Source organism: Pipra filicauda, unplaced genomic scaffold (genome assembly GCF_003945595.2).
Source record: "Pipra filicauda isolate LSUMZ 115617 unplaced genomic scaffold, ASM394559v2 scaffold148_size1903560_pilon, whole genome shotgun sequence".
Classification (NCBI taxonomy): Eukaryota; Metazoa; Chordata; class Aves; order Passeriformes; family Pipridae; genus Pipra; species Pipra filicauda.
Window position 1 is genome coordinate 1502564 of NW_024103973.1, and position 143567 is coordinate 1646130.

The 143567-nt window shown below is 44.4% G+C and overlaps 2 protein-coding genes and 1 long non-coding RNA gene across 4 annotated transcripts; all 3 read left to right on the forward strand.

The window, feature by feature from the left end:
• Positions 1-3232: 3232 nt before the first annotated feature.
• On the forward strand, positions 3233-107011 carry SYNPR (synaptoporin). Of its 2 annotated transcripts, XM_027723032.2 has the most exons (6): positions 3233-3336; positions 3439-3504; positions 77924-78048; positions 94774-94972; positions 104000-104191; positions 105223-107011. In XM_027723032.2, exons 1-6 carry the CDS (start codon positions 3319-3321, stop codon positions 105487-105489), a joined length of 867 nt encoding a protein of 288 aa, XP_027578833.1. In that variant the 5' UTR covers positions 3233-3318; the 3' UTR covers positions 105490-107011. The 2 variants fall into 2 exon arrangements, with proteins under 2 accessions (XP_027578833.1, XP_027578832.1); XM_027723031.2 differs by lacking the exons at positions 3233-3336; positions 3439-3504 and adding an exon at positions 63348-63474.
• On the forward strand, positions 19183-20883 carry LOC120322734. Its single transcript, XR_005562608.1, has 3 exons — positions 19183-19233; positions 19489-19561; positions 20687-20883. It is a non-coding gene; the product is annotated as an uncharacterized LOC120322734 (long non-coding RNA).
• Positions 107012-113641: 6630 nt separating the features above from the next.
• SNTN (sentan, cilia apical structure protein) lies at positions 113642-117042 on the forward strand. The gene is made up of 4 exons (XM_027723040.1): positions 113642-113766; positions 114369-114403; positions 115154-115293; positions 116793-117042. Exons 1-4 carry the CDS (start codon positions 113657-113659, stop codon positions 116949-116951), a joined length of 444 nt encoding a protein of 147 aa, XP_027578841.1. The 5' UTR covers positions 113642-113656; the 3' UTR covers positions 116952-117042.
• The last annotated feature ends 26525 nt before the right edge of the window (positions 117043-143567 follow it).

Sequence of the window (143567 nt, forward strand, 5' to 3'; positions counted from 1 at the left end):
GCACATATTGAGGCTTTTTCTGCTGATGCACAACATCTAACAGATGCAGCTCTTACACTTGCCATTAACCAGGGAAACTTCCCTCCCTCTACCCAAGTGAAAAATCAGGGCATGTGCTTCCTAGAAACAGGAAAGAAATAACTGCATGTAGTTGGACAAAATGCTAATCCTGAAATTAGGACTTCCACTAAAGCTGCACTAGTGTCCTGTGGGGGGACTTTGGCCCCCAGCAGTGATGCAGGACTGGCATTGCTGTTTCCTCTACAGCACTACTGGACCCTTTCCAAGGAAAGGAAAGAGTGGATGGCTCCTGCCTTTAGGAAGTACACTCATTGTGAGGTTCTGTCCCTATGAAATACTTTGGGTCTCTCTAGGCTATTTTTCATTTATCACAGATACTTGCAACTGCACCTCTATGGCTTTTTGTGACTTACGTGTATCAAGCCCAGTCATCCAGGTGTGAGAAGAGTGAATATAATGTAGTATTCCTGGGGTACAGCTTCTTGCTGTATTGCCAGTAATTGCAAATGTATCATCTCTGCTAATCTGAACATACATTTCAGAGTGTGTTTTATAACGTAGGATCAAAAATGTGTGGAGTTTTAACATCATTTTCAGAGCAAGGTTTGTACTAAGAGGCTCAAGAACTGGGAGGGAGATGCTCTTACTTCTGAGCTGTCTACAGAGAGCAGCTGGGAAAGCCAGAGACACACTGCCATATCAAAGAACAAATGCTAATAGCCATCTGGAATAGTTAATAATGGTGAGAAGAGACACTGAACACTGACTATAAACTCAGGTTGCTGCCATGGTTCTGCAAGGATTTCCAGCCACAGGAGGAGCTGAGCCCTCCACAGGAGGGATGGCCGAGCACTTAAGAGCACCAAAGTGAAATACAGTGGGATGGTGGAAAGGGAATGGAAAAAACCCAGCACCTATATCTGCTGAAACCACAAGTGTGCTGAGCTAGAGAACAATGGGGAAACCATCCCAGTTTGCAAGAAGGCCTGACCTGGCAGTGGTGAAGGTTTTAGCAATATTTGCTTTTGTTTTTCTGTCTTTGACAATTTTTGAAAACTGAAGTTTAAGTGCTACTAATATCTCAGGCTTATAATTGGAGGTAATTAATAAAGGGTTAGTGAATTAGACTTCCAGTTCTCCATGGCAGTCAATGGAGATGGGGCATATGTCTTTTTTCAGAATACACTACTAATAAAATTAAGGAAAAAAAGATTCTCCACATCTTCCCTAGTCTACTGCTCAGTTATGCCTTTACTAAATGTTTCAGCATTTTTTTGAATCTCTCAGGAGGTTTTTGAACTGCTTCAATACATCCACAGCTGTAAGTCTCTCCATGAAAGAAGCCTATTAAAGGAAACAGCACATGAGAGTCACAGTAAACAGCAAGTGATGAAACTTCCCACAGCCGAGGGTTTTGTTGGTGGGAATACCAGATACCAGAGCTGGAAATCTCTGCAGGAATGAGCATGGTTACCCTGCTGCTCTTGGGGACTGGACTAATTTGGAGGCAATGATACTTGTGGGTCCCTTCCAGCTCAGGATATTGCACGATAATTTCTTCTTCAGGCATGAGAGCTGAAGGCAGGTGGCTTGCTGTGTGGCATCTCTGCACCAGTGAGAGAAGTCCTGGATGAACGTCAGAGGGATGACTGTGTGTCCCTGCCTGCTTGTGACTCTTGGAGGCTTAGGGGTGCTCTGCCCTCATGCTTCTGTGAGGGGACTGCCTCCCACGGCACTGAGCCACCAGCAGGCAGTTACTGGAATTGCTGAGAAGTGTTTTGTATTTCCTAGAGGTTGTTATTTAAATAAATAAATAAAAGCACACTTGGTAACGTTTTGTAAGGAAAAATTATCCATTTTTTCTTTCCTACTTTCTTCTCCTAGGGCAGAAAGAAAGCAGGGCATTAAAAACAACAGTTCTAAATCGAAAAAAATTAAATGTAATGGTAATTCTGGCCTCAAAGATAGGTTTGATATGGTAAAAGAAATTATTTAAGCTAAAGAAAAATCTGAACCCAGTGCCACCACTATCACAGACTTCAAGTGGGTTTGTTTCAGATATATGACTTTGACACAAAATTGTTTGCCTCAAATTCCAGTGAAAACTTCACAAATTTATCTTCACCCTGATGCATCTTGTTTACTCCAAGAATACATTTATCTTGTTGTTTTGTTTTGGTTTGTTTATTTGTTTGGGTTTTTTTAGATAGCGATTCAGTTTCAGCAAAACTAATTGACTTATTAAACTTTTGCAGATGGCTGATTCCTTACAAGGGCATAAAAGCTTCAGGTATTTTTTAGGCAGATCTCTGACCTACTTACAGCCCAAATCCTATTTGAGCACCGGTGTCCTTCTGGTGGCACAACTGGTTATCAGGGTGGCAGTTAAGTTGAATATGCAAATGTTTGCAGAGTCGGGGCCTAAATCTATTTGGTGTTTTACTGTTAAATGGGGTGATGGATTTGTACCCTGAGCCTTTGCTGAGGTAGGAACTTATTCCATCACAAAATCCTCACTGTAGTGTTTTAATGTCACAAGGACCTGGAAACGCTGTCAGTGAGTGTGGATGTACACAGGGAACCTCTGCTCCTGCCAGGCTGTGCCACCCAGGATGTACTAGAATTATTAAGGCTCTGCTGGGAAACGAGGCCAGGACAACAGCAAGAGAGAAAACGCTGTTCTGCTGTCAAGGAAATGCTCGAAAAGCAGGAGGGAGCGAGGGCTGGGAGCACAGAGCTGCAGCCCTGTGGCCGCGGGGGCGGCGGGCGAGTTCGTCCCGGGAGGGCGAGAGGGGACGGAAGGACAGGGGGCGGTGGGTGCCATCCCTTAAAATATGAATAGTTTCTGTGCGGGTGGTGAGGAGGCAGTTTGTTTTCTTCTTTCTTTTTTTTTTTTAATTTATTTATTTATTATTCTCCCCGACGTCTTCCTTCTCCTTCCCGCCCCGAAATAATAATTCTAAAAAATATATATATTTAAAAATAATATTAATTAAAAAGCAATACTAAATTAAAAAATAATACTGATTTTAAAAAATGATAATAATTAAAAGGAAAAAAAAAATTAACGCCGATCCAAAAAGTGCCGGAGCGGCTGCCGGGGGCCGGGGCGGCTCCGCGGGGGCAGCGGGCGGGGGCCGGGGCGGCTCCGCGGGGCGGTGCGGGGGGCGCGGGCCCCGCCCGGCTGCTCCGCCCGGCCTGCGCGGGGGCAGCGCCGCGCATCCCGGCTGGCGGGCGGGAGGCTCCGCTCCGCTCGGCTCCGCGCCGCTCGGCTCCGCTCCGCGGGGCTGCGGCGCCATGGAGGCGGTGGACCAGGTACGCGGAGCCCCGCGGGCGGTGCGGGGTGTGGGAGCGCGGAGCGGGCGCGGTGCTGACCCTTCTCTCTCTCTCTCTCTGTCTCTCTCTCTCTGCCCGCAGCTCGCCTCCGCGGGCACTTTCCGCGTGGTGAAGGAGCCGCTGGCCTTCCTCCGGGTGCTCGAGTGGGTGAGTCCGAGGCGTGGGGGGTGTCGGGGGGGCTGTCCCCAAAGTGCGCGCCCCGCGGAACAGGTGGGAGCTGGGCCGGGCTGGCGACAGGGACGCGGGGGCTGGGAACAGGGACACGGGGCTGGAGACTCGCGTCCTACAGCGCTTGTGGCCGGCGGGGCGGGCTGGGGGCTGGGTTTGTGGGTGCGCCCCCCCCATCCTTGTGCTGGCTGTAAACGAATTAAAAAAAAAAAAAGAAAAGCGAGGAAAATAAAATCCTCATTATGCATTTAGCAAACTTGTCTCTGGGCCGAGCGGGGAAGGAGGCAGATAATTGGTGTGCGGAGCAATGTCACTGTGTGTTGCTCTGATGCTCATTCGTAGTGAAGTCTGCAGGTCAAATGACATCCATCGCCAGTAGGTCTGCGGGAGCAGAGAGCCTCTCTGAACGGAAAGTTCAGAACATGTCATGGAGGATTAATCACATTCCCCTAACGCCGACTGGCTGGGGAATTATGTAAGCCGCGTATTTTGGGGGGCGCGTCCCCGTGCGGGTGCGTTTATCCACATGTTCGCACCCGCCGCGCGCAGCCTGGCCGCGGGGTGCCTGCCAGGGGGTGTTTTGGCGTGCTGGGGGCAGCTGCTCGCCCCGGACCCTGTGTCTGCTCACCAGCAGCAGCTTCTCTTCCCCTCTGGGCTCCTCGAAGCACCGGGTCCCATGGAGCTGGGTGATGGGGATGTGGTGGAGCCATGGGCCTGGGATGAGGGGGCCCCACAATGGGGTCACCTGGATGTGGTGCTGGATGGATGGACGAGGTCCCTTTCATTCCTAGCCCAGAGCTCCACAAACCCACATGGTGCTGCTGCTCCTGCTTCGAGGAGAAGTCAGGACATCCGGGGGCTGAGCCCCAGCCACTGATCTGAGGGTGCTTCAGCCACTCTGCAGCGCTCGCCGTGGGGCAGAAGAATGGGGAGCAAAGCTATTCCTATGGCAAATAGTCACTGGGAGTATGGTCTTTTGGCTGTCTGCCTGAAGAGGCAATGTCTGGTGGAAATTGGGAAGCAAGCTCTTCCGGGAAGGGCTCTGTACTGGTGGGCATGGGCTGTGCCCTCAAGGAAGCTGTTGGCCCCGGTCGGTGCATTGACATCCTCGGGACAGTGAGTGGGAACTCTTCTCCTGGCAGTTTCCTGGGTCTGTAACTTCTTCCAACAGCCAAATACAAAAGCTGCCTTTGTCATGGTTGGAAGCCACGTGTAGAACTCTTCTGGCTGGTTTAAGTGCGCATGGCTTGTCTGTGTACGTGTACATGCACACACGGTATGTAAAGAGAGCTCTTCTGACACGGCCAAGGTGTGCCTGTCCTTGGCAATATGGGAATGTGGGACAAGGGTGCAGAGTGAGTTAACATTTGAGATGATCTGGGAAATTACTTTTTCTCCTTTTGACATGTATGTGTACGTAGAATTAAGCATATTTTAGTGTATGATGTTTCAGATTTATTTTTTTTAATATACTGGAAAGGCTTTTTGGATTACGCAAATTCCATCTCTGTTCAATTAATCTTGTTGCTCCCATCTTCTTTCTCTTCTTACCATGCTTCCCAACTGCTATTCCACCTCTCCCTACCATCTCTGGTCTTGACTAACTGTCCATCTCTCCCTCAAACTCTTTTATCAGCCTAATCATAATTTTAAACTTTAAAAGAAGACCAAATGCTCCAGCCAATTCTGTGTCCACTTCCATGTCCCCCGGCAGCCTTGCAGACCTCGTTGCACTTGGTCAGAACAGTCAAATTACACCCTTTAACACCTCCCACTTGAGTCCTAGATTGCATCTGCAGAGAAATAAAGTTCATAGCCCAGCTGGTGACGCAGCAGTTCTGGGTGTTGGGTGGCTCTCGTGCCTGGGGGGAGGCTCTGTGGTGTTGCAGCACAGATGGCAGAGCTGTGGGGGCTCCTCAGAAAGGCTGGTAGGGCGGAGGTGGTGCAGGCTGAAAATGTCTTCAGCTGGTCCAGGCAGTCCAGCCTTGAATTTATGCTGTCGTTTGGGTTGGCTCACAGTGGTTCTGGGGTGAGCATGTCTTTATTCATGAACCTCTTGTACAGTGATGCTGTTGAAACTTGTGTGTTTGTGAGTGCAAACATTTGCAGGTCTGGAGGCAACTGAGGTGGCTGTAGGTTTCTCAGGTGTGAAACTGTAACTGTTGAAGAATTAATCTGTGTGTGGATGCCAGTTTGCCTGAAGTCTGGCTCAGGCATCATGGACCTCTATCTTGAGCAGCAGGGACCTTATCTGACCTTCTTCAATCTCCTGCTTTGACTGTCACCCAACACCCAGAGAGAAGCTGCTGAGATAAGAATGATTCTTGAATATTCACAGCACTGTAATATGTTTTCATTTGCATTTCCCATGTACTCTGTAATCTTATTTTCAGCCAAGAAATTGCATTTAGAAGCCATTAAGAGGCAACATTGGCTCAAGCCCAGGAAAGGTTAAGAGAAAGAAATAAGTCCAAGGAGTGACTTGCAGCAAGTAAGCAGAAGTTGCATTTTTTGAACTCTACCTTGGCAATAAAGTTTGTGGATCACAAATCTGAGCTTGGAAAACTACACACAGCTGTACTGGGTGAGCCCTGGGTGTTTCCAGCTTTGAGTCAACTCTGGCTTCATGGCATGTGCTGGGGGCAGGGAAGAGCTGTTTAAAAGCTGTATTTGTTCTTGCTTCTTTTTATTCCCTTGGCTATTACTCCACAGATCTTTGCATGAGCAGAGTGTTCTTCTGAAGCTTATTTCTCATGATAATCTACTGTGGCACTACAACTAGTAGCAATGTCACAAACACTCTTACAACTTCACTTGAGAAATGATTCTCTTATCCATGCACCTGACAATAATGAATAAGGAAGGATGAAAGAGAAGAAATATGTTCATTTGTCTCCCTGGATTAATTTCAGTCCTGCAACTCTCTGGATGTGTTTAGACTGTTTTTACTGGGGTCCACAAAAAGTGAGCAAGACAAAGCAAGTTTGTCACTTTTGGTCTGTTTGTTTTGCAGTTGTTGCCTCTCTGGAGCCCTAGAAAAGGAAATTAGGTGAAAAGCAGGGCTCTGCCCTTGCAGTGTGGTGGGTATAGGAACTACCTCGTGTAATCAGGTTGTTACCGGCAAATATATTTTTGTAAAAATGGAAACTTTGTATCCCTGGGCTGCGGTTTTTAATTACCTCTGTGAATTGCCACAAACAACTTTCTTCCTGCAAACCCAAAGCAACCTGATATTTGTCCTATTTCCGTGTGAAGTAACAGGAGCTGCAGCGCTGTCCTTAATGCCTTTCCCTGTATTCCGTCATAAATAGCAAGGATATGGAAACTCCACCATTGTGCCAGTCAGGAGGTGCTGTGATTGCCTTGATGATTATCTACAGGTTGGTGTTTTAAAATACCTTGCAATGAGCTCCCTGCTCCACCAGCTTGCAGCCCTGTCTGGTCTGGTCTGGCAGAACAGAGGGATGTTTTTGGCACAAAGGCCATACAGTAACTCTGTCTTAGCCAGTGCTGTTTTTATTTGGGCACATGTGAATCATTTATGTTGCAAGACAGATCTCATGGACACTGGGTTTTCTTGATAGGACAACTTGGAAGTGGACTTTAGGGTGATCGGTGAACCCAAATGTGTCTGAGGAATTGTTTTAATTCTTGTGCAGAAAAAAATACATTCCAGACATTGCATGAGTGGAGTTCATCACTGCTCATGAGTATCTTCATGGGATGTACCACAGAGTTCCAAAGCATTGCAGGGCCTTTGGACAGCAAATCTCTGGTGGAAATGGCACAAAGGTGGTTTGAAAAATCTGTGTGTAGTGTACATGGACTGAGCTAACCTTGCTTTGCTTCGTTGCCTTCACACTGTGATCATTTGACTGGTGAGACAGGAAAAAGGCCAGGCTGCTGCCTGCCTGGCAAGAGTCAAGCTTGCTTTGATTGTATAGATTCTGAAAGGGTTAGCACCCCTTGCCTTGCAAACAGATGCGTATTTGGGAGGCAAAGGGAATCTGAATCTTGAAAGACTGATGATAAGTCTTGTCTTTTGTCGTAGTGCTGATTGCTCATCTGGCCATGGTGTGCTTTTGTTGGATTATATTTGCATGCATATGAATGGACATAAGTAGCTGCATGTTTTCAAGTGTGCCCTAGAAAAGCCTAAATATCTTGAGATGTTGAAAATAAATGGAAAAGAAATAAGAAGGTAATGCTTGTGTGAAAGCATGTGTGATTAGTAGTTTGCTCTGTATAGTTTATTATGGGCCTGAAATATTTTATAGTTGCTTGATAGTCTTCATCACATTTGCTTATGTTTGTTTTTTTGTTTAACCAGAAGGCTGCTGTCTACTCTGGCATGGGCAGAGACTTTAGGTGATGGAGCAGGGTAACCTTGCTGAAGCTTAATGCTCCATGGATGCAGGGTGGAAGAGTTGAGTGTTTGATCTTCTCTACCCTCATATTGAAAGAAAAACCTTCAAAAAAGTAATATTTCTTACTGCCTGCTGATGTTGCTTATACAGTGCCAGGATCAGTTGCTGCATTTGGTGTTCGGACCATCCATCTTGATGTGTAAGATACACAAACATGTTAAAAATGTATTGTCAGTTCTTTGATGCCTGCCTTGGGATACTTAGCTGTTCTTGAAACCTGGTCCCAGTTGCTACCTCAAAAGTCTTGTATATGTAGTGTCAGGTCAATAAAACATGTACCACTTAATCAAAAAATGTAAATCCATTTCTATGGTATTTTAATATTAGAAAGATAATTACCATGTAACTAACCATTCTCTGTAAGCTGTCATTAATTGGATGATTTCTTATAGGCAGCTTAGCATAATGCATGCAAAATACACTGCAGCTCTGTACAGGCAAAAATTGCCACGGTGAACCAACGGGATGTGAGTGTCCAAGAGACCTGAGCCAACAGGCTTCACCAGTCCTTGGCTTTGCACCTGCAACTTCTGAGCACACACCAGGGCATCGGTAATCTGCAGGCAGGGAACTCTGCTGGACAAGTTATTTTTATTAGGAAGAACTGGGAGGTGGATTTTGCCATTAGACATCAGGATCTGTCATGTGTGATAGGAAGGAACTGAAAAGTTTTTGTAGTCTCACTGAAGGCAGATGTGAAAGCCATATGTAACTTTGCCAGTGGGACTGGGGTAAAGGCAGCAGAAGCACTAACAGTGCCTACATGGTGTTATACCTTGTGGTCTGAAAGTTGCAACTTCTGGGAATCTTGTGATTCTGAAACCTCTGCTTTTGATAAACCATATGGTTTTAGATCAAGGTAGTGGAAGAAGGATGCGAGCTCTAAAGACTGAAAAGCCAGAACACAAGTGAAAGAGCAGGAAATCTGTCTTGTGATCCCATGGATTTACACAGTCTGCAGAGAGCCGGCTGCTTTGCTGTTCACATGCATATCTGCATGCATATCTTTTTGGAAACTGAGAACTGTGTTCATCAAAGTTGCTGTTAAAATAGTACAAATTCTGGTACAGGGAAAGATAAAAGGTCAGCAGGGCCTGGCCACATTGCAAATGAATGACATCTTTCATCTGGAAAGTGCCTACCATTTTCCACTTAGGCTTGTGTTTTGGTCATGGAAGAGCTTATTTTAAAAGGTTGCCTAACAATTAATTTGAATCCTGATGATTCTCAAGCAGCCCAGAGTGTGACCTGGTATAAAATAGTTATGTAGAATTAGCACATATGGTTGAGAGACAGGGCTCCAGGAGGAAGGACTTTTTGGAGTTATCTGCTGCTGCTGTGGAAATACCTGAGTGAAACTGGTAAAGTCTCATGGTAAACCATTTTGATGGCTGCCATTATCCAAGTGTGGCTGTTTGAAGCATTAGGAATAGAAGATGAGGAAAGAGACTCATTAATGCTAAATTTGATTATATATGCAAACCAGGTTTCTATGACAAGAGGAACAAAAATGATCTGACTTTCAAACTAGCAAGAAGATGTGTGGAGGTAGAGGGTTCTGCCATTAGACAAACACAGTTAAAGTCTCCTTGACAATTTTTATGAGGGCAATGTTTCAGTCATCACTCCTGTAAATCAACATCTGCATAATTGGAGCCCCGGGTAAAAGCCCTGCATGTTGACATCTCTGGATTCAGATGTTGCAGTCGGGGGAGGACAGGCTTGGAGGTGCTTCTGATAAAACCCTTCCATCATTTGGATGCTCTGGTCTCTGGCTTAACCAGGATTCATGGCAGTCTGTGTGATCCCAAGGGGCAGGAGTCCTCCTGGTCGCTTGGTGAAGTTCTCCACTCTGCTCCAGGGGAGAGAACCTTCTCCTGACACAGGGGAAGGGGAGAGGCAGAAAGCAGGTAATGCTGGGCTCTGCACAGGGCTGGTGGTGGCACCTCTGCAAGCTCAGCTTTCCCCTTGGGCACCAAATAAAAGTGGTTCTGTCTTAGTATGGTCCTGGGGTGCAGTGTGGAAAACAGCACTTAGCTGTCTGTCTGTCTGTCCAGCCCAGCAACTGCCAGAGGGGTCTTCATGGATTTGACTCTCGGGGGGGATCTACAGAGTGCTGTTAAGAACATTATAGAAAGGAACATACAGTGTGGAGGTGCTGCATTTAAGGTGTTTGTTCAAAGTGGCATATGTGCTGCAAAGTGTGACATAGTTGCTAAGGTGACAGCTTGCTTGCTTTTTGGCAAAAGCAAAAGAATACTGAATATAGGCAAACTGTAAGGTTTTGCTTTAATTTGAGCAGTTTTATCTTCTGGCCATGGTAGAGACTTCTCAGGTTTTTCTTTGGAAGCAGTGTTTTCCCATTCAGAAGACTTCACTTGGTTAGAAAAGCTAAGAGTGTTTCCCATTCTTAAGGAAAAGCTTAAATCTCATAAAATGGTGGGGATTCCAATTATTATAACTGTAGTATTTATGGCATTGAAAGGCTTTGGTGTACAACGTTCATTTAAGTAAGGAAGTATTCTCTAAGGACATTTTGTATAAACAAAAAATATTAGGTGTTCCCTCATTGGCAGCCTGTGCACATCCATGAGCACATGCACCAGAAGATTTTTGCATATAGTGTTTGCTTGCATTTGCAAAGTGCTCAAACCTAAGCTGGAATAGACAGTGAGGTGAGAACTCTTGTGGGTCAGGCTCTGAGGTTGGTTGTGATGAGATGGAACAGGGAGTCTTGTGTCGGACAGCTCGGGAACCACCACGGTGGAATATTTTCATAATGCTGCTAGGGGAGAAGGATCAGCAGAGGATTAGACTGATGTGGCCCCTCAGGAGAGGGGGTTTTCCAGATGAGCAGCCATCTGCGGCATGAAGCAAATGTTATGGACCTCAGTGTGGAGAGCAAAGCAGAAAGGTCTCACAAGACTAATGCCAAATTTGGTCCTTAAAGCAATGGGGTAAATGCAAGATCCAGGAAAATGGGTCAGAAAAGGCTGAAGTAATATGCTCATTGCCCTTTACTGTTTTACCTATCCTTTGTTTGTGATGTTCTGGTGGGTAGATAAATGTGTTTCCTGAGCAAGCTGTTCTGTCTGTGCGTTTTCCAAAATGCCTTAGCATCTGGGAGAAGACTGTGTTGGAGGCAGAGCCTGTGGGAGCTACTGAGCTAATACTGTGGGGAGCAGAAAGTGCTGCTTGCTGGGGGGAGCTCTGTGGGCTCCTGTTCCTGGATAAGTCCTGGTGCAGATATCCCAGCCCCCGTTTGTCAGGGACAGCACAAGGCAGAAGTTAGTGAGGATGTCTTCAGAGTGATCAGAAACCATAACACTCTACACAGAGAGCTTTTGCTGGGGGATTGGAAATACCTCTGATAAGAAGAGCCCAGTAAGCATCCTGGTCACTAAGATGTACATTGGGAACGTAGTCTCCTGTTTCAATGAAGTGTTATATATTTTGAGATGAGAGGTGTACAGTCCCAGACCCGCTGTCAGAAATAAATCTGATTTGGCTCTCTTGCAAAAGTCCCGACCTGTCAACTTGATCTTCATTCTGTGAGAAATACCAGAGCTTGCTGCAAACAGCCTGTACTGAATATTCACTAGAAGTACTCAAAAACCTAAAGTATTGAGGGTGAAAGTCTGCCCAGAAGATTTCAAAAAGAATTGCTGCCCAACATGGGCAAGATCATTGATACATCAGGAAGTAATTTATATTAACACCTCTTCAGTAACCTTTTGAATTTCAAAGAGAAGTTTATTGTGTCAGTCCTTAGTCTTCCCTTTTCCTGATGTTAATGCTCTGCCCACATGTGGAATTTCTCAGGTGATGCAAATCCAAAGTATCTTTGGCTTGAAGTGATAAGCCTCAGTTCAAATCCTTTGTCACATGCATGTTGGGTGTTTGTATTGGAACCCCATGTTTGACACTGCATTTGATGATCTTCATAATATTAGGTGAAAAGCCTCTGTGATGTCCCAAATAATACCATAGAAGTAGCAAAATCTTCCTTGCTAGGTTCCCAAAAACCAAGGAGACAACTGGCTTCTTGGTTCAGCCTCCCTGAAGTGGGCCCTATTAGGGCCTATGGCTGCCTCAAGCATTCAGATCAAAATACCAGGAAATATCTTACATTTATTTAACAAGCAAACTTGAGCCTTGCTTGAACTGTTTTCAGAAAATCTTCTCCCTGGCTGTGTGCTGGAGGTATGCTTGAAGCAAAATCAAACAAGTCCTCCATCTGTGTGTGTCTCAAACCACATCTTTGCTTACCCCTGCTCCTCCCATGCAGAGGCCGTGTTGCATACAAAAACTTATTGCTCTGTATCAGTTTTGTACCCCATTTAAAACAACCTTTGTATGGAGAGAGGGGTGGCTTGAAGCAGTTGACTATGGCAAGGTCACACCCCTGTGGGTATCATTCCCCATTACAGTCCCAACAGGGGGGTATCTCATGCACAGCCCAGTGGGCTTAGGTTTGATACTGAAAATTGGCTTATTACTGCAGAGTATGTATATTGCAATAATTATCCTTTGAAGTTGAGCCGTTTCTCCAAGTGCTTTTTTAGGGACTGTGCCTGAAAGCCAAAGCAAGCGTGGGATTCCCCCACCACCGAATCCAGCAGCCGATAAATCCGGCAGAGCTCTCCTGATTGCCATCTCCAAGGGCAGTCAGCATGCTGGAATGGAATTAGGTCCCGGTTTGAAAGAGCACGCCTGCCAAAAAATTAAACAATGGATGCCTTCCTGTTTAATTTTAACATTTTAATTAAATTCTTTGCTGCTGTGTGCCTTTGATCTCGGCGAGCTGATATACGTGGTGTGTGCTGTTGTGTCGTAGCAGCGTTTTGTTCTAATCTTGCACGCAGACACAAGGATGCATTTGAGGACGGATAAAAGTGCAAAAGCTGCACACTGCCAAGTACTGAGCGCATTGCAAGCTGCCTTTTCCAACTGGTGACCACAGGCATGTGGACAGTGAGATTACTCACGAGTATGGCTCAGCAGAGCTTCTCTCTGAACATTTTGTCTCCCTCTTTTTAATCTACTTCTGTGAACGGTGCTGCGAGAAGAGTTTCCTTGATGGATTTACTCATTGAGAGGGTTGAGGCCAAGAGTGGAGATTTTATTGCAAAACAGATTTAATTTCAAGTGGAATAATTAATAAACTTTGATTCTTCAGTCAGAGAGCAGAAGCAACGCTGTATGATGTTGACTGGGCACATCCATCGATTGGTCCCGGCCAAGTGCCTGGTTTGGGAGTGTTTGGCAGCAGCTGCCTTTCTGTGCAGCCAAGCAGCCCCAACACAGCCCATTTCTAAGTGTGTGGAAAAGTCTTCAAATAAGACATGGTTACACGTTGTTTCCCCTGTGGTGTTTGTGGCTGGGCTTCTGTGTTGGCAGGAGGAGAGAAGTGGACTGGAAGCACGCAGTGTGTTCATGTCAAGGAATGGTTTTAGAGAGAGTTTCCTCATGGATTATAGGCTGGGGCAGATGATTGAGGATCATGTGGAATATTTATTCTTGGCGATTTGGGCTGTACCTAAGATGTCAGAGAAGAATCTGTCATTGCTACATCAAAAAGAGTCATTGGTAGAGCTGATTTGGGAAAAGAAATTTCATTTCCTTGGGGGAAAAATAAATTTTAATGTAAATTTTCTTGGAAATCTGGCATCGTGGTGAGATCATGACTGAAGAAATATTTGTGCCAGAAACTACAACATTTCAGCAGCAAATATTTCTGTAAAGAAATATTCAGTACAAAAATGGTGGTCAGGTCATATTCTCCTTCTCCTCTGCACAGCCTGCTGTGATGGCCCAGGCTAACTCTTTCTGGAGGAATTGATGATGGCGGCCTTGCTGCCCACTGGAATGGCGTAGTCTGGCTGTGGCACCTGATTTCCAGAGCAGGGGCAGTATGAGGGGCCAACCCAAACACCTTGATGGCACAGCAGTGGTGCTTCCAGGGTAGATGCTGCAAGCCCTTAGCAATGGGATTTGCGAAGAAGAGTCAACATTTTTTGAGATATGACAACTTTTTTTGAACGAGACAGTGCGTCTAAAATTTAGAAAATTGTTTTGGTGGACAATTGTCATCTGACTTCTATGTCAATGTGCGCAAGCTGGTGTTGTAATCTATGTGTATACTGTGTGCCTTGCCCTTTTTTTGGCACCAAAGGTGGAGTGTTCCAGGGCTGCACTGAGGCAGCACAGTCCACTTAGCAGAGAATCAGCATTCCTAAGCTTCCCTGTTTTGCTGCGTTGGCTCCGTGGGCTGCGCGCGGTCCCGCTGCTGCCGTGGCAGCCTGTCACTCGTGGCAGGCAGCTCTGCAGAGAGGGCACCTGTTCCAGCACAAAATCTGTGCCTGTCCAGATTGCGAGGCCCTGGCAGGCAGCAGGAGCTGGCTTCATGGCGGGCCGACATATGCAGGGGACACTGGCTGTGCCACGGGGCAGAAAGCCTCCTGCCGCCGCCGCGCGCATTACGGCGCTTCCCAGGGAGGGGTGATGCCATGAAAATGAGATCCTTGCCTGCGGTCCTCTTCAGCCAAGTGGTGGTCCCCACTGTGGGAACCAAGTGCTGTCACCAAGTGCTGTCACTGCTATTTCCCCCCCCCCTTTTTTTTCCATCCTCTTCATCCTGGTTTTCACAGCAGAACATCAGCAACAGTAGAATGAGGCAGGGTTTGGATCTCATGGCAGAACTGATCCAGCACAGGCTGTGTTGCTGATGAATGAAACAGAAAAGCTCTTTCTGCCATAGCTCATCATGGCATAGGTCACTCATTTCTAAAAAAAGTTTTCCATCTCTTTGTTTATGTGCTCATTAGTTCTGGCCACCCGTAGGTGCAGCAGTGTTGGTTGTTCATGCAGCTGGAGAGGCTCTGACAGAGCTCATAAATGTTTATTACGCAGTTTAGTCCCCCAAAAGTAGTGACTCAGCAATGATCAGACATCTCTCACGGGACAAACAGTTCCCAGCTATTCACAACTTGCTTTAAAAACCTGCATGTCACTGGGCTGCCAGGAGGCAGGACTTGAGTACCTCACATCTGTATTGCTTCTGCACAGAGAGATTGCTAAGCATGTCCTGGGTGTTAGGACAAGAGTACTCTTGCTTTATTTAAAAGAGTTTTTGTTGTTTTTTTTTTTTTCTGGGGATTTTTAAACTCCACCCCGTGATGCGCTTTGGGATGCATTCAGCTTTCTCTTCTGAATAGGGCTCCAGATGATGGAAATAAATTATCATAAATTAGAATAGATTGCACTCTTCAGCATCTCTACATCTGTCATTATGTTTCTTTAACAGTTCAGTTTAACATTTATACACACTCTGACAGCAGCTACTGGTGTGTATGCTATAAATATTGGCTTGCAGAAGACATTAATGGAGTTTAGGTAAACGTTTGATGCCGCTGAGATTCTGTTCCATATGGTGGTATGCAGTGAAATCAGATTCAACGTGCCACGTATAGTGCACACGTATTCCCTATAGACTGGCCCCCTGCAATTGCATCAGCTCACTACCCTACCAAGAAAGCACAGGTGCCTTCAAAGAGGAAAGTGAGGTTCTTGCAGCCTATTCTGGTTTTTACCACCTATATTGTCTGTGATGTTTGAAGCCAATGTGTAGCATGTAAAGATAGAAAGGGCTCATGGAAAAGAGGCATCTCGCAGAAGCAGCAGTCAGGAATTAGGCAACAAGCTGTGGGAACATTATGCTTTGAATGTGTCTAAAGATTTTCTGGACCAGATGCCGTTTTGTTAGGCAGAAACTGAGTAACGGGGTAAAAGCTTTGTGCATTGCTTGGTCACGATTGCTAAACCTGAAATTTATGACTCAACCTCTGGTGCAACTGTCACCAAAACTACATGAGGGAGCATGGTGTCAAGGTTTGAGGAGTCTGGCCTGCATCCCTCTGACTCACAGGAGGACAAATAGCTGAGGCCATCTTGGCAAGAGGCAGGAAGGAATATATTCTGGTTCTTCTAGTGTTCCTTTCATAGTTCAACAGAATTTGGATGTCTCCCACAGGTTTGGGGTTTTTTGTTTTGTTGATTTCTTTCGTTGGTTGGTTTGTTTTCTGTTTGTTTTTTTTTAATTTTGCTAATTGCAACACCTTGATTAGTGTAACCTGATGATGTGGCTGCCTCCTTTGCAGTATATCTCCAATTTACCCCATTTTCAAGCTAGCAGGAGGGTAAGAGGTGGGTTATCTGGCTCAGCACTGCAGAGGGGCAGTTGGGGTAAAGCAACCCAGTCTCTGCTCCTGATGTGGGGCCCTGGGAATTTATTATTTATCTGGCTCGTGCCGGCCCCGGGGCACATCTGCTGCAAGAGATGTGCAGGCTGCTTCGTCTGCCCCTGTGTAATGCAATGTAAGTAATGAAGTAACCGTAATGTACAAACTGACTCAAAGCAGGGCAATCTGAAGAGAAAGTGCTCTTCACACTGTAAATTGCTAAAGGTCTTTATGTTGCCAGTGAATTAAAAATCTTGAGAAGAAAAAACCCTCCAGTGCTGTAAGTTCAAGATGCATCTTTTAAAAGCTGCTGGTGGGGAGGGGAAGAGATAACTTATCTGAATGGAAATGTATTTAAACTCTGTATCTTCTACAGTTCCGGGCTACTGCAAAGAAAACAGCGTATTCCCTGTTGCTTGGCGAGCTGGAGACATTTTTGTGTAGACTGAATGGGTTTCTTTGTTGATGTTACCCCTTTTGATCTTAATCATTAGCCAGGTTTTCAGTGCTTTGCAGGTTATTCTTTTAAAAGAAGAAGTTGCTTCAGATGTTTTGGTGATTCACTCCTGTTTATTCAAACTGGCAGTACAGAGGAGCCTGGTGTGCTTGTGTGTCCCATGAGCAACACTGTCTGCAGCCCTCTTCCCCCTGGCTGGGCAGAAGCCCCTCTCTTATCATTTCTCAAGTTTCCAGGTTTTATTGTTGTTCTGACTGATTGTGTGGTTCTTCTGCCTCAACCTTCCTCTTCTTTCTTGTTCCTGCATAAAAAAATGTTTCTCAAAACCATTATCAAACTCCTTCTGCCCAGAGCAAAATCTTGCCCATGATTTTCAATTGAACAGTTAGTTGTGTCTAGGCTCGAGGCTGGCATTTAGGTCTCTCGAATGATGCTTTAAAGAAACTAAACTGTATTTAAAGAAAGGCAGCTTTTACATTGGCCTGATGTTAAAGACATTTTAGCCCAGCCAACAAGATTTCATGGTGAGCCTTGCTTCAGCAAGGAGCCCTTCAGCCTTCTCCAAGCTGAAAGAGAAGATGGACTCTGGGGAGCAGTTTCAAAGCATTGAAACTCTTTTATCATTATTGTGATTTTTTTCTGCATCTTTTGACTCTTTGAGGCCTGGACAATTCAGACCTGCACAGTCTGTGTGCAGCTACCACAGGCAGGGGTTTCTCCATGATGCCCTCATATAAGTCTCTGAATTAGGGAAGGAATGTGCAGCGAGAGGAAATTCATGTAAACGATATGCATTGGATCACTTGTCATGAGAATATCTCCTTGAATTGTGTACTTGATTAATTACTGTTTTTTTAAATTTAGCTCTCATCTACGCTGTAAAGATATTTTTGGCTGGAGGGAAGAGAAAGGGGCCCTTATTGTGGGTGGGTTTATCTGCTTGTTTTCAAATATACATGACGTTCTCATAGGAAACGGGTCTATGTACTTCTTCATCATTAAACCTTTTAGCTTTCACATATGGCTGACATTCCTAAATTCCAAAGTATTTCTTTTAGGCTTTCTGTGCACATCGTAAACCTAGACATGACCCATTCCTAGTTCCTACTGTCACCTGTCCCTGGCTGAAAGGCCCTTCAGGGTAGGACAGGAGAAAAGTCATACTTTTTGCACTTCAATCAGTGCTGGATCTCAGCTTAAAAATATCGCAAGTGAAAAACATGGATATGAGTCATACAGAAAACACCCTTCATTTCTCAGGGAGTAAAAATATCAGAAAAACACATTCTTCAGATGTTTCCTCCTGTTGAGAGGTAGCCACATCTAAGAATTCCGTTTGAAGTGTTCAATCATAAACGTTGGTTTCCTGCTGTCAGGGTGACCACTGGATACAGGAGACGCCTATTAAATGTTAACAGCTAGTACTCTGCCAGAGCTACATCAGTCCTCAGGTTCTGGCTGAGTTTTACATGAAGAGAAGATGGAGAATGCCGTGACTTCACTTCTTGGGTCAGGATACTCCAGTGATAACAGTCTGCAGTAAATGCCTCACTTCTGGAAAGTTCAGTGCTCACTTTGGACCTAAATGCTCATCCACATCTAACACATCTGGTGTCATATTCCAGGACAGCATATCTTCATGCTTTTGGGGGAGTGATCTCTTTCTTATCCGTCATTGGCTTTGCCCCTCAGGGGCTGGGAGACCATGATTTTGTATCATTTGGCTTAGTGGTATATTTGAAGTAAGCATGTTTTAAAATGCGTATGCATTTCCCTGTGTTATTACAAGATTAATATTTGAAAGGCTATTTAATACAAAAACGCTGAAAATTATTTAAATCTGAGATATGCTGGAGAGATCAGAGAACTCTTATCAACTGTTGAATTAGTAATGTTGAATTAGACATGAGAAAATCCTTTTCAGTTTAAGTGGCTTTTCTCATAACTTTTTACATGTTTAATGTCTTCATTCATCCTTCTAATAGTTGTTCCAGTTTCTGCTCTCCTTGAGTATCCATGCAGATGTGCACAATGCACAGAGTTCAGACCCTGATCCATTTAGCCTAGCTGTACATCTCTGAGAACCATCAGGGACACCTCAAACCACTTATCTCAGGGGGTCATTTTCCCCTTGTGGATGCAAAGATTGAGCCCTTCATGAATAATTTCATACTTGTATTTGAAAAACCTGGTCCTTCTGCTGTCTGAGAGAGTGGAGATCATACGTACTCTTCAGTTTAGACAGTTCAGCATTATCTTCCAAGAATATTAAACCTAAAAATTTGAACTGGAAATAACATTTGCATAGTATTTTGTAAGGATGCTACCACGAGACTCTACAAGGGGAATTACAAACATTGCCTCTGTTTTCTTCATAACTCTTGGAGTGGGTCAGCCTCTCTCCAGTCTCCCTTGATAATGAGCTGCTGTGAGAGCTTAGCAGAGCAATGTGTGTCCTGGTCGCACCAGATGGATCTCGTTTGTGTTGCTGTTCATGGCCATGATAGGCAGCAAATGGAGTGGAGCCTGAGGCAGCACTTTGCTGCCTGAAGTTGATGCCTGATGAATAACAGAGATAAATAAGGTGAGAGCCTGCCTTTGCTTTTCCCTTTGAGCGTGCACGTAAGTTAGGTGGCCCATGTTTGAAGAGACAATGTGAAATGAGCTTTCAAATATTTCCTTGAACTTGTCTTAATTATTTCATTATAATGGTAAGGAACAAAGCAGAAGAATCAATATGCCTAATTATTACATCTAAATGCAAGAGAAATTAGTCAGTGAACTTTCCCTTCTCTGGGGAGGATTAATCTTCCTATGCTCTATTTCAAATGTCTTGCAGAAAAATGAAAGGCTTATCACCTAGGAAACACGCGGTCCTAATCGCCCAGGTCTGGCTCTTGGATTTACTGACGGTGAGGGGACTTTTGGTTGATCTTCTGAAGCACAAAATTAGATTGTTTTGCTTGTGTTTAACCGTTGTAGTTGAGTTTTGTAGTTGGGCGATTTGAATGACAAACACAACTGGGGCATGAGCCTTGTCTCATCCCCAATGCCACCCAGTTGGCTGGTGCTGGATGAGAGGTGGGGACCTTCTAAACACCAGGCAGTGCCATGTGGAGGGGATGGGTTGGATCCTAATGCAGTGCTGTCAGTGGAGCGGTGCTAATTAGCTCAGGTTCTCAGCAATTAAGTGCTGTATTGATGAGTATAATGCTTACAGAGCTGTCTTGTTGCCTTTTTGATAGTTATGTGAGACTCCAAGAAGATGACATTTTGTGTGGCCTGGTGGCACGCAGCCACAAGATGATTACAGGTGATCCCGGTGGGACTTGATTCTTCACCCTTGAATTAGTCACTGAATTGAAATGTAAATATTTCCTGCACACAAGGTTTTGTATGGCAATAAATTCTGGTTCTAGCTCCTTGCTGTTGTTTTACACCAGGCCAATAATATCTCATGATACTTTCTACTATACAATTTCAAGTTGTGGCACAGATTTAAGATGATTTCAGATGAAGTGTTATATGAATAAATTCATCTTTACGTAAAACGTGTTTAACCCCCACCCGCCGTAAGTCTGACTTTCTGTAGATGTTGTCATTTGTTGTCATGTGTCATCTTGGTGGAAATCCAAGTCTGGAAGCACTAAGATGTGCTTCCCTAGAATAATTCCACATTTTTACACAGTCAGATCATGCGTAGCAATAGAAGGGTTAAGTTTATTCCTCGCCTGCAAACCCAACTTAGTGTAAAGAAGACTGAGAAGCTAAAATACGAAGTCTAAATAAAAGAAAAAAGGGCTGTTTCTTTGCATGGCACTGGAGAAATCAGCCTTACAGTTCACAAACTGAGATGACAGCTTGCTGTAGGGAAAACTTCAGTCCATCATTATTTTGCATTTTTGGGTTGCTTTACTCGTGGCGGTTTATTAATTAGTTTCTGTTTTGCACTCTTTCTTAAAAGACAAAGATTCCAACTCATTATGTATCACCCTTGTACCTTTCTTCCTTCCCAAATTACTTTGCATCATGGTCAGTTCCCATCTTCCCTGGCTGTCGAGTTGATTAACTGGGTGATGCTGACTGGAGGGCATGGGACGGGCCACTGATGCACCACCTGATTATGTGGTCATGGAAACCCCTGGAGGTAAGACCTCTGTTATCAAAATAAATTGGGATTTTCTGCCAACTAATGGTTGGCGAAGCTTGCACTAATGCTAGATTCTGCTGGATGATGCACTATGGAAGCCAATTAGCCTTTGCTGATAAGCTAGGCTTTGATTAAGCTCTTTTAGGCTTTCTCATCGCAAGAAACATGTACTACTCATTGAACATGCAAATGTATTTGCAGTGTGTAATTACAAAATTTTCTAAAGGAGCGACCTATTTTAAACAGGGCTTTTGTTTCACTCTTATTCCTTCATTGCACTTACCAACTCAGTCACACAGTCTAATTCAGCAAACATAATTGACTGGTTTTAGGAGTTAAAATATCCTGTTGTTGAATGTTTTATGCTTCAAATACCGATTATAATGAAGACCGCTGCGGTGGGTACGTAGGCTCTCTGCAGCCACTCTGAGAGCTTGCCCTTTGCAGTGAGCCTTTGGGACACAAAGGGCTGGCAGTGCTGGGATCTGCAGCTCCAGCCAATTTAAAAGTGATCTTGTCCTAATAATGCTGAGAACAAACTCTCTTTCAGTAACCATAGGAAGGTATAACTTACCCTGCTGAGCGTGCAGCTCATTGCACTTGATGGGAATTCACTTATTGATCCAATTAGCTCCTGATCCATTTGCAAGGTGATTGTTTATAATTAAAATTTATTATGGATGCGTATCGTGTCTTTTATCTTTGATGCTGATGATTTGGATATTATGGCCTGCCTTCTGTAGCTGATAATGGATTGTGAAGAGCATCAAGGAGTTAACTTATGTTCACACTCCTCAGGGATACATTTTCTGTGTTACATTCTCATTTGTGGTGTTGTTAACTGAGTGACAGTATCACGTTGCTTACCCGGTCATACATGTTTTGATAGCTTTAGTCACTTTGTCTAAGAGATTGCCTGAGCTCGTGTATCTGCCTCTATCCATAGCATGGTGCTTTAGAAAAAAGCCTAGGATATGGATATTTTGTTTCCAGGTCTAATTCATAGTTACAGTCCTGGAGTGTAACAAAGGCATTCCTATGGCTAGATGCATATGCTTCCCAGTTGTGGTGCCTTTAGTGTATTGCATGCCTAAGAACATGGAAATCAGTTATATTCTGTGTTTATACTGATAGGATCAAAGTTTGGCATAGTTAGCATTTTCCGGTTGAAAACCCTGGAAAAATTCTAAGATCAGAGCAGTAGAAAGAGACACAGAGAAATGGGCGGTGTAATGCCCCATCTACACTTTCCCTGTTGTACATCTCATCTCCTGTGGTGTGGCTGCAGACTCAGAGGGGAGGAAGGGCAGGAACAGAGCTAGTTCCAGATTCACCGTCTCCTGCACTTTTTCTCCCCCAGTCTCCCAGTGCTGCACTGACACCTGGGGTAGGGATCTGTCCCTGCTGTCACAGACCCTCTGAGATGCTCTCCAGGCTTGGGTTTTTTTGTGTCTGTTTGGGGTTTTCTTTAGGCTGGAGGAAACCAAGGGTTTGTTCCTTGCAGAAACCTGTGGTTGAGAGTCCTGCAGGAATAATGCTGTGATACAGGTTTTGCCCCCTTTGTAGGCTATGATTGATGATTTCAGCTCCCCATACCTTAGCTAGTGGGTTCAAGAAATACTTGAGATGAAGAGTGTGGTCATCCTTCACTTGTGAGGTGTTGCTTCCCCGGTCTCTGCCCTCTTGCTAAGCCAATTCTCTCTGCTCCTCACACATATACTCCCAGGGTTTCAGCTAACGACCACAGAGCACACTTCTCTTCTCTCTCTGAAGTCACATGTCTATCTTCTTCCAAATTAGCAGTTTTCACGTGTCCCACTGGACATTTGGCCTAAAATAGCCTGAACACTTCCATTGTTTTATGGTCATCACCAGCTTTCATGCCTGTGTGCAGGCTCTGGTGAGGCCACAGCCGGAACACACGCACCACTGCAGCCTTTATTTAAATTAAATTCCATCTATGTTGCATCGAAAGGTTCCAGGACTGATGTTTGAGTGCAAATATCTGAATTATAAATTAAATTCTACAGCATTTAGGCTTAAGAAGAATTTTTATAAAATCTTAAGAATTGTAATTCTTTCCCATTCTATCAATAGTAACTGCTAACTTGAGCATATGATGCAAAAGGCACTGAGGCAAAGCATTCACTTAGAGAGAACACAAGTGCCTTTTTCATCTGAGGCAAATTAGCAAAAAAGGGAGACAACTTCCAGCAAACTGTGGCTTCCGATCCACAAGCTGATAAAATCTGCATATTAGTCACAAGTTATTTTTCCAGATTTCTAGTTCATTCTGTTTTCTTACTTGAAGATGCTGGAATTCATTTTCAGGCCTTTCAGTCTCTGTTTCATAACTAGTATACTTAGTGGGGAGGGGAAGAAACAAACTCAAAATCATCACCACCACTGTTACTCTAGTTCACATCTGGCAGGTTTGATTTGGTTTTGTCTCAACCAGCAAAGATTCCAAGTTGGTTTTTACTCAGGAGTAAATCTAAGGAAGAATGCATTCTTTATTGTGAACATGTTCTGTAAAAATGGGATTTTTTCCAAAGAAAAGATGTTATTTTATGACAAAACCCCCCCATGTGATTGAATTATTAAATCCAAACCCTTCCAATTTTTAAGTCCAAGCCCTTCATTGCATGGATTTTGTGCTCAGCATCCCAACATGTCTCCTGTTTGCACACTGGACTTTTTAAAATCTGAGATAGATTTGCACATTTTATGCCTGTGTGGAAGCGTGAAGCCATTCTGAGTGTTTTCAGTAGTGGATGTGTGTCTGTCCAGGGCTTGCCCCATACTGAATTAATTGCTGTGAGGATTAATGGTACTTCACTGGTTTCACTTGCCTATCGAGGGGTTTAAGAGCCATGAGCTTTTCCCAAATATAGGAGACATCCCTGGCTTGGGGAAGGGGTAAAGTTGCCTCATTTTGTAACAGTGAAATCAAAGGCTCGGGGGAAGTGGTTTCTCATCAGAAAAGATGGTCACTTTGTAGCAGCAATGTCATCAGAGAATCAGCTTTTCTGCCAGAAATAGCAAGCACTGGCTACAGCATGGGCATTGCTGCTTAGGATAATTTGTAAGAGTATTTGGTTGCAAAGCTGGGCTTTTTACAACTTTGTAGCATTATAGTGACTGAGGACATCTTTTGACCTTCTCTTCAGTCACAGGAGGTGTTTTCTGCACTTTTTTGGCATGTGGTAGTTTGTGTAAGAGATGCTGAGCCTGAGTTTCTGTGCATCATCACTTCTGGAAAAGCATTGTTGTTCTCAGTGTTGTCCGTAGAGCAACTGGCACAATCAGAGCAAGTACCATAAAATAGGTTGGCTCTCATGGTTTCTAATGCTCCTCTAGTTTGCTGGTGCCTGTTGTCAGTGTATGCAAATTTGTGATTGGGTTTTACTGTGTTTTCTATCCTAAATTTAAATTTTATTCGCTTCTATGAAGGGATGCACAAGTGGGGGGAGCGCATCAGAGGTTATCAGAGAACATACACAGAATTTGTGGACTGGGAATACTGACCTACAAGCAGAAGGCAGCAAGGGCCAGTTTAATATGTACAGCACATGTTTCCAGTTTAGTTTGGTTGTTTTGGCAGAATACTGTTCTGCTGTATTATGCATTATTATTCCAGTCAAGGAATCATCCATACTCGTGCTTTTCACTGGCTGATTATCTTCTTTGCACACCTCTCTTGCCCCATTTTCCCTGCTCTCAGCCTGATCATTGCCTAGAGATGTACATACGTTGGTCCATCACTCATGAGGAGGATATTTTTGGTTGAGTCTTCTCAAAAGGACTAACATAGTGTTCATGTTTTATTCTTCCAATCTAGTCTGATTGATGTAAGAATTGAAGTGAATCTGCACATTTAGATACAGCAAAGACTGTTTTTATCCCCGATGAAATACTAAAATGCCATTAAAGCAGAATGTTTGCAGTAATTTTCTGTGTATGAATGCATAAAGGCCATAAAGAGAAGTGAACCTTATCGATTTGATGGCACTTATTATCCTAGAGCTATTTTTTCATAGGGTCCTTCTACCACAGTTCTGGACTTTTTTTATTTTCTCTTAAAATTTGCCCTGACATGTTTATGTTTTGGAGGAATTTTCCCTCTGCAGGATGAAACACCATCCTGTCATCTAACTTATTTCTCTATTTTTTTACTTGTGGCAAACTCTTGGAAGTTAAATGCTGAATTCATGGTGGGCTCGAAGGGATGCATGATTGCATTAACTATTATGCACTGTTCAGTACTGAAAATGTCTTCTGTTTATCTTCTGTTAAGGCAAACTAATTGATTAACCCATGTAAGAGTTTTACCTCTCAAGTGACACGTCGTTAATAAAGACAGTGTTTTCTAACGGATATAGCATTTTGTCTATTATTAGAATTGTTATTATTATTTTCAGTATGACCATGTTGGTTTTGCCTGTTGGTAGGCTGAGCAAGTAACAATGTTCTGCAGTGTTACAACACTATCTCTAATGCTCTGGGAGTATAAACTGTGACTGTTGTTGTTGCATGGTGTATGGGTGATTTCCATTCCCCAAGATTCCGCTCTCCTTAAAAGGCCAATATAGGTAACACATCTTGTGGTTGAAGGAGGATTTCAGGAAAAACAAATGCAAAGACATGTTTTAGAGAAGCACCTATGCTGGAGGAGTTGGCCTAAACAAGTAGGCTCAACTAACACCTAAGTGTCTGCACCTGAAAAATCCATATGTGGAAATCCTGCTGGGCTGGGTTCTGATTCTCTCTGAGTCATTCCTACTAGGTGGCATCACCACAGATTGCCATGACCATCTCCCTGACTTTGCAGCAAATCTGTCACTGGCAATGGATAAAAGTTGATCTTTTTTTCACATTATTGTGGTAAGATCTTTGCAGCCATGGCTCTGGATGCATCCAAGGGAGAGAAGGAGGGACTGTGTGTGTGTGCCCAGCGTGCAGCTGGGCTGGTACCCATCACCTGGGCAGGATCCGTGCTGCTTTCTGGAGCAGTTGCAGCTGGGATACTGTCGTGTTGATGCTACACTATTTAGATCTCTGGAAAAGATTTGGTTGCCATAACAGTTGGATTTCCTACAAAAATAAACCTGAAGGGTTTTGGATGATGGGAGAAGCTTAAGATGTGGTTCACAGAGGAGCGTCTCCTCTGAGTCTGAGCAAAGGAGGTGAGACAGCCTGATTGGGTGGTGATTTTGGATAACAAGCTTTTGGCATGTGCCCTTTTCCTTCATCTCCAGGAGGCAGGGAGGCTTCTGCTTGGGTGCTGGGATACAGGGAAACCAACAGGAAACCTTTCCTGTAAGATAGGGAATTACTGCACCCATTTTAAAGATTAATCCTTATATTCTTAATTTAAATTTATCTTACCTGTCACATGCTTGAAACTTCTTTACCTGAAATGTGCAATGGAGTTTGAACAGAACCTTTCTGCAGTGCTCTGTAGGTAAAAAAAACCCCAAAACAGTGTATTTCCATGGACATGCTGATTTTTACTTTCTAAAATCAGAGACTGTGATTGCACTCTGTGTCCCCCAGGACCTTGTTTAGAGCAGATACACCCTCTAAAGATTTAATGATCAGAAGCGTTTTCCTCTTGTTTCACTATTACTTTTTTTCTTTTAAATGAATGCTCGTAAAACATGGGCAAAATGTAAAGCTGAAAGGAAGAGAAGCCAGGAATACTAAAGAGAGAGAGAGAGCTTGCTTGAAAGTGTTGGCCAAGCAGCTGTTCATGCCTCCTATTTAGCATGAATGGAAGACATAGCCCTGATTAAAAATGGTAGGTAGCAGCTGCACAGCCTGGGCTAAGGATTACCAGATGGTTAACTGTGATTGACTTGTCTCCATGGAGCTCAGTGGGGAGGGAGGAATGGAATATCTGAAATGTGATGAACATGCTAGGTACACAATTTTTTTTATAAGGAATGTGCCAGATTTGTTTACATGCTTCTTGAATAAAATATGGCTGCTAGTTTGACTTAAGACAGACATCTTTAGTACATGCTATGTTGCAAAACCTTGCTCTTTTGATTGTAGGTGTGATGATTCCCCCTCATCTCTCCCCCCTACCCCGGTGCTGTGATACAGCATAAAATAATTGGTTGACAGAATGTTGATTCTGCAGCGCGGGGAGGATTTGCACAGATGGGAGTCAAAATATGTCTCCTTGCCTTATGCTAATGCCACCACAAAGGTTAGGGAGAAGTTCAGAACTGAATGTGGAGTCCTTGTGCTGCTTTAGCTGTTGCAAAGTGTTTGAAGTCGGTACCTGAAGGAAGAAGATCTGGATCCAAATGTTCTGTGTGTCTGCTCCCTCTGTTTTGCAGCAAAAGTAAGCCAGCACTTGCTACATATTCATAATACAATGGTGCCTACATGGCTGCTTTTCCTTGACATGTGCCCATCATGGCCAAAGTGGGATTTTTTTCTACCCTGGAAAGGGCTAGAAATCACATATCTCTAAAAATACCATGGCAAGGGGATGACGCATCAACATGATTCCAAACAGCATCTTCTAACAGGGCTTGGCCAAATTTCTTGCAAGTGCCAAATGATTGTCACTTGTTTAAGCAATATGTTCTGCAGAGGCCTTAGCCATGTGCAAGGTGGTGAATTCCTTATACAACCTGCTTGTTGGGGTGGTGAGAGAGTGTGGGCATTGGTCAGTCAATGTCCAGAACCCCTCACTCACCTCTTCTCCTGGCCAATCCCTGAGAAGTGGCAGCCCCATGACTTGGCTTTCCTTCCCCTCTCTCTGGTATCAACTCCTTTCATATGGGCAGCAGCTCTCATGGTGTGTTCTTGGAGGATTCCTGGAGCCATGGCACCCTCAAGGCCATGGGGTTCATGAGCAACCAGTCCCTCACGCTTCAGCCTTTAGTTCCACATGACTGCCCTGACTTGCATGGGTGATGGAAATTACAGGTAACTAAGAATAGAGGCCAGTAATTTGGATAGTAATACCTTGGCATGTCTTTAGGAAAAAAATAGTAATAACACTGAATAATTTAGAAGTGCCAAGATAAATACCGTGTTTGAGGGAATGTGTCACCTCCAGCTGCGGGGAGTGGGAGACATTGACCGTGTGTTTCTTTATCCTCTATGTTGAACATTTTTACTTCGTGTTTGCATTACTTTTTTAAAGCAAATTACAAATATGTCAAAAAGATGGAGTTGACAATTGTGCCAACTCATTTCCTCACATTTGAGCATGAATGAAATTGTGATGCCGATTTCTCTTTGTAAATGCTTTTTACCTAAAAAACATTAGTTTTGGGCCTGTGACACTTAGTACTTTATTATTATTCTCACCTGAATGTTGTCACTATATACAAATAAAATAAAATGCTGGATCAAGCTACTGATATTGATATGCAATTTTTTTTTTAATTTGTTGGACTTTTTTTAATTTTTTTTTTTTTATTTTGGCAATATCAGAGCCTTCCTCCTTCTCCTTCCCAGAATATAAAACCAAAAATAAGATCCCATCTTATTTTTTGAAAGCTGCAGACTCTTGAAAGCAATGATTTAAAGGCTCATTATCCTCAAGCAATACACATAAGTGCCGAAGAGGGGAGGTTGGACTGGGAATGGTGGCCACAGCCTCTACCTCTTTGTGGGATACAATGATCCTGGCTGTGGGTTTCACGATTCTGGTGTAAGGAGCATCCTGGTTGCAGAGGCACTGCAGCATTTCCTGCATGTTTCAAGTGCAGGAGGAAAAGCTCATGAGGAAAACAAACCCATGTTTACCAGGCTGAGCATGAAGACCAAATGAGGTTTGTGGTGCCTTTGTAAGGGCTTTTGGTCTCCCCTTGGGCATTGAGCCATATGGATGCTGGAATGTGGTGGATGCCCGTGCCTGGCTCTCTGGAGCAGATAGCAGGGTCCTTATCAGGTGTACTTGTACCTTTCTTTCTTTTGCATGCTACTGGAAGTTTAATTTCTGGGAAAAACTCAGCCTCAACATGGTCTTCTTCTCAACGTATGACAAATTGGATTAATCTTAAGTGTAATAGTAAGTGTAAGACTGAGTAATAGATGGAGGTGGTAAATCTGTTAGCAGTCACACTGAAAAGGCTGTGAAATATTCTGCATTTGTGGAGGTTAGGCATTATTTGTGAAATTACACATTTATGGTTGGGCCACACATTGAAAAAAGAGGAAAAGAGGTGGCCAGTGAGAGCTGTCTTGCCTGGTGCTTGATTTAAATTTTTTTTCTGATAGCAGGGAAAGGTGCGGAAAAACACTTGTGTGATGAGAAACTGCTGTACAAGAAAGAGACAAAAGAGGGCTTACTTTTTTTGGGTGTAATGGGCACACTTAAAAATAACCTTGCTCTTTAAACACGTGAATAGAACAGCTCTTTGAGCTAATGAACCAAGTTGGTGTGGCTGTAGGCACCATGTAGGTTAGAGAACTGCCTTTGGGGGGACGAGGCTCCTCTGCCAATGTGGTGGGAAGAAAAGAAACAAAAGTAGTTTTGTGAGAAAACTAAGGAATTAATGAGAGTGATGACGCTGTGCTTCCTCAGCAGCACGAGGCTTTGTGACCCTCATAGTTGCTTCCAGCCCTGCGAGAGCCAGGAGAACACAGTGATTGCGATTTCCCTTGGGATGCCCTGCTCACCACAGCTGGGCATTTCCTTCTGTGGCCACCACTGTGCTCTCAAGAGGCTGTTGCAGAGTGCAGGGCATGGGAGGAGAAAAATCTGCCCTCTCTCTACACATGAGGGTAATTTTTTCCTCAGTGACGCTTGGCAAAGTCATGTGTGAAACAGCCTTCATGTCTCACTGAAAAAAGGCAAGACTGCCAAAATTTTGTCTGTTTTGAGTCAGGAAGAAATGTTGAAATCTTGAAAGTCTGTTTGCCTTGAAAAAGATACCAACACCCCAAAACTCAGATCTGGTCAACTGAAGTATTTTGATTTTGATGCGTTATACTGTCTTTTTTTATGTGTGTATAAATTTTGTAACACAGTATTTTTCAACCAAAACTGTTCATTTTGAAAACTTCAGAGCAAGGATTTTGACAATGTAATAAATTTCTGTACAGAACATGTCATCCTTCCTGTCTACAATTATGTGTGACAAATCAAAGCTTTAAGGGAAAAACACACATGCGCAGTAATAGTTCTTTGGGAAATTCCTTTCCAGCTGCATCATTTACTATATTGTTTCAATTTTAATAGAAAAGAGAAGGACTGGTATAGACCTGTAGCATATTTTGGGAATCAATGGCAATTCCTCTTGAGGCTCAGTCATCTGATCTCTTACTGATAGGAGGGGAAGATGGATCTTCTGCTGTCCCAACAGCGTTTGGGGGCACTCTCGGGAATATCTCTCACCACTACCCCTTTTAGCAGAAGCCAGGAGCCTTCAGAATGACGTGTCTGATGGCACCACTGTCACAGTCCCAGTGGGACATGTGGCTTTGTCTTCTGAAGACAGAAGAAATGTTGAGGCCTTTGGAAGGCAAAGCCAAAACTGAGGAGCCAACAGCTCTGCAGCCTTGGCTCTGTGCAGGTGCCTGATTGCAAATGGAAAGGTGAGGAGGGGCACAGGTCAGGCTGGCAGCTTTTGGGAAGAAATATGATTCACCGAGTGGTCTTGGGAGAGATGCCAGATTTTGGAGAGTATGGGTTCACACAGTGCAACCTCTTGGGTCCTGTGTCCCTCCAAAAGGAAGAGGGACCTCTGTATCAGCTATAGGGAAGAGATGAGTGAGTGCACCCTACTAAAGGTTCATTCCCAAATGGAGAGGAACATGTCCCTCAGGGGTAACTGTTGCAGTACTAGTGTTGTAGCTACTAGTAATGAGAAAACATGCCTGGCCATCAGAAGGTGGTGGGTAGAGCTTCACATGTTTCTGAAGCTGCCCTTGAAGGTAAGTGTCTGTGGCCATAGTTTTATGTGTCATTTACTACTGCATGTTGTAAATATCAATAAATGTGAAGTGTTGCACCCTATTGCTCCAAGAAAGTGTTGTGTTCTGGTGGTGCAAGGATGCTTGGCAATGTCTTTGCCATAAAACATTTTCATCTTATTGAGCTACACATCAACAACTGCTTGATAGCAAAGAAAAATATCTGACTGCTGCTTATGATGCCATGGTAAACAGAACAGATGCGAGTGGTTTCTCTTCTCAGTGTTGTGTGCTGATCTTCAGACTTCAGGAGGAACAGTGCCATCCAAACCTATTTACATTCTGTTTTTTACCATTTTACTCTCAGCACAAACCCCATCGTCTCCATGTCAGTCCATCACAGATAACTCATTGCTTGACATTTTTCCAGCAATATTTCTAAGCAAACATTTTGTCCCCAGTAGCATAAACACTGTGTACTAGGATTTATGCTTTGTAACTCGGGGCTGGTACTCTGTACTGAGGATAACATCTTGCCATGAATGAAAGCTCAGGGTCCACATGTCAGGTGACTGCAGCATCCTGTCCTCAGCACCACAGGATTTGTCTTGGAATGAGTATGATGAATTAATACTTCGGCACTCAGCTTCTACACATGTAGTCTGTTTTGTGGGTGCTTGGGTGACTCACTAGTACTCATGCAATGTAAATCAAATCTCTCTCTTTCTGGCTGAGTGCTGCCTTGATTGTAGACAGTAACAGGAATTGTCTTCTTAGAAATTGCCTTGTTTATCAGCATAAATTGACCGTTAAAATGAATTGTTTGCAGGGATGCAGAAAAATGTGACAATTGATCAGCTTAAGACAAGTATACATTGATTTTATCTAAATTTGCTCCATGTTTTGTGAGTATAAAGCAGTATACAATTGACTTAAAAGAAATTGCATCTATAACGTGTGATTTTGACTTAGCCAGATTAAGTTAAGAAGTAAAATCTTGACATTGCCTTGCTACAATATAGAATACATCTGTGTATACATCCAGTGGGTGACATCCCTGCCCATGGAAGGGGGGTTGGAACTAGAAGATCTTTAAGGTCCCTTCCAACCCAAGCCATTCTGTGATAGATTAAATATTAAAAAATGTATATGTAGGGATGAAATGTATATATTTACTCATACACATGCATACACACATGCAGAAATTAAGTATAGAGCGTGTGGGGGGGGCTGTAGGAATCTGACTTTGAAGTGTCACCTCTGAGTTTGAAATGTGAACCAAACCTTAATGTGGCAAGGTGTCACTCTCCTGCAGTTTGTGTTTGGATGTGCCCAGAGTGGGCTGTGTTAAACAAGGCTGGATTAAATCTCATCAGTGTTGTACAGGTCATTAGCAGTATGGATTGGCCCTTGGCTGCCCTCCATGCCCCACAGTTCATGCTCTTTTTCAGTTGGATGCTTCCATGTAGTCATCCTTAAGAGCAACCTATGGGTGGGAAATAAAGACCCTTGCTGGCACTCAAAGGCTGCTGTAGTGTGAGCTCTGCATTTAGGATCATCCCTGATGGACATGTGCAGACACTGCAGCATTGCTCTCATGACGTGTGTGATCCCTAAAGCCCCGTATTTAAAGCTTGGACAGCACGGGGAAGCCGGGCAGCAGGTTCTACAGGCATCTGTGCCTTGTATCCCTGCATTGTTTACAGAAGCAGCATTCTCTCTGTGGACTGTGTCTGCAACATGAGGTGGTTCTGGGCTCTAATACTGGTCCTGAGGGGGTGTGAAGCCACACAGGACTCAGTGCCATTTGCACACGTGGAGAGATGCCTCAGCACTTCTCTGCACAGATACATCATCTCTTCTTCTGGTACAAAAATCTCATCACGAGGGATTAGAGTGTTTAGTTCTGCATTGTGCAGTTGAACCAGTTAAGCTGCACTTGGTTTATCCACGTGCTCAGATATCTTGATGAATTCATCCTGCCCTACAGCATGTGCACGTTCTGCTGAGAATTAGATTTATGTTTTTAAATTTCTGAAAAAAAATAAATCTAAGTAAACAGAGTTGAGCAATTGATCTGGATTAATGGGGACCAACTCTATTAGCCTAATACAACACTAATCTGATTCCAAACTGTTAACATATTAAAGCTGCTTAATTATATGTTTGTTTGACACAATGTGGTAATCCTGTATGATTTAGGGTATATTGTCACAGCTCTTGACTTGCAGTGCCTCACCATTGATAAAAAGACAATTAAACCCCTTCAGTATGGGTTAGGCATTCACTTCACCCTTTGCTGTATTGAAATGTGGCTTGTTGTAACTGCTGCCAAACATCCTCCCTGCTTTTATAGAAACAGTCACCACCTCTGTTTCATGCATGAAAGCAAGGGGCAGGAAAAGCTGGAGTTTGCTTATGCAGGGAATGGGTGTCTGAGCTGGGAATTTAATCCAGGGTTCCCAAGTTCCCATCATTGATTTAACAGTGGAACGACCTTCTGCCCCTACTGATGCTGTGAACATTAGCTACATTTCATCATACAGCAAGAAAAACAACAATTCAATAGAGGAGGAGCTCTGGGATTACCTTTAGATTACCAGTTGGTTAAGGGATAAGAGGATATAGCACTTTGATGTACTTGGGCAGTTGTTTGGTGTCGAGCAGTGTTTTCTACCCAGTCTGGATACAGCAATGCTCCAAAAAGTGAAAAGCTTCCTCACATCTGCTCACTGTGAAGAGTGGGATAACAAGATGCAAAATCAAAGCAGAGCACAAGCCCTCTCTGCCTATTTGAGCCAGGCCCTGTCAGAGGAGGAGATACCTTCCCTGAGAAAATGGCTCAGCTGTTTCTGAGGGCTCTTCATGCAAAGGGCCTTATCCTGGACTTGTGGGGAAGCTTATGCCCTGATCCACTTGTGGGAGCAGGACCAAACCTGGGATGTTTCTGCCTCACTCACTGTGCATTTCCATGGTGTTTTGCATTTTTCACAGCAGGATCCTTGTGCAGAATACAGCATCTGTGTGGCTCTGCAGAGAACCAGAGAGAGGGTGAAGACTTGTGACTCCTGGTGATAAATGAACTGAACTCACCAAGGTCACTCACTATCCAAGATCTCACCAGAACAATTCAGCTAATACGCCTGTCCTAAAACCGCAGTTATCACCTCTGCTCTTCAGACTGTGAAAATCTCCACTGTCTCAGATTACAAGTTTTTTTTGACACCTTATACAATACCCTTGAGATTTTTCATTGCTATTAGGGAAATTTGGGCTGCAAATTCTACGTAGCATCATTGAAATCAATACAGATCGGAGGGATTTTTACTTACAGCCTTTGAATTGAAAATTTCCTGGTTTTTAAATACAATTGAAAAACTTGAAGGATTTCTTGAAGCCTTGGTATGAATATCTTAGCTTAAGCTTGATGTAGACGACACGGGGCTTTGGTGGCTATCCAAAGTGAAAATATTCCTGGAATGGGTGCCATATAAAGTGATGCCTTGAAAACAAAGTAAAACATTTCTGGTCTTGTGTCTGTCTCTCAGGTTTAGTATTTGCATGACCTAATCTACAAAAAAAAAAAAAAAAAAAAAGATTCCAGTGACTGTCTTATATGAAGATGTTGAACCTGTTGTGTAGTGTCTGCAGTGATGGCCTTCAGTGGACATTATACTGACAATCTGAAAGAATATGATGACATGAGGACCTGCCAGATGGATGCTTTGAGTTCTGAGGTGTTTGACAAGGCTCTGAAATTGGAGTGGATAATCAGAGGGAGAGAGAAGAGGAACAGAAAGTCCTGATTTTTATATGACTGAAGATTTCAGGCTGCTGTTAAATTTTTTCACCCAGTATGGGTTTGCTTCAACCAAAGGACCTGGGGCTTATCGACCAGTAAGGAAGGTCTGTTCCCAGTTAAAGGCATTTGTATCCATGGCAGCTCAAATCAGAATAAACAGAGAGTTTTGAGTCCCTCCGGGAGTGTCTTTCACATGCTGAGGCAGTGTCCAGATGCTGCAAGAATATTTCTTCATTGATCATCTTCAAAGTGTGGCAATCTCTGTAGGCACTGAATATGGTGGCAGCATTACCAGAGCTAGTGCTGGGTGCTGCTTGTGTATATTCCTGCTCTACATATGGCATTGCACTGGGAGCCTGGGGTAGATCATCTCCTGCAATAACTTTTTTTTCCGATATTTTTGTAACTCGTGTTTTCTCTCTAGTTCTTACATTGTGCTGATTGTGAAATGCCGTGCATGTACATGAAGATATGAGACTGAAAAGATGATTTTCCCCATCTGAGATAGTTTTCTTTCAACATGTTGCTCCCACCTTTGGGTTGACATAGGAAACCTCTATTTCAGCACCATTTGCTGAGACCCCAGGATAGGTAACTATGCTCTTTACAGTTATCACTTACCTTTTTCCAAGGTAGTCTTTAACTTTCATGTCTTATACCTTGTTTTATGCATCTAGGGGGTAACTGCCCTTGAGCTGGGGTCGTGGGATTTACCCAAACCATTTCCCTTCTGGAAATCTAGACCATAACTGCACAGTGGGTTGTTTTTTGATAGTAAAGCAAAGGTTGGAATACTCAGTTTCCCCGGAGGCTGTGGCAGGCTTGGGTCTGCTTTTTTCAGAGATAGCACATGGCACCCTCAAACCCTCCATCCTTCATCGTAATGGGAGTTAAACCTCACAGTCAGGTTGGATTATTTTTCTGTAAGGTGGCAGGCTGTTGAAATGACTGGAAACACAAGGGAGTTACCCACAGGCACCTACACAGGAACGGAGACAAACAGCACACGGTTTTGGAGGGGAAAGTGCCCATCTTTTCTGCTTATATTGGTGGTACTTGTGAAAACCGTCCCCTTGAGTAATAAATAAAACTGATAAAGGCGCACTTTGAGATCAGATCTGCATTGATCAAGAAGTTGGTGACACCTGGTGGCGGGCGCCGGCCAAACCCGTGGCTCTGCCGCCTGACCCAGATTCAACCACTGCCCTTTAAATGGGCTGCTGCAGAAATACTGCTGTTTTCTGACAAGGGCAAAATGCTCCTCATCAGAGTCATTGTTTTCCAAGGTTTTTCTGGGATAAAACTCGGTCGAGGTAATTGTGTGCAGTGTTGTGAGCATCCCAGCTCTGCTGTGGCTCCTGGCTGCACAGGCAGGATGATGCTCCCTGAGACCATCCATTCCTTTTCCTTGCTGCTTAAATTTAGCTGATCTCCTCCTCTCACATCACTTGGAGTGTGTTATCTATAAAGGATGAGAAATTTCAGGAAGAATAGACTGTAACGGAGGTTAAGTACAACTGACTTCTTATCTAGTATACTTTGGAGAAACTAAATGCCATTTCTGCGTATCTGGATGCTTAAGATTTGTATCATTTGCGAATATCTGCCTTATCTTACAGAGCCACAGGGAATCAGTTAAAAAGAAGATAATAGCATGCTTGCATTTATCTGTCGCTGCTATACTTGCCAATGTCTAACTTTGAAGAATTTTTGCCCAGTTAGGGGTCCAAACCTGACCCTTTTTGGTGTGAGGATCCTTCTGGTGCCCAGATGGAACCTGCCAGGATGATGCCTGTATGAAGCAGCGATTTAGGATGAGCAACAGCCTCTGTTCAGGGTCGTGTTCACCCCTGCAGAGCCAAAGGGTGACTCAGCCAGGCTGCTGTCAGGATCCTTGTGCATCTCAAAGAATGAAATGGTTCCAGTCTCAAAACTCTGTAAAATGAAAACCAGTTAAAATATTCTTGAAGATGTCTTTAAAGTGACTTTTCATCCTTTACAGTCACATGTACTGGTCAATAGAAGTGTAGCATCATTATATCAGAGGAATGACATAAAAGGATTATTCAGAAGGTATTGTTGCTGCTCTCCTCCAGTGGATGTGATGGCTTTATTGCAAGAGATTAACTATAAAACATATTTCTTGGACAGCCTAAGACCACAATGTTTTAAAATCAGAGAAATAGAGACTTTTCCAAAATCCTGTCAGTTCAGTTGTACTTAGGTGTCTTTTCAGACATTATTTAATGCTTTGGAATACTTTTATGCTCAGTTTAATTAGTTTCCTCCAGTTGAATTAGGATTTTGCTTGTTGACTAAGTCATTCTCCTCCAAACTGCCCGAGGCATCAAGTTGATCTCGACAGAAATGCTGAAGTAAACATTATTATTTGGTAACTGCAACCGTTCAGAGCCGCATCACTGGTGCCAAACTGTTACTCACTGTGACAGCTCATTATTTCTCTGCTTTCCCAGGCATGGTAATATCAAAATCACTCTGTCTATCTTCTTCATATATCTTTTTGTTTATTCTGGTGGGCTGAAAATAGATTTGTGTCCATTTTTGCATGTGTTGCTGTTTTCCGTGCAGTAGTGTAACCACGTTTATTAAGTGTACAACATCTTACTTGTGCAGTTTTATTGGTGCAGAGGCCAGTGGGGAGGCATGTACTGGTGTAAGCTTGTTCTGGGAAGTTCAGGGTGTTATTTATATATATATGTGTGTGTTTAAAAAACCATAATATGTATACTTTTTTTGACATATTTACTGTATACACATTTATAATAGTGTGTGAGCAGCTCAGCCTGTGCATGGATGAAAACGACAACATCTAGTCAAGGTCAAGTCTATACATACCTCCCAGAAAGAGTCAATAAAGAGCATTCCTGGTCTAAACACTTAGAGATGGGCAATGGGCAAAGTGAGTAAAATTGTCTACTCTATGTGACTTTTTTAATAACATGCTTGCCAAGTGTATCTGTTGAGATCCATCAGGTCTTTGTTGCAATCACTGTAAACTTTTGGACCTGTTCTGAATCTGGTTTAGATATTTGTTTTTAATGCTTCATACCAATAAAGGTAAAATTGTAAGCGTTGAATCTCATTTCTATACTGCATTATTCAGATGGAATATGAAGATCTAAAAGCCCATGTTTAATTGGCAGTTTGTCCTGGTTTTAGCTTGGAAGGTGGCCTTTCAGGCACACATGTCAGGAAAATGGAGTAGAGGCAAAACTGTTATTTCCTTCTCTGGGTTTGTGTTTCACTGTGCTTTGTTGCAGCTGGGTCACCTTGGCAATCAAGCTTATTTTGAATGGGAGTTTCCCGGATGTATTTTTGATAACACATCTCTCAGCTTGAACAGCTCTTGCAGCATCACCAGGTTGATGAAAGGCACTACTTCAATTACTTTTAAAATATTTTTTTAAGGAAAGATGTTGCCTTTTTGTACGTGACCTGGGGCAACCTTGTGGTTCTGATTTTTTGACCAAGCAAGGAGCTGTTTTTACATGTGCTCAGAGTCTGTAATCTGCATTACACAGATCAGTAGCTCACGGCATAGTTGGAGGAAAAAAAAAAACAATCAAGGAAACCAAAACCCAGATATCTGGCCTTATCTATGCAACAAACTGCTTTGCACTCTCATGAGAACTAGGGACAGAGCCCTGGAAGGCTGCAAGTCTCCCTGCAGCTGCAGTTTAGAAACCACTTCAGAAAGCCACCGGTTGTGGCTGGTGCTGGGAAATGCCACTGCAGGGGAAAGATGTCCTGCTCTCGAGCCATCCACAGACATCCCTGCACTGATCAGATCCCAGATGCAACAGGTTGCACTTTGCAGGCAGTTTGGTCTTTTGAGGCTTGGCCAAAGGGATTGAGCTCTTGCAAGGCGCTGGTTTGAGGAGCCACTAACATGGTGTGCCTGGGTGTTGAGCCCTTATGGGGAGGACTTCTGAAGCAGTAATGTGATTTTATTTAGTCAGATAGGAAACATTATTCTCCAAGCTCCAAGATAACAAATGCACAGCTTAATGTGCTACAGATGTGTGTGTGATGGTGAATCAGGGCCTTGGAAAGCTTCCAAAGAGCTTCACTGCTGACGATCACAACGAGCTTTTGCCTGAAACCAACCCTGTTGTCCCTGCCTACTTTGGTGTAGTGGGAATGGATGGCAAGAAGGCTTTGAGGGGATGTCTGCAGGGGGTGGTCGTTAAGAAACTTATCTGCTTCTACTTAATCATGTTTTCTTTTCCTTCCTTTGCAATATATTTCACCAGTGAAGGAACTGATGAATAATTTTATGAAGATACTGACAGTTATTCCAGATCAGAATATTTTTTCCCTAAATCTTTCTAATTTTCTCAGAAATGCTGGCTTTTTGACTTCAGTGGGCTGGAGTCATTGCATTCTCTATGCATCTGTTGTCATAAAAATGCTGACAAAAGAATTTGCCGAAATAGCATTTGTTTGCATAAATTTAGCATATAAGAACCTACTTGTAATGAAGTTGAATACAGGGAAAAGCTATTTGGTATGAGGAGCAGCGGTCCCCATTTGCTGTGCCATCAGTTATAGCTATATCAGAGAGAGTCAAAGGTGTTCCTATGCTTAGATTAGTGCATATTTATGTGTACTGTAAGGTAAGAATGGCATTTTAACAGTATTTTAAATTGTGTGGAAGGAGCCTGTGTTGCAGCAGTGAGACAGTGCGATGCTGAGGGTGCAGGTTTGCTTGCCACCCACCTCTGCTCTGGGGTGAGCTGTTGCCCCTGCTGGGATCAAGCGCCTGTGCTTGGCAGCAGCTGTGAGGTTGTAAAGATTTGAGAAACTCACAATTTTGCATGGTTTTTTTCCTGTAATATCTGAAATGTGGTAAATGCCTCAGTCCCCATTCCCTTGCCTGTTCACCTACTGCCACAGTTTATGTCCCCATCCCCAATGCACATGCTGTCTGTGGTATAAGAATATGAAAGAGAAAAAAACCCCCAAACCCACAAAAACCCTACAAAACAGACAAACAATAAACAAACCGAACAAACAAACCAAAACCAGGAAAGGAATATGGAATAGTTTAAATGCTCAGCCTTATATTGAATGTGCGCAGCTCTCAGACTCATTTCAGTCCTCTTGTTCCTGTCACAACCAAAGGTAAGCTGTGGACGATAATTCCACATGAGCAGAATCTGCGTTTATCTGGGGAACGTCAACCACCTTGATAATTAAAGGCAGGTACCAGGGTACTCTTTGCATAGGGCTTAATGCAGAAGCTCAGGGGTGAGACAGGAGGAAGCCTGACCTTCTCTAGCAGCGAGGATTGATGGCAAATGACCGACGGTGGGTAAAAGCAGGACTGTGTCCAGCCATTCCTCCCCACATGTGTATATTTGGAGTGATCACACTGGAAGCCTGGCCCAGAGGGGACTGTCTTCCTCCTGGATGGAGAGTACAAAAAGAACAAATGTGTCTTTCCCTGATGCAGCCCAGATCCAATGCTGTTTTCTCAGAAAAATGCTGTGATAGCCTGAGCTCAGCTGCTGGAATCGGCTGCTGCTGCTTGTGAGGCAGGTTAGAGAAAATCAAATGCTTCTAAATTAGCTCTGCCCCAGCCAGGTTCACATCCTTGAGGGTGCTGATGTCCCGGGCAGAGCAGGCAGGCAGTGCCTTGTCCCAAGAGCTGCTTGTTTCTGAAACATCTGAGAGGAACCAGGTGTACAGCCAGCATAGATGGAGGCTGGAGGATAACTCCAGAGTGGGATTGACACAAGGAATGTTTGCTGAGAGCTCTTTAATGAACTTCACTGTCTGTCCTTCATGGGCTCTGCGGTGATTGCAGCTTTGTAACTCGCTTAGGAGTCTTCCCTTGCTTTTAATAGACTTTCTTTCAGTGCTTCTTGGTGTTTTGAGCTATTATATTACCCACTGTCTGCAGTGCCAGGGAACGGTGTGAAATCAGCACCATCAAGAGGTAAACACTGACATTTCCGGGTGTAGCAAATTATCCCATGCCAAACTCTCTGCATGTGCCAAAAGCACCTCACTCTGTGCACATTGTGAGAGTTAGAAAAGGTAGAAGTGAGTTTAAGCAACTACTTAAGAAGCCCTGTCTGGAGTCCCTCACAAGAAAGACATCATTCTCCAGATGTTCCTCACTCACTGCTGCTCATCCCAACAGGTAAAAGAGGGATGCAGGCAGGGATGGTGCAGGATGCCCGTGGTCTGGCAGGTGGCACAATACTGTCTGCATCCCACCTGCCACAGGTTTGCTCTGCAAAACTCTGCCATCGTTTCCTCATCTGCATGGGCTTTTCATGGTAAGTGCCTCTCTGCATTGCCAACTTTTCATGGCTCAGCTGTCAAAGCAGTACCTGGGGAGATGCTCCCTGAAGTAAGATTGGCACTGCAGAAGTCCTGTGTGTAATCTCATGGTCACAACTTGGGAACCTTGGCCCTAGATTTTATGTATCAATTCAGGTTAAGGGAATGATAATTGAAAATATTTTTTCCTTGTTACCTGTTCTGACATCATACTGCACAGTTTAATTTCAGTAGTCTCCATAATTATTAAGTGTTTTAGTGTGTTTTTTCAGTGAGTGCACAAATGGTGCTCCCTTACAGTAGAATTTAAAGCAAATCATCTGTTTTCTGTTCTGTGTTTGTTTAAGCAACTGTGACAAACTCCCTGGCTTTACAGGTGCACTCCCTGCTTTCCTGTAGTACATCAAATGAGTTTCCTTCTCGCTGCTGATCAACAGAAAACTCCTATTCTTCTCCCAAGTGCTACACTCTTTACCTTGCCTGTGAATCTTGCAGGGAGACTCATGCTGTTGCTGTCTGGCACCTCTGGGGTGATGTGGGCTGGGGAGGTGTTAAGCTGAGCAGCCACCCTGCAGGTGAGGTATGACTGTGTGACACACTTCAGTCTTCAGGTTCATGTGTCGCCCACATAGATACATAAAATAATGTTTGATAGCAAATTCTGATTCATGAAAGTAGAACAAAACTGCAAACTGATAAATGGGCAAAGCAGTACAGTGATTGTAAAAGATTTTTTTGATCAGCATCGCAAGTAACCTTCTGTTCTTCCCTTTTAAGTCAAGCTGGAACCTCCCTCCCTTAGTTTAGGGTGAAGTTTCTTGCTTATATTTTCTAGTGGTTACACCTCCTTCTTCCATATAGAGAAGGGAATGACCTGGGCAGGAAGCAAAAGCTGAGTCCTGTGCCATCCTAGGCAAGAACACAGCACTTGTACCTGTTTCAGATTTGGATATTGAACAGTCCCAGCACATGGGAGGAGTGGTTTTCTTCCATTCCTCCTAAGGGTTTGGAGGGTTTTTTCTTAATTATCATGTTGCTTCAAACTTAATAACTGGCTCAGTTCCAGTTTCTGTCTGGTGTATTCTTCCACGGCCTTCTGAGGACACTGTAGATTGTATCATGATAGATACTAAGTGAATAATTTTCCTAAAAGGTTTGTAACTACCAATGTGTGACACAGACTGAGAACTGGAGAAAAGGATGTTTGAAGTGAAGAGTTTCTGAGCTGTGCAGTGTGAAAAGAGGACACTGAGGTGGACCTGTGGGCAAACCCTGTTTGCCCTATGGAGGATGTCCTGGAGTCACTGCTTGGTGCTGTGCCATGATTGCCATATTTCTCTCCACGTTCCAACACACTGCTGAGGTAGCACAGAGCAGTGTGAGGCATGTGTGACATTTATGAGATAAGACAAATTCCTTTTGACCTGTAGTAATATATTTCACAGACGTGGGAATATTTTCATAATTAGGTAGATTTAATTTTCCTGTATTGATTTGCACTGCCAGGGCATTTATTCCAGCCTTCCTTTGATAGGAAGGATATGTTCATGATGCTGGACTGCCACTGAGAAATCTGGGCTCAGTTCTTGGCTGGGTCACAGACTTTGTGAGATGCTGGCAAGCAGTTCCTTCTTGTGCCTTGGCTGTGAATGAGGGGATCTTCTGTTCCTCTATCAGGAGCTCAAGGTTTTTCCTTTTAATAATGCACCAGCCTCAATGCTATGATATAAATAAGGACCATGTGATTCTTTTGTATATTTCTGTGCAATAGTTTGATTCATCACTCCAGGTTATCTCCAGATTTTTTATTCTTTATTTATTGAGCAGCATTATCCTGTCTCACATTTTCATTTGCCTTTGCCTAACACTGATGAAGAAGAGATACATGGTGATAAAGTACTTGCAGGGCAAGCTGGGGTGAAGAGCTTATCTATTGCAAGTCTCCTCTCTTGTAATCCTGGCAGGTTGGTTGGAACACAGAAAGGGCTCTTTCTGAATGATGTTGGAGGCAGCATTCAGCTCATAAATATGTGTTTCATCACCATATCAATGAAAATCTGGAAGGCTGTTATACCCTGTTGGTTCTGTCCTCACTGACAGTAAAATTTTAATTGGTTTTACTTCTGGTGCTTGTTAACCCAAATGTAATGTCTGATTTCATGTTGAGTTCCGGGGGAAATGAAACCCCTTCCAGAATTTTGGAAAGAATTGTTTAAATAGAGGCATGTTTTTGTGATTAATTTTTTCAAGACAAATTGTTTTCTGCTCTTTGCAGAGGAAAAGACTCCCACTGCCTTTATCCATATCCTTAGTTCAGCCAACCTGTTTACAAGGATTGAGCTTTAAAATCAAAGCACCGTCAGGACTCAGCTGTGACTTTGCCTGCAATGACAAGATTACTAAATAACTGTGTTGTGTTATTACTTGCTGTAAGCTCTGTGGAAGAGGCAACCTTTGCTCTTTGTTTATTCATACCACCTCCTCCACACCCTGTGCCCCATGTGGCACATCCATCCTGACCTTCCCAGAGGAAGCTCAGGTCCAACAGCAGCTCTGTAAGCCCCAGATGGGGACCAGAGTTGATGGAGCAGCATTTTACCCTAATGGCAACAGGAACTGCCAACCTGCTTGAGATGAAACCTGGGGAGAAGGAGACGGATCTACAGAAGAGACGACTGATGAGCAAACCGGGCTCTGGAGGAGACCATCGCTCACCACTGGGTCAGTGACATCTAATTTTGCAGTGCTGGGGTTATTTCAGAGGGCTGAAATCTTGTGCCTTATGAGTAATGGCCCATTTATCCCATCACCTTCCAGCACTTAATGAATGTAAAAGTGAGCGCAGAGTCTGACTTGTGTTTGATTTCCACGCTACTGATTTTAGTCACAGTGCCAATTCCCCAAACACTATCATGTTGACACTCCTTATTACCACTGTCTACAAAGTCTCATTTAAGCCTGTGTATATTTGAAATCATATACTGCAGAATATGACTGAATTTTATCACTGACAACCCTTACACTGAGGACCCAGCAAACTCTAATAAGAAACAGTTAAAAGAAAATTTAAGAAAATAATATAATGCTATGTGACTGGCTGAAATAAACGTAGGACTGGAGATTTTTCTTTATTCCCCACTCTTTCTTTCTTGAGGTGAAGTATTTGCAGAATGTGAGGTCTGGTGTCACCCACTGGAAGTGACCTGTCTCATAGAAACATTTCTAACCCTGCCCCAAATTTCCCAGTATGAACAATAAGATGTGGCCTCCAAACTGGGTTTTAAAATCATAGTTCAGGTAAGAACCAGCGGGCCATTTAGAAGTGTTATTATTAGTCTTAACTGAAACTGGCAGGGTGGAAATATGTTGGTCTTTCCTGCATTAAAACATCTTCAGGCGACAGTAGAACTTTGCAGAGCTCTATAAAACCTATCCTCTCTGGTGAAATCAGTCTCTTTGATCTCAGTCTCAGTTTTAGGTTTCTACAAAATTAAAACTATGCAAATATTTGAGTAGACGATCAAATTGTTATATTACAAATAAAACTACTTTTTTTTTTCTTTCATATGGAACGTGCTTTTTATTAAAGCTGGTATTCCTGAATTTAAAAATGCTTGCATGACAGAAGAGGAGAAAATGGGTTTGTTAACTATCTGGATTTGCAGCTACAAGGTGAATCTCAGTTTTTAAATGTCACAGCTGATACTCTTTAATCCTTTTTTTTTTTGTCCCCTAACTGATGAGATAATTCTTTAAAGATACTTGGCAGCCGTATGAGACAGAAGAAGTGAGCTGCAGATGCAAGGCAGAGGGATGATCAAGAGAGTGACCCAGGGACATGGGGAGAGCAATCCAACATCTGCTTAAGATCCTCTGTATCAGAGACCCCAAGAAGGATCCCTTTCCTCACTGCCATGGGAGGCAACACTGGCTGCATCCACAGGTGCTGGGAGAGGCAGCTTTTATGGGCATGGGAAGCATCACACAGGCAAGGATGAGTACAGTCTGCTCCAGAACCACTGCATGAAATGGCACCTGCATCCTTCCTCCACAGGATCCTCCTGGATGGCCAGCTATGCCTAATTATCATATAAGCATGTATTAGTGGGTGGCATCCCTGCACATGGCAGAGAGGTTGGATTTTTAAGGTCCCTGTCAAACCAAACCAGTCTGTGATTCATTCTATGATTCTATACCTGTCATGTTTAATATGATGATATGTATAACCAAATGCACACACACAGAGATTCATCCTTTAAATTACTTGAAGACTCTTGTTTACCACAATTGATTCATGCCAGCCTTGCTCTGATTTAAATCCATCCAGGCCTTTGGCTTTGATGGTTCATACTCCTCAGATTGCAATTTGTATGTGTTTCATTTATAACCACGTGACAGGCCACAGTTTTGCAGTAACAAAAAGGCTGCTTCACACTTAAAATGATTAAATTGTCAAACAGCTTCTGAACACACACTGAAAAATTGTTTGAGCTAATTGTCTGTTTATGATTTTCATGAGAATTTGCATGTGCAAATCAGATATTTTGTTGCCCAACCACCATCTGAGTTGTTGTAAATGCATCCAGGAAGGTTTGGCAGGTATATTTGGGCTAGAGTCAAGAATTGCTATATGCTAAAAACCTGAAGGGTAGCTGAAACCAGGTTCAGCTTTGGTCATTAACATTAGAGTGATGTTTTTGTCATGCTGCTTAAACCTTCTTTGGCTTAATTTCATTTTAGGCAGGGGTGTCAGTATTTTATGTTCTCCTTGGTGGAGAACTAGTCCTTTTATATTGTTTTTGAATTTATTACTCATATGTGTATACTCTTTGTCACTTTTCATTTTCATAAGCTTTTTTCCCAGAGTGATCTGTAATTCAGAGTCAGCATCTGTGAAAGAATTAAGTGTTGTTTTTTTCAGACTGGTCATGAGACTTTGCAGCAGACTTAAAGTGCAAATTAATGAGCCCAGCACAGAGCTCCAACACCACTGTACATGATAGCCACAGTCACAGTTAAAGGATGACCGTGCAGCTGATGAAAGAAATGCCTATAATATTAGTATACTACTTTCCTGCTTTCCAGGAGTAACTTAATTATTTGAAGAACAGGAACAGTATCCGTCTTAGTCTACTGCCCAACTATGTTTAAAGAGGATAACTGCATGCTAAATTGTTAAGTAGACAGAAGGGAGTGAAGGTATTTTACCTGCAAATCTGAATATTGCTCAGATTTTACACAACCCCGAAGTTGCCAGTGCTGTACACAGACTCTCAGTGAGACCAGACAGGGCTGAGGGAAGGAGCAGTGATTGATGGGCTGAGGAAGAACCCAGACATACTTGGGATTTGTGAGCATGGACTTAATCACCAAGCCCAGCATGCCTGGGGTCAGTGCAGGTGAGCTTGGGTCAACCCAGCTGAAAGTTTAAGAGATTCACGTTAGTCACAGCTGCAGAGTCACATTCAGCCATTGGTTTTAAGGGATGAAGAGGGAGGGAGCAGCAATTTTGACCAAGTGGCTGGGGCAGGTGTGAGCTGAGCAGGTGATGTGCTCAAGTAAGTGAGACCCACTTGGTCCTTGCTGTTGCTTTCTCTGCAGCACGACTCCTGTGAAGAGATCTTTGAGGCAGGACTGAAAACGTGCACAAGGCAAGCCAGTGAAACTAGTCAGATAGAAGGTCAAGAGGTTTTTGTGTTTTTTTAGGATAATTAAATTGTGCTGTGCAGTCTGATTCTTTATGTAGTGATTGGAAAGAGCTAGGTTGCTCCTTAAGGTAACTTAAAGGATGAGTGTGATGCTGAGAAATATATCTGGAGGTATCTGATATTGCCTAAGCATCCTTTGGGAAGGTGTAGGAAGAGCTTCACAAGTTCCCTATGGTGGGACTCCCCAGGGAGGGGAGTTCTGAGGAAAAGATTTGGTGAGGACAGGGTATCTCATAGACTGGAAATAACAAATATTCTTCTGCAAAGCAGACAGATAGGTGTGGGGCTACAGCACACTGGGAGGGCTGTGTGATGGGAGGTGAGGCAATCCTTCCTGCTTTGCTCTGCACTGGTTAGGCCTTGGCAAAGCATCACATTTTGGGCTTCATGCCCAAAGCAAGAGATAGTTGGGGAAACAGGGTCAAGAAAGGTACAGTAAAAATTAACTGAGAATAGAGGCTGTGGAGAACAAGGTTGTGGGGCTCAGGCTATTTACTGTGAAAAAAAGAGGTAACTGGAAGGAGATGAGGTAATTTTTTAGTTCTGCTGCAGAGAGGAAGGGAATGGGCAGTTCTCTGTGGTGGTTGGAAAAAGACGATATTAAGGGATATATAATTTTAAGGAGGGGGTGGAGAAGCACTGGGAGAGATTTGCCCTGGGAAATTGTAGCGTTGCAGTCACTGAGGGTCAGAAGTTAGACAAACATCTGCCAGAAAAGAAAGAGCTGCCTGGCCTCTGCTCTGAGGGTCCTTCCAACCCTCTTTGCAATGATGACATTGAAATCAAATTCTGCACAAAAATAAGTCAGCCTGTTGCCTTTTCTCTGCAAGGAAGGAGATGTAGGGTGTGCCCGGGAGGAAGAGATGTGGAATAAAGTGGTTTTGGCAAGGAGCAACATGCGACTAAGGCCTGAAACCAGTATTTCTGTCCTTCTCTTTAAATATTAATAGACTTATTTTTCATGCTCTCAGGATAGCCAGCGTTATTCTAAGCTGTTGCTTAAGCCATTAATGCACTGTGCTCTGAGTTATGTTTTACAGGCCTTTTTCTTCCCCTCTCAGGAGAGATTTTCTTATGAATACCGTTGTAGGCAGTGGAGCCAGGTGCTGGGATATGATGCAGTGTGGTACTTTATGAACGAGTACCTTGGCTTCTGGAAGGAACAGTGACTTTTGGATGCAAGACCCCCTTTGCTTCCTTACTCAACAGTAGGCAGGCCTGCAGGATGACTGATTTTGATAATAATAAAGAAAAGCACACTGTGTACACTGGGGAAATAATAAGAAGAGGATTTATGAGTGGCTTGGAGTGTGAGTCTCAGGGCCAGCATCCTCGTCCGAGGGAGCTGTTTGTACCAGGAACACTGCAGCAAAGTGCGTTAAAGTTAGCAAGTGTCCAAAAACCTTTTCAAGTAACAGCATAAGAGGGTCAGGTTTGGGAATTATGGTCCCTCTCACCCCTCCTGATCCGGGTGCAGTGAGCTGAGGTCTGGAAGATGTAGTGGTGGCAGGTGGAGGTGCTCTCTGGAATGTCGATCCTGTGGTTCATGGGGTGGATGTGCACTCAAACAGTCCTGCTTGCCCACTTACAGGTGCTCCCTTGGGCTCTGGTCATCTGCTCAGAACAAAAGCTAAAACCTGGGAGGTTTTGTCTGGTTGGAAGCATTTTCCATCTCTCAAGGTGCTTAGCAGCAAGCCTGCTCAGCAGAGTGTCAGTGTCATCCATAATTTCAGATCTCTGTGATCAAAGCTTCCTGTTGAATAAAGCCTTTTTATCCACGTCAGTGATGGGAAGAGGATAGACTTTGTTACCTCCCTGCTGCAGAGGGAGCCCTGTGTTGTTTGTATTGCCCTGTGCATCCTGGACTGCAGAGTGCTGGGGAAGGCCCAGGCAGTGCTGCTGCTGCCTTGGAAAGAGGCTGTCCCACTTCGGGAGGTCTTCAGTCTTAGTAAAGACAGAGCAAGGAAGTGCAGGTTCTCAGCTGGCTCTCTAATGCCTGTGGTTGTCACTCTAAGTGGGAATATGTTCAGTGGCTTTTTTGTATTAACAGGCTTTTGATATTGGACAGGATTGTGGAGAATTCAGAAGCTGCTTCAAAGTCCTGGGTATTTTTTTTCCTCGTCTCAGATATGCTGAGGGTAAACAGCTCTGCCCTCTAGTGCCGTTTGCCAAATCTGTTAAAGCAGAACACATCAGTGATCCCGGGAACATGCCTCACGCAGAGCACCCGTGGAGCACACTGACCTGTGCTGCTGGTCCTGGCTGATCTGGGCATCGTGCAGTGAGCCTAGGAGTGGCTTTAGGAGGGTTTTAGCCCCATGCCAGGCAGTAAAGCATGGCACATGTTGGCATATCTGCTGCACAGCATCCCCAAGTTGATTTCTGTGTTTTCCCTCAAACAACCCAGTCTAGCCTGATATTTGCTTTCCCATAATGTTTGTTATGCCTTTGAGAGACATGCAGAAGAGCTAAATGGTTTCAGCAGCTTTGCTCTTTCAGCCCCATAAATAATGAATTCATCAGGGTGAGAAAACACACGCCCAGACACAAACACATGCAGAGCCCTGAGGAGGAAAGGGAATAAGTGGGGAAGCTTGAGATCCAAATGCAGAGCCCTGTGCCAGTACACTGGGAACTGCTTTTTGGAGTGAGAAAGTGTCAGGGAGTGGGTATGGAGTTAATTGCCTCAAGAGGAGACTAAAAGCAATTAGAAAAGCAGGCAAATGCTAGCTGAGGTTGGAAGTGATAGGTTCCTGCCTGCTTGGCTTTTGGAGAGGGCCATTAGTTCCAAGGTGATGTTTGTTTTATCATCTGTAAGTCCCCTCTTTAACCATCAGATGAAATAATTCCATTGTTGCTGGCACCCTGCAGCCTGACAAGGGGGATGAATACATTGTGAACCTGCTGGACAGCCAGAGCTTGATGGGCAGGATCGTGGGGGTTCAAAAATCTCCATTTCTGGAAGTTTTGTAGAAGTAACTAAACAAATAAATGAAACCTCACAAGTCTCACGCTGCCCCTGCTGAGAGTACTTTCAGAGATAGTGTATGTGCAACCAGACACCAGGGAATCCACAGTGGAGAGGATTGGAAAGGCAGCTCCATGGGTCTTCCCCAGCCCCAGTGCTCCCAAACGTGGTGTCAGACACCTTCACCCATTCCTCCTCCTCTGCTGGGCCAGTTGTGGGGCTCTGGGGTTTGCAAGGGCTCTTGCAAAGGGTGCTTTGAGTGCCTTTTCCAAGAGAGCTGATGTGCAGTGGGAGGTGTGAGCTGGCTGCTGTGGGGATCCGCGGGTTGGGATGCTGGGCTGGGCATCATAAGCTACTGATGTCTGCAAACCTTGGCTGCACCCAGAAGGTAAAGGTTCAAGATGCAGAAGGTTCACCTGGGCAATTTTAGCAGTGTTTTGCTAGCTGGAGAATAGCATCATTGTGATAACTGTGTTAAGTTCTTTTCTGGAAAAATAGCAAAGAAAATACACTAGTTTGCAGTTAGTCCTTCGAACAGAAGTGCTCCTGGACAGCCAGTGGAGCACTTGGGCAGCTCTTGGGTTTATCAAATGCTGAGACTTCAATTCTCTGATCTATCTTAGCTTGATTTGCACTGACAAGAACTAGGGCATTTTCATAAATTTTGATCACCTGCTTATAGCCTTGTCTAAAATGTTTTGCAGGTCAGCTGCCAAGACGAGATTATCTTTTGTGGAGTTGGAAATTTGTTTAGGGAAGGCTGGACAATTCCATTTGGAGGCACTTTACCACTCAGCGGGGGGGAAAAACTGGGGGGAAAAATTCATGCAGATGCTGAATTTCTGAGCTTAACTGGGGCTCACAGTTCTTATGTTGGCATAAAAAACATTACTTATAAGTACCCTTCCAATCTGCATGCACTGATTTTATTTATTTTTTTCCCTTGACACTCAGGCCATCTGTGACAACTCTTATGACCTCTCTCAACCTGCTTTATTTTTCTCCTTGATCTCTGAAGCAGGTGATACCTACAAGATTGTGCTGTCTGAGCTCCTTCCTTCTCCCCATAGATTTTGAACTTTGTTAGCCTGTCTTAACCAACATTGACTGGGGGCAAACACCGTGTCGCTGTGGGTTTTATGATCTGAGCTGGCTGGGCTGAGCAGAGGCCTCTTAGTGTCTGCAGAGGTTCACTCTAAAGCTGACAAATGGAAGTGGGAGCAAAGGGAAAGAAAGAGGCATTAGTAATTCCCGAGTTCAGGAGAAGTTCAGCCAGAGCTTCCCCGGTAACTGTCAGTTCCCTTCTCATCCCCATTTATTTATGTAGTTGGTGTAATGACAAAAGCTTAAATGTGAATGCAAATACAAGATAATTTTGCAGAGTATCGTTCCTAGGAGTGCTACAATCATTACAGGCTGAAATAATATAAGTAGAAAGATAATAGCAAAGAGAGAGAGGCGTGAGCAAAAGAGAAATTAAGTTTTCAGTTGAGTTTTGGAAAGAAACGGAGCTAATGAGTTGGAGCTCATCTAGATGGCAGCAGCAGGCATTGCTTTTCCTACCAAGAGAGGTGATGTATGTCTGGAGAATAAAAGAGGATTAAAAAGTTGCCTGATTAGTGGTGTAGGGGTTGAAAGGGCTACAGGAAAGAATGAGGAGTAGACTGAAACAAACAACCTATCATGGATTTACATGTGCAGTTTATTCAGAATGAGTGACTGATATTGGGCAGTTCATAAAAGCAGACTGCTTCAATCTCATCCTTAGCTGTCTTTATTTTTAAAATAATATTTAGGTTGAGCACTTTTGGTCCTGTTGCTGCAACAAAGTGGCTGGGGAGGGGGAACAAAGGTGGCAGCAGGGGGTTTGCCCCAGCCTTGACACCAGCACCAGGATGTCCCAAGGTTTGGGACTACCCATCGGTGTGCCCACCCTGACCCCATTCCCTTCTGGAAAATAGCCCCCAGCATCAAACCAGAGGCACGTGTGTTTTATGGGCTTGTTTATCCTCTGCCCTCTCCCATGAGGTCAAAGCCAGAGCACTAAGCACCTCGGGGTGGCTGCAGGGTTTTTCCCCAGCGATGGTGCCAAGCAGGGGATGTTTGATGTAGGCAACTCCTTTGCCTTCTTTCTTTCTTCTTTTTTTTTTTTTTCCCCTCAAGCAGGCTAATAGAGCCAGCAGCTGTATAATTAGTGGGAGCAGGTCCCTATGTTTGCACAGGGCAGTTGTTAGCAAGGCTGCTGCAGGCTGAGCACACACGGTGCACATGGAGGTGCTCGCCAGGCTCTGCCCTCGCACTGCGCCAGACGGAGAGGCCGGTGAAGACGGGCACAGGTGGGCTGCTTAGCGTGACGGAAAATAATTAGGAGAGCATTAGTTTTAGGTTGAAATAAATGGATTGTCCAGCTGTAGCTGCTGTAGAGAGGAAGCTGAATGTTAATTAGTTGCCACCAGTAATTATGGTGATTATATATTTTTTGAGTGGCTGTTGGGAATAGCTCAATTCACATCCACAGAGCAATGTGAATGACATTTCTAATGGCTATAAGGAAGAGGGAAGGTACTTTTGTAAGAGAAAATGCTTTGTGTCTGCTGCAAGAAATACATCCTGCTTTTCTACGCAGAAAAATTAGACCCTGGCAGAGATGGGATTTACATTTGTTCTTCCATCTCATGGTGCATTTTCTTAACTGTGAGACAGGCAGACCTCTTGAAAATAACTCTGAATTTATTTTGCTGGCTTCCAGGCCTGTTCGATGCTTCCTTCTCACACAGATAAACAAAGGTGATGCCAGTAAAATTAATGGAAACAGTGATTTTGTGAGAGACTGTTACCTTATATTACTTGCTGAGGGCCAATTTTAATATTGAGATCAGAAAACTAATTTTACAGGCTTGTCCATACACAGGGCTACTGCAAAACAGTTGCTCCATACATATTTATGTAGGCATTGCGATAAAACAAGTGCTCACATGCAAATCTGTTCAGCAATAGCTGTTGTGCTCTCAATTCAATTTTTCTTTCAGTTTTTTCTTTCAGTTGTAGATCAAGCCTCTCACTTATACCCACTAGTTAAGAAGTGAACTCATTAACATGCCACCCACTGTGTCTGATAACCTAACTAACACCTTCGATCTCAGACAGCCTCAGCTCAAATTCACTCTTAGCATTATTTGTCAAGATTATTTGTAGAATAGATTTGCATAAATTCCCAACAAGCATATACTGAACACCCAGAGTTTTGTGGAATACTTTACTGGAAATGACTGGTCTGTGAGAATGTTGTCCTCCATGCAAACCTACTCAGTGCTGCTCCCACAGGTTCCTCATTTCAAGAAATAATAACAAGTACTTGAACCTTGCATGCTCAAAATGTGCAGAAGCCCAAGGACAGTGAGCTGATTTGCACAGAAACCCTCTGATGGTTGGACAAGGACGATCTTCTGCAATCCACAGGGAAGGTCGGCCTAAAGCACTTGCGTGGCTGCCTAAGGTGAAACTTAAAAAATGCACCATTCCCCTTCGTTCACAGGGGAAATACAGTACCTCACCCCCTGACCTTCCTGAAGCTGAAGTTTGGAAGACCCCTGCTGATGGTGATTCAGGTAAGACATTGCCTGGTGTTTGCATCAGGCATATAACTCACTGTTAGGTGCATGACTGATTTTTCTGAGCACTGGGACAATACAAGATACCCTGATGACACTCAGTGGTCAGCATGTCTCAGGCAGAACTAAAGAGATACCCAGCACAGTGGCATAGCCCCCTTCTTAGTCTTGCACTTGCAGGAGCATCAATTGGAGAGATGTAATCTCTGGCCCAGCCCTTACTTTCCTTTAGCTTTGTTCTCCATGTGGAGTTTCTTCAGGGGTGCCTGGTCTTGTTACATAGAACCATGTTCTCCTTTGGGTGGGACTAGAAATCCATCCATTACAGATTCAAAGTGCATCATGAGGTGGTCACTCCCCTCTGCTGTGCCCAGGCACATGGGCACATCTGTTGCATGGTGTGACCTTGCCAGAAGCAGCTGCGTTTTGCTCCCGTAATAGATGTAGTTGTGCAATGGGGGTTGCACATTCTGAGGGAGCTGGAGCTGTGGGGGTTGATTGCCTAAGCAGCAGGGTGCCCCACATCTGGGAACAAGCCTTGGGCTAACAGCTGGCTGAAAGCTTTTGGTGGGTTGGATTCGGCTGGGAGCATAAGGAATGCCAAAGGAAAGGCTCCCGTCTCCACTGCAAACACAATAGCCCTTGAATTCCTTAATTACTTCCATCTAGGAAAGTTGATGGCCTCTTTGATTGAACTATGTTTAATGAAAAGTAGGTAGCAAGATGAATGCTTTGCTCTTGCATCTAAAATCCACTGATAATTAGACCTCATGGAAGCAGTAATGTACTTTCTTTTCATTTTCCCCTGGCCAATGAGTCAATTGAAATACATTTTCATCCTTTAATTTGGGGACTAGTGAGATCATGCACATGTTTTCTTGCATGCATGGATCCCTGTGCAAATGGGAAGTTGGACTGGCCTTGATTTACCCAGTGCTTATACAGCCTGTGCTCTCTTCTTCCAGATTCCTCCTGAAGGATCTACTGCTGTTTGATGGGAAGTTCTCAAAACACATTGAGCCACTTCAGGAGAAGCACAGGACAGCCTGGGACTCTAGTTCCTTTTCTTTGACAGTGAAGAGTTGACAAGTTTAAATGGACACACCACAAGCACTAGAGTCTAGGGAAGATGGAGGAAGATCAAGAGCCCTGTCAGGTTCTGAAGTTTTGAAGAATCAGAGCCAAGGATGTTCATCTTGATGTCTTGTGTGGCCTGTGTTTATAAGAGCGAGTGCTTTGCCATGTTCTCCTTGAGGACCTGGCTGAGCATCCAAAGAGGGGGCATGTGCTATCATCTCCACTGAGGCAGGCTGGCTCTTGCTCATGCTGAGCTCCTCTGCATGCTGTGCCATCACCAATACTTGTTCCTATACGAAATTTTGCTGTTCCTGTGCCTGACAGCTTCAGTTTTCCCTTTTTGCTCTTTATTGTCCTTCTCTCATACTGTCCTTGGGCACAGGGGTAGTTCTCAGTCATGCTCGTGGGCTCGCTTCAGCCCTGATATTTTGGTGCTTCCCTCCTCCATCCTCTCCATGCCTGGCTCAGCTGAGGAGACTGTGGACTCTGCTTGCTGTCCGAGGGCTGGCAGCTCATTGACAGAGCCATCAGTGGAGTGACTTTGTCCATAACACAGTTTCTCTGGGTCTCTGGATCTTTCTGGGTGAGGAGATCTGCCTGCCTGAGGGTTCATTTGCACAAACACCGTGGGTGAGAAATCTAACACTGTGTTGGGCCATGTTTATTTTATATCTAAGGGCTGCTGAGAGCTGTGTTGACCAAGGCAGTCCTTCAGCCCCTGGGAACACCGGGACTCTCCTGGGTGGACAGTGGTGGGAGCTCTCCTGCTTTGCCTAGTAGCACTGTGGTGCTGCTTGGCAGCCCAGGCAATGCCATTAATTATTTTTTATCTTTTTGTCTGAAACAGTGAAGTAAGTGACAGGAGAGAGGACAGAGTAATGCAGCTCAGGGAAGAGCTGTGTTCTCAGAGGGTTGTTCTGGGCACAGTCAATGCTCTCACAGTGCACACAAAGGGATTTTTAACCCTGGGGTCCCTCTGGATTGCTGGTCAGGGTATCTCAGGCTTGCGTGGGAAGCAGTAGTTTCTGTGTGGCTGCAAAGTGTTGTGCTGGGGCCGGTCTGTGCTTGCTGTGGGGTGGGAGAAAGGGTGAGCAATTTTTTAATATTTCTCTTTTTTTTGCACATTTTTAAACTGCTGCTCTGCCTTTCTCACTCCTGGGTTGATGGACATTGCTGCCATCCATCCCAAGGATGTCTCCAGGTGCAGCTATGAGTGAAGATTGTGGTACTGCTGTGCTGTACCACCTGTCTCTGGTTGTAATAGGCAGGGTGGTGGCTCTTCCAGGAGGAAAAACACCTTGAATGAATCAGTCTCCCATGATTCCCTCATGGACCCAGTGGTGCAAGCAAGTGTGCTGGTGTGCTTTGTGCTGTTGTCTGTGTGTGTCAGTTCCAGCACAGTGAGGGGCTCCTTGAGGCAAGTGTGATGACTCCAGAGCTGGTCCAGGTGCATTCAGAACCCCAGCACTGGCTCCCTCCTGGCATGGGCACCCAGGGCCCTTGCTCTGGGACACCACTTTTGGGAAACTTGTTGTTTCCTGTCTGTTCCTCACCAGCTCTCAGCAGTTTCTGTGCGTGCCCACCAGAGAGCAACCCCAGCACAGGGTTGTTGTCTCCAGAGACAGAGATAGGGATTGTAGGTCTGGGTGTGAGGTCAAATCCATCTTCCCTCACCCCTTCCAGCCCTATCACCTCATCCCTAACGTGAGCTGAGCAGTGAGTTTAACCCCACTGTGCACACTGTCCTGGGTCAGAGGAGTATCCCATGGAGAAGGGAGGACATGCTGGCATGTGAAGCTGCAGCAGGAGACCCTCCCTGGGTCTTCTGCAGCAAACCCAATGCCATCTCCAGGGAATGATCATGCCATGAGTTAGGAAGGGACATCAATCCAATGCACAATATGGGTTCAGACAGAGCTTAAAAACTTGGAGGGTAAAATCTGGTGCTTTATGCAGTCTTGTATAAGTGCACAGACAAATTGTACAAATCTCATAGAATCATATAACTTAGTCTGTGAAAGACCTTTAAGAATGTCGAGTCCAACAGACATGTCAGTGTATCTCTAGTGCTTGAACATGTAGTTGAGGGGGGGGGTTGTGTGTGAGAGGCCATTCCAGTGCTTGGTGTTTGGGGGAGGAACAAGTCTGTGGGTTATGCATCCACAGGCTTTGTGAGTGTCAGCTGAACTTCAGTGCTGGCCCAAAGCCCCAGGGTAGGGCAGTCATGGCTGGGCTTGGAGATGGGGTTCATCTATCCAGCATGAGATATTTCACCAGAGCTGCTTGGGTCAGGAGGGGGAGAAGGACGGGATGTATCTTGCCTGGGATAGACGCAGAGCAAGAGATGGAATCACCTGCTGGAAGGCCCCGTCCGTCCCCTCCCTGCACTGGAGCCGGAGCAGCAGCGTTCACGTGCCAGTGGTGGGTGCAAAGGTCTGTGGCACCGCTGAGCCACAGCCCCAGCACTTGCAGAAATGGGCTTTGCAGGAAAGCTGAGAGAAGAAACAACTCCTTGCTATTTTTATCCTTGCACCAGCCCCCGGGGATTTCGATTGACAGGATTAGTTATGAAGCCAATATTATGAGTTTAACTATGAGTGAAATAACACAACTTCTGTGGGAAGCAGAGTAAAAGAGGCAATTATACAGTAGTTTAATAACAGCACACTGCTGGCTGCATAGCTGAAAACTTACAGTTGGCAGTAATTAGGTTTTTTCATTCTTCCTGTTAAATAGCTTTAAAAATTACAAGAGGAAATAATCTGATTCTCTTTTATTTCATGCTGTTTTCATCATCCAGTCTGTGTCCATTTGGCCTTCAGATTATTCTTTTATATGTTTTTAGTATCTGGTATTTAAGACATGCAAAATGTTGAAAAACATGCAGAAAGTGCTAGGAATAAGGGGGTGGAAGTAACACAACTTCTGAACATGAGAAATCCAGGGGATTCTTGAATGGACAGTGAGGGCTTTCCAAATTGACTAATCCTGACTAACAGCTGGACTTCTAACTACAGGAGTTATTCCAAATCATTTAAAATGACAGTAAAAATGAGGTTTTAGAAATTAAGCCCTCGTTTGCCTGCCTGTTACTGTAATGTGCCAGGTGTAGATAAGCAGGAGGGAGGGAGAGAGGTGCTGTGGTGCCTCAGTCTGTACACTGGTTGCTTGCTGCCCTCACCTCTCTGGTGGGATGTCGTGATCTGACTCTGGGCTTTCCTCCCACCTTGGGCTCTGTGCTGGGTTGGCAGTGTGATGGGAATTTGTTGGCTGGCAAAGAGCTGGACTTGGACAAGAGCCTGTGTGGTCCATCAGGTCTGTGGGGCACTTTCTCTTCCCAGTCTTTGCTGCTCCATCCAGCCTGGCAGTTCTTGGGATGTGTGCTGATGTACTGGGACTGTACAGACATCTCATGTCCCTGTTGTCCATATCCCAAGTGATGCTTCCTTGTCTGTTGCCCTCCTTTCAAGCATTTTTTTTCTGTGTCTAGACAGCAGTAAGTTTTCTCTTATGCCATAAAAACTTGAATTACTTTGGAAATACGCAGTTGCTAAACTTACAAGGTGAAACTTGATGAGCCAGCAAGTAGCATTTTGGCTGCTTATGATCGTAGCTTGAAAGTGCTGCACAGCACAAAAGGAAGTGCTCTCAGGTGTGCTCTCACTACTGAAAGATCAGGATGGGATATTTGCTTGGAGATTAAAAGTATTCTTACTCTTGCTCTCCTTTACCTTATAATGTAAAAGAGCTAGGTGTGATGAATGATATCCTGGTCGTGATGTTGTGCAGAGAATTGAGTATGAGGTGGTGTTTTGCAGCTCTGGTGCCTGATGGGGTCCCTGACACATGCAATAAATGTGTTCTGCGGCAGCTCACCTGACCTCACAGCAGAACATGACTCCTATTTTATTTCTTTTTCTCTGTCATGGCAGGAGCATCACAGTTCAACTTCACACTTGTGTGTTAGTTTTAAAGCACTCTGGAAATGCCCAGAGTTGATAGCAGGGCAAAGGCCACCTCCAGGTATGCCTCTGTGCCGTTTGCTTCCACTTGTCGACAGGAGTGCACTGTGCTTTTGGCAGATGCAAATGGTCCAGATGGTACTGGGAAAAGTGCAAATGAAAGATTTGATTTCAGCCCTTCCTCACTTTAATAAAATCCTGTTCATCTCTCTGGTAGAGCCTTCTTTTTTAAGGAGCTTTTAAAAACACATCCCTTCTCTTTTCTTCTACCTCTGCCTCAGAACCTGTGATCTTCAGCTCATCCCTGTATCATTGGAAGGTGTGCTGCTGGTTATTGCAAACTGTCATCCAATGCATGTGCATTCCAGCATGTTGTTCTGGTGCTAAGATCACAGTCTGTATAAACAGGATATAATCCATTAATCAGGGTGTCCAGCTGTCTCTGTGGTGGGGCCAGTGGCCAGGCTTGGGCTGGGTGGACAAGGTAGAGAGTGGTTCACAGGGTCTGGACATGTACTGGTGAGGTGCAGACTTTTAGTGTGTGCTAAAACAAATATTCTCTCATGCTCTGAGTTCCCAGTGTAACTGAAGCAGGGGTAGCATGTGGCTCAAAACAGCTGGTGCTGTGCTTGGACTTTGTCTGCTGTCCAGTTAGGCAACATTCTTCTGCAAAGTCATGGTGGAAGGGCAGGAAGCTGAAAGGGGTCACCTTCTGTAGCTGGTCCTTCCCATGGGTCACTACACGGACCTAATTTCAGCTTGGGAGAATGAGGGAGAGGAGAGCTGTCATCTCCCCCATTAGCTCCATCTGGAATGGTATGTGTGCTCCTGGGCGTGTGCTGTGCTGATGCTCACACAGTGCCCGAGTCACCACCCTGCATTAGCTTATTCCAGCACATTTCCTTGTTACAAAATTAGATCCATTTTGGAAATTGCTGCTGCACTAGTAATTGAATTGAAGGGGTATTTTTTGTCAGTTTTTTCTTTTCTTTTTTTTTTTCCTCTTTTTCACTGGAGTAAATCAGGAATAAGTCAACAGAATCAAGCCCTTAGTGCTTTCAGCAACATGCTCATTTAAATTGGATGCAAGAGGGTGTCTGTGTTTACATTTGGCCTGCCAAGAATCTCTGTTTCAGAAACTGGCTTACATAATATGTCAAAATTGGTTTACTCATTAGCATTGCAAACTGCATGAAACAAGCTGCAGATTGATAAACTCGCAGCAATATTTGCATCCGGAGCCGAGCGGCACAGGGGGAGGGGAGGTTCATTAGGAAATGTTCCATTTCCACAAGAAAAACAAATGGTTTCCAGTTATATATCTCAAACTTCATTAATTTTCTGTCTTCCCAAATTTAAATAAAGATTGAGAGGGAAATGTTAAAATCTATGTTGGCAAACAGGCAGCCCGTCTTAATATTTCCTGTGCTGGTTGGTTGTTCGCAGCAGCAGCAGCTCCAGGTTGGCTGATTCTCCTCTCCCAGCTGGGCCTCCAGCCCCTCTCCCAGGCTCCAACCTGCTCACACGCTGCTGCTGCCTTAATTGATGCTTTCTCTGCAGCACAGGTGGGATGGAGGCTTTGATATTATTAATTAGCTCCTCCAAATGTGGAGTGGGCACAGATGTAGTAGCATGGCCCAAAGAGCCTGCAGTGGTGCTGCTGCTCCTGCCTTCACCTGGCCAGGGTGAAAGTGGGTGCAATGCACCCTTGGGCAGAGCTGAGGACCGTGATGTGGAAAATCTCCAGCTCAGATCCTCCATGACTAAACCAATGAAACTTCATCTCCACCATGCAGTGCATGATTTTATAGGCATCTGTAAATCTGCACACACACACATGCAGGCATGAACAGGGCTCCTGGGGTAATATGAGCAAGCACGTTAAGAGTAAAGCAACAGAGCAATGAGAGGGTCTAAGTGTAACCAGTGCCTTTGGGCTTCTGCTGTGTGGGCTCTGGGTACCCTGTGCTGGGCTGGGGATGGTGAGAAGAAACAGCAAATCGGGGTGAGAGGCCAGATATTAGGAAAAGTTTCTTCACTGAAAGGGTGGTCAAGCATTGGAATAGGCTGCCCAGGGAAGTGGTGGAATCACCATTGCTGGAAGTGTTCAACAGGCACATATGTGCTGCTTGGAGACATGGTTTAGTCATGGACTTCACAGTGCAGTGTTAACAGTTGGACTCAGTGATCTTAGAGGTCTTTTCTAATCTTAATGGTTCTATGATTCTGTGCTGTCCTCCTGCAGATGCCTCCCCCGAGTCCTGCTGTACCTGGGGAGAAGTCTCTCCCCAGGCTGCAGCCCTCCCTGTTACTGGTGTCACTACATCCCTTTTAGCTGCATTGGCCATGAACCTCACACGAGCAGTGATTAAATCTCTTGAGACCCAGAGGTCATGTAGCAAAGCTGATGGAAATCTGCTGGATGTGTACTGCTTTTCAGTAGTATCTGAAGTAGTTTGGGGCTTAAATCCCAAGAAATTTTTAGTTTCCTTTGAAACTCTCAACTCAAAAATCAAAAGTGGAAAGCTCTGATACAGCAGAGACGTGGCATAGCACTGGCAGCAGTTCTTTCTGTGCTTAGTGATGCCAGATGCCCCATCCAGTACTTCAGATGAATTTTTGAAAAGGAATGTAATAAAGCTGGGGAAAGGACCAGCCTGCAGTGCTGCAGGGTCTGCCGCAGCCCGATAAGTGTTTTGCCTTGTCAGCAAACACTGACATGTCCACTTTCATGTTAGACCAGATCCACAGCATTCGTGGTATATCACTGACTTGGGAAAAAAAACGCAGGCATTGTTTTCTGTATGCCATGGAGTCCGTGTTGCAGCATTATTTGGAAGAGGTGGGCTACAGGACAGGCCATTGTCTGCTGCAACCCATCATGCTCTGGCTAAAGCTGCATCCTGTACCCAAACATCCCACACGGGTGACCAAGTGGGCACATGTTTTAGAGGATGGAGAAATGGCAGCTCTCAGCTCTGCAAAACTGTTTTAATGTATGTTTTTTAAAGTTTCCAGAAGACTTCAGTGAGTGTAAGTAACAGCAGTTGTTAGCTGTGGGAAGGGAAAATAAAATTATCTCACTGGAAAATGATACGAGAGGTGTTTGCATTTCACTTACTGTCACACCTTGCATCAAGAGGCTGGTCACCATGAGATACAGCGCATTTGAGTGCCAGCTGGAGAGCTGAATGCAATGAAGAAGGCCAGGAGCAATGATATGTATCATCTGGGGAGCTGAGGCAGGCTGAGCATCCTCCTGCCATCCTCCGTCAATGTGTGGGAGCAACCCAGGCACCCGCAGGCTGGAGAAGAGTTCCCAGGGGTGTGGGAGAACCGGCATCACCCCTTGTGCTGATGCAGTGGGTGGTAAGTTTTGTGTGGTCCTTGGTCATCTTTGCCCATGTGCAGCGTGAGCGTCACTGCAGAGTGCAGCTTCTGCAGTGATAAGGCATCAAAGGGCTGCTCACGGTGTAGGGGGAAGCAAGTACTGCCCAGCTCTGCAGACCAGAGTTGCTGTGCAGTTTAACCTTCATGGATGGGACTCAGGCAGCGTGCAGGTAGCTGGTGAATGTTTTCATGTGTGTTAAAATGCACCACGCAGCAGAGCAGTGCTTCATCCTGGAGAACTCTCTGAGCATCGCAGTTTCTCCTCGTTACAGCATCAGCCAGCATCAGGCTGTATCTGTTGGAAACACAGGGCCACATCGTCAGCAGTGACATCTGTCAGCCTGGCAGTGTGGCTCCTGCTTGTGGGAAAGGGGCCTGGAGTACTGTGCTCATAAAGAGCTGTCAGAGCCTCCTCTGCCTGGATTGTGCTAGAAGTGCCAGCCCCCAACACATGAACTGAATTATCAGATTAATTCAGCCTCCTTGGTTTTGTCTTCAGGATTTTCCCTGTGAATTCCAGCACTTCTTGTACAACATAAATCCGAAACTGCTGGGGAGAAGTAACTGTACTTCAATTTTGCTGTGCAGAGAACTGTTGTCACCCTGCAGGTGTTTCTGTATACCAGCATGTAACTTCTGTCTCCAAATAAAAGGGAAAGTTTACCTTATGTCTCAGCCATTAACTCATATGTATTTGAAAATATTTGATGCCATGTGTAGAAAAGAGGGCAAAACAATGATCAGTAAACCTCACAGTGGTGGTGGGGCAAAGGTAAGGCTCTGCTGAGAGAGACCTGTGAATCCATTCCTGCCCTTAATGTGCTGATATCCTGAATGCAGAGCTGAGACCATGAGACTGGCCTGAAACCCCTCTCATGAGGAGGTTTGCTGTGACAGTGTGTGAGGTTTGTGCCTGTGTATAGCTGCTGGGGGAGCAAATGTGGCACCTTCCCGAAGAAGTGATGTGTGTTTGCCGCGGACGTGTCCTATGAGCAAACAGGTACCTGTGTGTCGAGGCAATGAGCTTATCCCCTGCTACCTCCTCCTTCTTCCAACACACATGGGGCACAGCAGAAGTTTTGTTTGGGTGGGTTAATAGCACAAAAATTTTCCCTTTTGGTGCAAAGGAACCCATGGGTTTCCCGTAGCTTTTCTCTGATACACAAAAAGGGATGAAAGCCCAAATTCCACGAGGGCACTTTGAAGGTCTGTTCCTGTGCAAGCACAGGCAGAGCTCAGTACAAACGACAGTATGGGAGACCTAGGAGGTCTTTTCCCCCTTCTGGATGGGCTTCTTGCTGCAGCTGCAGGGTGGCTGCCTGAGGTGCAGTGAAGGACATCTCAAAATGTAACAGGGTCCAAACATCCCCAAAACCCCACAACGGAGCAGCACTGCTCTGGTGACAGTCTGAAAGTGGCAGCGTTTTGGAGGGTCTTCAAGCTTAGTTCAACTTTAGCCCAGAATTGTGAACTGTTTCTTTTCTAAGGATTGAAGTGATGCTGCATTAGCAGTGGATGGGAAGGGGCTGCACCTCCCAGCCCACCCTGGTGGTACCTGCACCACAGCAAAGCAATCAGCCCCTCACCGAGGGGAAAGTATTTGCTTTCTCTACTTAGGCTGTATGTAGTCAGTGTCTAATAATATGAGCATTTTGCCATCCCTCTGCAAACAAGGCTGAGGCTGCTGCCTGATTGGTATATCATCTCACTTTCTCTCAGCATTGATTTTCTTGCTCTCCTTATTTGCTTCATAAAAAGCGAGGCAAGGAGCTGGTGTTCGCTTGCTCCCTCTCCCTCCCTCCCTCCCTCCCTCCCTCCCTCCCTCTCTCTCTCTCTCTCTCTCCTGTGAGAAGCTTTTGGGAGCCTTTATTTTTAGTATGAGACAAACCTTGCTTTATTTCAGGAGAAGCAAGTTGGATTATAGATCCTTTTGTAAATGTGTATGGTGATATTTGCTCCGGTAAGTTATATGCATCTCTATTTATTTGTGTAACTGTACTGGTTGGGGGAAAAGTGGGGTTTTTCAGGAATTGTGAAGCCCACAAAATTGGTTTTAGGCTTGGTTTCTTTGTAGTCTCATGCTGAGCCAAACTGTTCCCTGGTTTTTAGATACGTTGAAATATTTTCAATTTGCATTTTGCTTTTCAGAGGGGGATGCCTGCTTTGAAAACTTGTTTTGCACTTCATTTTACAGCAAACAGTGGACAGTGATGATTAAAGGGAAAAGAAATTCTGATTTATCGTGTTCCTTATGGCATTTTAAATCAAAGGTGCCTCCAAAATAATGCAGCAATATTTGATACAAAAAAAAAATCAGTAAGAGCTATTTAATATTGATCAAGCTGAAGTATGAAATCTGACTGCCTATTACCTTAGAAAGATCAATCTAAAGTATGACAGGTTGGCAGCAACATGCTTCTCATCGAAATGTGTTAATGAAATAACGAAAATCTTTAATTAAGAAAATAGTTTGCTTTTCAGAGTGTAACATCATTAATACAGGTCAATAGACTGTTGCTCTGACTTTTGGTGCCCTGCCTTTGCTTTGTACAGCTCAGCAGCCTCATTCCTCAGCCCTCTTGGCTAACTTGGAGACCTCTTTGTTACCTGTGAATAACAGCGAGGTGCAGTTATTTATCTCTCCCCGTCACAGCTCCTGGTGAGCTTTCCAGGCAGCACAAGTCAGTGACTGCAATAGTAGGCTGAGGAAAGCAAGATATATAGCTGTAATACTTTCAGACTACATAATACTTGAATTTGCAGCATTATATTGATTAATTTATTGGCACTTTAATTCTTTCATACTTGAATCACGTCCATGGGAGTCGATCGCTTTGGTTTTTCAGAAGTCTTTAAGAACTCCAGCTGTAGCTTAAGCTGGAGATGCTGTGAGAACATGCTTGAGTGTGTATCTGCACAGAAAATCAACAGATTAGACCCAAAGTAATCTGCTACCCTCATGATATAAGGGTACACTAATAGGTATATGAAGTGTACTTGAATAAGATATTAGAAGTCTGTAACTGAGTTTATTAAACCCACAGGAGAGGGTAAGGATATTGTGTCTGCCAGCCTGAGCTAAACTCTACCAGAGAGAAATTTCAGATTGGCAATAACTGCTTAGTCATTTTAAGCTGCTTTTGGACTAGTTTAATTGTTCCTTTTTTTTTTTTTTAATGTATTAGTTGCACTTGCCTTCTCACCTGCCTAAAGAGCAGCTGATGGGAATATTTGGTGGTGTGCCCCTCAGCAGTGGGCTCATGAGCTCCTCTGCGTCTGTACTTTGGCTGGGGTGAGCCAGTGCCAGTGCACAGCATCCCACAGGGAGCCAACTGGGCACAGGGCATTCCACAGGCGAGCCCATGCACTTGGTTCCTGAAAATGTAGTTAGTAAGCACTCAGTGCAGTGGCTTTCTGGTGTTTGCATGATTGCTGTTTCGTAAGGACCATGTATATTTAGACCAGCTGTGTAGCTTGAATGCATGTGCTTGGCACAGTGTCAGAAAACATGGTACATAAAATGTGCTGTGTGCCACAGTGTTAGAGAACACGGCACAAAACAATAATTGCCTTTTTCACAGTCATTTAACTCCTCAGGTGTGGAGGGCATGGGTGTCTGAGCAGTGCACGTCTCACTTTCTAAGCGTACTCCCTCTTGCCTGAGGACAGCATTGAGCATTTCTGACTTTGCTAAGCCCTGGTATCTGGCTCAGTGCAGTGTCCTCCAGGTGAGCAGGGTGATGGTCAAAGAGCACGTTTGGGTGACCCTGGGTAATGTGAACTGAAGAGCATAGTTCCTGCTCCAATCCCACAAAACCAAGGGCCTAGGGTTTTTCGTGGCACATAACTCATCATAGCAGGGGTGCCAGACTGCCCTGAAGCCAGGTTGTGGTTTATTAGGGAAGGCAGTTGATCTCATCCTAGTAGCTTTAAAGCAGGAAAGGTGGCCTGGGATGGCTTGTTTGATTGCAGGCAGGGGCAAGTCTCACTCCTGTCCCTGAGGGCAGGTCTCCAGCAGCCAAGGGATTGTGAGGCACAAAGTGAAAATGTGGCTAAGTCCGTTGCTTTCAAGACTTTCCCTTGGCTTTTGGCTGAGGAGAAATGATCCCTTCAGCCCTACATACTATCTCTACAGGGTACGGGGAGACAAACTCAGGGAGACAAGGCAAGCCTCGTGTTGTTCATACAGAAGTGTTCAGTGTTTTCCATCTGTGGCCTTTTGCCCATCCTAGCGTTACAATGTGCACTGCTCCTTCATCTCCAGTTACTTGGTGGTAGCGGGTCTGGGGGCAGCTGCTCCCCAGGCCAGGACCCTCAATCACCACTTACCTCTCAGACCTTGGAGCAGCCTCCATCACCTCCCCAGGAGTGTGATATCCACTCTGCAAGGTGACTTCAGGCTGATGTGCAAACCAGGGCTTGGTGCGTCTGCAGGTTCACATCATTGTGCTTTGCAAGCCTCATGGCTAAAAACATGAGATTTGTGCCAGTGGGATAGAGGAGTCACCGTCCCCTTCTAGCAGGTGCATCAGGGTTCGAAAGTGGTTTGAAGCATTATTTTAGGGGTGTCTGGATTCTGGGAGCTTCATTTCCTTTGAGACCTGTCTTCTTGGCTGCTCCTCTAGCAGCTCAAACAGTTCCTAGAGAAATTCCTTAAACTCTTAAAGAAATTGATTTCTTAAATATCTGGCTCCTCCTGAATGCAAGATACGCTTTTTTTAGCCAAGTCCTTGGAAGACTTAATGAGTGTTTTCCTCACCTCTGTTAATCCTTTTCAGATCAATGGACACTCTACAGGGGGAAAGGTATTTGTGTTGATATTGGATAGCAGCTGCCTGTCATTGCTGGTGGTGGCAGGTGGTATTTTATTCTTCATGTCACTCTTGATTAAGAGTTCTGGTACAATTATATGACCGTTTTTTCCAGGGAATATTTCCCTTTACGTAGGATGGCAGATGGCAATTTGACCTGGAATTTGGTTTTCCCTGGTTTGGCTTTCAGGAACTCTTTCCCTTGGCAAGCTGAACACAAATTGTTTCAAACAGTCATACCCTAGTGAATTCAGCACATTTGTGCGTGGTGGGCTGGGGACTTAGCCCAGCTAGTCTGAGCAGAACTGGGGTCTCAGGGCTCCTCCTGAGCTTTGCCCGTGCAGGTATGGGATGCAGGCATGTGGGAGGAGAGCTATGGGTTGGGCACAGGTAAGAGCCACATCCCCATTCAGCACATCCCCGTTCCTTCATCCAGAGCTGGCGTGGGCAGCCCGGTGTAAGATGAAGAGATGAAGCTGCTGCCTGCCAGCACAGCACACGCGTGTCCGTACACAGGAGGCAGGGCTGCTACAGAGCCCAGGAGAGATCCGGCTCCTCAGCAGTGCATGTGGTGGCACAGTGCCAGCCCTGAAGAAGATGGAAGGGCCTGTTGGTGTGTCTGGGCTGCAGGCAGGGTTGGGGGGACGTACACCCCTGCCCAACTCTCAGGGGCAGTGAGAGCAGAACTGTGGAGCTTGCTCAGCCTTTATTTAATTCAGTGTCCAGTGCAGATGGAGGGTCTGGCTCTGCCTTAGTTTACAGATGTGACCAAAGGGCTGCTCAGAGCCCTTGAACCTTCAATGAAACTCCTTGGTAAATGAGATCTGGGGCCAGGGATGTGACGATACTGTGAAACTACAGCTGTCATGTACAACCTCTTATTTTGGGAGGAGAAAAGAAAAAAGGCAAGGAAAGAAAAGAAAATGAGAAAGATGTGCTAAGCCCTTCTGTAGAGACAGAGGAAGAGACAGGTGAACGGCATGGAGCATCTGCAGCGCTGTGCCTTCCCTCTCCTCTCCAAACTGCGGGGTGGGTGCCAGGGCTGTCTGTCCGTCCGTCCGTGCACGGGCTGTCTGGGTGGAGGAGCTCTGCACCACCTGAACGGCTGAACAGCAGCTCATCTGTCACCGAAATTCCCTGGCGCCGTGGCAAAGCAAATATGCTGCAGCAGGCTGTAAAGCTGTAAACATATGGGCACTAACAACAGATTAAGTGAGTGATTTAGTCAAAGGGGCTTGGTAGATTACCATAAAATGTATCTTAATTAGAAAAGCAATCAAACTTGCACGGAGTCAATAAGGATGAAACATCCCTGTTGGCAAGAGCGAGTACTCTGTCCCCCATGCCAAGGGATGGGGATGGGCAGTGGATGTAGCTCATGCCCACTTTGGGGGGTTTGCTGGGGTTTCCCCAGTCCAGCTATGGGCAGAGGCTGCCCTCATGCTGAATTATTTGTACTTTGACCCATGAAACCATCCTGTGAGCTGCTCAGAATGAGACTGATGGTGGACTCAGATTCCTTTAACAGCATTAACAAACCAGAAACTGCTGAAGGCGAAAGAAGAGAGCATTTGCACATTTTCCTTAAAACCCTGTACATTTACCCAAAGGTATATTTGAGTGTTTGCCGTGTATAGCACAGCTAGTCCCAGATAAAGGATTGGGGCTTCTAAGTGCTACCATAACACAAATAATTAATAAGTCTATCTCCCTTGCTGTGTCCTTATCTTTTCAGTGAGCATGGCCATAATTAGCTTTCACCTGATTCTGAGTTTATAGCATGTTCAATTGCTTTTTCCATTCTGCTTGTGTTTTCTTTCCTTCCTTATTTTAGTGGTCCTGGCTTTATTCCATAGGCCTGAATCTACTGATTTAAAAAAAAAAAAAGCTGGATAATCATCTCCAGCAGTGCAGATGTAAAGATTGCAATAGCCAAAAATATATTGATGCATTAGTGGTTTTATACAAGTGCCTGCTTTTTTTCCTGGGTTCTGGAAGGATTTGAAATATGTTGGGAAGTGGCACAGAAGATGTGCAGCAGCTGCTAACAGTTGAGAGAAAGGGAAGGATGACTGGTTGTCTCAGAATTAAGTATTTTGAACAATGAAGGAAATGGAGAACATTCAGGTGAGATTTTTGGAAAGTTTTTTCTTTTTGTGTTTAGAAGCAGATATGGGTGCAGATTTCAGGGAGTGTGAATGAACATGGAAAAAAAAAAAGACAGGCAAGAGGTGTGGAGCAGCACAGTAAGGGGAAGAGTGTAGAGGAAAGAGTACAATTTAAGGTATCCAGATGAAGTGTGTCAGGAGCTAGTGAGATAGAGAACAATTTTATTTCAATTTAAGGACACTGTTATTAGCATTTCCTAAATATGTTTGTGTTTAGGTGTTGCTTTTTATGATTACATGTGGGAAGGAGAGCACTGCCATCTCTGGGGACAGAGTATAATGGGAGTGGTGGAAAAGAAGAGGAGAGGGAGGTTTTAATTTTAAAAATGTTTCTTGCTCAAAATGTTCCCTGTGAATTCCCAGAGCTCAGCAAAGCAAATGTTCATTTATAGCCCATCATCTTAATTATTAAAAAATAAATTATTTTTACCATGTGGGCTGATATTTAGCCAGGAGCAAATTCTTATTCCAGCCTTTTGCGCAGGGGTGGGTGTCGAGGTCAAAGTCATCTCCCATGGAATTTTCCATCCAGAACTGGTTTGAGATGAGGCAATGTGGCCCATGTTTGGGTCCCACATGCATGGGATACTCTGGTATGGAGGGCTCAAACCATGTTCCAGTGTAAATGGTATCATGATGAGGCTGTGTCTGGAGCGAGAAGGTCAGGCTACTGAGGGACACTCTTAATGGACATCAGTGGCCAGGGCTGGGTGGTCCCTGGAGGGCTTTGCAGACACACTGCCTAGAAAACCAGATGTGCTTTTCCAAGAGCAAAGCCTTGTTCCCAGTGGTCCTGCTTGTACAGGCGTTGTGGGACTGAAAAAGAAGGAAAAAAGGGCCAGACATGAACTGAAATAGGGCTGCTGGGTGTGTGAGAAGGGATTGGAGGCTCCAGTGCTTAGCAATTTGAAAGCACTCTCAAATCCTCATGGGGGAAAAGCTGTTGCGCCGGATTACTAATCCCAAGGGCTTTATGGATGCCTTCCCAAGCTAAATAGTTTTCACCCATTTCCTTAAATCTGTTTGAGAAAGGAGACAGAGCCGGTGCAAGCGTATGGGGTGTCAGGTGAAGAGGCAGCAGATGACACCAGAGAGCTACACGGCAGCCCAGGGAGCTGAGAGGAAGCTACTAATGGCCTCTGATGAGCACGGACGTGATAATAATGAGGTTAATGCCCTTTCATTCACCCAGAAACATCTTCAAGAACGTATAATCCCAGCTGGTCAATGGGCAATCATTAGGTCATAAATAATACAGCATGATTGAAGGACAGGAGCCTTTCCTGTAATAATCATTTTCCGTGGGTGCTGACCCAGGGACGGTTTGGTTGCAGCCCCCACGCTGTGCCACAGTGTGGGGACCCAGCTGTTGGAGCATTTTCTGGTCAGAGGAGTGTTCCAGCCTCTCAGTTCCGCTGTGTGCACCTGTCACCAGAGCAGAAAAATTCTCCTCTGGAGCCCAGGTCTACCAAGTAGTGCTGGGAAAGGAGCTAAAGCTAATGGAAAGAAAAAAGACACAAATTAGGTGAGGAAGCAGTCCCAGCAGCCATCAGAGAGTGTTGCCAGGGGACTCGACCCACCCGGTGGTGCCTGGTGGTGATGCTGGGAGAGCTGGGGATGGGGCCGGTCTCTCCAGCTAGGAGAGGTGCCTTGTCCCAGCCCCAGCCCAGGGCTGATAGTATGTGCACTATGTACAACACTGTTTTTGCAAGCTGGGTTTGTGGTCTCCTGCCACCCAGTGCTGCAGGGTATGGTGTAGTCTTGGTTGTCCCCGAGCCTCTGTGGCTTTATCGATCATCAGGGGCTTAGCGACATTAAGTTCGCGGGCACTTTCTCTTCACAGAATGCTTCCCATGTGTGGATGTCACTCAGCCATAATGTAAATCCCTGTGATTATTAGAGGGAGTAAATCCTACTTAGTAATAACTTGGATCGTGCTCTGTATGCATTTATATTACATCATTGGCCATTTTAAACCCATATGCTTTTAAACCCACCAGCAAACAGGGAAACAAGCAGCCATCCAACCTTTTTTATTTTATAATTAAATGTTTACACTTGTTACACAATAAATCCCATATAATCACGCTGTAAAGTCTGCACAAAACCTGTGTTTTCAGGAGGAAGCAGGAACAGAGTTACACTTATTCATTAACCTGACTGTTTGCTAGGTTGTTGCACATTACCTGTTATTAAAATAAGAATTAACATGACCTGTTAGAAAACCTCTCCTTTACCTCACCATGGCTTTCCTTGGTTTTGCCCATGGTGATCACATCTGGTTGATGCCAAAGCAGCTCATGAGACAATGTGGGCATGTGGGGGGACAGCTGGCATGGTCGAGAGGAAGGGGGCACAGCCCAGGAGTGGCTGCTCTCCTGGACTCTGGGCACCTGTGATGCTCTAGGCACTGTCACAATGTGGATCCTCATAGAGACCACCATAGTTGTCATTTTTTGCTGTCTAGGACTGGAAAAGCTCTCAGGCCCAAAAAGGAACACATGTCTCTGCTGCAGTGACATATGTCACAGCATGAGTCATTCAGGGATTATATGTGCATTTCTAAACATGTCTGTCCAACTTGTGCTCCCATGTCCTTAAAAGAAGGGGACACAAAGGGGGAGTTGTGGAGAGGAAGAGCCGTAACTTCCAGGCTGTTCTGCAGCCGGAGGGGAAAAGGGCTGCAGGCTGTAGATACACCTGTGATATATCCCAAATGAGGCCATGTACACCAATTACTCCAGGTACTCCTAAACCTATCTGCAGCACATACCCGTGTCTGTTGTTTCAGGGAAGACTTGTTGCCAATCTGTCAGTGTCCTTGTGCAGAAAGCAATTTATACAATAAATTAAAATAACCCTCAGGCCCTTGTAAATGTTTACCTCGAACCTTTGACTAATGGTTAGTGGGGCTAGGAGAGCTCAGCATCTCTGCCCCGCTTGTGTAAGTACCTTTCTCCCCCCTTTTTATTTCACTGAGTCCAAGAAGAGATGCTCTAAATGTGTCTCTATTTTCTGGCTGCTAACTCTTCCATGCATGCTGCCAACCTTAGCATTAGCTTTCAACTGTGTGGCTGACCCATTAAATACTGGATGAAACACATCTCATCAGCTTGCATTACATTTTGAACTTAATAAATAGGAAAGGCATTACATAGATTCTGTCTGGCCATCTGGAGGAACAATGTTCTTTACCCCAACGAATGGCTATCTAATCCTCTCATATACAGTTGGGTTTTATTCTATTAAAATATAATAGGAAAGACTACCATACCATTATGTGGTGGAGCTAAATGGGGTTTTTAGAATAATCAATGGAAGATGAATAAAAAAGATAAAGGTTTTCTTCAAAGAAAAAGAGAGAAATCTGTCTCCTTGGGATTAAAGTATTGTGGAACCAAATTATTATAACATGATCTTTACTCACTAAAAATGCCCCAATTTCATTTCCATAAATCTTTCCATTAAAAATCAAATTAAGTATTTTGGCTTTTTTCATTTTAAAAATGCTAAGCATTAAGTGAAATGCTATGCTTTAAACAGAGGATGCTGTGAGGTTCCTGCCCGCAGTGGGGTCAGGTCTTTCCATCCAGCCAGCAGCATCAAGGGCTGCTCTCTGTGGGTGCCCTAAAATGGCAAACAAGGGTTTACTGCTGCGATGCCCCAGCGAAGACCCCACAGCCATGTGAGGAAGTTGTAAAGCAGGTTGGTCTCTCCTCCAGGTGGGTGGCAGTGGCCTATGTGGTTCATGCCCAAACTCTGAGTTGCTCCCTCATCCCTGGGCTTTTCCCTCCGCACAGACCAGGTCTGGACAGGCGCAGGAGTGTTCTTAGCAATGCTGCTGTTTATTTATGAGGAGGGGACACCAAATCCCAGCAATTAGTGAAGTATTGCTTTAGGGTTTATTTCTCAGCAGGAGCAGAATATATTTCAGCTTTCTCCCTGTATAACTGTTGGAGGAAAATGACTCCTGCTAGTCATCGCCTCCCCCCCAGCACTGTGTTGGCTGCGATGCCATCCACCTCCAATTCATCAACCAGTCAAGTTGATATAATTAGGAATTCCAAAGTCAATAATCTGATAATCTCCAGTGCACAAAGGCTTGTATGTAGGAGAAGTGATTCCAGGAAGTCTTCAGCTCAGATCCGTGCAGGAAAAATGCCAGATTTTAAAAAAGAAACAGGCAGAGACCCGGAGGAGAGAGTGCTTCCTAATCCTTCACTGGTGACATATTTTGGGCCATCAGCTCTGCAGTAAATGTTTCCCGTACAGTCATTTAGTGCCTTCGTACCTTCCCTTTACAGCCTTAATAATAATGTTCAATTACTGGTCTGCTCTATAAATAAATAATCTCAGTTTAACGAGACACTGCTGGGTGAGCGATGCCGGCTGAGGGGGGACATCTCCAGAGCCCTCGGAGCGACACGCTCCCTCCCTGCTCCATGCATGCCCTTGGCCACAGTGAGCAGCAGAAAGTGTAAAGCAGTAGAACATTTGGCAAGGGTTTTGCAGTCTCTTTATTATGGCAATATGGAGAAAGGGAAGTCTTACATCCAGAAATGATGCCAGGAAAATAGGTCTTTTTTTAAAACACTCTGAACATGTAAAATGACTAATAATAGAGTAGGCGTTTTGGATATTTCAGGTTGCTCTTTAAAAGTGTCAGGAGTTCCCCTTGGCTTTTCAGTGCTAGGGCAGGAGTAAGGGGCTGCGGGTAAGACCTCTCTGGGAAAGTGTCCAGCAGGTTCGTTCCCATTTTCCTCCCTCAAGTACAAGGGAAAGCATTGGAGACCAACCCACATAGAGAACTATGTCCCTCACAGCTTGTTTTTGGCCACCACAGCTCCAGGCAAGACTGACACATTTTTTTTCAGATCTTGCCCTCCTGGAGGACTCACCGAGGAGCCCTCAGGCAGAGCAGGGTTCTCCCCTTTACAGTGGGATAGATTTGGGGTGCGCCTTCAGCATGGCTCCATTTCATCTGCCAGCAAGCTGCCAAAGGCTGCTGCGCAGGGCAGACGTGCTCCCGGAAAAAGCAAGTGGTTTATATAGAAGTTTCATCAATTTTAAATGACAGCGTTATCTTCCTACCGGGACGTTTTAGCTGTAACATGTGCTACATAAGCCTTTTAACTCGCCTTGTCAGGAGTCATTCTGCCTTCTCCTGGTGTGCAGAGTGAGCCTGTCGCTCAGCAGGCGTTGAGGGGAATTGTCGGAAAGCCAAACATGGAGAAGCAATGGAAAATGATCCCATTTTTCCCTTCCACAGTGGGATGAGTGATGTCCAGGGTTGAGTGCTGAGATGCAACCAACTGTCTCATGCACAGCTGGGATGTTGGCTCCCTTAGGGCATTGCACGCCCTGAGTCCCTGGCCACCAGGGATGGCTGGGTTGGGAAACAAGGAGACCAGCCTTGAGTCTGGATAAATAACAGCACCTCAATACCAAATTAGAGGATCTATTGCCGTTGCGTTGAAGCCTGGCATTGGAAGAAAGGAGCTGATGCCATAAATCACCTGATGAACCTTTCTCTGGCCTGCTCTGGTGTGAGAAGCATGTGCTTTGCTGGGTATTATATTGCTGTTTTTTTCTTAAAGTGCTAAGGAGCCAACTGAACTTTAAAACATGTTCATCTGATTTGACAGGGAAGGTTGTTTATTGTTCCACAGTATCGTAAAAAATGTAATTTCTCTTGGTTTAAGTTAGACTATGGGATTTACCTGAGTTCCTGACAAAAATATACCAAAGTCCAGGCCAAGGCTGGAAGTCATAGAGGGAATATCACTGTAACAGGAACAGGGGATGGGATGCTCATCTCTATACAGAAACTCATTGCCCTGTCACAGATGTGTCTGAGTCCATGAGGAAGAAGGGTGACATTCCAGCCAGGCTGGACTGGACATGGGAGACGTGCATTGCTCCAGCCTGTGCTAGGGAGAACAAAAAATGTCCCTTCCTCTCTCTTTGCCATCAGTCTATGGCCACATTGGGCTTGTTGGTAACTGCTTCGACAGTGTACATCGAACGAGTGGGATGCTTGCTTGGCATGTTATCCCCCACGGAATATGGGGTAAACATTGATCCAGGCTGTGGACAGGCATTCTCCATTTCCCTGAAAGAGTCCAGGCACATGTGAAGGCACCAACCTCCCCGCAGCATTGCAATGTCAAGGCAATACCTGCAGCTGCAGGAGGGACGGGGTGCACAGGGGATGGCAGGGTTTGCCTTGCTCCCGTGCCAGCGGGCAGGAGTAGCCTGGCACAGCCATGGCAACAAGGATTTGTTACCTCAAGGGCACCGTGTTTCTCCACGACTGCTCCAGGGAAGCCAGCACAGAACTGGCCATCGGGGCTGAGCTGTGGGAGGCAGCAGCCATGCGATAACTGGGGGTAACTGCATGCGGGGGAGATTTATCTCATGTGAAGGGGAGAAGCAGTGTGCGGGCACACTGCTGATAGGAGTGGTGCTGCGTGGGGATTTATAGGCAAAGAGTAAATAGGAACACAGGGAAACACTTTCCCTTTCTCCATAAACTTTTCAATTTCAGAGAGGCCAGGTTCAATAAAATTATCTCGCAGATGGAGGTTTTATTGAATCTGGCCCATAAAGCTCCCATTATGGGGTTTACAACTGCCATTTACACAAATCCTGCTATAATAAAATACAGTGGTGTTTACAGCATCCCCGAAACTGCCACAGAATTACTGTGTGCACAAAAAACAGCGAGTAAATCTTGGCTTATTGCACTGGGCACTCCTCTAACAACATCAAGCAGCACAACCTGGGATGGGGTGGGGGGGAAAGGGAAAATGCAGAGGCAAGAGGAGAAGGAGAATTACACTGCTGTTTCGCCAAGATACCCCAGGGAAATACCACTGATTTACAGCCCTCACTCTGTTCTCTCTTGATGCAAAATGTAAATATGCTTCCAAAAGGTGCTTCGTGGCCTCAGCATGCAGCTGTGGTGACTGGCTGGGCATTACTGGCAGCTGGGTGATCCCATCCATCAGCAGCCTCTGATCCAGCCATGGCAAGGAGCCAAGCTTGAGTTGGCTGAGGCATTGCTGAAGTTTGATATAAAAGTCTGCAGCTGTGTCCTCTTTGCTTTCCCACCTGCCTTGTGGGTGATGACTGGGTGAGTGGAGCAGAATGTGTGCTGAGCAAGGATGGAAGCTGGTGGCTGTGCCTGGAGGGTTTGCTGAATAAGTGAAGGCATCTAAAAAGCTGCTGTTTAAGAGCTGAACATGGGGCTAGAGGGTGAGTAAAGGCTAGATCTGAACTATTTGAGCGTCAGAGACTCCAGGTGGCCGAGTCTGCTGTCAGAGGTGCTCTCAATAGGAGAGAGGAAAAACTGGGAACTCTGAAGGAGATACTTTCTGGGAAGGACTAGCCTGAGCTGTGTTTTTGGGCATTGCTCTATGCCGTTGGTGATAAAACATGGTGACGCCCATTATGCTGATTTCCAATGCCTTTCAATTTCATCTCTTTCCTCTACTTGTCCCCTTGCTGAGAGCTGTAGCTAAGAGGTGATGGCTCTTCCTTTAAGGCAGGTTGGTCTCAATACACAGGCTTTCAGTTCCCGCTTTATAGATCACTGTTAATCTTTGTGCCTCTCTGTGTACCTGCAAAACATTTGCATTTGCAACTCTGTTAATTAGGCCAGAAAGCAGGTCAGGTTTCTCTCCTGTTCTCCTTAATATATTGTTTTCTTACATCACCTCACAAATTAACCTGAGATGATTAATGTTGATTTTCAGTGCTGTGCTGCATGTAAGGACAGAAACTTCTTTTGTGTACAGAGGAATCGTCTCATTTAGGATGAGAGAACACTGTTTAAGTTACAGTGGCACATACTTAACAAGTCAATTCATAGTAAAATTCAGCTTTCCTTTTTTTCAGCGAGCTCAGGAAGAAGAATTGATTCAATCAAAGTTTTTATCAACTTTCCTCCTCATTGGGTACCTAAATAGCTTTGCAAATCTGTCCTCTTTATGTGATATGCCCTGATCACATTGGAAGTGAGTAGTGGAGGGGAACTTGCATTGTTCTCCTGTTATGCTGTGTGCTCCATCATGCCCAGCACATCACCCTGCAGCTGGGGAGGATCTCCCCATAATAGGAGACACCCCTATAATCTGGCAGTCTCTGGGGAAAAAGTGCACAGGCAAAACTGCTTCAGCAGCTGAAACTTGGGGCTTTGCTTGTGCTATGAATTGGAAGAACTAAGATTAATGTTGTGTTTTGCAAAGCCCTGTGCAGCAAGAATAGATCTATTTTTTCTATTTATTATACTTTTTAGTTCTTTATTTTGCCGATACATCTACTTGCAACATAATTTTTCAGTGTCTAAAAACATGGTTTCTTTCCCAGATGTGTCCACTGTTTGTTTCCTCAGGGTTGCTGATGTTTAGCTTATTTAATTGTAGCTGGAATTGGGCATTTGCTTGTCATTTCCCATGTCTGCCCCTCTGTAGATCTCATAGTAACTCTGTTAAAGCTGATGGACTTACTTCAGAGCTATAGTGCTGCATTGTCCTTTAATTTAAATTACAGCTGCATAAATAAACTGTCCCTACTTCTGCTCGGGGTCTTCCAGGGAAGTCTATGTCGGTGATGTTTTAAGACACTTATGCCTGCTTCCAATTTCTCTGTTTGAACCCTTGGTATAAATGCTGATGTGTCTGTGGCCTTCACACTGCCTCCTTCACTTTTTCTTCTCCTGGAAGATTAAGATATGGTATGGGTTTGCATCATACCCACCCAAGCTCTTTGTTCCTTTCCAGTTTGCCTGATTTTTATCCGAAGTTCGGAAATTTTTTTTCTGCTTTGCTGTCAGTTTCATGCACCTTTATATCCATCTTGGATTATGGTACTGATTTAGTAAAAATAATTTTTTAAAAGTGTTTTTTTTGCCAAGTCATACATCAACTGGAAGAGGGGCAACACAATTCTGTGTTTTGCCATGCAGTGGGATGGCGGCCACTTCTTTTGCCACTACTATTGCTACTCTGATTGCAACTTGTAAATACTTCTACCAGTGTTTTTGGTTTGGTTAAGACTGACTCATTATGCTCAGTCAATATTCATCCTTCTCTTCTTGTCCAGTCCCTCCTGTCAGTGGGATGATTTAAACAGCTACCTGGGTTGTGAATCCCAAATGGGGTTTAAGACAGGAGGGGAGGGCTGAGATGCCTGGCATAGACAAATGGTGGTGCTTCTGTCTGCGTGGCAACAGAGCTCCACTTTTCATGGTTCTTTGCATCTGCTTTTGGGAAGGGTGCAGGAGTATTGTGTGGCAATGCTTTGAATGCAGGGAGTGATGGATAACCTGACCCGAGGGGGCTGGTGCTGCAGCAAGAGCTACTGCATGGATCTGCTTGTGGGGGTTGCCGTAATGAAATAAAATAAAAATGTTGTTTGTTTTTGACAGCTTTTTGCAATCTTTGCATTTGCAACATGCGGTGGGTACTCTGGAGAGCTGCGCCTCAGTGTGGACTGTGCAAACAAGTCAGAGAGTGACCTCAGCATTGACATAGCCTTTGCCTACCCCTTCAGGTAACCCCGGCTGGCTCGCGGCGGTGCGTTGGCAGGGAGGCACTCGGGGGCTGGGGTGGAACCTGGCTGCAGCGGGGTGTCCCATCATTTATAGCAGCTTTTGATTAAACACCAGTCTGGGCTTCCTGAATTTTCCTCACAATGTCGTTTAGGCTCTGGGTGTGAAGGAGGAATGAACTTGGCCACACCTGGTCTGGATGGGGCTGTGGGAACCTCTGGGAAATCGGGGCTCAGCGAAGGAGAAGAGAGCATGCAGAGCCCTGTGAAGGCCAGGACAGCTCAGGGAGTGGAGAATGGCAGGCAAGGAAAAACAAAACGGCACATCGGCCCAAGGAAAAAAATGGGGATAAAATATCCATTAACTGTAGTGTAGCCATTAACTAAGCTGGAAATGAGGGAGGATTCCCATCTGTTGGAGTAGCAAGGGTCTGAAATAGCTATTCCATGGGAAGGGGAAGCAAAAAAACCTAAACCAGTTTGAACCATAATTTTGAAATGCTTTTGAAAATTTTACTAATTGCCTGTCTGCATCTTTCGGTGCCTGACTGCTTTAAACCTAGTGATTTAAGAAAACAATTTTTATGTTGTTTAAGTACATCTGAAAGCTGTAGAGCATTTAAATATATATATATATATATAAAATGTTCCTGCTGTTTAAGATCCTGCTTCAAAAGAACATCGACAGTCTTCTGTTTTTAGAGATGTCAGTAGAAACTGTTCACTTCTGTATAAGTGATTTCTTCAAGGAATTGATATGATTAAGAAGAGGATGCATAATCCAATCTCAAGTCTAGTACACTATGACTCTAAAATTATTATGCTTCTTTGGGAAATCACATGCTGTTTTGCTTATGATTATTATGCACAGACCAGACTTGAAAACATCTATTTCTTTAACATGTTCTAAAATATAGCAAATTCCAAACAGTGGGAACTGAATTTGATTCCTTGAAACGTTATTCTTGTTTGACACATATTTATTACTCAAAAAAGTCACGTTTTCTGGTATTACAAATGTTTATTTTTGTCTTGAACTTGTCTACATTTTCTTTCATTTCTGCTTGGTATGCCTAAGAGAGATCCTGAAAATTGAGTTATGTGAATTTGTAATTTGATTCACTTCCAAATGGGTCATTTCTCCAACACTCATTACAAATACACCCTACAGTGAAGTGCTTTTAGTTTGCATGATTATAAAATAGTATTTTATGTTAAAAGTTAATAAAAGGGAGAGAAGTAGCCATCAAGTATCTCCTGGTGTTTTACCAGGCGGGTTGACCATCTTTCCTAGAAGGAAGTGGCTGGATCTGCAATTTCCCACAGTCTTGCTTATTAGAAAACTGGATTAATTGATGGGTAATTGTTACATTCCAGCATGTTGCAAAGATGATGCAAAATAGGGCTTATCTGCAGGAGGGATCCAGCTGAGGCTGTAGATGGCCCTTGAACTCAGCATGCACAGATGGGGTCTGTGGCATATACAGTGAGGTGGTTGGCTACGTGGTATAAATACACCTGGAATGTGCAGATGAGAAGGGAGATGACACTCATCCAGCTGCTATTTTGGGAGAAGCATAGAGATACTCTGGTTTTGTGCAATTTGGGATTTTCGTATGCGAACCTGAGGCACGTGCAAAAACTGTCCAAATATGTGCAGACTAGATGGGGCAGCAGATGTGTGCCTGGAAAATCTGACCCAGTGCTACCTGTGGAACTTGGTGTCATCTTATTGTTTTGTCTAAATATTCCTGTGGCTTCCTCATGTATTTGCTCTTTCTGCTTTTCTCCAGCGCTCCCTCCGCAGAGTGGAGGTGGGATGCTCTAAAAAGCAGAAATGAGATTAATTGGGAAAGGTAACCTCTCATAGTAGAGGAGCAAATACCCTTGGAAAAAGCAGACATGTTTTAAGTTCAGGCTCCCTCATCAAGACTGTGCTCCTGAGGCTCATATCCCTGCGTGGGCACGTAGGCTTTGTGTAGACAGGATGAGTTTCCCACCAGTTGTCTTGCATTCAGATCTGAACAAGTCCATCTTCACATGGCATTTTCCTTTCAAATGCCTTCAGAGTCCTGATTATTGGCTGTCAGCTGGGGGAGGTGTAGGTGGAAGGAAGGGATGCTGCTGAGCACCTGACACCCCACTGCTGTTGTGGCTGTCAGCAGTGACAAGCTGAATACCTGAGCACTGTTTTTTATGAGCTGCTCCTTCCAGCATGACTTGAAATGAAGAAAGCCACGCAGCTGTGCTACCAGCTGCTTTCATTCCTGTTGGTGTGGGTTTGAGGCTTTGTTTTCTTCTCCTAGAAGATGAACTGCTAGACCTTGGCAAGTAGATGACAAGTGTCAAGAGCTTTAAGCAAGTAAACAAAGTGGTGAGGCTCAACAGGGCAGCTTGGCAAAGCAAGAAGACTTGGATGTTTTGGAAACGAGATTGAAGGAGCCTGAAAATGTTCCCAGTAAAGCAAGATCAGAATGGGGACTGAGTTTTCCAGGCCAAATAGAGGGGGCACTGCACTTGTGACCATGCGTTTCTGGGGCCCATCACCTGAGATAAAGAAAAGGAAGGTGCAGGAGGGCAAAGCCAGTTCTCGTGGGGTCTGGGGATGTGTGATTAAAACATACTGAATGCCAAGGCGACTTCAAACCAGTGATTCATGTAGGCCCAGGCCAGTCTTGAAGGTACTGAAGAAGCATTGCACTCCACAGCAGGTAGCTCCAGATGCTCCTGAAACAAAGGAGCATCTTCATACCCTCTTACTGAGATTTTTTTGAATCTCCAGCCTACAAATTTCAAAAGTCTCCAGCAAGCAATATAAATTAATTCAGGAGCAATCATTAATACTATTAGACAGAGCTCTGGGCTCGTGCTGCTGGGGTGTGGTAACCACAGAAGAGTCTCTCCAATGTCACTGCTGGGTAATTGACCCCAAATCTGGCTCCACCATCTCTTCTGGAAAAGGAGACGAGGTGGATGCTTTTCCATCCACAACTAAACTAATTAATTTAAGCTTTCTGCAACCCACATCCATGACCTTGTAGTCACCCTCTAATGTGGAAATAAACCTGTAGTCCAAACCCTAATACCCTCCAGTGGTGTCTCCTGGATCTCTGCCACACTTTTCTATGGATCCTGCCAGAGTCTTCCATGCCCAGGCTGATATTCATAAGGATGTTTCAAATATTCACTGGAAGTTTTTTCTCATTTCTGTCTGGTTCTAGTTTTATTATAAAGAATTTCTTTCCTTCCTTATGCTTTAAAGCACAAATCAGCCATTATTCTGGATACCTGTATAGGCATTTCAGAGGCTTTACAACTTCAAATATGGAAAAAACTTCTGATTCCACACTAGCAGTTTTTGTCAGTACTAGGATCTGTGTTTAGTACAGTATCTTGTAAATTTGGCACATATTAGGATGTCCATCAGCTTTACCCTCACCCCAGAAATGATTCTTTGAGGGGTAGGGGGGAGGAAATCAGCATCTTGGAATTGTTTGTTCCTCTTGCAGTCCATCACCCTTTCAGATTGGATTTGTCACTCATCCAAATGCCCTGAAGCAATATTTTTTTCTGTAATAAGAGGCCTGGTAAAGGTCCTGTTGGTTTATTATTTTCTCTGATCCCAGCAACATTTTTATCTTGTACTTTGCTATTCCTTGGTGTTGCTTTGATAGCAAGTGATGGAGTAGTATACCTACTCTGCACATATTTGTTGGTAGTATTCATTGTTTTAAGGTGCTTTTTCACCAGTCCTCCTAAAATCTAATTTTTTTGGTTGCCTGACTTACTGAGTCTCTACTGGAGATTTTTTGCTACATAATTATTTGTCTCACAAACATAACATTTTACTTGTAACTGGCAGAGTTGCACTGAAAGGTTTGGGCTTCTTCAACTACTGATTTAAATGAACCTTTGCACAGCAGAAGTGCTCTCAAGATGATGTGCTGTGAAAGGTATTCTTTGCTGCTTTGTGGTTACCTCCTGCCCTGGCCAGGGGAGGAATGCTGTGCCCAGACCCTGCCTGTGGATGATGCTGGTGAGGTCTGTGGCTCATGTGAATCCCCAGAGTGGAGGTGTTGTGCTGGATGGATCTGCAGGACAATGGGAAAGGAGAACTATCTCAGTACAATCCCATAACTCTGCTGTCTTTAAAGTCTTGAGGAGGTCCTGGACTAAAATCTTTGTCTTTAGTTTTTGGAGGTTCTTAAGCCCAGCCTACATGCACAGTGTATCCCCAAGTTAAATGCTGCATGGGAATTTATTTGGAGTGTTTCTTGCCTTTTCTTGTGGCATCCATCCTGTAAACTGCTTGGAAAATATTGGCCTGGAGAATGACATGGTTAAATTTTAAACAGTCTCACTTAAGACAGTGGTTAAGTTAAGCATGTGCATAGGTGCTGGGAGCACTGAGCCACAGTTACTGATGGGAGAGAATGGAATTTCCTGGTGGTGCTAATGTGAGAACCTGATGAAAATACATCCGAGCACATCTTTGTGTCACAGAAGTAAGCAAAACAAATGTTTTCCATTTCATTCTAAATCACCTATTAATATCTTTTCAGTGTGCTAGTAAAGCTGTCTCTTGAAGTAATCCTTGCTTTTGAAGGAAAAGGAAATTGTGTTTTATGGGAGCTTTTCATTCACTTTAAGCATCTCATTTGAATAAAGACGTTCCCATTGAGCACTCTTTAAAGTGTTCACTTCATCTGCATGCGATGGGTAGGCTAGTCTTCCATGTGGAATATGACAGCCAGATCTGAATTGCCTACTTAGAAGTTACAAATTATAATTAAGGAGAAAGCATCTAACTTTCTGAGCTTTGCATGCATCTTTCTTTGGGAAAGGCCTCTGTTAATGTTAGCACATTGCTGTGCCAGAATGTACTAACCTTCTAATTTTTTTTATCATCAATTTGTAGGAAATCTTGCTTCAGAATTTAGTGAAAAAACATTTTGGCTGAAAGATTATAGGTGTTTTTGTTATAGCTGGGAGACCAGGATAAATGGATAGTCTCTAAACCAAGTAGTTGCCTGCAGCGCTGACTTTCAGTCAACTGTGGCAGGCTGTCTTCCCAGATGTCTTGGGAGGGCGAGAGATAGGAAGGAATAAAGTCACTGATTGAACTGAACTCCTTAAGGTTTGTGTTTTATTTTGGATGTGTTCATCTCACAGAAGATACCCCTTCTAGAAAAGCAAACTGGGGCCTCGTAAACCTTTTGTGGGTAGATGGAAGCAAAAGCAAGCCAGCAGGAGTTGTTCTGGCTGCAGGTGTGCTTTGTGCCAAAATGCAGATGCCCCAGTTCCCGGGTGAATTTGGCAGAGCTCCCAGGAAGGTGAGAGGGGCTGGTTAAACTCTGCGTGACCCATTCCTGATTAACCAAGGGAGAAATCTCCATCCTGGAACTCTGAACAAGACTTGGTGCTTTGGAGAAGCTGTGCTTTTGCACAAGCAGGAATTGCAGGGACGATGGGGTGGAATTCAGCAGTGAAGAGCACAAGCTGTGTGTTGACAGTGGTTCCTTCTGGATCTGCAATAGGTTTGTCCATGAAATTTGCATCAATTTAGTCTGTTTTCTTGCCAAACTGTGACCATCTTGTCTAGCACTGCAGACAGGGGGTTAACAGCTGAACTGCAGAGGAAAAGTGTTCAATAATACATCAGTGAAGCTGGAGATTTTCACCAATACCCTGATTATATAAACTATCTCTGTAGGACACTGAGGGCTTGGTCATGGCTTTAATTATCTTTCATAAGTTTCATCTGGAATTTCATCAGGTCCCCTGATCTCATCAGTGCTTTTTTTACGTAATTTTGGCCTCTTAAAGAATAATTTGCCTGACCAGGGCTTCTAGGTTTTAACTACTGCTAGTGGAAACTGAAAAATATGCAGATGAGGAAGCTAACATTGAATCCTGCTGAGCAAAATTCAGGAAATCCTTCAGGACACAGATATCTCTAATCATGACACCTTCATGAAATTATCTCATATTTAATGTGGCCTGATGATGCAAGCTGAAGCACTAGAAGTATTTTTAACTAGGAAATACAGACTGTTTTTTTTCCCTCAGTTGTTAATTGTACATTCTGGTAATTTGTACGACTGGCCAGAAAATTGCAGCTCAATTTTTTCAAAATCTTTTTTTCCCAATGGAAACCCAGTAAAAAGATTTCATTCCGTTGTGACATGAATGCAAGAGCTTTCTGAGCTATTTAAAGTATGGCCCCAGCACTTCCCTGGCAGCGAAGGCATCAAAGACCTTGGTCAAGTCTCTGTACTGAAACAAGCCCATGAGCAACCTGAACGTGGAGCTCTCAAAGCCAAGCTGAGCGCCCTGATCAATGAGCTATTGGCTTAGAGTTGTTTGCTCTTACATTGTCTCCTGGGCTGGGGAAAAGGTCTGCAGAATAAATACTTTGCTTTTCAGCTTTGAGTGAACATAGTTTAGGAAAGAATATTTCACATTTTTGTAACTGGTTCTAGTTATTAGAGAGTGAATGCCATGATATGATTTTTGCTTGCTTGTGCATGGCTACAGACTACTGAAGTAGTTAAAAACTGCAAATCAGTGTTCTCCAATGGGTCTTCATGGCTCTGGGAATACTATCTTCAAACCAAGAGTACAGTAGAATGGAAGAAAATGTGCTTTTTTACTTGGACAGCTGTGGTCTGTGATAGCAGCTGTCCAAGAGCACAATGTACAATTTAATTCCTGTTGTCAGAGTTTGATGAGGTCCTTGCTGGTTTGATTACAACAGATAAAAATAAGGATGACTTTGTGACTTTTCTAGTTTTGAGTGCCTCTTCCTGACCCCAATTACAGTCTTCAAAACCCACTTAGTAGAAATCTTCAGGATTGGCAACTTGGCCAAAGAATGGTCATTACTGCCAGTTTGCAGTTTTGTTTGAACTGTGGATAAATTCAAGTACCCTTTTCGCACAAGTGAGGGACTGGGAGATGCTTCCAGTCACTTGACCCTTTGAGATCTATAGGAAACCACCAGAAATCCGATAGAGCCACATCTTCAGCTTCTCTTTGAGGCTGACCCTGTGCGTTTGCTCCTCAGCACTGTGCCATTGAAGGAAGCCATCATTCTCTGCCCCCACAATTTGGGAGCTGGTCTGAGTGGCTTTGCATCTGGGCCAAACTGGATTGTACACAGCCAAGGAGCCATGGTCCAAGGGTGGCAAAGCCTTTGCTCAGGCAGTGCTTGAACAGGTCAGAGGAGAAGGTCTGGCTGTTGGTATGTGTAAAATTGTGAAGTCTCCAGTCAACTGCACAACAAGCTGATTGGCCCAGGCACTATTTTTGTCGTGAGGCAGCAGCTCTGCAGACAACATGACTTTTCCAGATGTTGAGGTTGTCTCAGTTGCCGCTATCCTCAGCTTCTACTTTGTAGTTTTTACTTCCTTAAAACTTGAAGCAAACATGTCCTTGGGTGATGAACTGGGGCCATAGAGGAGACTTGTCTTTTTCTGCCACCCTTCAGAATTGTCAGTCCTTGTCTTCTGCTATGGATGTCCACGTACAAACACTGTGTGGACACAGAGCCCGTGGACACATAGCTGGGGGGAAAAGTGGCAGCAACTTTCTGGAGATGGTGTCTGCTGCAGATAAGGGAGAACACTTTCTTAAATCTTTGTTAAATTGTAGAGCTTTTCTCTTGGCACTCAAAGCCATTGGATTCTTGATGAATTTGGGTGGTCCAATTGATCCAGACTGGCTGATTTTTCTTCACAGAGGCTATATTTTGTGCTTAACACTCTTTTAGTGCCAGAAAAATTCTTCATTAATTCTTTAGGCCAAATTTGTTCTTAAAGTGGAAGTCACTGTTGGATTTGTTAATATATGCAGATTTTTCACAATTTGAATTTTTAATATATATTCATGAATAGTCTCTGCGGTATTGTGCAGTGATGGTGTTTTATCTGTGCCTGCCACAAAGGCTTTTCCTAAAAGTCAGACTTTAGACAACTTCCCTTGCAAATTTCTTTTTGCACATTTTCATGCTGTCAGTACAGAAACAACCAAAGCAGAAACCTTTCAGCTTTGCTTTGTTTGGCATTTGATCCCATACCCCGGATGGCATGTAGTGACCCAGCTAGGGAACAATCAAACACGTCCTTCCCCTTTTCCCTGCTCCCAAATGTGCATTTGCTGTGCAGCAGCCCTGAAGGTTTCACCAGGACTGTAGGCATATCTTTGATCTCCTCTCACACCTGGACTCTACATGAATTTATTTACTAATATTAATGCAATATTTCTTATTCAATAGACTCTGGAGAGGATGGGCATCCAACCCCATCCAGCATAGCCCCACTCAGTGCCTGTCCTCTCTGGATTCACACTTCCTGGGCTATTCAGAGTATGAAGGTGCTCGCAGTTTGTCCACAGGTCCATTGGCAGACCTGAAGGTCTCCTTGGCTCCTGCCCCGTGGGCCCCTCAGTCTGCACTGGAACCCACCAACTCCCTGAGAAAAGGATTTGACATGTCCTTCCAATGTAAATATTGTGACTGGGAGTTTCATTGAAGTCATGCACTAAAACTCTACAGAGCACATTAGGACAATATACTTGAGAAAATTACAGTTAAAATGCAAAGTAATGTTGAAATACAAAGCATAATGATGCTGCATCTTCTGTAATTGCTCTTCCATTTATCTCAGCTGGTCTTGGAGGTGAAATTGCTGCTTTTGTGGTGTATAGACCTGGATCAAGTTGTGTGTGAACACTGCTTCTCACAGGGTAAAGGATTTATGGTCTCAGGTGGTTCTGGCTGAACACCAGGTGATGCCCAAGAATTTGGAATACTTTTACTAAGAGTTCATGGCCCATTTGATTGTGGAAGGCAAGGTGTATTGCAGGTGATGTGAGTGCTATGAACTGATCCAAGCAACAGCAGAGCGTGTTGGGGTGCAGGAATGGAGGATCAGCAGTCCCACATTGCTCCCCGCAAAAACACTGCCCAGGGGTTTGATACACCCTCTACTCAGAAATGATCTTAGTAGATTCAATGACGTTTTAAGGCCTTTGCTTTATGATTTCTATTGCTTGTGTTTTATCTGTAGTTGTTTAGATTTTTGTAGATCTTTCTCCATATGGAAGCTTTTGTTCAGCTCTCACAGGGACTTGTTAGTTTGGAAGCTGATTCCTGTGTCTGTCCAGAGGAGAGGGCAGCAAGAGGGACATCAGAACTATGTGTTCAGCCAGGATCTCATGGTGGGACCAGGTAACATTGGATGGTTGTGTATGTGGTGATGTAAAGGCACGCCTGTGGTGTTTTCAGGCTTCCTAATTTGCCTTATTCCATGAACGTGATGACATTTTTTTAGAATAATTAAGGGTTACTTTCCTTCAGAGACAGTAGCTAAACTTCCCAGGGACTAGGAAGTAGTTCACCCCAAGAATATAGCTCAGCAAGGGGAAATCAGAGCATAATGCTACCAGTCTGTACCACAAAGAACGTAAGTGCCCAATCTGGGAAGGTATTTGGGTTGTAAAGACTGGTCTTTGAGCACTGTGCTCTGCTTGCACAGCAAGTAAAGGCATGTGTTCCTGAGAAGAGCTGTGAAAATATCTTGGGAGATAAATCTGGGTCTTGGATGTAGGTTTGGAAGTGGGGTTGGGATCACCCACTCAGCTTTCCGAGCGTTCCCGGCGGCATGTGTTCTATAATGAGCCTTTTTTTTTCTCTTCTGGTGCTACGATGGAGTACTAGGGTTTGCAGTGCTGCTACGTGCACAGTCTGAGGAGGTTCACTGCTACGGCTGGCACGCGTCAGGGACACTTCTTCCCCTGGGATTGCGATGAAACTTTTGCGCAGGCTGTTTTCCAAGAGCTTTGTGAACTCGGTCGCTGGGAGCAGGTCCTGCAGGAGGGATCTGAAGCTGTGGATGTGGCACTGGTGTCCTCTCCTCACCACCAGGGTTGTCCTCCTTCCAATGTCTTTAGATCCCAACATCAAAAGGGTTTTGTAGCTTCCCTTCCTGGAGGCCTGAGCACTTTGGAGGGTCTGTGTCAGCAGGAGAAGAGATGTGAGGTGGAGAGGGATGGAGCAGAAGGATGTGCATGGTGCCCAGCTCTGGATAGGCATGGGGGTGTGCCTGCTCTGAGCTGCCTGCACTGGGGGAATTGCCCCCTCTCCCAGTGCAGCACACAGTGTGATGTGCTGGGACAACAGCTGAGCCTGTGAAACCAGTGCTGGCCAAACATCTGCACCACAGTGGTGTGCTAGTGAGGGCTGGGAACCTGATAACCTAAGAAATTGGAAATATGAAGAGGGGAAATACTTTCCATTCTTTAGACTGGACATAAACCAGAAGAGTGTGTAAGTTGCTACAGCTTTCCTGGTCAACTTCCCAGCAGCATCTTCTGGGGGCTTTCTGGTGATGCTGCTGTGGACATGGATTTGGATGGGTATAAGCCACTGACATCAGCTGTGACAAGGGGGAGATCTTTAGGATGTTCAGATGCCCAGGATAGGAGTTAGGAATAAATGTTTGCAAGATGAAGTATGTATTTGTGTGAAACTACTTGTAGTGTTGAATAAATCTAGAGTGATGTGGGCTTTTTTGGGATTTTTTTCCTAATAAATGGAGAGGTTTCATCAAGCGCACAGAAGTTGAAAGTGAAATATTTTCAAATACTCTTTGATCAGCTGTATTCTTTCTTCCTCTAGAAAGCAAATAAACAAAAGGCTTGGATTGCTGAGTCAGCTGGAGAATTTTAGTTTTGTTTTCAGTCTCCAAAGAAAAATGAATTGATTTCATAAGGACAGGTATGTGTTAGACACTCATGCTTCTGCTGTGGAAGGGGAGAAGACTGAGGAGAAGAGGATACTGAAGGCAACTTTGGGTGCTGTGGAGTCTGGAGGGGTGTTGCTGGTAGAGTGAGGTATGGAAAATTGCTGGGACAGTTAGAAAGGATGGATAAGCACCTCGCTGTTTCAAATGCCTTCAGGCAGTGCTGGGATAAATAACTTCAAGCTGTTCAAATGTGGTATTAACAGGCTGGCTGCCTCAGACTAACTTCAACAGCTCCAGGATGCCTGGGTGCAAAAATTCAGGTCCTACGGGAATTGCTGGATAATGTTGATAATTTGCAGAAAATATGGATTGAGGGCAGCTGCTTAGCAGTGGCTCCCTCTGCAAGAGTTTGTGGTGTGTGTGAGAGCTTGTGACATGGGTTCATCACTGCAGGGCTCCCCCCCCTTAGGAGTCTGTCCTCGGAGAGCAGATCTGAGGGGAGGAGGAAGAAAAGAAAGCTGCAGAGCTTACTTCATCCATCTTCCCAAAGGCTGGAAGGAAACCTGTTCCTTACTGTATGAGCAGCCTTGAAGATAGCCAGGATTTAGCACTGAGTATACAGGGATGCCCAGCACTGCAGGAAATGTTCTTTGTAGTGAGGAGCACTGTGTGGGCTACTTCCTCCTTTGGAACAGGCCTTGAAGAGTGTTGGAACAGTCAGTGGCCCTCAATTTTCATTTAAAAAAAAAGACCTTTCCTTTTTAGACAGATTTCTACTTTCACCTGAGTATTAAAGATTACTTTTGAAGTATTTTTCTTAATGCAGGTAATATCTCTAGAGAAGTTTTACATGGATGATGAGCTCTGCTGTGAGAGGAAAGGCTCCCATTTGTTTTTGTTCTTTCACTAAACCTTCAAAAAATCCATATATGGCACCTCAAAAAGGGACAGTTGCCCAGGGACTGGCTGGCTGGAGGCAGTGGTGTGAAAGCACATCAACACAGTCCTCTGAAATGAGGGAATTCCAGTGTTTTCAGGGCTAACTAGAAGAAATACCTTTACTCTGTATCCTAGAGAAAGGAAGGTGTAAACCCTTGTCACGTTTTGTGCCTCGACAGAACAGTTTGATTTGCTAAGGGGCCCTGTGCATGGCAGCATTTCACTACTGTATTTTGAAATTTCATTTTCCCCTCATTTTGGAGATTATCAGCCAAGATAAACATTTTCCAAGAAACCCCTCTGTGAGCACCACCTGCAATAACTCGTTTCCAGCGATGTATTTCTCTCAGGGCTTTGCAGACAGTAAAGACAATTGACAGTTTGACTACCAGAAACAAGTGAGGGGGAAATAAAGCCCAATGAAAGGATAATGGATCTCTAGGTTTCTGCAAGCACGTGTGTGGGTGTTGCAGATTTTGTTCCAGCATGTTGTAGACGGGTTGGGGGGTGGATTACAAGATGCTATTTTCAGAAAATAGGACAACCTGCCAAAACAGAGAGCTTTTTCCGCCTGTTTTTCACCAGGTCCTAGTAAAGGAATGGAGAAACACTAATCCTCATTGAGAATTTTTGAAAGTAGAACTTCATCTGTTATTTATTAATCCACACACTGTGATCAAAGCCCAGGAGTGGAAATCTGTGCTGGTTCATCAATACCACTTGAGCACATATTTGCTGTTAATTGTGTGTTCTGTTGGCTTCAAGTCTAAGCCCTGGGTGCATTGCTGAAGGGGGAGGTTGGTGAGTCAGACATGATTAGATCACTGGGTGCTTAGTCCCCTTCTTGGGCTCTTCTGTGTCTGCTGGTGGAGTGGGACATGGGACAGGGAGGGTCTTTGGGGCTGTTGGGTCTGAGCATTTTTGTGCTCAAGGATCATCAATGGAACTAGACTGCTTGAAAAAATGAGGGGCTATGATTTAAAGTAAGCTGTGGCTTGAATATTGTACTGGGGAAGTTCAGGAAGGAAAGACAACTTTTCATTTACATGGAGAGAGCACAGCTTCTGCTCCCACACGCACACGTAACAGCTGTAGCTTTGTTCAGTGTGTCTGGCTTCATATATTGTTTTCAGAGCAGGGGTAATTAGTGTCTGAAAATGTAACTGCTCTTTGCTATTGTGGAACAATGTAAAAATCCTTTTTTTCACTGTAAAACATTCCTGCCCTCTTTTGATCTTGTCAAGCCAGACAATACAGCTGTCTTGTCATCGTATTTCCCACGGCAACGGCAAGTTTGCCAAATGGTAGAGGAAACCTCAGAAGCCCTTAATTACTGTGACTTCATCAGTGAAACTTGACTGCGTTTGGTGGACTTGCTTTGGACTGAAGTGAATTTGAGGGAATTCAGGCCTGGATGGCTTGGCAATGGCAGCTGACGTTAGTGAAGGGGATGATGCCAGTAGCAATGGGCAGTGAGGATGACCTTAGTGCTGCTCTGCTGAGTGTGGAGTGCAAGGTCACATTCCTAAGTCAGCAGCTTTATTTTTGAATAAATAGCAATGCTCAAGGCAGTACAAAGCAAAAAACACTGGAGGAACTTAGAGGGGGAAAGGTTTTTCATTACTTGTTTCCCTAATTAAGTAAATTTATTGCTGTCATGTTCCTTATTTGCATTGTCCAATAATCAGTGAAAAATCACTTCTGCTGATGCAGCCCAACAGTACTGTCAGATGTTAGCAAAGTGCAGAGGATGTGATTGCAAAGGGTCACTCTTGGTGCTCCTGTTTTTTTGTGGGAAATGGAGAGGCAAAGGTGGAATGCAGGGGTGGTGCTGGAAATCAGAAATGCAGTAGGAGGAAGACGTTGACCAAGGATGACTTGGGGTGTAAACAATGAGAGATAAGAGAAGATGAAAGAAGAATAAGTCAGAGGAAGTAAGAGGCACAACAGGTAGAATTACATCAAAAGTGGGAGGCAGAGGTACAGGTAATTAATTTTTTGTGAGTCATCACCAAACTATCCTGCCCCCAGAAAGGCTGACTCAGCAACATCAGTGAAAAAGTCAGAGCTTTCTCTCCAAGGTGCCATTCCAGATCAAAGAGGTTTCTATTAGTGAAACTGGATTTTCTGTCACTGATCCTCCCCTGCTTTAAAAAAACTTTTCAGATGTATCCTGTAAAGTCAGCATCCACCCTAACCACCCCAGGGCTTGGCTCCCTCACCTCTCTTCCCTGCCACATCTCCTCTTCCCAGCTCTGAATCTTGGTCTATTTTGGGGCCCTTTGCAACAGAGATCTCGGTTGTTTGGGCAGAGGTGAGGTGGCCGCAAGAGGCACCAATTACTGCACATTTTCTTAGAGGATGGGGAATCTAAAAAGAAAAGGAAGTGAATAAAAATAACTTGATGGAAGAAGGTTTCTGTGATCTCGTATCCCTGACAGATGCCTGGCCACAAAAGCACTGCTGGGAAGATATGAGTGTGATGTTCATATATTAACATTTTTTTCTGACTTATGATTCAGAACTTAGATAAAGTCAGGAAAACAGGGGATAGAAAAGGAAAATAGTCTCAGTTACTTTACCATGTTTTGTAAAGGCTGGTGTTTGTTGATGATGAGACTGGATGGGGCTGTGGTGACTGTGGACAGTCAGAGGGACAGGCATGGGCATCAACTCCCAGTCTAAACCTTGATAGAAGCATTCCTTAAGTTATTTCCTCTTTGATATGCACAGGAGTTTGAACACCATGTGTTGCCTGGTGCACTGTTTCAGGGCTCCAGGGGAGTACAGGAAAAAAAAATACCACAAAGACACGTTTTACACAATAAAATGCATGCAGAATTGCCTCTTTTTTTTTTTTTTTTTTTCCTCCCAGGGCACTTGGATTGTATTTAATGTAGCTCAGCCCAGTTTCATAGTGCTTGTGCAAGTGATGTGAGGGGAAGTGGTAGCATACATAAAACCATAGAACTCCCCTCATTGCAGCAAAGCCTGGCTTTTGCTGTGCTCAGCTGGAAAACCGGATCCTGCATCCAACAGCAGGATCCTTTAACAGCAGCTGTGGTACCTGAATGTGGCCCTTCAAACATAGCAAATGTCAGAACCAGAAAAGGCTGATTAAGCATTTGGAGGTTTGGACCAACAACAACAACCAACTAAAGAAAACCCACCCAACCTTAAGTGTTGAGGTGCCAAGTCTGGGCTGACAGGGAGACCTTTGTTCTGCAGGTAGATGAGAGCACAGGGTGGTCCCCACCTCTGGTTTGGCTCCCCATTGCAGGTGTCCTTCCTACCCCAGACTGCAGCCCCATGGTCTGGGTGGGATGCGAAACCTGGCCTTGAGCCCTGACAAGGACTGTGAGGACAGCTCTGGCTGCACAGCATTGCATTCCTCTGGGGAAAGAGGGATGGAGCCATGTTTCTTACTGATCCAGAGCTTCATAAAGGCTGTTTTCAAGGGGCTTTGAAAGAGATTCCTGGTTTCGTTCTGTTTCAATACAGCACCCAAGCAGCTGTGCATGAGGGAAGCAGAGAAAGCTTTATTTTTAGACCATGCAAATCTTTCCATTATCGTGGTGATGGTTAAAACAAAGCCACTTTCTCTCTAGGCTGCAAAATTGGCATGACAAGCAGTAGGAAATCTTCCTTTCCCCTTTTTCCCGAATTTTTGAAAAGAACAATAAGCCCTGACAGAAAGCGTGTATGCAGTGATGCCAGGAAGCTTAGAAAACAAGTCAGGAAACTGATCGTGAGCGTTCAGGTCTCTCTCATGTGTTCAGCTTTCTTCAGGCTTTGCTGGGTTTGCACAGGGAATGCAGCTCAGCCACTGCTCATCTCCACAATCTGGGCAAACTTGTTTCTTGTTTTCATCCCACCGCTACAACGACAGAAGCTCAGAGAAGTAAATGCCTGAGGCAAGTAACAGGCGTTATGTATCAGCTGCTGATGAAAAAGTTCTGCCTACATGTTTGGGTACATTTAGTTTGGACCAGCAAAAGCAAAAAGTCATGCAATCCTCCAATGTCCATTAATCCACCTTCTGTGATTTCTGCTGTGGGTATTTTGTTTTCCTCTGGGGACCTAACTTTTTATTTAGGTGTATATTCATGGCTGCTGCTGCCACTGGCTTGCTGTTGCACACATTAATTGCCATTGAGCAGAGGAATGTCTCCCCAAAGGCACCAGATCATCAGTTTTGTAATTGCTGCTGTTTTCATCCCCTTGGAAAAGCATGATCCTTTATCGGGTCCCTCGTCCCCACTGATGTTAATCTGGGCCATCCACTAGGACCTGCCAAAATGCATCTTCTGTGGATCTTCTTTCTCTTCTGAATCAGAAATTAAAATTATTGAAGCAAAATAAGACTCTAGCAGAAGCATTCGTACAGAACCACAAATCTATTAGCTTGGTCACTGATTGCAAATCAGTACATGAGTACAAGATTAGGGCTTACCTTGCTTAAACCAGGGCATGCAGACTTTTTCTTTGATCTAAGTTGTATATTTTTGCTGCAGCTTGATTTTAAAAGCCTTTAATGTAGAAGCACTGTGTGGCTTAGCCCTATGGGCTAACAGCCACAGGTAGCTCTGTACTAGGCAATTTTACACAAGGAATCCGTGAACATGCAAACATGGGCATCTCATGGGCTTAGTACAGAGGATTAGACCTGTTTTCTGCTGCCTTAACTGTAAGAATTCGAGAATCAAATTGTTTCTCATTTTATCCTTTTTCAGTTGTTGCCATGGCAAAACCCCAGAGAGGACGGGGAGGGTTGTACCAAACCATTGGAACATCAACTTTTCTCTGGGACTGATTAAAAGATATGTTCAGGTGCTCAGTCTCACCTCGACACTCACGTGTAACCTCACGTGTACGAGCAGCTCTGAATGAGCACGGCCCACAAGGCTACTTGGAGGGCCAGTTATTCACGGGGGTCGATGCGCATCAGGAATGAGATGGAGACAGAGCAAACGTATTTATCTTTATTCAGATGACAGTTTCTATTTTCTGTACTTCACCTTCTGCTCTTTGGGTTGTTTTCCAGGTTGCATCAAGTAAATTTCGAGGCTCCCACTTGTGAAGGCAAGCGCAAAGAAACACTCGCCTTGATAGGGGACTTCTCGTCTTCGGCGGAGTTCTTCGTCACCATTGCAGTCTTCGCCTTCCTCTACTCACTGGCTGCCACTGTGGTTTATATCTTCTTCCAGAACAAGTACCGTGAAAACAACAGAGGGCCTCTAATTGTAAGTGTGCATTTGCAGTGTTTTCAGGCATAGGTCCTACCTCTTGCTTTTTTGGTGGTTGAGGCTGTGGCGTGGTCTGGGAGACCCAGGTGGCCCAATGCCCAAAGCATCTCTGCATTCATCTGCTTTTTTTTTTCATCTTAATGGTGACTTACAATTTTAACACAAAGGGTGACAGAGTCTATATGCAGGTGGAGTTTAGTCCTAATCCTGTATGTACTTATGCAATTCCCTCTTATCTCCCACTGCCTGTAGTGATGATGTTCAGACAAATAATGAACGTGTATCTGAGTGATTGCAGGATCAGGGTCTGAGCCCTGTGGCTCTGAGAGCGGAGCTTCATTGGTGGGGAAAAAAGGAAAGAGTAGATCTTGGGCATGTCCTGGCAGACAGATGAAAACATGCCCTGATCAAAGCCTAGCTAGAGAGATTGCTTATTGCTAATTACTGCTGGGTTCAGTCAAATTATTTTGCTTTGGAGAATTATGTGGCTGTTTTTCCAGTATGACACTGAGCTCCCAGCATGTTTGTGTCTCTGTGCTGGTTTATGAGCCTTCCAGTTATCATCATCTGCACCCATCAAGCTGTGGCTGTTCGTGCCTTTATTTTTTCTTTTACTGATTCCTGAAGGCTTGTGATAAAAAGCAAGTGCTGCTGTGCATTTATTTTCTCATAGGTTGAGACAGTAAAGCCAGTGAAGGCTGTTTTGTTCCGGGTGTCTGTTACCTGTCAGTGTATCGTGCCCCATGGTACACCCCATGTTTTGCTGGGCTGCTGAGGGCTGTGTGTTGACCCTCACGTGCTCTGAAGTTGAGTCAGGTCTCTTCATCTGTGGATTGCTTCACAATCTCTCTTCCATGGACAGCCCTCTCCCCCATGACTGCAAGGACAAGGTTACACTAAGGGAGAGAAAATACTTCCTTGAAGTCTTGATGTGAAGAGAGTGATTCCAAAGGAATGTGGGGAGTTTATCATGGACCAGTATCAGGAAAGAATTAGTCCTGGATTTCAGAAAAATCTGAAGTTTATGACTAACAGAAACCAGACACTTGGCTGAGAGTTGTGCCTTAAGTAACTAAAAGCCACAAATAAAGAATATCAGAAAAGTATAACAGGAAGAAAAATAAATCACCAGTGCAGGAAAGCTGAACCTATTAAAGGAAATAACTACAGTAACAGTCAGCAAAAGATTAAACTGTAGGAAGGTAGACTTAGCATCATGGGGTTTTGCGGGAAAGATTTTCCTGCTGCAAGGAGCTATTTTCTTGAAGTTTGCATAATTCAGAACTGATGAATTGTTACAAAAAAATTCTGCTTTCATATCAAAGGAAATTAATCCTCTTCATTTGGGGGTTGTTGGGACCTTTCCTCTCCTAGAAAATGGTGAGGAAGGGTGGGGAAACCTTCACAGAGAAGGGGGAGAAGAGGCAAGATGAAGGGATCCCTACCGAAAGAGTAAATAAATAAAGTGCCTTGCTTCTCCTTGATTCAGTTGGCATCAAGTAATATCTCATTTCAAACTGTCCCATCAAAGAGTAAGTTGCAGAGTTCTGCCATCCTAATTTTCTTGCAGCAGATAATTCTTTCTTTTGACCAACAGCATTATCCTCTGTCACAATAAGAAAGGGAAAGACAAACACTAGTATATGTCAGATCACAGTGTGGCCATCTCCCTGTGTCCAGAACTTTCCCAAAACAGCTGCTGCAGTGATGATTGTCACAGGATGCACAGCACAATCCGCTACAGCGTTAACCTTGCATTGATTTGATTTGTTCTGCATAGTGGGTTATAATTGAATCTACAGGTTAAATTTAACCACTGTCTGTTACCAAAGCCTCTGTTTGCAATTTTCCAGTCTTTAAACCAAGCCTAAATGATCTTATTTGTTCAGAATACAAAGATGCTTCTGAGTTTGTTCTACAGCAAGAGCAGTTCCTGCCGGTCAGTGGTGTTGGGAAGTGGCTGAGGGTTATTGTCAGCTTACGCCTGACAGGAGGGGAGTCCCATCAGCTCCAGCCACACACTCCAGCATCTCCTTTGCACTGCCAGATCTGTTGTATTTGGTATTTTTAGAAAAAAGAACCTTTTTTGCCTGGACCACATCCTTGCTGGTCTCCCTGGAGACTGCCCAGTGCAATGATTGCAGCACCACAGCCTGACTGGGGACCGGGTGTGAGTCCCTCTGTGCAGCAGAGTTGTAGGCAAAATGAAGAGCCCCAGGCAGAGAAAAAGCTGGCAGCTGTAGCTAAGAGGAATTCAGGGGTCAAGGAAAACTCGGAGTGAAAACCAGTTCCTTACAGCTGCAGTGCTCACCTAAGGGATGTCACGCGTTGTGCGAAGGAGGCAGGCCACGTATCCTCCAGCTCCAGGCAGATGCTGCATAGAACTGACGTGTATCAGATCAGATGTGTGAGTATGTCTCATCCCTGAGATTTTTCCTTCCAAAGAAAAGTGCTGCAGAAATCCGTGGTGCTTTGTGCACTCCTGAGTCCAGCAGCCAGTCCCCAGCACGTGTTGGTGCAGGAGGCAGGGCAGCCCTTGTTCCCTTTCATCACCAGGCAGAATCTGTGCATCAGGCACTGTTTCCAGACTAGCAGTGTTTTGCCTCTTAGTGAAGAGTTAGAAGATGATAGTTTCATCCATCCTTGCTTCTACTCCAGTGCCTGATCACAATTTCATAGTTAAAACCGTTCCTGCTTTAAGCCTTGTAATTCCTCTTGGCTTGATATTTCCTCAGTCTGGGATGACATCTGCCTTTAAGCAGCACCCTCTCAGAGCTGCCTTTCCTTCTAAAGAATTTTTGGGATTTGAAAAACGAGTATGAGAGAAAAAATGGAGAGAGGAAAAAAAACCCTTTCATTTGAAATTTTTAAATATTTTTTCAAAAGCCCTTGCACAGGCAGTCAGAGCACTATCAATGTATTAGCAAATTGCAGCAGCCTCACTGAGTGCAAAAATAAGATTATAAGGAATTTAATGACCACTAAGTCATGAGAAACTTGCAGGGAAAATTTCAGTCACAAATGTTTCAAGTTTACCTTGTTTATACAGATACAGGGAAAAGAACTGCACGTGCTGATATCTCAGCAAAGCATCACTTTAACTGTGGAAAAATACTTTAGTGTTCAGTGTGAAGTGAGACATCATGGCAAGGAAATACTTCCAGTGGGAGAAGCAGTTAACTCCTTCCCTGGCTGTTTGAATGGCACCAGCCTGTTTTATTCACTATGCAGTGAGCCATTTCTGTTGCTAACTTTGCCTGTCAGGTTTTGGGGATAAAAAATCTTCCTTTTGGTCTCACAGGGCCTTGGTTGTGTTGCTCATCTGTGATGGAGGTGGGAGTTTCCCCTTCCCTTGGGGCTGGCAGCAGCAAGCCCTTGCCATGTGCACCCTCTGCTTCCCTCACTGGCTCCGTGAGAGGTCACGTAGGGGAGTTTGTACAGATAGATGAGCCCTAGAGAGGACCTTGGATTCCCAGTTTCTAAAGGAGCAAGAAGCAGGTTACCAGGGATTAAATACCTAATAGATATGTGCAATGTGTTTCTGAGGTCTACAAAGCACAGCTGTGATTTTAATTCTGTTGCAAACTCCCTCATAATGCACGTGGTACAGCTGGGGACTCGCCTCGGTGGTTACAACAAGTGCAAGGCAGCTTCTCAAATGACTGATTAGTGCTCAAGAGCTAGAAATGTTCTAAAGAAATTAATTGGAGATGGTGACTTAGATTTTAATGAATGGGATGTACAAAATCCCACCAATTTTCTTTATATCCCAATCTCTCACACCGACCTAAGCTGGTTCCCACTCACATAACACCATGTGCCTGGGGGAGGCATTGCTGGTTCATGATGAGAGCAGAGATGAGCTGCACCATGGGACTGCTTCCCCAAACACCTATCTTGATGCTCTGCCTCATATCTGTACATTTGGAGCTGCTTGCAAGCAGAGAATAACCAACCCAACAGTCCTGTGCTGAAGTTTTAGGGCATCAGGATAGGATGCTTCCATATGTCTCTCAGAAAATAAAGAATAGTCACAGTCAATGTGTATCAGTAGTCCCCATCACTCAGACTTCTTACTTTTTCCATAGTTTCTTTACCCCATATGTGCTCTATTTAAAATCCCCATTCTGACAACTGTATGTGCCTTCAGGTTTGCCTTTGGGAAGTTACAGATTGGCCATGAAAAAACACATGCAGTCAGGTATAAATGTAAGTGTAAATCACTTTATTAATATTCCAATCAATTAATATAGAAGCATAAAATTATTTAGCCAAGAAAGGTGACTGATATAGCCCTGAAAAGAGATATTTCATTTTTATAGTGATTACTTGATAATCTCATTCTTATGGTCCATAAAGATGCTTACATGTTAAGAAGATGAGATCTTTCCTTTGCATCTGGAGTCCTGTGAATAATCACCTTAAGCAGAAAGGCATTTGGTTCTTTACGTATGTTGCAGATTGAGTGAGTTAAGTACATCCTGGTTTGCTCTTTGGAGATCTCTTTGATTAAACATGTTATATTTCCTCACCTCTCTCCAGCTTTCTAGAAAACAGAGAGAAAAAGAATAAAGAGCCGTCTGTGAAACAAAGACTGAATACTTTGCAGTTAAAAAATTAAATTGGGAAGAATCTGAATAATTCTTTGCATTTCAAAGAGCTGTTTCAGCCTGCTGTTGTCATCTTTTTGAAACACAAGCCAGTGTGACCTTGCTGTACATGCTGGTGCCTCCCAAAGGACCCTGCACTTCTCTGCCAGAAGCAAGCTTGCAAGGCCCTACACTATTGCAAGAAGCATGTAATTCTTTCAGAGCTTCATTCGGCAGAAAATCTGTGGTGGGACCTCATTCAAACCAGAAAAGAGCTAAGATGCCATTGTAGGAAGGTGTTTGCTGCCTGCAGCAATCTGCTGTTGGCCGCTTTCCCGGGCTGGGACCGGGACTGTGGCTCTGGCTGGGGTAGTTCCTGAAATTTTAGGTTGGTTGTGACTGTGAAAGCAAATCCTCTGAGTGGTTTGCCACTGCTAGGGTAAAGAAATGTCCCTCTGCTCCTGCATGGCTGGCCATGAAACCTGTTGGCAGCACTAGACAGGCGCTGGCTGGGAGGGGTTATGGACTTTGGCGTTTGAGGAGTTGCTCCCTTAGATGCTGTAACTGTACAAGAGGTTTTCTTGAGTGGAGAGGTTTTGTAGCAGGAGCCCTACATGGAAGCCAGTTACGAGCCAGCAGCTGTGAGCTGGCAAGGGAGGAGGGATGCCACACACACCCCAGCCAGGCCAGAGCCGAGGCTTTGCCGGTTTTCAGGCATAACAGGCCAAGATCATCCTGGCAGACTTGGCTGGGAGGCAGAGCAGGGCACAGAGTGCACGCAGGGACATGTGTGTCACAGCCTCCAGGGGCTGCTGAAGCCACCAACCAGCTCGGAGCAGATGAAACACATCCCCTTTCCAAGTGAACAAGCAGCTTCTGCAGATGCTTTTGTGTGGGTGAGGTTGTGCTTGACACTGGGGAATCCAAAACTGTGCTCAGGAGGCTTAAGTGACTCTAAGTGACTGCCTCCTCCAAAGAGGGACATTTTGCAAAAGCCACTGGCTTGATAGCAAGGAGGAATCTTTCAGTTACTGTGAAAAGAAAAGGCATGTACAGTTCTAGTCTAAAACATATATTAAATTGTTCTAAGTAGATGTTTTTGGAAAACTCAGTGATAACTCAGTAATAACAAGTTTCAAGAAACTAGAAAAAGGCAGCAAGAATTTGTTGTTGTTGTTGTTATTGCACATACTTCAGGATCTTAAAAACTCCCTCCTTGGATATTCGCTGTATCTTAAATTTTGGTTTTTTTGCTTTTCCCTACACGTTCTTATTTTGCCTCCTTCCCAAAGGCACCTGTAGGCAGAGCAAAGTATCTCAGCTGAGATCTGAGAGAGAAACTTTGCAATTAGGAATGTAGTGTTATCGTATAACAATACACACTGAAGAGATCTGTAGACACCACTTCAAGAGAGCAACTACAAAAATTACTTTGTTCCGAAGGAAAAAAAAGACTCACCCATGCTATAGGGATATTAAACATTGAAATGCAAAATTTGTTTTAGTATGCAGGCACTCTGGCCTTAATTACCAAGGAGAAATTCCCCAGATAGACATTAAGCCACAGAACAGCTTAGCTTGAAATTCACTTTTATTTTCAGCATGTCATTATCTTGTAACTCTGTTCCACCCAGAGCTGTGAAAATGTTCAGCCAGAAATCCAAACCCACTTGAAAACGAGAGGTTCAAGTTCCAGCCAAAGCTGAAGGTTCACAAAGATTCAAAATAAATAGGAAGATGCAAGTTTACTCTAGTCATAGAATCATAGAATTATACATTTTGCTCCTTGCCTAGTGCAGAGGAGGCAGAACAAATTCTCCAAGAGCCTGAGTCCAGCCACATAGCCTTTGTGAGAGCACCTGCTAAAGAAATCCAAGTGGTCCATTAGCCTTCCTGTCCTGTCTTCTTGAGCAGCTGTTGGCCAGCTGGCAAACGGGCTGCATGGTTTCCTCTCTCAGTCCCACTGTGCCATCTCTCCCTCTTGGCCAGACTTTACAGTTTTTGGGAGTTCATCTATACAAGGGCTGATCCCCGCACCCCAGGAGTAAGGACCCTTTCTCTAAGGCTCTGACCTGCTCTGAAATAGGGGAATTAGTGGCAGAGAGGGCAGAATTAGGCTTCTGTGAACACCCTAGCACAGGGGAACAGAGGAAGTCAGCAGAAGGCTGGAGCTTGGGGTGTGGTGGAGAAGACAAGTCCTGAGAAATAACATGAAATACTTAATGCCTGTAGAACCAGCCCCTCAACTGCACAGTGCTATGGGATGTTCCTAGGAGGACTTGCAGCCCAGGACATGGGCTACCAGCAGCTAGTGAGGGGCTCTTGCAGATACAGTCATTTGTGCCATGAGTTGTGCAAAGGCCTCACCAATATGGGGTCAGGGTCTGTGAGTTCAACAGCAGGTCTGAACTGCTGTTGTCACCTGCTTGAAGAACTTGGCTTGCTTTTAAAACTTATCTCTTTTTAGCAAGTTTAACCTCCTGTGTTGCGTTAGTTTTAGTCAGTTTGTCTCTGTTTGATTCAAATTTCTACCTGCTGTTATGCATTTAATTTATTGGCATTGCCAGTGGACTGATTGCAGAGCTGAATTTAGCTTGCAAAGGCTCTGAGTATGGTGACATTGGGAGAGGGTTGCTTGTCACTTTAAAAATGTAGTCCCCAAAACTCTGTTGTATCCCCATTTTGTCAATCAGAACCTGTATGGGGGCTTGGCATCTGGGTCGATAGCATGTCAAGCCTCACAGCAAATAAAGAGCATCTCCCATCATGATCCACAGCTCAGCAGATATCTGGTGTTTCTACCAGCAGGAATTTTTAGGAAACGTTTGCGATTGAGCTGTTGCCTCTAGGAGTCCGTTTCTCATTCAGTAACCACTAAGACACATGAGATACAATAATTTCTTTTGCTGGAAATCTCCCTGAGAAGAAAAATTATTCTGGGCTGTATGCCTCTGCCGATGCAGAGTCTTTTTAGGTGTTAAGATAGTTGTCAGCTCCTGGGCTTCACGCTCTTCAAGAGAGCCCATTTGGGCAGCATGAAGGAGGTCAGAGGAACTCGAAGCTCAGTGGCAGATACAGGCCTGCAGAAAACAAATTGTTAAAAGAGAAGGATGTATCCTTTGGGAAAGCATCCAAGCATAGTTAATTTAATCCCATCTGCATGAGCAGAGACATCCTTTGTTCATGGCTTGCTTGTGCAGCGGGTTTTTTGACTGGTGCCTCTTCCCTCATGATGGAGACTCGTGTCCTCCATCCCTGCAGTGCCCTGGAGAGCTCCTTCCCAAATGTCAGCTGTGCTTGTAGAAGATGAGAATGATGTTTCCTAGGGATCATTTCTTTCTTTGGATAGCGACCCAAAACACTGTGTTCTTAATGAGCGTTTTCCCTTCCTTCCATGTACACCTTTACTTTGCCAGGGGGAAGGGGAAGCAGCCCCATGGGAGGTGGGATATCAAGACGCAGCGATGCAGTTAGTGGTATGTTAGACTTTGGCACCTCTGCCATCTGTTGTGGGCTGACAGATGGGATGAAATATGACAGCAGAAAGGCTCTTCTGTTTTAGCAAGACACAAGAAAGCTTGAAAAATCACACCTCCTCCCTCCTTTCCCCCCAAACCCACACAACAACAGTGTCACTTGGCCACTTGTTCTGGCTAAGACAAGGAGAAGTTTATGCCTGTGCATGCTCCTGAGAGTCTTCCGAGGGGAAAGTGAGCAGAGTGGATCAGAGCAGAGTTGCTCAGAGGTGCTCGATCCTGGAGGGACTGCCACACCTTCTCCCCTCTTTTCACATGGGTGGGAATTAGGAACAAATGCTCTACCGGGCCAGAGAGGAGCTGAGGAGTCTCTGCTTGGCAAGTCTTGCTGTTTATTTGCTCACTCATGATAATTAGTGGCTGCATGGCTTGTGCAGCAGAGACATTTGGCCTTACCTGTGGCTGGTGAGAAAACTCCTCATCTGGTAGCTGAGGATTAGCCAGTTTCAGGTTCTCCCTGAGATGGAAACACTTCCCATTGGAAACCCACCTTGGCTGTCTGTAGAAGCACCCAGGGCAAGGCCCAGCCCTCAGGTCCCAGCTCCCTTACAGGTATGTGTATTATGTAATTGATTACAATTCATTGTCCAGGTGCTGTGAACAGCAACATTTTCAAGGCAGCTCAGCATCCTGGGAACTGGCCACGTGTTTGTGGAAATATGGCCTCAAGGTCAGAGATGCAAATGTCAGCCAAAGGGCTGTGTCCCATTAGGCATGTTAGGCACTCCTGAAAATTAGCTCTGCGGGTGATGATGGTAACACAACCTTCCACTAAGTAACAAGCTTTTGGTTTCTCTCTCCCCTCTGACACAAGCTTTCAGTTTTCTGGTGCTTTTTAATATCTTTTTTCCTCCCAACGGACACACCAGTATAATGCTTCTAACTAATTTGTCTTTTAGGATTTCATTGTGACAGTGGTCTTCTCGTTCTTGTGGCTAGTGAGCTCATCTGCTTGGGCTAAAGGACTGTCAGATGTAAAGATTGCGACTGACCCGGACGAGGTGCTGTTGCTGATGTCTGCCTGCAAACAGCAGTCCAACAAATGCTTGCCTGTTCGCAGCCCTGTTATGTCAAGCCTCAACACTTCGGTTGTAAGTGACTTTGACTGCTGCTCTTCACCCTTACCTTGCAATGTATTTTCATCTTTTACCCGTGTATTGACCTAAATTGGCTGGTGCAAACCAGTTAGCTGACATGATTTAATTGGAAGTACAGTCTTGCTGCGGGGAAAGGCAGGCTGTGACTCACCGCAGCTCTGCCGTGGAGCGGCAGCGGGATGAGTGTGCAGGGTTGGGATGGGGATGGGGAGGAAGCAGTGTCTGTCCAAGTACATTGATTTGCCTCTCTGCTTTTAACTTGCTCACTGCAACGCTTTTGAAAAGGGGTCTGTGAGCTCCTTTAGGAAGAAAACGTTTTGTGCCTTATAGATTCCTTTAAAAATCCTCAAAAAAGCAACACAAAATTGGTCTTTGGAATATTAAAAAAAACCCACACACACACACAGAAAAAAAAAACCCTCCAGGCCAGATGACCAATTAACATCTCTCTTTTTAATTAGTTTCTTTCAATTTTATCTTTCCACAGTTTCTTTAAACTAGATTATGTTTTCAAACAAAACATATTTTGGCCCAAAAACTCTACTTTTTTTTTGGAAACAAAGAGGAAAGCAGGCACATTGTGAGCTGCAGCTAGCTAAGGGAGGTGAATTTGGGGATTTGCTCCAAAACTGAGAAGATTTTCCATCAGATTTTGGGAGAATCATAGAATCATTTAGGTTGGAAAAGATCTCTAAGGTAATCAAGTCTAATCATTAACCCAGCACTGCCAAGTCCAGCACTAAACCATGTCCCCAGGTGCCACATCTACACTACTTCCAGGTATGGTGACCCCACCTCTTCCCTGGACAGCCTGTTCTGTGTTTGACAACTGTTTCAGTGAAGGGATTTTTTCTAATATCAGTTTTGAACCTCCCCTAGCACGACTTGAGGACATTTTCACTTGTCCTTGAGAAGACAGACTGGGAGCAGCTTCGACTTCTCCCAGGACCGTGCAGGGTCCATAATGTTAGGTTGGGCTGGGAGACTGTGGCTGCTGGTGATGAGGTCCTTTTCTTCCCACTCAGGTCTTTGGCTACTTGAACTTTATCCTCTGGGCAGGCAACATTTGGTTTGTGTTTAAGGAGACGGGCTGGCATTCCTCAGGCCAGCGGCACCCTGCGGACACCATGGAGAAGCAGCCCAGTGGCTACAACCAAGGTGGCTACAACCAAGACAGCTACGGGCCAGCTGGTGGCTACAACCAGCCAGGCTCCTATGGCCAGGTGGGTGAATATGGCCAGTCCCAGAGCTACGGCCAGAGCGGGCCAACCTCCTTTGCTAATCAAATTTAGGGTTCACGCAGCGCAAGCTCTTGCATCCCTCACATGTAGAGAGTTTAACAGGTCTCAAGTTTCAGTGGCACCAGATTTTTAAGGGTTCTACATAAATTAATACTACAACACGGTGATCGATCTCTATTGAAGGTCTGAGCCCACCTCCTGTGGCAGATGGGAGGTGGCTGATGGGCTGGAGTTGGCCTTTTTTCCCTGACTAGCCAGATACAGGGGATGTGCTCCTCACAGGTGGTGACCTGGAGTCAGTGTTGTAGTACATACCGTAGAGATAACTTTATGGTAGTTTTGTATGTGTCAAGATGGTAGAAGCATTTTGTAGCCTCAAGTCTGTAGTATTTAATATGCATAATATAATTGAATTTCCTTCTGCATTTTGGTGAAAAACGGAAGTGTTTTACTATAATTTCTACAGATTATTCTGTATATCCATGCATGTAACATTGCACCTAAATTTTCAAAACTGCCTGTCTGTGACTCTTCAGAGCATTTGTTTTGGTTATACCTTTTTGTTTCAGAAGATTTTACTATTATTTCAGTTAACTGAGACATCCATCCGTAATTTAGTGCATGGATAAGCAGTTTCATACTACCAAATGTCTGGACTGTGTAAATGGAACTTCTCAACTTCTGCCATTGCATTTTGTTAAATGTCTGTTTAAAAGAAGTATGCATCTTTTATATATTTTGCAGAGTTGAATATATGGCTTACCCAAGTTCTGAATGCTTTGTAACTAAACTGTTTTTCCTTGAAATGGCATTCAGTAGTGTATATGGTACCTGACCAATGTTTATTCCATTTAACTCAGCTAAGTATTCATTCTATAAATCACTATTTCTATGGATGTTTTGTGAATCTTTTAACGTGAGCTGTGGAGAATAAGGACCAAGTAACTGTGTTATATGTTTACAAAGGTATTTATTTAACTAAGATAACAGAGGTGCAGATATCAGTATACAAAACCATGTGAAAATGCCCTGTTGCTTAATACAGCAACATGAAAACCGCACGTATTGTTGTGACCTTACAAAGCATAAATATTTCTTTATGCCCTCTTATAAGAGAAGAAAACCTTTCTGTCCGTGCTGTTTCAAGGTTGTTAGATATCCCTCTGTTAGGTCGCTGCTCTGAGCGCTAGCTTGGTGCTACTGGAGAATGTAACTGGATTGACCAAATAACCCAGGCTCAGAGGAACTCATCCTAAAATAGCCAGAGCCAGACTTGTAGCCTGTTTGGATTCCTCCCTGGGAAATTCAACCCTCCCTCACTATGGCATATGGGATGCGTTGACATGAATGAAAGCCTGAAGCACAATATACTAATCAAAACTGATCATCTGCATTTCTAGATCAAAGTGTATCAGTATATAATCTTATTGTATGAGCTGTAATGTTGAAAGCATCTTAGCTTAAAACAGCTTAGTCTCTTCTATGATTGTTGTAACCAATTTATGGCTACTCGGTGGATGAATCTATATTGTGATATCTATTTGACCCTAATAAAGTTATTGCATACAATGCATGTTTTCAGAGTATGTTAATATTGAAATGTCACTGCAAAATGATGAAGATAGCTATTAAAGAAAAATAACTATTCCTGTGCCTGACCTTATTGGTCATATTCTTACTGTTTTCCAACACTTTTATGAAGACTGTTTTAATGTACAGTGGAGTACAACACTTCTACAGACACCTGTTATTAAAGGTCAGTATCACAAGTTCTAAAAAAAATTAAAATTGTGCAGTTTAATACCTGCCTGCCTCTTTACCTCTTTCCCCCTGTCAGTAGGACTAGCCCAGTACTGTGCTAACCATCCCAGTTCTGTGGGTTGCTGGAAAGCCATGTTTGAGTTATAAAGAAGACAAACTGGAATATCTAAATGTCCTCCTGTTTCAAATGACAGCAAAATACAATTTTCTGGGTAAATGAAAAAATTTATTTTGACTCTCAGTTCTTTTTTTGGGGATTTTGTTTTGGGAAGGGTTTTTTTTTTGGGGGGGTTGGTTTTTTTGTTGGTTGGTTGGTTGGGGTTTTTTTTAAGTTTGTAAAAAATTTAGATACAGGCAAGTCAGGAAAAAGTAAAATGTGTGTGTGGCAAGGGGTGAGATGGGATGTGTGCTCTTCATACCTCCTGCTCCCACTCTCTTTTTTATTGTCATTCTTTTGAATTCCCTTTTTATTAGTTGATCAGAAATATCTCAAGCTGGTTTATCTAAGCCTCTCCATTAGAAATAGATAGTTTTTTTGTGTCAGCTAGCTTTCACTTCATGAACTTTTCCCCAGACCAGTAGGGTCCCATTGCCAAACTTTTCTATCCAATGCTGGGGGTTGGAAACAAGTTTTGCTTCAGTTTATTCCTGCATTTTCAACAAACTGAAATTCTTGTTTAACCATGTGAACACAGGAACTGCAACTTTCAAACCCTCAGGAGTTCACACCCCTGGAGAAAGAGCAGTTTCTAATACAAGACTGGGAAAAGAATGGAACAGAATTAAGATTATGTCTTATTTTGGGTACTATTTGTGTAACTCCAGATCTAAGTTTTCCTCATGAAGGGCAGAGCTGGTGGAAGAGTTGACAAAAGTCAACATGTTTTCATGAAAGACTTGCTGTTTGCTTTACCCAGTTGGCCAGATCTTCACAGGTACATCCTTGCTGCCATGCAGAACAGTTGAGCTGGTTGTTACCCTTTGGGGACTGTAGTCTTCACTCTGAATTACAAGGGGAGAAAAGTCTCTTCATCTATATCTTCTTGGATTAATATAGTATGGCAGCAGCAGAAGCGAAACAAAAATTTGTCTGCGTTATATAAGAAAATGTATCTGAATGTTTCCTCTGTGTTTCTCTGGATTCAAGTCTTATCACATCCTTTTGCAGTTGTTGAGAAATTGGAAGTTTATTTGAACTGGAGACAGTGACTGTATAGCAAAGGCTTGAGCAGGAGATGAGAAAGACTGTATATGATGTTACCTGGGTTTCAGACAAATAGCTAAGCAAACTCAAGCATCCTCTGTGAAACTGCTGCTGGCAGCCTGATTGCTTTCCCGCTTCATCATTAGTGACTATCTCTGCCAGTTAGTTAAATAACTAGGTCAGCCTGGAAAAAAACGATATGTTCCTTGATCTTCTGTGCTGTCCCTCCTGTTTTCCAGTGTGTTTCTCTTTATAGCCCATTTCTCAAAGTACCCAAGATGGGAGCATGTTTGCATTATCAAGTGCAAAGCTGTGGAGGAGAGGCAGGTACCTCTGTGAGTGCATCTGGGGAGGTGGGAGCACAGGTCTTTCTCTCCAGGTGCCTCAGAGGCCAAGGAAGAGGCACACTCACCTGCTGGTTTGGGGTTTCCCTATTGCTCTTGCCTGGGGAGGGGATGCACTTTGCAGAGCTGCAGCATAGTGCCCATGGGAAGGTGCTGGAGAGGGCAGAGAGGATGACTCTGGATACCAGTGGCTCTGCAGTCTGCTTCACTGCCCAGCACATCAAGGAGACAAGGATGAGTTCAGATGCGAACCCAGCCCACAGAGTTTGCCCTGACTTGATGGGGTTGGGTGGTTTTATGCGTGATATTTTTTCTGATGACTGATCAAATCTCCTTCACTGTGGCCATTGAGCTGCCCATAACAGAGCCTCAGTGATGGCCAGGACTTGGAGACAGTTTGTGCTCCTGTTGCATGAATTCATGTTGCAATTGCCTGACCTGATAAGGTTAATTATTTCCAATCTTTATGTGCTCTCAAATTGAATGAGCAATTCAGGCTATAGCCCTGGATCATTCTTGGCTGAAACGGAGGTACTGATGAAAGAGGCAGTGGCATCAACACACGTTGCACCTCCCTGTAGTCTGCTCCTGACAATATCTCCATTTTCACAGTTAATATGACAGACAGATGAAGAACTACGGAGTAAAAACTGCCACGTACTGTTTTATCCTTTTCTGAAAAAATTTTTCTCATATTACACCATATCATCTCACAAACATTTAGTCCTCTGTCTACTAGTTTTAAGATAGATTTGAGTCAAAAATCTTTGTATATGGGAATGGATGGGCTACTTAGCTTGTGCTGTCCCTGATTTAACTATTCTTTTTTAAGAATTTCTTTTTATTCCCTCCTTTTGCTAAATTCAAGAGCTTTTCCTCTTGGAATTTTCTAACATCAGCAATAATATGTATTTTGCTATTAATATCTGGTGCTGATTAGCCCATCATTTGTCAATGCTATATATCCTTAGTATGAAGATCTTAGCATTTTGATATGAAATTTTAATAGTTAAGCAGAGAGGCATCCCATTTGTTGCGTTTTGATACCAGTTTCTGTTCTTACATTTTTATTATTGTGTCCTTCTTTAATAAGTTTTTAGGTTTGTAGGAGTATAGCTGCCTTTCTAAAGTCTAAATGTCCTATAATAAAACATTTCTCAGAGGAAAAATTATTTGGTAATATTATTTTCAGGCATTGCTCTGAAAATTAATATGATACCAAAAATGTTGGGCTCCTCCCTTATCCATTAGATTGTCAAAGAAACTGAGGGAGCTGTGTGCCTCCTTACAGGGGACCCCCACGGCCACCCTGACAGCCCCCATATGAGGCACAAGAATATTTTGGCCAAAATGCTGTACCACCTCTGAAAAATGCCTGGACTTGATGTGACTAAACATATTTCCCTGCAGACAGACTAGTTCTAATAGATTTTTCTTAAATGGCATTTTACCTGCTCTGTCTCAGCAATGGGATTCATAAATATTTCAGTCATTCGTGACTCCAGAGCTGAATTTCCAGGCTGAGCTATCTCCTGTATGTGTGACAGGGGACTTGGGCTGATCCATCTGTGGCTCCCAACTGGGTTCTCCCTCCTTGCCCCTCACAGACCCACTGAGCGTACCCCATGTGGCAGCACTTCTGTTACCTGGGGGAGCACTGGTCACACCTCCAGCACCAGGCACCAGTCAGCAAACGGCTCCCAGCAGATAAATACTGGTGCAGATTTCACCCTTGACTGAAATCAAATTGACTATGAAGAGATACTTTTAAAAACCAGTGATGGCCAAGAGGCAACTGTTCCTGGGACACACAGAACACCCCTACACTATCCCAGCACAGGTGGAGGCAGCATACACCCCATGGTGATGGAAAGAGAAATGAGTGGGAAACGCTCACTCCGTGATTTTATTTATCCTTCCCATTCCCTATCTCCTGGAATAAATGCAGGAGTTCATGTTTCAGGGTGCTGAGCAGTATGTTAGCATGGGAAAACCAGCTACGGGTGAGCAGGAGCCAGTTCTGTGACCGTGGGGGTACATGGCCAATAGCTAATTAATACTTGCCAAAGCAGCCTGTGTGTTGCAGCAGCACAGTTCTCAATTCCTTGGACTGCTTAAATCTCCCATTAAGCTGCAATGATGGGTTGTGTCTCCTCTTTGCATGTCACTGAGCAGAAGAGGAGGAGAAGGAGCCCATGGGGGCACCACAGCTTGTGGCTGATGTTGAGAGACCAACTGCAGGGAGCACATCAGACCTGCTGCTTCTGCTAGCGTTTCCCATGTTAAGTAATCCATTTCAAAGGAATGGAGCAACAGGAAAGTAGTATTGGGCTGTGGAAGCCAGTCCTGCTTTGGGCTAAGATGGAGTGGGGGGCTTCTCGGTCTTGGCTCTTGGGAAAAAATTGCACATATCATGTAAGATCAAAATGGTCATATTCTGTTCACAAAGAATCATAGAATGGTTTGGGTTGGAAGGGACCTTAAGGATCACCTAGTTCTGTCCTTCCTGGGCAGGGACACCTTTCACTAGACCAGCTTGCTCAAAGGCCCATCCAACCTGGCATTGAACGCTTCCAGGGATGGGGCATCCACAGCTTCTCTGGGTGAAGAGATCAAGCTATTGCCTCCCTGGGTGCAAGTTAGCAGTGCTTCTCCTGCAGCTACTGAAGGGTTTGCTGAGGAAATGAACTCTGAGTGGCCAATGATGTGAATGCATCTCCTGTTTCAGGTATTCCCTTGTGCCTGTGTCCCTCGGCTCTGCCTGCCTGCTGCAGGCATGCCCACACCTGCCCCTGCCCAGGGTCATCTCTAAGGGAGCCAGGGCTTTGTCACATATACCCTTCACAACACAAGTCATCTTGAAATGCAAGAAGCACTTGAAAAAGAATGGGAAAACTCTGGGAACATACCAAAAGCAAAGCAGAGGCTGCAGCTTTTTGCAGTGGCTGCCTGTAAAGATTTTGCAGTTTGAAGTGGCAGGTTGCGTATTTTGTGCAGACAAGATTGTTAACGTGTGAAACATGCTAAAAATTGACCGATAGAAGCACCTGGATATTTCAAACATAAATAGTGTGTATCAAAATAGCTACAGAGCAGATGGCCTGGCTCCCTGCACACCTTGCTGACCAGAATACTCGAGCAACACACACAGCCAAAATCTCGCTGTCTTCAAAGCTGATCATCTGCAAAGGCAAGGGTTATCCTCATGCTACCCTTTATCTGTCAGGCAAAAACACTCCTGCATACACTAATTAGTGTATTCTAGAGGGATAATGAACCCCAAGCTTGTTTGAACTTGTTACTACCCCAGCAAAGCAAATCACCTGTTCTAGAGCTCAGGCTCTCAAAAGTCAGTGAGATTAAAACAACTGTGAGCTGAAATCTGATCTACAGTGAAAAGTGCCCAAAACACAGAGGGCTGGGTTTGCCAGCCGGCTCACAGCACTGCCTGTCGCTGATAAACATGAAACTGAATCTGTTTCTCACTCTCATTTTTTACCTTGGATGCTAAGACCAAACATTCTCATTCCATGGATTAACCGGGATGTAAGGCTTTTCATGCCTTGTTGTATGGTTCAACAGATGTGAAAGGGAATTATCACTTCAACATGATATCAAGACTCCTTTTTTTTTTTTTAGCTGATGGGAGATTACTAAGCCTGAATTCTTGTTTAATTTTAGTGTGTTAATTGATGGGATAATGAGCATTGATTATATGTGTTTTGGCTGCGTCATTGCAATTACAGGCTCTGTTTTATTCATGAGCCAGTCCCAAAGAATTCACTAGAGATCTAAGACAGCTTAAACCTCTCAGAAAAAGGCTCTGAATTGTTTGAGTAATGACACTCTTAGATAGAAAATTAAAGGTTCTCTTTTCCCATGCTTTTTAAGATAATTAAAATCCAGGAACAGTAAGGTGGTGAACATCCTTATTCATTAGCCTTCAGTAATTTAGCTTCTACTAAATGAGGAAAACATTTTAATTCTCTAGGCCATCTGTTGCAGTCTCCTTTGTGTGTCCTGTTACATAAAGTCTCATCTTGGATAGTTTTAACATCAGTATTGTATCCTTTCACCAGGAATGATGAGCTGGATGAGGTAGTTGAAGTCACTACCTATTAAAAGACCACCCTGGGATTAAAATGGCTGCTTGATCTTCTAGGTTGAAGTTATCCTGTCTAGACACCTCTAGGCAAAGGATCTGCAGGAAGGAGACCATGCACAGAGATAGGCAGCGTGACAAGCTGTGTGTTTTCTAATAGTGATATCCATGCCAATAAATAACAAAGTTCATCGGAGCCCTTCCAGTTCCTCTAATGTGCGACTGCTCTGCCATATGGCTCAGTGCTGCTTTTGAAAGCAGGCACTATCTGCAGAGGCTCTGTGCTGGATGCTGCTTTGGAAGCAGTTTGGAAGCAGAATGGATCTCCTCTTTGCACTGTGACAGGGGAATAGAATGTATTAGAGCAGGAGTGTGCTCACCTAGGATAAACTCTGGATCAGGAATTGAGAAACACTTGGTTTCTGACTCTAGTTATAGGAACAACTCGCTTTATAGCCTGGGACAAGTTACATTAGCCCATGCCAGGGAAGTTTCTCATTAAAATTATAATGTGTATGGCTGAATGGATTCAGTGTCTTAGTCCTGATGTAAAGTTACATCCCTATAGGTCTAAGAGGATCCAGGCTCCATTAGTTTGGTTTGTTTCTGTCAAATTTTCGTGTAAATACCAGCCACACTACTTGCCAGCCCAGCAGGGGCTGCTGTAGACTGGTGTATTTAGCCAGGTAGTGATTACATTATTGACAGGCATGGCTGCAGGCAGGTTGCTTCCACAGGGCAGAGCTTGAATCCACCTGTTTGCTATTACTCGAGTTGCTTGGAGATCATAAACACCCTGGCCTCGAGATGTGTGGCTGCAGAGCAAGCATTCCCAGCACCGAGCAGTACTCGGTCAATCAGCCAGTTCCTGCTTCCACCAAAAAAAGCCCTTTGTCTGCTGCAGGCATGCCCAAGTGGTAAGTCACTGCTTTGTTCTGTCATCTTGGTGATCTGCCATTTGTCTTGAAACTCATTATCTGGATGTGTTTGTCTCTATCACAAGCCAAACCTCTCTGCTCTGTAATTAGTTTCAGCACTTTAGCAAAAGGTAAGCAGGCTTTAGATTTTAACAGAAAGCAAGGATGTGCTTCTCACAGCTGTGAGTCCTGCTGGGAATAAAAGGCATGTGTCTGCTCCAAACTGAGAGCATTGATGAGGAGGGGATGATGGACCGCTCTGCACTTTCCTGGGGGTGGGCTTAAAACTGAGAAACTTCCTGGACCTCTTTCATGTTCTGAAGAAATTATATGAAGTGTATTGCAGGGCCCCTCTCTTAAAATTAATTAATTAGCAGCTTTAGTAATAACAGCTCCAGCCTACTTGCTTAGGTGAGGGATTAGAAGCTGTGTGATGTTCTGTGCTGGTTGTAGAGGCCACTTTCCATTGTGAAGGAAAGCCAGTCTCCCTTGGGAAGCCCTGAGTTCCTGGGGGACTAAATAAAGCTCACTCATGAAGAAACTATATACCCTCACACAATTCACCAGGTGATAACTGTGCCTCTCTTCTCTCTTGCTAGCAGCATACCCATAGCCAAGCAGCTGGCATCAATAAAAGGTAAGGGCACCAATTTATCACCCCTTGGGGATTCAGGTCTTCTACAGCCCACGTGCAGAAAATTCCAGTAATGTCACAGAGCTGCGGAGGCTGTGCAGACCCTCAGCTGGGGCAAGATGAGAGTCTCGTGTCCCTGTGCAATGTGCTCCTGTATTGATCACTTCTCCCCTGCCTTTTCATTAAAAATCACAACCCAAATTGTCTGTGGTGCCTGATACTAACTGAGGGATGTGAGTGTGCACTCTTTAGGATGCGGCTCAGGAGCAGGGGCAATGAATCTGCCAAAATCCCAAGTGTACCATAATGCTGAAATGCGCTGCTGGTGCTCAGGCACGGGCATTTCTGTGCAGCCAGGCTTCCCAGTTGGGTCATGTTTTCTATGATAGAGGACCCTGGGAGTCCAAACGCACCTGGACAGCCAGCATGGCCTGTCCCCATGGCATGGCAGGTCCTCGCTGGATGCCCAGGGTTAGGGTAGACCAGAAGGGTCTCACACATTGCCCTGTGTTACTGCCCTAGCTCCGAAGGAAAGCTTCCTTCAGGGTGTGACTCTGTAGGACGAGGCATGTTGCTGGCCCACTCCAAATAAAATCTGTGCCGGGTCCTTTGTGGTATAAACACTTTCAGTCTCATTAACTTTAGTGAAACTACGCAGATTTCCACCCACCCAGGATGGTTCTAACAGATAGCTTTCAATTACATCTCAAATGCCGCTTTTTCGGGTAGACTGATAACTTTTCCTCCCTCCAGCTCTAGGACAAGGCTCAGACCTTGAAAAAGCTTTTGCTACAGTGGCTTTGGTGTATAACAACAATGCTGACCCGGAGGGCAAGCTCAGCAGAGCTGAAACCAAGAGCTTGCTGCAAACCCAGTTTTGGCACTTCATACAGGTGAGAGGGTTTGGGTGAGTGGGTGGGACTGTGACAGCACTGACCAGGCACTTTGGGTGCAGGGATGGCACCTCAGGCTCTGTCCTGCAGCTGGGCAAACATCAGTCCATGGGATAATCTCAAGTGAGACTTTAGGGATTTGAAACAAACATTCAGTGGATTAGGTGCTTTTATGTTGAGCCTGTGTCCAACACAGGGCTAAAGGAGGGGATGAAAATAAACCACGGTGGATGTCTGCTTGCATTTGTTGAAAGAAAATAGGGCAATTGCAAAAAAAAAAAAAAAAAACCAACAGAAAAACAACCAAATGAAGAAAAAAAATCCCGTAGACGGTGACAAGAGACTTAATTTATGAAGAGAGGAAACCCAGTGCATTTAATGAGGTATTTGATGGTTTGCCAGAGTGCTGACCCAGCACTGTGAGAGGCAACCCTGTGCCGTGGAGCCACATGCACTGTGGTCACTGGTGGGGCTGCTGGGATAGAGGGGGCAGAAAGCCCTCACCCATCCAGCTGGGTATGGTGAAAAACAGCCATATTGGCACTTGTGGCTGTAAACTCCTTGCAGGGTTTTTTTTTTCCCCTCCCTAAATTAAAAGAAAAAAAAAACACACCAAAAAAAACCCAAACAAACAAAACAAAAAGAAAACCAAAAACCAGTTTTATCAAGTGGTAGGAAAAGCTACCACTTTAGTGGGACTAATAAAAAAAGCTCAACTAAGTAAACGACAAAGGTGTTTAGTACTAAAGACGTTCTTGACAATACCTTTGCTTCCAAAAAGAACAAAATCACATGACTCGTTGGGGAGGGGGAATTGGCACCAAATAAGAAACTAGGTTCCTTACAGAAAAAGAATTGAAAATATCAATTGCCAATCATACTTGGGATTGTGAGATGTTTTGGAGATTATTAAACTAAAAACCCATCCTAGAACTCTAGCAAGTTTTTTTTATAAGGAAATATGAATAACAAACATGATATATAGTTTCATAATTTTAATAATCCATTCCAACAGTGATGCTCAACAGGACAGGGAATAGTACTGAAGTTATGCCCGTAAAATCTAGAGTTTCTGAGACCTTCACAGTATATATTTGTATATATTTAAATATTAAATTTAGGAGGTTGGTTGATTCGGTTGTTTCCTCCCCCCAGTTTTATCAAGACATAGGACTCCCTTTTTTTCCAGCAGTTACCATCTATGTCATCATCACTGTCAGATTTTCAGTCATGATTAGGTGTCTTTTAAAAGATATATTCTGGATTCTGGTGGAAACTTTGAGGACTGATTGTTCTCCTGTCTGATTGCAATAATGCGTCTGTTTGAGTTCCTTGGTATACCTTCAGAAAAACTACTGTAAATGTTGATATAAAAACATGAATTGGAAGATAGAAAAATACATTAATGTTTACATAGGTAGATGTCTCTTTTTTTAACGATGCAATAAAAAAGTTATTTTATTCTTAATTATTTTTTTTTCATTTAAAATCCTACATAGGGCCAAGAAAACAAACCAAAATACCTGGAGATAATTTCTGACTTGGATGAGGAGCCAGAGAACAAAATTGATTTTGAAGATTTCATGATGACATTAGTCATGCTCACTCTAATGTCTGACCTCCTGCAGGAGATCAAAAACGTGAAAACCACAAAATGATCTGTGCTTTAAAAGGAGAAATAGCTCGGCACTTTATAAGAAAGGCATGAGTGAATTACGCAGAGATATCAGCGTGTGCCTGGATACCTCATGCTGGTCCCTTTTAAATGGAATAAAATCTGGTCCAAACCTGGCTGAACTTACTCCTCTGTAGAAACAGTCCATGGAGTGAAGATTTGGTGCTCAGGGCTTTGTGTCTGCTGCGTTGGTGCTTTGCGGGAGTGTGCTGACTGGGCTCTCCCAGACCTTTCCATCCTCTCCCACACTATTGTGGGGAGATGATGGGGAGACAACTGCAAAAATGTGCAGTCCCATCTCCCTTGGGGCAGGGCTGCCCAGCTCTCCCAGTTACCCCAGGGTGTTTCAGCCCTGAGCAGGGTATTACCAGGGATGGGTTTCACGATTGGCAGTGGCCACAAAAGGTGTTACAGCCTTAGGTAAACATTGACTTTAGCCTGTGGAGTTTCCACCCCACCATTAACCCTGCTGAAGGGAGCATTTATTTATTTATTTTTTCCTCCTCCAGCTGACCTCTTCAGTGAGAGATCACAATAGAAGAATTTCAAGTCCAGCTTTTGCAATGCATCTTTGGCAGCACTGTGCTTGTGTGACCAAAGGGATGGCTCAAACATGCCAGACAGTTGAGTCTACTGCTTTGTGAAAAGCAGAAACCACATAAGAAGTGGTCACGACCAGTGATGGTGGAGCAAAAGGGTGGCCAATATATTGTTTGTACAGGAGCTGAGTGGTATTGGCTACCCAGCCATGGGCTTGGTTAGGACCAGAGCCTCAGTATTAAATGCTCCTCATCCTAATCTTTGGGTCGATTCCTACATACAAGGTCCTGTCTCAGAGCCAACATTTAGCCCACTTTGATATCCTTTTGGGGCATAAAAAACAGTCTCATGACCCAGGAACAGAAGAGCCTCTCTAAGGATGTAACAGGATGAGTGAGCCAGCAAAACATTGCAGCCCTTTTAATTTTTCTTCTTCCTTGGCTGAAAAGGAGAAGACAAGAATGATTTAGCTTTGGTGAATGAATTTTTAACAGGAAGGGATCAAACCCTTTGGTGTTAAAAGAGGGAAATTAATGACAGCTGAGTAACGAGATTTAACTCCTTGACATAAAAAGGCTTTTAGTGTTTCCAGAAGCTAAGGGGATATTTTGTAATGGATTTTGATGCAAAGCAAGGACACGTGTTGCAACAGGAGTTGTTTGGAGAGGGAAGATCTGTGTCTGTGCGGTTTAGGATGGGACTGAAGGAAGAAATGCAAATGGATGCAGTGGGGTTTGAAGCTCAGCAGGTAAGTTGCTGGGTTTGGACTTCAGCTAGGACGTGGCCTGGTCTGGAGGCTAAACACTCACAACTGGTCCTCCTACAAATAAAACCTCGTATTAGCAAAGCTCCTTGCTATGATGGTGAGTTGCAAGAATAGGCAGCATCAAACCTGTGGCAAATGGAGATGTCCTTCCTATACATCCCCCCTGAGAGACTGGTGGCCTTGTGCTGTGAGGATGACTGCTCCCATGGTGTGCCCATCACAATTCCCAGTGATGGGATATGGGAGCACAGGGTTGGATGAGGAGGGGAAACCTCTCTTGGAGACCATCTCTTCTGGGAATGTGTCCTCTGAGGACCTGAGATCAAAACGGGCACTTAATCTGCTGGCATCATCCATGCTGGTATCACATTTTCATGTTATGTGTCCCCAGTGTTGCTCAGTGTCTTCCCCAATCCCTTTGGGGTTTGGCCAGGTAGAAGATCAGTGAAAGCTTAAAATATCAACTGATGCTCCTTTTCTGGGGTAGAAAGATAGATTGAACTTGAGTCTCTAGGCAGCTTTCCTATTATTAAAGCAAGGAAAACACCGCACAGCCTTGAAAAAATTGTTTGGGAGCTACTGGTGGCTCTGAAAGCATCAATTTCCTAATATCGCTATGTTACAGAAAAAGACTGAACTGAACAATATTGTGAAGCCAATTAGGAAAGAGTTGTTTGAAATTGCTAGGGCCCTAACGCACTTTCTGTTATTGCTGAAATGTTTCTAAGTCTTGCACGACTTACGTTAATGACTTAAAAGCCTTTTATCTGATCAATTCACTCTGTCATCTCATCGTATGCAACCCTTTTTATTCTAATGCAGTGTGTTGGGAGCAATATCCTGAGTCCTTGGCTTGGATCAAAAGCCCCTTGTGCTAAGCACAATGAAAATTCAAAGTGAGAAGCAATTCCTGGACAACTCAATAGCAAAGAAATTCAAATGTTAGGGAAGGAAACAGAGGCATGGAGAAACCAAGTGCCTTGCTGAGCACATGTAGCAGAGCTGGAACTGGATGCCAGCCTACACTGGGCTCCTCATGCAGAAGGGAAGAGGCACTATGATGGTTTCTTCAACAGTTTCTGAACAAAGTGAATGGGTTGTGCAAGGCTGGATCTGCATCAGTCCTTGAAAGTCCCACCTCATGCTCAAAAGCAGAAGGATGCACTTGGAAGAGCCCCAGCACCTTATACTTAGGAGTAGGCAGAAGTTTGCAGCTCAGCTGTGGAAAATACTCTTTCATTAACTCAGACTATTTGTGACTGCTCTGAGCACTCTCAGTGATCAGCTTTGAAGCTGATCTTGTGTAGACAGCATGTCTGGCTGCACCTCAGGGAGCTGGCTGAAAACTTGCTTAAAAGGCTACTGTTGTGTTTTATTTTGTTTCTAGCTTACTTCTATTGGAAGCAATGGGAGTTCATCATTGATTTCCCATAGCAGAGCCCACACAAGTGCTAAGGAGTTGAGCAGCAACTGAATTAATGAAATCTGCAGGCACCTCTGTCTCAGCAAGTGGGAACATCTGATACCCCCAGAAGTGAAGGTGGTACGAAGAGTAGCCAGTCAAGACCTGACCTCCATGGGTTTGTGGTTGGGTTGGGATTTGTGCAGTGACAGTGTTGAGGTGTGAGTAGCCACCCTGAGAGGTTCTGCAGACTTTGGATCTAAGCCTAAAGTTCTGTTCTGAAAAGTCTGAATCATCTCTGCAGTTACGTGAGCTTTCAGACGACTTCCAGAGGAGAAATGGAGGTTAGAGACAGTTTCAGCCTCAGATCTTCAGATTCAATTTCCAAATATCAGCTCAGGAAGGCATGTTCATTCTCACACTTCAATTAGCACACCTACAGCTTCTCCCCATGACTTCTTACTTTGTATCTGGCCTTAACTCTTTGGCCTCCTGGACTTAAAAAGTTTTGAAAATCTGGCTTTGGTCTAATCTCTAAGGAGTTCTCACAGATCACAGGGGAGCTCTCACAGCCCAGTCCACTGATTTTGAGCAGGTGAGTCGGGGCAGGGTTTTGCATGTTGAACTTTCTGCTGGGAGCCCAGGGCCACACACACTGTACGTACACTTTTTTCATAAAACTTTCGGGAAAGAGAAATACACTCTTCAACCATCTTGCTCTTACTGAACCTGTAGTAAGACCTCATGTCTGGGGCACCAGAGTCCAGATGCTGAGGGAATCTTGCAGTCTGAGAGACATTTTGTCTATCTCCTCCTCCCTCAAAGTAAGCGCTGTGTTACTTTTTCATGTAATATAAAACTTGCATACACTTTGCAAGCCTCTGTATGATGCACACCCCATCCCAGGACTGCCATGTGTCCTAGCCCATGAAAGCTTTTCAGCAGCTACACCCCCTCCAGTGGTTATTGCAGAAGGGAGGTAGAGGTTTGCATCATAGCCTGCCAAGGAAGCAGCTAATTGTGGCTATATGGTAGGAAAACCTTCTTCAGGAGTGTTGGAATGACTCAGAAAGATGTTACGTGGTGCATCCCTTTAGGAGCTCAAACAGAGCAGATGAAAAGCTTTGTCCCAGACTTATGTTCTCTCCAAAGTATGATAGTTTGTGAGCCTCAAAGGAGCACTCTGAAATGCCTCCTGTAAAAAATAAAATCTCTTTGTTTCAAGCTCAGTCAGGGAAGCTAGCTGTAGAATAGATGGTGGTTTATGGTTTTCTGAACTTATAGCTTTTAATCCTGCATTGACTTTTACTGTCAGTGGTTTACAAGGTTTCCAGTGAAGCTGTGTCTCCTCTCCTCACTTTGCTCCTCTGCTGTTGCCTTACCCCAGTGTGTTTATAGCCCTATATCTGAGTCTCACCCAGCAAAGGTAAACAGCAAATGACATTCAGCAGCCAGATAAATCAGACTGTCTCTCTAATCCCCAGTTGTGCAAAACAGCCATTAAACTTAGATAGATTTGGAGTCATGGGACTGATCTTTTATTCATTGTTATTGGAGGAGTTTATGGTATGCATAGCCATAACGAGAGTCAATCCCAGCACCCAGCACATATAGAGGAGCTGAAACCATGATGCCCCAAAATAAACATAAGAAAACTCATGGGATCAGCCTAAGCCCAGTGCCAGGTGTCCATAGCAGGGCTGGTTGTACTTATCTGGTGTATTGCCTTGATGATTTTTTCTCCCATTCAAGGGCTCCAGAAAGGCCTATTTGGAGAAGATCTGCTGAGGATCACAGGTGGTGCTTGGTTCCTCTGGGCCAAAATGCAAACTGGGGTTTATAACAAATGAGTGTGTAATGGCTTGCCAAAGAGCCACTGAGTCTTAAACAGGACTTGGAGCACCAAGGGCCTCTGGGCAGGGAGGGACCCCAATGCCCAGGATGTCCCTCAGGTGATGGCTCCTCACTTGACGGCAGCACAAGCTGCAGCCTCTTGCAGGGATGGATGGCACCTTCACATTTCTGACACCTGCAGTGTGACCCCTGGAACCAAAGGGATCAATTTCCATTTGTGATTTCCTCTTCCTTTTATTCCCCTTGCCATGATCCTGCTTTATTGGAAGCAGCTCCTCAAGTGGGCATGTTTCTAACTCTCCAGCAAAACCAGCAGCCCAAATGGGTGCAGCAGCTCATCAGTGAGCAAAATCAAGACCCTGCTTGTCCTGAGATGATTCATAAGTGATGTACAGGATACCAGGAGCTCCTCCACTCTTCCACCCTTCTGCACACAGCAGCTTGTTGGCCTCTGCCCCCGTGTGCACTACCAGAGCAAAGAATAAACATCATGGTAGGTGATCTTTGGTGAGTTTTGCCTTGCTACATGTGATTACTGAGAGCCTTGTCAAGCATTAAGGTTATAAACTGAAAAATGAGCTCTCTGGAAAGGCACCTAAGGTTAGACAACTCTGACTGGATAAGTTGGTGTATGCCAGGTCTCTGCTTGAGTTTGGACAATGAAGCTGGCTAGTACTAAGAATGGCCCAAGTATTGTTGCAGTAGGGGCAAGCACAAAGATCTACAACCCAACCCTGAGACCCTTCCTCCTCCTCCAGCACTGGCCCAGACAGGCTTCCCACTATTTCTTTGATCAGCTTTCCCAGGAGTATGAAATTTCTTTACTTTGACACCTTTGCTTTGACACCTGGGGCTGTTGAGGAAGCCTGTGTACAGGTGTGGATCCATTTCCCACATTTGCTGGTGGATTTCTCTTGATTTAGTTGTTCTGTCTCCATCCCCACATAATGTTCTTTTGGGGTTTCTTTGGAGAAAACATGCACTAGCAGAGACATCCAGGTTAAGCATTATATGACAGTTTGCTTCTCTGAAGCTGGCAGGGGCAAAAACCACATGGGGGGCAGAATCTCCATAGGTCCCTTTTTCCTTGGGCACTGCATCTGGTGTCACAGCTTCCCTGGGTTTATATGCCACTATGTGGATTTTATATGGGTTTGCCTAATTAATTAATGAAAACAAATTGCAAAATTACCTTCTTATTAAACTGATCTCACTGCGGAAATAAAGCTGATTACTTCCCTGACTAATTTTAATTAGTCAGCTACAACAAACTGTAATAAAGAGCACAAATTAAAAACAGATCATACGAGATGTGGCTTTGTCAAATGCTGTGTTAATACCAGGTAACATACACAATGATTAAATTATATGGAAAAAGCTCTTATTTTCTGCTCTGGTAAAAATCTATCATATTTCTAGAGAAAGAAGAGTTTATATAAAAACATCACATTAATAATCAACGCATCAGTGAGTGTTTGTCAGTAGTTTCTTTCCAACAGCATCTCTTAACTTGCACATTCTGCAAGACTCAACCATTACAGTGTTCTTTATCTCTCCTCTAAATTTATGCTTGTAGTACACATGACCCAAGGTTACTGCAGAGCCTCTGAGAACAAGAAAAGCTTTATTACCTGCACATACACTCCTCAATTTGTCTTTCCTCTTTTAGCTTTTTAGGGCTTAGATTTGGCTCAGCTGAAAACAGAACACAATTCGATAATGATTTGCATAAGAATTGTAAGCAGAGGCCCACACAAATTAAACATTAATTAATGAGTACCTAAAGCCTTCTGCTGAATGCATCCTGAGGCCAAGCAATGCTGGGAGTGCTCAAGTATGCATGGGGGAAAGAGTGGGTAAGCATATAAAATTAAAGAGAAACACTTAATTCTTCTCCAGTGTTTATCCAGCCCTTGAGACTGCAGAAGAATTGCAGACTTCTTACCCCGTTTAGAGGATGATGAGGGCTGGGTTCAAGGGAAAGCTCTTCCACATGGATCTGAATTCATCCAGAAGATCCTAGGCTGTGTTGTGTCCAGGATGCTGGACTCTGGTTGAGGAGTGACAGTGCTCTAAGCCATGGCCTGGCTGCCCCCTGAGGAGGGAGAGGCTGACCCAGCCCCACAGTCTGGGCACTGTGTGGGTGCAAAGTGGGGCTGGGGGTGCTGGGGTGGGTGTTTGGTATCTGGGATGTGGATGGCATGCTGATGTCCAGGACAGGCAGGCAGCACCTTGGAGATGTGTGGAGAAGGCAGGTTTGTGTTCATTAATGCAGGGTCTGGGGGGATTCAATTCATCTGAGGGAATAAGGAGACCTCTGATATAACAGGGCAGTGGGCTTTAGATGTGAGAGAAGGTCAAGGCTGAGTCTGGAGACTTTTGAAACCTGAAGTGACCTTTTTTCTTATGATGTTGGATGGGGAAAAGTACTCCTGAGAAAACTGGCTTTTAGCTTTTTTGGTCGATAGCCATGGTCTGGACCTGCTGCCACCCCTGACCTGTTATAGCCAGAGCCTTCACAAGAAAACATTTTGACTCTGGTTCTCTCCTTTTTTCTAGCCTAGAAAAATGGTTTGCAGCTCTGCTTCAGGCATTTAGCTGGGAGCCCCCAGCTGCTGGGCATTTCAAATCAGCTCAGACATTCTGATAAAAGGAAAACACTCTTTTTCTGCAGAGCTCTTGGGAGAGAGGTCATGGTGTTGGACTTCCCGGGCTGAGCAGATGGAGAGCTGTTTTGTGCTGCCTTACAGGTATGTGAAATGTCTCCTCACACTAGAGATGTGTTAATATACCAGAAAACAAATGCTAATATTACTCTGAGCTGGGGGGTTGTTGGTGTCCTTGACCTAATTCAGTTGTGTAGCTGTCTTGAGCATAAAACTTGCATCCCGGTAGCCTAAGAAAGGTCCAGTCAGGCCCTGCTGCTTCTTTTTGTAAGCCCTAAAAGCTTAGGAAAAGCAGAACTGTCCCCTTGAACTGGAAGCCACTTGATCTGTCTGTGTGCTCTGCTGCAAACCTGAGATTATTCTGCTGTTGACAATTATTTCATAACAAGATTCCTGGCTAGATGTATGTATCCTAATGAGTACTAGGAGCTAACAAGGGCCAATAGGTACTTTAAGATCAATTGAAGTGCTCAGTCAGTTTGTTAAAGTAATGGAGGGGAGCCTGAACTTTAGCTAATAAGCAAATAAATCGAAACACTTGATGTTTTTAAACTCCGTGGTACTAATTGCTGCAGCATCTCAGGTCTCTATGACTCAAAAACACACACTGCCCTTGTGGGCTCCTTGGAGAGCTGTGGGAACTGTCATGTGGCTCTTGGCAGACAGAGACTGTCCCCACGTGGCTGGGATCGAGGTGGGCTGATGTTGCACGGCGGGGTGTGCTGCCCCAGGGGAGAACAGGAGGGTTTGGCATCTGGGACCGTAAGGGAGCCCAGGCACTTTGTTTGGCACTTGGTTTGCTCTGGAGGAATGTATTTAACTTGCTGATAAGGTGCCTGTGCTGTCGTTGCCCCATGGAGCCCTGCATCCTGCTGGGCTGTGTTCAGAATTGCTGGGTGCCTCCCTCCTTATCTGCCCTATGAGGGTGTCTGGAGCCTGTTATCCAGGGAAAAATGATAGCGAAGAGAGTGGCCATTAGCTTATATAGACCTGTGTGCATATATATATATGTTAAAAATAACATATATACTCTCAGGCATGTGGTATGACTCTTGAGGATGTGCAGGGCTAGGAGTTGGACTCAATGATCCTTGGAGGTCCCTTCCAACTCAGCATATTCTGTGATACTTTGGCTTCTCTATACACAAACTGTAATATGTATGTAATATGTACCATATATAGCTACTAATACATAAGCTATATGTAATATATCTCTCTGTGTACACACACGCATAGAATCTCCTCCAGTTTTCACTGTTCTGCCTTATCTTGTCTAAAAACTTCATCTTGCTTTTAAATGACTTTTTAGGCCACTTATGACTACAGTGAGCAGTACAGATCCCTGGGCACGTTCCTCCTCTGTTGAAAAACTAGGGCTTATTTCTAGCCTTGTGGGTTTTGGGCTTTTTATCCCTCTATTTATTAATGCATTAAAGGATCCTCCTTCTCATCCTGTGACATCCTAGAGGCTTTAAGTGCCTTGAAGAGGGGTTTTGTTAAAAGCCCTTTGGCATTAAAATGCTGCCAAATGGAGTAGGCAAGCATTCTGCTGGTCACTGCCCCTTCTTCCTGCTGATGTGACAGTGCCTTCCCCTACCAGGAGCCATCCTGGTTCCTTCCTGCTGCTTCTCTTCTTGACAAAGTTTTTCCCCAGCGTGCAAGTACTGAGGTCTCCCTACCCCAGGGCTCTCTCTTAAACTCTCTCTCACATTTGTCATTTCTTATGTCTCTGTGTTGATGTTGAGGAGAGAGGGGCTGTCACTCCAACACAGGCAGCTGTGACAAGTATTTGTGGTGGAAGATCTTTGAAAAATAATTCTTCCTTTTTTTTTCAATATCTGTGGTTTGAGTACTAATCTAAATATTTCATGAAGGTTTGTGACTTTCCTGGCTCATACCACATTTTTTTAATTTTTTTTTTTTTTTTTTAATCTGATTGCTTAGAAATTCCTTGACTTTAATACAGCCCATTAGTTTATAGGGAGAGGGCAGAGGAAGGGGGCTGTGATGATAACAGAGCCTTGCTGCTTTGCCATTTTGCCTGTAACACACTGCTATGTTGTAAATACGTCTTGCTGAAGGTAATTACCATGGAAAAGTCATTGGCTCTTTCTCCAGGGACCTCCCTCCAACAGGTGCATGTGGTGGGAGCCAAATGCCAGGTCTCACGTGGTGTGAGCTCTGAGAGACTGCTCCAAAATCAGGTGTTTCAATTACTCATTAGTTAATGGTTCCTTGGGGATTTGAGGAAGGCTGGAACTTGAAGGAGCCTGTCTGGAAATGAAAGTCCAAAGATACAAAGGGTTTATATTCACAAGAACAGGTGTCCTGGAGATGCCCTGTGTGAACCTGATTTCAAGGAGGGGCACAGCCCCATTTGTGCTGGTTGGTCTAGGAGAGCCTCCGTAGTGATAGTCATTATGGCCAGCAGGACCAGAGCAGTGATTGCCCCCCTGTGTATATGTGTAGGGAGCTCACTGGCTCAGGCTTTCCACACATACCCTATATAATCTTACAAAATGTAGTGAGAGGACAAGGGGAATGGCTTTAAACTGAAAGAGAGTAGGTTTAGATTGGGTATTAGGAAGAAATTCTTCCCTGTGAGGGTGGTGAGGCCCTGAAACAGGTTGCCCAGAAAAGCTGTGGATGCCCCATCCCTGTAAGTGTTCAAAGCCAGGCTGGACGGGGCTTTGAGCAACCTGGTCTGGTGGAAAGTGTCCCTGTCCATGGCAGGGGGGTTGGAATGAGACGATCTTTAAACTCCCTTCCAACCCAAACCATTCTGTGATACAGAGGTCTGTTGTTGGGTCCTTAAAATCTTTCTAGAAGCAGCTCTCCTGTGACCACTGTGCACAGTGATGTGTGGTACTTACACAGTGGACAATAATGATCGTAGTTTGCATGTGGAGAAACACCTTTACAGCTTTGCTGTCTGTTTGAACTTGCCCACAGCAGGCTCTCAGATGATGCATGTTGAAATGGAGCCGCCTCGAGATGCCTGTGTCTCAAGAGACCTTCAACGAGAGAGGACAAGATTTCTCTGTTGCTATTTTGAAAGATAAATGACCTGACTGTGAGTGACTGTCTGCTCACATGAGAAGTGTTTAGTCATTTGGCATGAAGCAGAATATCTAAACCATTAGAGTGTGTGGGCTCTGCAGTGCATAAATAAGTTACAAATTAGGGATTCTGAGTGGGTGCTCGCCCCTTGCGTGCAGCGCTCCAAGTGATTACCGTTCTCCTCTTTGTCTAATCAAAGATCCTCAGCTCGGAGCAGGTTTCTAATTTCAACACTTGAGTACAACATATCTCACTAAATTAAATAACCTTTACCCAGGCAAATCGTTGCAGAAATCTATGTCTCATGCATGACAGATGCACGACCCCTGCCTTATACACGACTTTTTTTCCTTGACTTTGTAAGACAGCTTCCTCTGAAGGGTAAATGATTTCTTAAATAAATATGAATAACCTTGGCTTTGCAATATTGTATCTTCAAACAACTCATTTAAGACATTTACTAGAAAATGCAGAAAGCACCTTGTAACTTTAGACATGATGGTTTATAGGGTCTTGGGTTCCTGAAGATGAATTTGGGACAGGGTTTGCAGTAGAGCATCTTTACTCTTAGGGTCCTCAAAAACCTGGCATTCCTGGTGTGTCTTGCATTTTCTACCTGTATTGCAATGCTGGAATAACTGTCCAGATAAAGTCTGTGTGCAAATACTGTAACACTGCTCCAGAAAGGAGCCTTCTCTGTGTAAATGCATCTTTATGTAAAGAACTGGTAGGCAAAGTAGTAGCTGCCCATCAAGGCAGAGATTTCCTCTACAACTTAACAGCATGTGCATCTTTTCTACTCTGCCCTGGGTCTCAGCTCTTGGCAGTGTTGCCTGCAGACTTTAATCCTGTCTGATGAAGAAGCCGTGCCATGCCTGCCTCTGATCCAAACTGGGGAGGACTTCGGTTCCATACATAGTCATACTTTAGGTATCTAAGGCTGACGAAAACCTATAAATACTAACTCCTGTGATTGACCCAATAGAAGAGAGAGTGTGCTGTGCTTCATAAATGATGACACCTGGCAGAAGGTACATCCTGGGGCTGAAGGATGCAAACAGAGCATCCTTGTGAGTAGAGGGAGAGAATATGGCTAGATGTGTGCAGGGGGAGATTACTGTTGCCTGCAGTGATTTAATTTAGAGCCTGACATAAGTGTGTACTCGGGCTCTAACTCACAAAGAGTGGCTTTGCAGGGTTTCTTTTGCCCTCTGCCAGAGGCAGAGACATCTCAGTTGGCTGTACAGCAGCTGCTGAGCTGCTGCAGTGCACAGATGAGCACATTAATGCACAGCTGATGCAAGTTGGCTCAGTTTGCTCAGCTGGGAGCTGTGGCCACTCAATAGATGCCTGAGATGTACCACAGCATCCATGGGAATGCTGCAACCAGCAGATAGATTTTATAGGTGGAGGTTAGTTACCTGGCTTATTCTACAAGGGTAGTGAAGTAGAGCATGAAAATATTCAAATATATGGTTTTAAAAGATCTGTGAAATTGTGGCTTAAAAAGGATTCTTGGGATGGGGTTATGAAAGATGGGACCTTCTGGGACCCTGTGGGAAAGGGGTGAGCCCTGTTCTTTGCTCATGAAGGGTCTCTCATTGCCTTTTCTGAATCAGTTCTGGCTATTATGGAGCTCAGCTTCTTACCATCTTGGGTTACATCTTCCACTCTTCTGGGGTTTGGGGCAAGTTTTCCTATGGACAGTGGTGCTGTCTTGTCTTCTGGCAGGCATGGGGATCGTGGTTGGGCAAAACCTCACTGTGCCTGCCCAACCCTACAGAGCCATCAGGCAGGGGCTTGTGTACAGAGGAGTTGGGCTTTGCTCTGGGTATGATGGAAGAGTTCAGGGGCATCTGTGTCAGGAAATATCCATATTTCATGTACAGTTCATCGCAGACCAGGGCCAGGTCTGGTTTATCTAGGGTTTGATAATCTTTCTGCCTATTATATAACCCTGTGTGCACAAAGCTGGGAGGAACACCTGCACTCTGTGCATGCCCTGGCCCTGGGCAGGGAGCAGGATCCTCACAGCAGTCTCAGAGAGAAGAGCCATCCAGCAGCAAAGTGGTAGCAGCAATCAATGTGGACCTGACGCAGTCAGGTGATGAGCTGCAAATTAGATTTCTTTCTCAATAAGGAGTTAATTTCCAAAGCATTTTCAGGGTTGTTGTTTTGTTTTCTTTTTTTGTCTAAGTGATCAACAACTCATCGGTTCTGGATGTGTATCCTTCAGACAAGGGACTGCTCACAGATCATTGACTGGAATTGTTCCTGCCTTCTGGTTTTGATCTAAACCATGCGCTGATGAATGAGAGAAATATTTTTAAGGACAAGAGGATGGTGGATGCCATATTTCTGGTGTAAACTTTGAACAAGGAGGCATGTGCTAAAACTCACAGAAATTTTGTGAGCATCTCTCAGAAATGTCAATCTTTCCTTGGCATGTGAATAATCCTTAATAATGAATAAAGCTGTTGATATCCCAAAACAAATGTGAGGGAATAGTTTGCCAAAGAAGCAGATGCTGTGTTACATCCCATTGTATGGTTAAAATTCCCAAAAATGACTTATCCACAAACCTTTTGCTTTTCCATTAAGTGATAATTCCCAGAGTTGTCTCATTCTGCAAACTTCTAGCTCCTCAGAAGAAGCAGAGAGCACTAAAATTAAGACAATAATTTCTAGCTGTGAAACAAATGTTCTTAGGTTTTGGGCTTTTCTTTGTTTTTAGGGGGTTTGGTTTTTAGTTTTTTGTTTGGTTTTTTTTTAATAGGGGAAAACTAATTTTTTTTTAGCTTCCTTTAATCATTAAATAAATTTCATTGGAAACCTAAATTTTTAATTTTTTTTTTTTATTATTTTTCCTTCACTTTTTCCATTTCATCCAGGGCACTAACCACCCCCCTTCCCCCAACAATATTGTAGGATATACCTGCATTTTAGTGCAAAATGACCTTGGGAGAGATTCCACCCAGTCATTCCTGTTCTCATTTCTGGGATCAGAAGGCAAAACTCTTAGGTGTGTTGTGTAGAAGCAAATCAACCTTTGCAACCTTCTAGCTGTGCCAAACTGTTCTTGTGAGCCAGATTGTGGTTTAACCCCCAAACCTGCCATCTTCCCAGGGGAAGCGCAACACCATCACTGCTGCTGTAAACTCCTCAAGTAGCACGTAACCCGCTTTGTTTGTAGTCACAGCCGAGCAAGGGGCTGCTGTTCTATCTTGGCAACATTTTATTTTATCTTTGCAATGGCATAAAAGAATCAAAAAGCTCCCACTGCAGACGATCGTGTGTGCAAAGTAGCATCGACAGGAAATAACTACTCGTTGATCAGCCCAGAGATAAGGAGGCTCAGGGGAGACATTATTGCTCTCTAAAACTGACTGAAAGGAGGTTGTAGCCAGATGGGGGTCAGTCTTTTTTCCCAGGTAACAAGGGAAAACAATAAGAGAAAACAGCCTCAAGTTGTGCCAGAGGAGGTTTAGATTGGATATTAGAAAATATTTCATCACTGAAAGGGTTGAAGTGTTGGAACAGGCTACCCAGGGAAGTGGTGGAGTCACCATCCCTGGGGATATTTAAAAGAGATGTAAATGTGGCACTCAGGAACATAGTTTAGTTTTGGGCCTGGCAGTGCTGAGTTAACGGTTGGACTTGATGATCTTAGGTTTTTCAACCTGAATAATTCTATGATTTTTGCACTGACTAATATTTTTTCACTGCTGCTTTGGAAGCCTGTGCTGGTCAGTCTGCACTCCAGTGTTGTCTCCACTTTACACAACCCGTAGGCAGAGATTTCAGCATGCAGGCACAGAACAGCTTAATGGGATGGCTGAGATGTCTGGATGAGCCCCATCCAGGCATGGCCAAACAGGCAGTCTGGGGTGTGAATTTGCAGCTCTTCATGGTGTATCATGTGTCACTGAAGGATAGGGGATTGTTTCTTCTGAAAGTGTTCTTATGGAAGATGTGGGGAGCACCTGCAGCCTCTGGCTGGGCTGCCCTGATCAACCCAGACACTGCCCTTAGAGTTCTGATTCACACTCTCTGTGTATCAGACACTGAATTACACCCATGTACTCGGCAATAGCTGTGTGGGGTTTAACTCTGATAGTAAAAGTAAAATTAGCACGGTTGATGGGCTCATTATCCAGTTCTTTTAATACATTTTGCTCTCTAAATGGGAGGTAGGACTCTACTGTGTTGCACAGACAAGTTTATCCAAAAGAAATGACCAATAACTCATCTCTAATTGCAGGGAGTGCAGGAGAGTACAAAGCACTTTACCGGCTACTCTCTGACTCCACAGTGCAGAGCTGCTCCAGTCCCTCACATAACAGTTTAGCTGGAAACTGTGGAGGTCTGTCCCACCAGTTCCACTGTCAGATGCAATTGCATTTTACAGGGAAGGCTTGCAAAGTGGCTGCTCATCACTATTCTCTTCAATGTCAGTTGTAACCTGTCAGGCATTGAAATAAAACAAGCTGTTGGCACTGTAATATGTATTTATGTCACCTTCTGTGCACATCACGTATCCTGTAGACCACATGAATCTACATAATCAATTTACTCACTGCAAAAAGCTGCAATTCACAGGCCTGGCATGGCTAAAATATTAAAACTCCCATACCAGGCACTCCCTACCATCCAGACAGGCAGATACCTGCAGATTTTATCCGTTATCCGTCAAGATGCTGAGTTTCCTTTGATGTTGCAGGTACAGCCCAGGGCTGTGGCATTGGAATGGTTTACATCTCTTTTAGCAAAATGAAATCCAGCGTGTTAAGTGATTTTTCTCAGGAATTAAATCAAGAGGGAGTATGGTATAAACATGTTGGCCAAAGATGCTATAGGGGAACTTGAACCCCCTATTTTACAGTCAGGAGTGTTTGCCATGGTTTTAAATACAAAAGTCCCCTGTGGAGGCAGAGATGCCTGCAGGGCTCCAGCTGCCAGGAGTGTGGTGAGGGAGGGAAGCAGTGGGAAGTAGGGGCAGATGACACTTTTAGGACTGGGGCAGGGAGCGGCTGAAGTCACAGCTCCAGCATTTTGCTGCTGGGGGAAAGAGAAGGAGGAATTGGAGATGGAGGAGGCTGGTTGGTAACAGCAGTAGCTCAAGGAGCCTCCCATTAGACGTGTTGGTCACCACCTCTCTGGTAATGCCTGACAAAACAGGTCTGAGAGTCCCTGCTAATGCTGGAACTTCTGAAATTTAGACGTGTGTGTGTGTTTGTTTTCTCAAGCTGTTAAATAGGCTGCAGGCTTTAGTGTCTCATGATCCTAAAATGCAATTGAATTCCCTCAACCTTGGAAATCCCTGTCTTCTCTTGGAGTTCTTGGAAGCTCTCCCTTGTGACCACAGCAAGAAGGGCTCCCCAGACTGTGCTTCCTCTGTTGCACGTGTGCTGTGCTGAGCAGCTCTGCGATTTGGGGGACAGATGTTGCAGCTGAAACACTGAGGTGACAAAACCTGACACATCTGTGTGTATTTGGAGTAGCTTTTCAATTGTACTGATCTGATAGTAGTTTGTTTTAAAGGACTGGTGTAGTTCAGAATTTCCCAAAAGATGAAATACTGCTCGTAGTCAATTTTAAGACCCAACCCTTCCAAACAGGTATCTCTTATTCAGGAAAATGGAATAATAAAATTACAGTGACTGTATGCTTGAGAGCAAGTGATTAGAAGGGTATAACTGAGCTGTATCAGAAAAGCTGAATAAGGATCCCAGAAACTGATGGCAAACCAATTGCTGGTTGTTCATAGGAACTTCTTTATCTGAGATTAATGACAGGAGGTTAGTGGCATCTTGCTCCAGAACCTTTTTTGGCTCTGGGACCCTTGCCAAAGTTTAGACTCCCATTCTGAGTGTTGACAGGCGGAGAGAGCACTTCAAAATGTGTTATGGACATAATTAGTTACTGTTATCACAGTTTTCTTAATTAGAATATCATAAAAAGGGGAAGTGTGATGATTTACATGGGGAAGATCGGAAGAGCAGCAATTCTAAAGGCCAGAGACTGAATACCAGAGAGTAATATAAAGGTTACCTGCCTCTGTGATGAGAGATGGTGCTCACCTGGGACATTCAGAGGGATGCCTGGAGGTTCTCTCACTGATAACTGAACTTTTTTTTTTTCAACTTGCCAGTAACTCAGCCAAATTGCAGGAGCTTTTGTTCAACCATTGCCCATCCATCTCCTGCAGGATGGCTCACCCGCTGCCAGGATCCTGGCAATGCTGATTACTTTCAAATGTTAAAAGGAAGCCTTACTTTTAAAAAGACAGCAGCTTCTTTCATAAGCTACATTTTTCTTGCTGTTTCTAGACAAGGGAATGCAAGACATTCAAGTTATTCATTCTCATAATTGTGGGGAGAAATTATAAACCTATTTTTAAAAGAATGCAAGCAGCTAAAGAAACCCAGTTATTTTACTGCTATCTTGCCTGGCAGTTCCTTATCAGGGCTGTGCTTCACTTCCCAGGCATACCATCCTTTACAAAGGCAAGGTTGCACCTCTCCTGGAGTTCAGCTTAGAAAGCACTGCCTGTTCCCAGCCTCCACACCTGGTTGAATACTGCTTTTCCAAGCTGTTTTCTGCATCTCCCTGCCTGGTGAGGAGTCCAGACCGAGCTATTTGGCTTGTCTTTCTCTGCCATGATGAGTTTGCTTTACTGTTGCAGGGAGAAGCATTTGACTGGCTTTGAGGCCAGAGCTCTGGAGCATGGGGTGCTCCCAGTTATTTCTTGAGGGCTGTGGATCTAAAACTTACAACAAAATTTCCCACTGTTTATCAAAACTGCCACAAAACCAAGAGCTCTTCCTGAATGAGATGGACTCAGAGAAGGTGCTTTGGTGAAGAAGGTGTGTTGAGGGTCGTGTCTGGGCTGTGCTGCTCTCCTACAGTTCCCTGCCCTACCACAGCCAGGGATGCAACTCGCAACCAATAAACATTTTTCTTCTGTTTGCATTAATCCTTTGTCTGCAAGTAATGATTAAATTGTACCCAGGGAACTTGGGATGTGGCAGCCCACACAAGTGCTGAGACCCCAGCTGAGCCGAGGCTCAGCACCCCGGTGTGTCAGTGGCCAAGCCCTGCACCTTCTTGGATGGGGAGAGATGGCAGCTCTGCACATCCCCTGAGCCCCAGGAGTGATCCCTCTGCCCCTCCTTCCTCAGGCAGGAGCCCCTAACAGTGGCAGGGTCATGCTTCACACTCCAGGGAGCACCATGCAATAATAAATATGCCTTTCACAGAGCCATGGCAGTGGGATTCATCAGGAGAAATTAATCCCCTCCCTTTTCCTCTTCCCTTGACAAATAATTTCCGGTGTGACTGAACTTAAAATACCTAAATGAAATTCAGTGTGACTTTTTTCCCCCATAAAGTAGTGACTGAGTCATAGTTTTCTTGAAGGCAAAAACTATGTTTTTTTCTAATGGCATTCCTTGTGCATATGGCTGTGGAAACTCGCTCCTAGTTGTCTCCATCCGCCCCCTCTGGCACGCTCACACTCACATATGCACTTGTTGCTTCGAGGAATGATGGTTCTGGGAGCCATGAGGTATCTGTATCCCTTGGAGGTAACTGAAACTACTGCCACAAGTGTTCCCTGTGTTTAATTGCTGGGAAGCAGTGATCTGAGAAGCAGGGGCAAGTGCTGGTTTTGGGGAAGTAGAGGCTGCCAAACACAAACCAGGAAAGCATTGTGCCTGCAGGGACTTTTTCAAGCCCTGATGTAGGAAATGGGAGGTTGAAGTTCAGACTGTGTCACAAAATAATTACAGCAAGATATTTAGCCCTAGATGCTGAGAAGTGTCCTCTTGGGACTGCTATGGCTATTCAGGAGTGGCTCCAGGGGAACATTCCCCAACCCTGAATGACTGACGGACGTGACGTACCTTGGTAGCATGGGGTGTTCCACCAAGTGCATAGATCACCAGAGGTATTTTTGTGGAGTTGTTTTGTTCTTGTTGTTTGTTTATTTGGGCTTTCCCCCCCTAATTCTGCGCCCTCATTTGACTCCTCTAGTGGGAGGGTAACTGTGGTTGTCTGGTCATGGGAGAAGAGCATGGGAGCAGGCTGGTCCCCAACAGCATGTCTCACTCCATTCAACTGAAATGTCAATTCAAATTCAATTAAAAATTCAGCTGATGGGATGGGAAATGAGCAAATTTCTTGTTTATCTACCCCTTGTTTGCACTGTCCTAACAATAAGGTGAGCTCAGAGATGCAATGGTGCTTTTTGAGACACCTTGGCATAAATGTGTGAGGAATTAGTCCCAGGATATGTCCCTCTTTGCCCTCCATGCTGGGTGTTTTTCAGGTGTGGGCTGCCACAGCCCCTCACCCTGCACAGCTGGCACCCAAGTTACCGTGGCTAGCGATGTGTTGGAGCTCTCATCCAGGGAAGAAGTGGAAATACATGTTGTCAGTGTTTTTTCTGCAGGCAGTCCCATGCCCAGTGTGCCCACGGTGCCTGTTGTGCCTCAGATCCACTGGGGAAGAATGGGAAAGCAAGATGGGTTAAAAATGCAACAAACTTTGCACATTCATAGGAAGGGACTGTAATTTTCACATTTAACACTCTGTTAGATCTAATGGAAAGCTGATATTTTTCTGTAGGTGTGAAATTAACCTTTCAATAAAACTAAAAGCTATCTTGAGCGTTTTCAAGCTGAAGTTTAAAATAGAGCAATTATGAAACTTGCTGAAACACTGCCAAGTTTTCTTGTTGAAAACTGCTGCAAATGAATTATGTTTCCCTTGTGTTTTACAGCACAGTGTGAAGGAACTTTAGTTTGTATTTAAATCTGTTTCCATTAAAGACTATTTGCAGCTTACAGAAATTATTTTTTTTTTTTTGGACAATGTTGTCAAACTCCATCAGAGAAAATTCCTTTCAATGTTTAGTACCACAAATTGCTTAACATGGCATTGTTTATGAGTGCCACGTGTGGCAATTGTATGCCTTGAAAGAATATTTTCTTTCTGAGAGTGGATGGCTGATGCTAAACAAATTAGCTCCGTTTCTTGTGGAGGCTGCTGGAGGCAGACAGGGGGATGAGGAGAGTTTTGTCTTTCCTTAAATCCCAGCAAAGCCAGGATCTTCCATACCATGCTCCCTTACCGTCATTTAGGCTAAAAAGGGAAGCTGAATTTCGTGTAGGTTTTGCACTCACTCATGTAGGTGCACTCGTGGTGTCTGTGCAGGGGATGGTGTTTGCCAACAGGATTGCTACCGGACACTGGAAAAACTCATTGAGTCAGCATCCAATCTGGAAATGCAGCCAAATTTGCAGCCTACTCCTAGAAACAAGGTATTAAATACCAATTCAGAATGAACTGCTCTCTTTCACGCAGTGGTACTGCAGACAGCACGGAAGAAATTCCTGGGGATGTGGGGCATGGGAAGGATGGTTGGTCATGGTAACACAACTGTAGTGTCTGGAGTGGAAGCTGCTTCATTGGCCACCCTTCTAGGAAATGGATTGAACTTCCTGTGAAATACATCTGATGGGTATGAAGGATAGGAAAATAAGAGGGGCCTGGAAAGGATTTTTAAATAAGGAGTTAACACTGAAAATATTCCTGTATAGAAGGCCTTGTGTCACATGTACAGATACCATCATTTCATGTACATTGACACCTGCAGCTTCAGTTGGATCCTCTCTCCTCAGTGACCTTGAAAGCCTGACAAAGCAAACCATACCGCCAGTGCTAGGTGGTTGTTAAAAATATACATGGTTGGAATCACATATTCCATGTAATGACAAGGTGGTTCTTTGAGGTATTCATGTCTGAGGTCAAAAGCTAAAAAGCATTTATCTCTTGTTTTTTTTTAATTGCATTCTGAAAATAATATGTTAGAGGCAATAATCAATCTCCTGTTCAAAGCAGTCCTGAGGCAGGAGCACCATGGCATGACAAGTGCTGGCTCCTGCAGAGGTGAGGTGCCCTTGGTGCTCTCCCCCAGCCAGGGATTTGGGATGTGGTCCCCTTGGAGACATGGCAGTGCCCACTGGCTCCTTGCTGTCAGCTGTGCCTGGCAGCCTGCTCCAGCCCTGCCAGGTGCTGGCAGGTATCCCCCAACTTCACAAGATCAAATAATTTTGCTGTTTATTCTGGTTTAAATAACTCAAGGCGTGGCTGCTGCTCCCAGACCCAGAGCACACCAGGCACAACCGTATGTCCCCCGTGTGTGGGGTCAATCAGCTCACTGTGACCTGCCAGGGGCTCACTCTCCACCAAATGTTTCTCCTCCTTTCCCTGCTGCAGCCATGTACATCCAAACCCTGTAGCACCAACTGCTTTGTGCTGCATCCACCTTGTTTCCAGCTACAGGTGGGTTCAGGTCAGGCTAGATAGCACCATAAACTGGGTGATTTTTGGCAAACAAGGCAGCTGGGCTCAGTTTTACTTCACAGATGGTGTTCTCAGCCTTGTTTTTCCTTGAAGAGCTTCCCCATACTTGACGGACTGCACAGAATAAAGTACATCTGGGGATCTGTCCTGGGACAGACACAACTGAATTATTTGCAATCACCTCTGTGCCTGTGTATCTAATTAAAAAGAAAGCATTAACCTGTCAAAGTAACTGATACTCTTGCAGTCTCCATAATTATCCTCCATAAATGTCTGTCAGCTGTACAGGGCTCATATATTGCCATCCATCCTAATAGGAGATAGGCTGCTTGCCTGACTCATGCAGGTGGGCTTGGTGCTTACTACTGGCTTCAGCAAGGTGGTGATGATTTACATCACTGGAAACCTGTTCTGATAAATGTAATAGCTGGTAGGTAATTGATTTCTTGGTAAAAATCAGCAATGAGAGTGTTATGATTCTCGAAAAACACAGCAAAGTGGCTTCTAAAAGTGATGAATCACACTTCTGATTGCATTTATGTCAGTCTTGCATCAACACAGCGGTGAAATCTGTTGGCTGTAGGTTCAGTTGTACTGTCACTGAAGTCAGCACTGATTTAAATTATTTAAGTGACTTAAATGACGCTGAGTCTAGCTCTGCTGTCCCACAGCTGTCTGTGCAGGCCCACATGGGGCCACCTCCTGAAAACAGAGAAGACCTAGTTCACTGTCGATAGAGTTTGAATGAGTTTGAGTGAATCAAGCAGCCAGGTACTGAGGATGGGGAAGCAAGTGAGTCCCAAAAGAGCAGGAAAAGGACTTTTGTCATGGTTGTGCTGTGTGTTGTGTCAGTATAAAGAAGGTGAAAGTCACTAACAGTGCAGAATTAAATGCTGAAGTGCAATGCTTACCATTGGTGCTCTGGCATAGAGCAGTGGGCACCTGGGGACTCCTGGGGACAGCTTCACAGTCACAGTTGTGCTGTGCAGGGACAGTGGGATTTTTGGTGTATTTTTAGCATACAGAAAATCACTAGAGACTGTAAAGGAGAGAAAAATTGAAAAGTTTTTTCTTTCTTAAAGGTAAAAAAGTGCATTTTCCCCTCGTGCATATACTCTGCAGGAACTTGAACAGAGGGAATGCTCTCTTCTCCACGGGTGTTTTGGTGGGGAGAGTTCTGCCCCAGTGGATAACTCTGGGAAATTACTTGCTCTGCTGTCTGAAATCGCTCGACTGCACTTTCAACCATAATTATAAGCTGTTGAAAAACTGCAACAGATACTGATATTTTGCCAAAGTTATTATTGGAAAACGAGCTATACCTGAGCTTGTGCTATAAACAGCAGCAAGAATTCATCAGAAACTCCTCAGTATAATGAATACTGAAAATGCTGCCACACCAACAATCAGGAGATTAGCAGAAACTGTGGGTTTGAACTGCTCTTGGTTTATGGTGCATTGCCAGTATCAGAGGGAGGTTTCGGCTGCCACTTGATATCTGAGATTTACCCTGTATTTCTTCTGTTTCCAGTTCTTTTCCTGCAGCCTCATGAGAATGACCAAATTAGCTCAAATTAGGGCCAGGGTTTTTGTGTCCACTTTGCCTGAAGAGTTTGCTATTTGGGCGTCCACAGCTTCTCTGGGTAACCTGTTCCAATGTCTCAACACTCTCACAGTAAAGAACCTTTTCCTTATACCTAATCTAAGATGCTATATTTCTGAAATTATCGGATTCTTATAATGCTACTGATCTTGGAAGCTGATAAAAAAGATGGAAAATCCCATTTCCTATGTCAGGGTATAACACTGTTCCTTAGGCAGTTAACAGCACAAGAGGCGTCTTTTTCACAGAATTCTCCAAAGCTTAAAGTTTTCTGTTGCCAAGAAAGCAACATTTTCTTCAATACACTTCCTCTCCCCAAGGTCCTTCAAAATTTCTGTCTACACGAAAAACCTTATTCAGCTGAACACAGTTGAGAGGTTTCAATCAGCTCTCATTTTAGACAAATAAATGAACACAACTCTCTTTACCCTGTAGAATAAAGATTTCTTTGGCAGCAAGTTACCTGCTACCGCTGCTGCCAAGTCTTTCTGCTTTTGAGTTACTTGAGAGTTATCCTGAGTGAGCTGTGGATGTAGAATACCTGGAAGTGTTCAAGGCCAGGTTGGATGAGACTTTGAGCAACCTGGTCTAGTGGAACCATGGCAGGGGGGTTGAAACTCAATGAGCTTTAAGGTCCCTTTTGACCCAAACCATTTTATGATTCTGTGATCAGAGGTGCTTGGTTGGGTTGTGATGTGTGAAGCGGATAGAGAGGATAAGGGATTTTGCAAGGTCCTTCACACCCACCACTTGCACTGTTTGTGATTATCTCCTTTTCTCACCACTAGATCCTGTTTGGAATCACACATTTTATCTCTATTAGAGATAAAAGTTCTACTGATTAAATTATATCTCCACAAAGTGGAGTAGGGGTTGTACAGTGCAAAAGTTTCTAAATTTCCCATCAAAAAGGGGGTAAAACCACAATACCTACAGAGGTAACTGGCCTGCTCCAGCTCCCCAGCAGCCATAAGAGGCCAGTAAGGGAATTTCACAAGTTTTTTGGAGGCAGGATAACTATCACTATCAATTATTTTGTGGCTACCCCTAGGAAAAAAATGCCTGTTAAAAACAGATTAAAGAGAATAGGTTTCTATATTTAACAAGGCCAGACAATATTAATATGCAAGTGCAGGGACATGGCTAATGAATAGGATTTGTTATTACTAAGGCAATCTATAACTTTGAGTGCCACAAGTGGTGGGGAAGTCACTGCTGAAGTGACTGGAATTAATGAGCTGTCTCAGGAATTTTATCAAGTTCTCCATAAAAGTCTTCCCTTTGCTCCTGAGGAGATGGATATATTCAGAGAAAGGCAGAGAAAAAATTTCTTTGTATCTGCTTGAAGGTTGAATGATCATGAATGCTACAAAACCCCTGAGCTTAGGAAGCTCTTCGTGCTGAATTTTTATGGGAGCTTTGAACAGCATCAGCCCCATTAGCAAAGAAATACATCTCACCTCTTCAATCTGCTGATTTACCTCCTATGGCTCCAATCCATCAGGATTCTTCAGTGTATGAGCACATTAAAATCAAGAGAGGTAACATGAACAGACCGGACCAGGTGCAGGCTTTGGTATAGTTTTTTAATAAAGACACTAATCTGCAGCTTGCACAAAGCTTCATGTTTTCCCAGGGCCAGACTGATTGAACCATCCTACACAAAACTGATTATTTATGTAGCAAATTATAGGGGTTTTAGAGGAAAACAAAGGCTCAAGGGTCTCAATGTATTTTGTCAGTGATGGGATCTCAGGTGAAGGTCCCTCATTCCTTTGGTACCTACATAGAGGGTGAGGAAGATGTGAAACCCCACCCTTCCCTCCTGTAGAGGAGAACTGATGCTCACAATGGTCATGTGAAGTAGTTACCCCTCCATGTGCCCTACCTTGCAGTAACAGGAGGGTAAATGCATGTTTAGTTGAGTAGCTGTGCTATGACTGACTCAGAAACAAGTTATTCACATGCCCACGTCACAAAACAACATGTTCTCTTGTATCAGAACTCTTGAGGAGGGCTTGGGTTCATATTCACCCCCTTCTTTGCTGCTGAGGTCTTGGTTCAAGTGAGAGCTAACGGAGGGCATCACACTTCTGTGAAATGTATTTCCTTCAAGAAATTGAAAGGTCTCAAAGGCTCAGGGTGCATGTTTGAGTTAGTGTATATATGCATGTATTCATAATTTCCTGTGGCAACTGTCATCCTCTTTTTATTAAAAATTTCTCACACATATCTACAGATATATATAAATTGCATGTAGGAGTTGTTCTCTCCTGTATCCTAAGAAGGGTGCAGAGTAAGTAAGGGAAGACACAGGACAGAAATGTGCTTCCCTGACATTAACACTATGCCTGTGTCTAAAAGTGCCACCTATAATTAGACAGCGTGAGCAAAGAACAGCAATCTTTCTCCTGTTGTTTGCTCCTTTTTCACATTCAGGACTGTGGGCCACTTCCCAGCAGGTACAGGAACCTGTTAGACCACAGCAGGTGGATCTCTGCCAGCTGAGGCTTTCCTTTTCCTGCTGGGAAGTGATGCTAGAGGAGCTCTGCTCCAAACACAGCTGAGATGTAAGTGGAAAGATGTTGGCCAAGGGCAGGTTTGCAAGGCAGCCCTATGCAGACAGCAGAAACACAATGAGAGAGGAAAATAAGTCCTTTCACAAGGTTGTTCTTAATTATTTTTATTTTAAAAACATGAAATAGGAGGATTCAACAAGTCGTTGAAAATTATGGTAGGTGAGAACCTTGTGATGACTAAATGTACATGCAGAACATGTGAATTAATTCAGGGTTTGCCATTAGTCTTCTTAAGATGCAACTTCAGGGTTCAAGAGGGTTTTTTCCAGCTAGAAAAAATGCGAAGAACCCGTTTCCAACTTTTTGAAATATTTTTTAAACTTCAGTCTATTAAGCACAACTTTCTAGGCTGGAGAGCTCAAATACTGAACGTGCAGGGGTCTGCCATAGCACCCATTTACCTCACAGATCCCCCACTGTAGTCCAGACACAAGCAAGTCACTGCTGTCAGCACTGAGCCCTGCACAGGTTACCTGGTGTCCACAGACAAAGATAATCCCAGGGCTCGGAGCTGGACTCCTGCAGGAGAGAAAAAAGTCCATCTGCCTTCCACAGAAGAATGCAGGCACAAAATACTCTTCAAATACAAGCTCCTAGCAGGCACTAGTGACATTTAAGCTATAAAAAAATACTTTTGTTTCCTGCTGAAACCTTATGAACCGTGATTTGACACCTTTTCCACAAGCTTTGGAGGAGCTGTGCTGAAGGAGGGAGGATTAGCCTTGAGGCAGGGCATGAGCAAGGACAGAAACTGGGGCTTGTTCATCACTCAGCTGATCATTTCTCATTCCAGAGCTAGTTATGAGATATGTTAATTTGAACTGGCAGTAGATTTTGCATAAATACATCTCAGAACACCAGCCAGCCCTAACATTTGCTATGGAATTTAGTTTTCATATTATTAGAACTTTATAATGAAGTTTTACAGTGCAGATCTTACTTCAAGCTTTGCTGCAGTGACATTCAATACTGGCAGAGAATACGCTCACTCCAAAGGTTGAAGGGTGGAATTTTGTTACTATTAAGTGTCCTGTGCTTGGCCTTAACTTCTTCACAGTGTAGGACATTAGGAATGGGGGGGTTATGTCCACAGGATTTGCAGCATCCTTCTTTTCCATGTGTGTGACAGAACTACCTAGAATTTTTATGCAGGAGCAAAGCATTTACTGTTGATGATACTGGAACTATTTCTATGACATCTTTTTGTCTAGAATGTATGTATTTTATCCTCTCTTTATAAAGGTAGTTCCACCAAAGTTGTTACCACTCTTCAGAGAATCTTCCCTGGACAAGTTGCATTTTCCTTCTGAAACCACAGGCCCATATGGAAAACACCTTCCCTGTGTGCCTGTGGAGGCTGAGGTGCTGTTGCAAACAGCACAGCTTTTGTTCCTGCTGTTTTATGAGGCTGCCAGAAGGGAAGGGGGTGCAGTGCCTGGGGAAGGCAGGCACACCCAGGCAGGGAGGCAGCAGCCAGTGAAGGAAGCAGAGCTGCAGGGGCTGGAGGAGTGGGAATGAGCTGGCAGAGTGAATTTGCTACCCAGCAGCTTTTGTAGCTGGGGTGGATGCCTTGCCCTTGCCTGCTATTCACAGCTCTTCTCTTGTCCCCCAGCTGATGTGCCAGGTCACTGGGGTGTGTGAGCTCCAGGGCAGCAGGCTGTGGGTGGGAGCAGGGGTCTCATCTCTCTGAGGGACCCCTGCTCTGGGTAGCACTGTGGTAAGCTCACCACCTGACAGGCTTCACCTCTTATCTTCCAGTGC

Excerpts from the sequence above, each read along its gene's own strand:
- SNTN (XM_027723040.1), top strand. The coding sequence starts at position 113,657 with ATGTGTGGCTGCAGAGCAAGCATTCCCAGCACCGAGCAGTACTCGGTC. Across the intron at positions 114,404-115,153 it reads GCAGCTGGCATCAATAAAAG|CTCTAGGACAAGGCTCAGAC; the intron begins GTAAGGGCACCA and ends TCCTCCCTCCAG. Across the intron at positions 115,294-116,792 it reads AGTTTTGGCACTTCATACAG|GGCCAAGAAAACAAACCAAA; the intron begins GTGAGAGGGTTT and ends AATCCTACATAG.
- SYNPR (XM_027723032.2), top strand. Across the intron at positions 3,505-77,923 it reads TCCTCCGGGTGCTCGAGTGG|CTTTTTGCAATCTTTGCATT; the intron begins GTGAGTCCGAGG and ends TGTTTTTGACAG. Across the intron at positions 94,973-103,999 it reads ACAACAGAGGGCCTCTAATT|GATTTCATTGTGACAGTGGT; the intron begins GTAAGTGTGCAT and ends TTTGTCTTTTAG.